Source organism: Tachypleus tridentatus, chromosome 4 (assembly GCF_004210375.1).
Source record: "Tachypleus tridentatus isolate NWPU-2018 chromosome 4, ASM421037v1, whole genome shotgun sequence".
NCBI classification, from domain to species: domain Eukaryota; kingdom Metazoa; phylum Arthropoda; class Merostomata; order Xiphosura; family Limulidae; genus Tachypleus; species Tachypleus tridentatus.
This window is the reverse complement of record NC_134828.1, coordinates 48,204,418-48,326,313: the sequence shown is the minus strand read 5'-3', so window position 1 is coordinate 48,326,313 and position 121,896 is coordinate 48,204,418. Positions and strand designations below refer to the sequence as shown.

Sequence of the window (121,896 nt, the reverse complement as noted above, 5' to 3'; positions counted from 1 at the left end):
TTCTCAAGCTCCTATTGACTTATATTCAGAACATTACTTTTAGAGATTTGAAGGTGCTTGATATTTTGCTTGCTCTTTCCCCTTGAGCAACTGTGGTGACAGCAGATGTTTCATCAGTCTTCTTTCTCTCAAGTTCCTCCAGATTTCTACTGCATGGTATGTAGTATGGAGTATCCACTTTTATTTTTGCTGCAGGAATTTTATCACTTTCCAATCAGTCAGCAAAAACAGACATACCTTGCCCATTATCTGATTATGAGATACTAGATTGGTTCTCACTGCTGTACCCAATATCTCATAGTACATTCATTTTCTTGTCCCTGACAGTCTTCACCTTTTGGTATGTTGTGATTTGTTGACACCTCTTGATGTTGTTCCATCTGCTAAATTGAGTTTACAATTAGTTGTGCACTGGTTAATAATGGTGATATCACTTCTTCCTTGTGGCGAATCTGGTGTATTGTTTCTATTGCATTTCTTGCCAGCACCATCCAACTGATTTATGTTGGAATTTCTGTTGTTGCTTGTTGATGGCAAACTTGTACTTTCTAACAGTACACCCAATTATATAAGAAGCATAACATCTATTTTTCCCTTCTGTCTGTTGACTTTCTTTTCATGGAGTCCATGGTGATATTCACTCTTTTCTTGTTTCTTGCCAGCACCATCTTTGTGAGTAGCTCCAACTGCTTAATGTTGAGAATTTTTCTGTTGATTGTTGGTGACAGACTTGTATTCTCTTGCAATGAGCTTCATTTGATAACTTGTATAGAATCTCTTCTTTCTTTTATGTGTTGACTTCTTTTAAACTTTGGTGGCACCCTGCTACTGGTCAGCTACTCCTGGTTTCAAGTTTGATTATTCTTGGATTTGCCATTTATATTCCATCTACTGACTTTTCTTGATTGTGTTATCAATGTATTTCAGTGTTTTTTATTCAAGGAACAGTGACAGAGTCAGTGGAGTATGTTCGTGTATTGATCATTCTGCCAGTCCTTCAAAACTGTTTTCACACTTGGCCACGTCAGTCGACCTTGTGAATTGTGAAATATTGCTGAAAACATACCTCAAACTGACATGCAGTTTCTCCAGTGTCAGGTTTGATTTCTCAGAACTTCTGGCAAAACTTTCCATATTAAATTCATAGAATTTCAGCAAGGTCACTTTCAACTTGTCATAGTCTATGACATCTTTTGATTTCATACCCACAAATACTTGTAGGTCTTTTTCTGGAGGGTGAGATAGATTGCTTATTTGCTTTTGTCTTTTAAAACTACTGATTCCTGTATTTCAGATCTTTAGCTTCTCAAAAAATAGTAAACAAAAGTGACTAGGGTTCAAAGTTCATTCATATATGGATAAATAAGATTTCAAGTCTAATAATTTTCTGTCATGTTACCTAGTAAAAATGTGAAGCAGCTAACAGTTGAATATCTTATCTTAATAGGTATTTACTGTGAACTGACTCATGTCCAAATAGCAATAGTCACATTTTTCTTTTGAACCATCTTGTTACTAATTGAAGGAAATACTAAATGTACAAAAATAAGATATGTTTTTAATAACATTTAACAAATATCTTTCAAAAGTTTATTTAATAGCCATTTTAACATACAGTTTCTGCTGAACCTGTCAGTATATCTCATACAATTTTCTATTCTCAAAATTTAATTCAAATTAAACAAAACAAGATGACAGTGAAGTTGCACAAATGTTCCCTTATACATCCTTAAAGAAAGGATAACATATGTGTAAGTTTGTATGTTCTTAAATCTTTTAGCCATTGACTTGTACACACTTCATAAACATCACCAGGTTTTCTAATCCTTAATAAAAAGTTCATATACAATCTCTGGTAACATTTTCATCTCTATTCTTTTATAAGTTTCAACAACATCTTCATCTTTTCTATTTCTTAACATGAGCAATATCTACATACTATTTACTCCTTAATGAAAAAAGCTACCAAAAAATAGTAAAATCTTTAACTTTCACAGACAAGATTACACAAACCAGATTTGATTATTCATTTTTTTTCCATCTATCATTGTCAAAACTTGTGATCTCCATTTTCCTTATTCTGCTTCAGTGATAAGATCACATAAGATACAGTATCATTCATGTCTTTTCTAATTAAAAGGTAAACAGCTAGAAACAGGTTGTTATAAATAAAAAGAATAAACCCTGTTTGAAGCCATTTTCCTTTAATTATTTTACTCATTCTATCTATCTGCATCTCTTTAATTCTCCTTAATTACAGAATCACGTGCAAGTTCCAATATCTTCTCCATCTTTTCTCCTTCTACTTCTTTAAACTTCACAAGATCCACATTTTTGATGTCCTGAACAAAAAAATGTTTGAATGTTATTGGTGAACAAATATGAAAAGAAATAATAAATATTGCTTGATATTTCCTATATTCTTCATAAACCATAAGTACACAAAATAAGAAATTATGTACCTAAAGAAAAAGTATGTTTTAAAAGTTTTCCTAATGATGAAACATGTACAGTGGTACCTCGATTCTCAAATGACTCCCTTCTCGAACAATTCAGTTTTCAAACATATTATTTGAGAAAAAAATGTCCTGGCTGTCGAACATAAATTCCGTTCTTGAACCAAGCTGTTGTGGCCTGAACCCCCGAAATAACTCAACTGATGACCCGAACGACACTTCGACCATTTTCGGCCCACACAAAGCTTGCCCAAAACATTTTATCCACACCTGTCTCTCAGTCCACACTTCTGCTAAAATCTGCTACAAATGTTCTAGTTTTTCTTTTTTTGTTGTTGTTGTTTTTCTAAATATTCTGATTAAATAAGCCACCATGGGGTCAAAGAAGAATAATGAAAGCAGCAAACCAAAAAGAAAAGTTGTTAAAGCCACAATAGAGGTGAAAAAAGATCTCATAGCGAAGTATGAGAGTGGTGTTCGTGTGTCTGACCTTGCTACACAGTTTGATATGGTGAACTCTACAGTCTGCATCATACTGAAAAATGAAGAGGTCATCGAAGGAGCTGATGTTGCAAAAGGAGTGACAGTGCTTACGAAACAAAGATCACAAATAATAGAAGAGGTAGAAAAACTGTTGTTCATTTGAGTAAACGAAAAACAGTTAGCTGGTGATAGCATTTCTGAGACCATCATTTGTGAGAAAGCAAAGCAGTTGCATGCTGACCTCCTGAAAAACACCCCTGGAACGAGTGTTGATACAAGTGATGCCTTTAAGGCTAGTAGAGGGTGGTTTGAAAAATTTAGGAAGAGAAGTGGCATACATAGTGTGGTGAGACATGAGGAGGGTGTCAGGCAGAAACAAACCTCATTAGACAAGGTTTTAGTGAGAAATAGGTCCAAAGAGTCTCAAGCAGGTTGTAGCAGTGCAAAGAGACAGAAAAGGGAAACAACCCCAGAAGGTGACTCACCTGACGTTTTTATGGAAGGTGACTCACTCCCCTTCCAAACAATAATAACCCTCCTACTCTCCACATTCCTTACCACCTTTCACTTATGCCATCAGCTCTCCTCAGCACAGGTAAAGGGCAGTTAAATTTTCATTTATTGTTTTTTTATTGTGTTTATAGTTTTTGTGGTTGACTTTATGCATGTAAGCATTATTATACAAGTATAAATAAGCAATATTTTTACTTAAAATGCTTCATAATGCATAATTTTTGGAGGTCTGTAACAGATTAATTTAATTTACAGTATTTCTTATGGGAAAAATTGATTCTGGAAAATTCTGGAATGGATTAAGTTCGAGAACTGAGGTACCACTGTATTTCACTTAATAAAGGCATAAGTGAACACTAGACTGCAGTAAATAGCATTCATAGGACCAGTATTTGTTAAAGGTTTGTTTCTTTTTTAACTTTGCACAAAAATACACAAGTGAAAGACTAGGAGCAAGGCAGCTAGTCATCACCACCCACTGCCAACTCTTGGTTACACTTCTACCAACAAGTTATAATGCCTCCATGGCTGAAAATGTGAGCATGTTTGGTGGGATGGGGATTCAAACCTGTGACACTCATATTGCAAGTTGACCCCCCTAACCAACTAGCCATGCCCATTTGTGAACAGGAAACTAAACTAGTTTTAACACAATAAACTGCATCATTTATTACTTTCTAAAATTTAGGTACCTAAGAATCTAATGAGTAAAGGATAGGATAACTTTTATTGGTTCAAAGCTGATTTAATTGAGAATATACTATTTTCAATACTAGAATAAACTAATGGTCTATTCTGTACATATTTTTTTAATGTGGATTTAGACTTTAATGTACTTTCAAGTAAACCTTTATGATGTATTATTTTTAATTTTTAGGACAGAATTTCAAAACTGAAAAGTTATTTGTGGTTTGTAAATTTAGATGTCCTGGTTGTGTCAAGGAGTACAAAGATTCTACCACATCCACAATAACACTCATTAAATGGAACAATACCAAATTTAAATGGAAACCAGTTTCAACATTTCATGTGTCCTCTTTAGTTCAACGTTGATTTGATATGGATGTGAAATATTGAAACTAGTTTTAATTAAAATTTTGTACTGTTCTGTTAGTGTGGATTTAAACTATTGTAAATTACTTTACATGGTAAAGTGTATTTATTTATTTTTTGTTATATTGAAAATACATGTTAATTCAGCTTCAGGACATTCCATACTTATTATTTTCTATAGTTTTTTCTTCACAAATTTGGATAGATTACATCCAGCAACACTTACGTTAGATTGTTTTTTGGAAACAGTATTGCTTGTTTTAGTCCAAGCAGAAATTTTACTGAGCATACCTAAAAATTGTTTTATCAATTATACCATTTCTGTTTTCTGTTAATTTAGATAATATTTTATTTTCTTAATTTTGTTACACATTTATACGCTCTATAAGTAAGAACTTTCCAAATAATATTTTTAACATTTTAGGAAGAAAGTAATTAGAATATTCATATCAAGCTGAAAACATTGGGTTGTTCTACAAACTCATACAAAATCCATCCTGACTTCCAGGAATTACAATGCTGTAAGGAAGCTAATGATATAAGATTCAGCCACTTTAACCAAAAATACTGCATACACACAACATAATGTATTAAATTAAAAAATGTAAATTTTAATACGTAAGTAACAGCTATGTGCATCATGCAAAAGTGATCAGACATGGTCTGACTAGCCTTATCACTTTCTATGGCTCTGAATTAAAGTATCCTAAATGCCAGTTTAAAGCCATTTTCATGCTTAACAGTGAACTTGATATTATGGCATTAAGTTTAGATATTACAAAATCAGTTCCTTATTCCCTCGGTTTAGATATGGTACAAATGTTATTTACTTATTGGCTATAACACAGTTGTTTGGTTTCATTTTGGTACTTATATAGCCAATGCTTTTCATGGTGACATAAAAGCTTTACTCAATCATAATCTAGGACCCATACCCTTATTTACCTGATCGTACATAAATCCATTAAAAATGAGGTGACACTCTTTATCAGCAAATTATATTAATTTTGAAAATATTTAGGTATTCAGTTATGAAGTTCACTTTTGAATAAACTGTATCACAACATAAAACTACGGCATAATTCTTCCAATAATATGTGTTTGTACAATGATTCAACATCAAAACTGGTAAAGTAAGTTTCACCAAACCTTAAATCTTGAACCACAATATAGAAAACAATTAAAATTATTTGTTACTGTCAAATCAATTAATGAACACTGTTTGTTTTGAAATGTATGTTTGAAAAGCCTGATATATCATGATTATAAATACTGATATTGGATTTAGAGAAGTATTTTCTGTGGATTTTCAGTAGGTCACTGTATGACAACCAACTGCTCTGATGACATGGTAAACCTTGTTGGATATTACGTTATAATTTTTAAACCATCATGGCAGTTATCTTGTGAGTTTCAGGGCTAGAAAGCTGAACAAAAATTGTTCACCCTAAAAGTATCTCAGGCCAGACTACATTTTTTTGATTCTGCAGCATTTAGCCAAAGTTTTCCTTTTAACTGTGTGCTTCTGCCATATACCACTATTAAGTAGCACTAAACACCATGGGTAGAGCCATTATACACACTTAAAAGTTCTGTACTATCTTTCTTGCAACATTGGACTGTGGCAGTGACTTGCTTCAAAGACTACCACACCCCATCCAAATTCTAATCACTGAAGCCATATTATAGTTAAATAGATAAAAATTTTCGTTTTTTCTGCATGAATGTATACTAAATTATTTTCCTGCTTTTAGGGCTTTCATACCACAGAATTGCTGATTATTGCAGTTTAGGTAATCTTATTTTATTTTTTACATATTAATATACAATCCACCTGCAGGATATGAATGCAGGACTCTTAAAAAGGAGGACGGGTTTCAGCTGAAAAGAGGTTGAAGGTGGTTTTCTCATGGTCAATTTTGCCATTGTCTCTCTCTTGTTGAAATAAGATAACTATCCAGTTTCTTAACCTTTGCAGTGCTATGAATTATTATGTGCATTTGTTGACATAATTAGCTTACTTAGTACAACTGCCAAAGGTTTCTTTCTTCAATTTTATGATAACTATGTCCATCTTTTTCCCAATGTGCAATAGCTGCTTTTTTTAGGTTATATGGCTTTTTCTCAAAGTTTTAGCTGTTTTATAATTGATAAAGCTATATTACTTACATATTTTGATAGTCTCAAAAGGTTCATCTATATATTGATAAACAGCACTTACTTTCAAATTTCTCAGAAAAAACAAACTGTAAAATTTTAGGTTGTAAACCAAAAAAAAACATGCAAAAATGAATATTTTTTGCTGCATTCAATTATGATAATAAAGTAGGTATTGCATCTTTAATATTATTAAAAAAATGAAATTCCATGTTGCACTGATCGTTATGTGTAATTCCAAACCTTGCCAGTTTTACTTCTACTTTTAAGATAGTTCATGTAAATTAGATGTTTCATATGCCCCAGAAATATCTCTGGCATTAATGTTGCCATATGTGGATTAATAATACCAATACACAAAAACAAAGTGGTGGAAAACCATATGTACAGCATATCCTTTAAAGAAATTAACATGCATTTTCAAGTTACTCCTTATATTTTTCTTAACTCCTAAGAATATAATTCTAAAACATAAATGTTGTTTGTTGTATGTAAACATAAATGTCCTGCTTGCACCATGGAGCAAAAACGATTCTACCACACTCACAATAACACTTTAAAAGAAAATGTGCAGAACAGACTGGGATATCCATCAACTGTTGAGAAGCATGTGTCCTCTGCATGTAATTATGAAGCTTCTGGTGTTATTTTAGTATTTTAAGTTGAATCAATGATCTTTTAAAACTGGTGATACAAGAAAGTCTCCTTACTGAAACTATGTGTGTGAGGGAAGGGGTCAAAGTGTACAAATCAGACATTTTACAGTGTACCATTCAACATGGTATCATGTATTTGATTTCAGAGTTATCACCTATTCATTTTACCCTACATTACTGATTTAACAATAATTTATAGTAGAGGAAAATAAATACCAGATATAATACAAAGGATATGGAAAATGGTAAATATACATTTCTGAGATTCTTGAAGTTGTGCACATGCAGCATGAAAAACTATACAATAAAAAAAGTATTTTTATGCTCGCATAAATATCACTTTGTACTCTGACTTGCCATAGCCTGAATCAGATTGATACTGTGAGTTCACAGGCACCTTTTGAATACAAATATTTTCTAACTCATCTGATTTTTTGTGTGCAACAAACTTGTACATTAATAAAACATTGTCACATACTGTGTTTATACACATAGTAAATTCAGAATTATAGTAAATATTTCTTCTCTTGTGTGAGATTCAACTAATGGACTAAGTCTGTGCACATTTGGTTAAATCATACAAGGGTTGGTTTATCCTCTACATATCAAACTGTAAGTTGTTTATAAAATAATTTCTATGAAAGTTATTTATCTGTAAATGTTTATTAACTCAGGTAACTTGTCATTAATTTACTTAAAAGTTTTCATGTGGTTGTTTGTTTTTTTAATGTATTGATTTAACAAACTGTAATTCTCATAAAACTGAAAAAAAACATTATTAAAAGGAAAATGTATATAAAAATACATAAAAAAACTAATTTTATCTTTCTTGATAACTAAAATTCATTAAAATAAATGACATAATAAATTACTTTTTATATAAGTGATTTTCAACTTTTTTCTTCCCATGATTCCTTCAAAAAGCAATCTTACAGACCTCAAGTAGGTCTGTATATGGAAGCTAATACATACAGTATGGAAGCACAGCACTAATATTATTAAGCATAAAAATTAATTAAATTCTTAAATAAAATATTTGGACTTCTTTTGAATGTTCACAGAATGCTTATGATCTACTGATCACAACTTGAGAATCACAATTTTAGACAATTTTTATAGTTAGAAACTTACCTTGAGGTTCTTCCGAAGATTTGGAGAGAGTTTTAGGCTTACTATATGTCCTCTGTGATAAAAAAAAAAATGTATTTTTCACTTCATAAAACAATATTTGATGAGTACACTGTGACAAAATATGTTGATGTGATTCAGAAAAGAAAGATATATATATTCCCTGAATAAATTACACACAATAAAAAATAATATAACACTTCAAATATGTTAGCTGGATAGTTAAAATATTCTAAAGCATATAACCATTTCAGAAAACTTGATGAATATTCCAAAATTACATTTTCTCTGTAGGAAAATGTTGTTTGAGATAGAAACCTCTTCTCACATAATAGCTAGAATAATATTTTTTATTAGTGCTGTCCTCTATCTGCACAATTCTTGCTTTCCAGTAGCTTTGATACTCCATGCCCCCCCTCATATAGTATGCAAATGAAAATGTAACAATCCTCCATCAATAAGAGTGTCACACACCCTCCTAATACAGTTGACTTCATCTATACTGTTGAGGGCAAACGTCACTTCAAGATATGAAAAAAAAAGATGCAATGGAATTGGAGAGGATAAGAGAGAAATGTGAGCAAAGGTATCTATCAAAAATACATTTTCAATATAGGAAAATGCTAACTTCTGATATAATACCTTACCTCTGTTCACATAATAGCTAGAATCCCACAGTGAAATGATAGAGGAACCATGGAGTGGAAACCTTAATATATGGAATCCACACCACATCTGTAACAGGTATTACTGTCTGTGGTTAAAAAAGATGTTGCAAGTAAAAAGTGAAAAGAACCACATCGAATATAGTGGATGTGCAAATGGTGTAGAGAGGCAATGGAACCCGACATCTGGGTGGTAGTAGGAGAAAGTATAATGGGCAACTGCAAATCCTACTTTGAAAAGTAGGCCAGTATTCAAACAGAAACAGAGGTATAGACTGCTATCCATTTTCTGTTTTACCTATGATTATACATGAGTTTGTACAGTTTAGGACAGGAATATGTATGTGTAATTTAAAGTTAAGATGAAGTTTTGAGTAGTTTTGTGGAACATCCCACCTTCAATTCAGGTCCAGATCCCTTGGAAAATGACATCCAGGTGCAGTCAGGATAAAGGATCACTAACCAACAAGTATACCCTAATAGACACAACTCACCATATATAAGGACCCAAACTGAAACATATGTCTACTGTAGCTTAAAAATAAATAAAATGAAAAACTACCTGGAAAATAAACAGGGAACATTGCTAACAGTCTGCAATGGGCAAAACAGAGTGAACACTGTCAAACAGCCATGTGAAGAAACTGAGTAAATGAGGGATACTGGGAAGGGAAGGAAGGAAACTTTGTGATAGAGACCAACAGTGAATGATACACAATTTCCTCTGGTGCATGAACAAGGACGAAGGGTACACTAAATAGAAAATACATGACACTACACATATGGAAAGTCTGAACCACCTAATAAGGAACTAGACAAAAGCCATACATGAGGTCAGAGCATAGGAATGGTAGGGTAAAAGACATGCACATGAGGAAGGAGGAGGAATGCAGATAAAACAATGAATAAAAGAGATGACAAATGAAACTTCAGAAATAATGGGAATCATAGTTGAGCAGGCCAGAATGGGACAATCAGATGGATTCAATACAGTATGGTTTGGATAATGGTAAAAACCCTGGAATGGAGATGGATAGGAGAATAGGCATAAAGTTAAAGATGGGTCTAATCCTGACTAAAGGAATTGACTGCCAAAGTCTGGGGACAAGACTATAAGAAACTTTGTATTGAGGTGGATTGAAAATGTTTCCACAGAGGAGTATCCCACTGTGAACACAGCCGTCAAAAAACCTGAGGATTGGGAGATCACTCTGCCAGAAGTTTGTTGTGACAAGACTTGCAACAAAACTGAGATCATCTGAGAGATGAAAAGCCAAATGTTGAACAAGTTGAGTATGGACTCAGAAAATGAGATCTAAGGTTTGAAAACAAACTGATGTAAGAGACAGCAGTCAAATTGTTGAAATGGATTATAAATGATTTGACTCACAATACTAGAAGGAAATGATCCAAAGTCCAATAAAGTGTCAAGAGTTCCAGAAGACAAATGTGAGATCATGACTTAACAAAGACTGGAGGCTTCCTGAGAGTCCAAAATTCCCCTCCAACCAATCATAGAAGCATTGGTGAAAAGGTGGAAATCTAGTTGGAAAGGCAAAGGAGAAACTGATGATATTCTCTTGATAATGTCGCTTCCATTAGAGTTCTCTCATGTGAGTGTGGCCCAGGGAAATAAGGAGTTTTCAAGAAGCAGAACCTCGTGAGCAGATAGAGAAGAAAATAATTGATCCTACTGAATTAAAAGCTCCATGGAATGCAGATAAATTGGAAAAGGCTGGGCCCAACTGAAATGGGAGTTGAAAAACTCTGAGGTGAATGAGATATTGGGTCAAGAAAAGAATAAAATTTTCCACATTGACAAGCCAAGTTAAACAGGCAGCTTCTTCCAGAAAATACTGTGTTTGGCTACATAAAGCTTGTAGCAAAGGAACTGAAACTAATCAGACATTATAATGATAGAACTACAGCCCTTGAGGAAAAGCCTTAACTACCTGAGAAAAGTGTAGAAAGCTGAGGCTGGATCAAATGGAGACTGCAAAATTGATAAAACCATCCTCTATGAGCAAATAAAAGATAACAACAGGATGCCAGGGAAATAGGGATGTGAAAGTACTTATCTGATACATTCAACTTTATCGATCAAAGGCATGGAGTAAAAATCCATCAAAAAGAAAGGGAAGACTCCAATGTAAAATGAGGAAAGCCTATGTATCAGTTCAAAGTGGAAAGGTCTATTATCAGATGCCAGATTCTGGTCTTCTTGGGAACAAGGAACAGAAACCTTATGCAGGATGACCAATAGGTTTGATAGCATCCTTGAAAAGAAGCTCCTGAACTACCTCTGGTAAGGGGAATCTGAGGAAAAGGAAAGAGAGCAAGAAATGGGTCCAACAAAGGAGGAGTGAGAAAGTGAAGTTAGAGTCTTTTTGAGAAGACCTGAAATGCTCAAGAATCTAAGGTGAAGTTATGCCAAAAATGGGCAACCCTGGACAAAGTTACCTGAAGGGATCTGTACTCACTGAATAGCCACTGGAACTGGAACTATTAATGGTGTGAAAAAGAAAAGGAACAAAAAATATGATGTAAGAAAACTATGCTCAAAACCCACAAAAAATAAAGTACAAGATATTGCCAATCTAAATGTCTAAAAACTACAGTGCCAAATCGAGAAGTGATGCTTACACTCAACAAGATAGAGAGAACAGAAAATCAGCTGTTCTAGATATTGTGTGTCACATTTCTACTAGTGGAGGGATGTTACATGCTTATTTGTACGTCAGAGCACAGACATACCACAGGCAATAAAGTGAGGGTAGGTGGAAGTATTTAGGCCAATAGTGAACAAAAATCACACAAACAGAAAGCAGAACTAACTGAGAAAAGCAATTATAGCTGTTATGTGAATGGAGATAAAGAACTGTATTAGAAAGTTTCAATAGATTGCAATATTAAACACAAAAATCAACATACTGCATACTTAACACATTTATGTTTGACAAAATGGTGTACAAAAAACAGTAATTTGTAAAAACAGTTTCTTTCTGTTGTTTTGCTCAATACACATATTCTCTGTTTTTTTTTTTTTTAATATAACATTTAGCTGTGTGGAGTAACAAGATCAGAAATTAACATGGAAATATAAATTGGCTGATACTGGGCTTAAATAGAATGTATAAAACAAACCTCTCATCCCCAATACACAAGATTGGATAGGAAGGATTAAATGCCACTTTAGTCAGCTTGGTTTTCTTTTTCTGTTCCACAGTTTGTTGACAGATTGGCAAATGTTTATTCACACTAAGATCATAGATATGAACCTGAAATCATAGCATATAAGAACAGATGTTTGTTATGTATACTGATATATTTTTAAGATTCTTGACAAGTACACTAACCAACACCTTGGCAATGTATAGATTTTACCTTGTAAATGTTTACTATATAAACTATCCAAATGCTTGGTAAGTACATTACACCTTTACTGAAATATAAATTACAATTTTATGGATGTTCATTACAGAATCTAAAATTTTAAAACTTGGTAAGTATTCAGTTACCTTTCAAATGATTGGTAAATAAAGTCCAACATTCTGGATACGAGATACTCACAAGGAATAACTTACTAGATGTTTTTTAAATATATTAATTTATCTTTTCAAACCACTATTGACTTCATGTTGGACATTTCTCACATTATCTCTCTCTTTATGTATATATATTTGATATACACCTTTCTTGATGTCAATACAATATCAATTTAAATTGCCTACATGTTTAATAAACATATATATAGGTTGAGGATGTTATATTAAGACCATTTTGCAGCCTTACTGATCATACCCTATTTCCTAACCATGCAGCGCTTTTAATCACTGTAAAAGGCTCTGTCATATGGTTGTTATGTTGAAAACATCAATTGCCCATGCAGACTTTATGCATTCCATATAGCCTTTATGATCCTGAGACCAAGGTTTTCTTCTGCTACTGATCTTTAATGCATAGATTTTCACCTGTTACAAAACACCAAACTTTAGTCACTACAGCTGGAGCATGACTCCCTGCTGGCTTCTTGACTGGTCCAGAAATCCCAAATTAATCCAAATTTCAATGCCATAAACTACAAGGGAAATTCAAATCTCATATCTGAATACATCTTTATGACCTGAGAATATGAATCTTTTGCACTTGAAAGGGCTGTCACATACCCTACCCGACAGCAATACACATTTAGTGATATCAAATTACCTAAAATATGCCAAATAATGTAAAAATGTAGTTCTAATACATTACAACTTTGAATTGGCTTTGGTTGTCACATGACTTGCTGATTTCCATATTGAAAACTGTACTAACATAATATACTCAAACCCCTTCTCACAGTTTAACTTTCTGATATTTGTTGGGTTGTTAGTTCAACATTTCAATGTTTGGAAAGCCAACAACAAACTTTCAATAAAGTTGATTAGTGCACAAATTAATTTTCTGAATGGTTGATCTTTATCAAATCAAATTTTCTAGATTTTTAGTGCACACCTAGTTTATCTTTTTAAGACAAAAGGTGTACAAAAATACAATGTGCAGATGTTGTGATATTCTAAACTAATATAAATACATTGTAAATAATGCTAATAAGATTTAACCCAAAGACCACATTAGTTATTTAATCACATTTTCTAAAGTTTTATGAAGACCCTGTATGAGTTATAAAAATACAGAACAAAAATATATCAACAGTGCAATTAATTTCACTAATTACTACTGAGTTTCCTAATAATTCTACATAGAAAATAAGCAAGTTCACCTTATCTACTTAGCATTGTGGCAGAAATAATATAAAATTACTCAATATGATGCAATATGTGAACACAGTATAGACAAATCAGTAATTGAGGGTTGATGTTAGTAAATAAATTATAGATATTTACTTTTTACAACCTTTTGGTTGGGGAACTGTATTACTGTCATTTCTGCTTTAGTTTCAGTTTTAAAATATCCACTGTAATTTATAAAAAGTTACCAGCTGTAGCACCTTCATCAGAAAGGGAGATGGTTTATTCTATGATGTTTTCAGTAGACATATCTTACACTTCATTGTAATTACATCCAAAAGATAATGTGATTTTTGGTTTTTATGTTACAGCTTAAGAATATTGCATAAATAAACCTAACCTTTCCATTAGCTGTAATGGCAGCAAACACCGTAGAGGAGTAAGGAGCCCATGCTATGTCCCCCACTTCTGCATGTAAGTCAAAGGTAAACACTGGAGCACTGGAAAAAGATCCTCAGTCAGTTATTTAACAGAAAACTTCCTACATCTTTATCTATTTAGATAATAAAAACATTAAAGCTGCATATGTAAAGTTTCTTCAAGCTGATAATGAGAAATTCATACATCAGTTCATAATATCCTCTAATTCAAAGAACATTTGTACAGTAACTTAAGGTATCATTTATAACATAATAATTCACTGATACAATTCTGCAGGACTTTTATCCAGATTTTCACTCAAAGAAAAGTGTATAATTATTTTTCTATGTGCACATACTCATTGATAAAGTTGTTTTTCTGTCTCATATAAATAAATAAACTACTTTTCTCAATTCTTTCAGGTCAGAATTCAGTTAATTTTATAATACACATTAACAATGATGTGCTTTTTTTGAGTTCATTAAATTCTACCTATGGGATCCTTAAAAATTAGTTCTGATATGATATCTTATCTTCCCTCACAAAATAGCACTGCTCTCTATCAGTGCAAATATTCAATACATGCTATTAGCCTTCTCCCTTCTGCTTCTGCATATTCACATGTAAATTTACATGCAACAACTCACCATTAGTAGGAGGATGACACCATTCTTATCATACCCAGCATCCTCTTCACATCCACACCTATTAATCACTTCTAGATTGTGTCAGAAGACCTACACCATGTGTCATCATAAGTGAGGAAGGTTGTTTGTTTGGTTTGTTCTGAATTTCTAGCTAAGCTACACAAGGGCTACCTGTGCTAAGTGGGGAAGGTCAGGGGAAAACGTGAGAGAGGTAAGTATTTATTGGAAATACATTTTCACAGTAGGAAAATGCTAACTTCCAATACCTTACCTTACCTCCACTCACGAAATAGCTAGAGTCCCACATTGAACTGGTAGAGGGTTGACAAATAAAAAATCCCTCTTTTGGAATGCCCAAAGAGAGGCCAAGAGGTAGGTGTGGCACCAAAAGAGAAAACACCACACTTCAGTAAGAGAATGCACCCTATCTGTTACAGATACAATCCTCATTCATTTGTGACAGTGTCATGTACATTAAAGGCAGAAAAACATGAAGGAGTCTTGGAATGTAAATGACTGATGAATAAGACTCCAGGGTGCCAAATGGCTAGGATGCAACAGACTATAGTGGTAGTTTGACTTCATCCAACACCAGATGGTACATCAGATCAACTGTAGGTAGCGGATCACCTACATTTTCACCTCAGAACAGGAATTGATGGGGAAGACAAGCTTCCTTATCAAAATCCAACAGCATTCATGTACATTTCCAATACAACCAACCTCAGATCTGCTGGGAGCCAGTCTAAAATCTAGTGGCAGTAAGAGTTTGCCATCCATTCTGTGGCAGGAGGGATAACAGTGAATAAACTTACTTAGCTGGACCATCTCTAATCAATACTTAATCCACTTGGAATGTACATTTAGACAATGGGAAGAGGAGGAACATTTCAGCCTAGAAAATGCTATATGCCAGTTACACACGTGTAGAATGCCACTGCCCTACTCTCGAGTGATTGGTATGGCTCATCATTCAGGAGGACAGGCTCCCATGCCATGGTTCATTTTCTCAGTGGCTAAGAGCTGATAAGTGGTAAGGATTCTCATACTCTACTAAAAGAAAGGGAAAAAAACATATTGGAGAGTCCAGGGAATAGCATCATCAGAGACAGCGCAACATGTGACTGCAAAATTCTATTTTGAAAAGCAGAGCTACCATATCAACAGAGTCAACCAACTAAGATCAGGCAGCATCTGAAATTGTACATCAGGTTTGTTGTAGGAAGAGACTAAATGCCATGTTGCAACAAAAAGGGGTAGCAATCTGAGTAAAACACTCATGCTAGTTCATGAGCGTATGGTCTGGAATGAACATATTTACGAAGCAAAATATCACTAAAGAGAATTTCTGGCAGTCCTATAAAACACCCATTTCTACAGGGTGCACATCCCAAACATACAAACATAGCTGTTTGGTCATGGATAGTAATGAAACATAGACACAACCAATACCTGGCAGAATCTGGTATTGTACATCAGGTCTGTGATCGGAAGAGCTACAATTTAATTCACATCAAGCATGTCACACACCATTTGCTCCATAGTGAGATCCACAATACAATAGTAAAAAGCCCTCTGAAAAAATAAGAAAACAATGAAAAGAAAAAAGGCAACCATTCATTAAAGAAAAACTATGTCAGTAGTATAATGGAAAACGTCATCAACTCCGTGAGTAAAAAGCAATACATCTGTACAGTTCTTCTGCCAATTGAGAAATGATTAACGAGTGCAAGTATTAAGAGGGTGTTGGTTATAATAGATGTGTTGCATTCCTATTGGTGGAGAGCTGTTGCATGCTTACTTACATGTGGATATGCAGAAGTAGAAGATAGAAGGCTTGTGGTATGCATTGAAAATTTGTGCAGAGTGCAGTGCTATTTTATGAAAGAAGGTAAGATACCATATTGGAAGTAACGTTCAAAGGTCTCATAGGTAGAATTTAAGGAACTCAAAAAGTACATCAACTTTAATGAAAAACTTCATTTACTATGTACACTACATATTTACCTTCTGAGAGTCAAAATGTGCATGAAAAATTTGATTTATAATTTACTCTATGAGTGGAAAGTAGTTTTTACCATAAGATTAAAAATACTTTTCTTCATCTGCAAATTTTCAAACATTATCTGGATAACCCCTAAAACCTCCCAAATAAATATCAACATTTATTTTCAAAAAAACTTTATATATCTCCTGTTATTTGTTTACCCTAAATCTTTTTGAGGTTGGTTGATTTGATCAACCACATAATCACCATAAAAATTAGAAAATAATTAAAAATTTCTCCTATTTTCAATATGAAGTTGGTTGATTTGATCAACCATATAAACCACCATAAAAATTAGAAAATAATTAAAAATTTCTCCTATTTTCAATATGAAGTTGGTTGATTTGATCAACCATATAAACCACCAAAAAAATTAGGAAATAATTATAAATTTCCCCTATTTTCTTTCTGGAATGATTGCAAATTATAATAGAAAATACAATTATTTATCCTAAGCATCATAAAGCTTGTAACAGTGTACATCTGTTTATACTTAAGTTTTATTGATATTACCCTTTGAACTGTGCCAAGCTTGCAACTAACTTTACAGTATAAAATTGCTTAATACAGTGACTACGTACTGGAGTACCTCATAAAATTATTATTATTAATATTTAGTTTCTTCTCTTTATCTAATTGAAAAAGTTTTTAATTTTTACATTTTAGTTTTATAACAAGAAATACAAAATGCACATCAAAAATCTTTTTTTTTTCTCTTGAATGAACCATTAAATAATTTCTGTTTAATTAAATAATTCACAATAAAATAGAAAATAATAATGTGCAAAAAGTAAGGAAATAATATTCTATAGCTATCACAATTTTTCTGGTGGTGTGACAAAAGCTATTACAGATATAGCTAAGCTCCTCAATGTACTTCCTGTGGGAATAAACATAAAATTTGAACTGAAAGGAAGAAAATTCTCTATGCAGACAACAGTGTAATATATGATGTCATTTGATAGAGAAAAATTCTGATTTCTAGTGGTTATAAATGATACTTTTAAATGTGAGACAGAACTATTCGCAAGTTCTGAAAAAGAGGACGTGACAGGTAGGCAGGGCAACTCGTATCTGATTTTTTATTTTATTGCTCTGTAACTAAATAAAATAGTAGATAGTGTAAATTATGCTTTGTCTGAGCAATGAAAACATTATAATGAGTAATTTACATTAAATTTTGTACTTCTTGCAGGGGTAGTAAACAAAAATTAGAGAAGAGAGAAAACATATCAAATGTCACAGTTGTCACATAGGGAAGATTGAGATTTTTTAAAAATATTTTCTTATAAACTTAAGAACTTAAAACTTAGATACTACTACACTTTGATTTATTATGAAGGTTTTAATGCTGAGTTTATTCCTGTAGACTGACATTAATGCAGCTGAATTAAATTTTTAATGTAACTCTGTCAAAGATTGTAACATGCACACTTTGACCTACCCAAGATGAAAGGGTTAATTAAACATGTGATATTTTCACATGGTTTTATTTTTATGCAATGTATTATTACTGATGAAACCTGTTAGAAGCTGACTGTGTCCACCTGAGTGCAAACTGTATGCTGTTCAATTTGTTATGGTACAAAGTTTGGAGGAAAAAATTACTTGTTCTTTCCTTGCATGTGAAGCATTTTGTGGTGGGGGTCAAATCTCATTTATGAGTACTTTCAAAGTTAAGGTTGAAGACTGTGCATGTAGTCTGCAAAAACAGATCTTATCAAACTCCTCTAGTTTCTCTATAGAGAGTGTGTATTCACTGGTAAAGACATTATTAATTTTTAGTAGCAGACATAAATATTATATAAAAGATTCAACTGTATATATGTAATGTGTAGTTAAACTACTAACAATTTTTTTACTGGAATTGATACATATTACTGAGAATTACACTTCAATAATACACGTATTATTTACCTCAATAGCTGTAGGCAATGTGAAATTGAAATACAAGCAAAGACAGTTTTGAGCCCTATTTCCAGATATCAAGTAGCTTGTGTGACAACCCTCCATGTGTAGATGTGCGACACTCTCTCCTGATACACATGACTCCCTCTTTTCAAGTCTGCCAGACTATCACTTAGAGCTTTGGCAGAAAATTGAAGCACCAGTTTTCAGTGTGGAGGAATGGAGAGAAGGGTGAAAGGAGGTAAGTACTTAACAGAAATACATTGTTAGTATAATAAAATGAAGGGATTGGTGTAAAGGATAGAAAGAAACATCCTTTGAAATCATCCAAAGTTAATCCTAAATGTAAGAATCTCATAAAGAAGACCATACATGGATGATTGCAGCAATTCTGTACCAGGTATATCATACGTGCTAGTATGTAGAGAGGTGTTACAGACATTGGCAAAAATTATTGGAACATACCCAAAATGGAGAGAAAATGGTTTGACAGGGATACAAACCATCTTATATGTTGGGGTAGGATGAGAACCATATCATCAGTAGATCAATTACAGTATTAAACTCAGCCACTGGAAGTCAACATCCATGTGGGTTTAGGAAAGAGGATCATACCAGTAGCAAATCAATTGTAATCCAAACCTCAATCACCAAGTGGGGTAGAAAGAAGGATTATACTGTCTTCACCTCAAGTTTTGCAGAGCAGATAGAGATATCATGCTCACCAATCTGTGAACAGGGTACATGTGAGAAAAATTACCAATCCAGGAACCCAACATCCAGACAATTAGAATAATCAAGATGTCTCTTATTGTGGTCAAGTACAATTACCATCATACTGAAGTTGGGTGAAACAATGACCACCTGAAAAAATACATATGAACCTTAAACAAACTTGAAGGGTAAGGTGCAAATTGGTACTCAACTACCTGGTGAAAAAACCTAAAATAGGATCATGAAGGAGGTGAAAAGAAATGTGAAAAAAAGAATATAAAATGTCTACCTTAGGTATTCTAAGTCCTGGAAAAATGGCTCACCAGAGTGTGATAAACAACAATAGAGGAAAACTGGAAAGAACCAAGAAGTGAATGAGGCAGGACATATTCATCAAAGAACTTCAATATGCATCAACAGTGCATGACTAATGGAGGAACCCTTATGTATTGGACAGGTAAATGATAGGAAGGTCGTGGATATGGAACATGAATAAAGAATGCAATGGCTCAGAATGAGACAAATGAACAACTGAAAAAAAATTGAATTTGGCATCATGGATACCCTATATTATGCTCAAGTTGTAGGAGTCACTCCCAAAAAATGGACCACTGAAGAAAAAGATCTGTCTGTAAACTCAGAGTAAAAGTGTATAGTAAGAAGATCCCAAAAGAAAAGAAGTCGCATGTGTAGAGAAAAAGCCACAGATGGCAATCATACCACTGTAGAAGCAAGAAAGGGAAGGTATCCCATGAAAATTTCTTATGAAAGGTGGAATGACACAGAAAGGAGATGTAGAGAATTTTTATTGATATGGGAAGATGAAGGTTAGAAACTAATCTAACATTGTAGTAGCTCTAATTTAAAACCTTAACCATACAATAAGTATTTACAAATCTAACAAAATATACGTTATTGAATCCAAAGAATCATAAATACGAAAATTAATATAAAAATATTTAAAAATCTGTAATAGTATAACACCTTATCTGTTCAAAGTTGACAGATTACGTTCAAAATGTTTGGACTCCAAACTCCAGGCCTTACAAGTTCAACTCGAATAAAGATCAATTTCCTGATATATCAAAGCAAACAATTTCTCAGTCAAGTAACATCACCACCTGTAGCCTTGTAATTGTGCTGAAAGAAAATGATATTTTCAAAGTAGAAACATAAATTTTGGTGAAAACCAAAAAATAAAACAAAGATAAATAAATATAAGTAATAACTTAAAACTGTTAAAGTCAAGTATGAAGAGAAAAATATTGAAAAATATTTCAACTTTGCATGAAATTAAAAAAAGTGTGAAGAAAGAACAATCCAAAAACGTCTTGACTTCTAAATTAGAAGTGATAGTTTAGAATTGAATGCAGGGTGTCACATGCATCAGTCGGATGTATCACACTCATATTGGTAAAGAGTTTTTACATGATAATTTGTGTGGAAAATGCAACTGAACTATAAGGATTGTGGTACACATGGGAGTGCTAGGCTTGTGGCATTTAACAAAACATTTTACATATAGATGGCAGTAGTGGACTAGAATAACTATGTCTGTGAGTAGAGGTAATGTGCCAAACTATATTTAAAATAAAATAAATGGAGAAAAGCTGTATTTATATAATCAAGAATAAATTAAAATAAACCTTACTTAAAATGATAATGAGTTATACATAATTAGAAGCCAGCACAATGTAATGAGGAATAACTTCATTGACATGTCTTGACCCTTTCAAGGCAGAAATGATCTATTTAAAAACATCAAAATACATTCACAGTACATCTTCTGTCTGTAGTTGACTGATTAGAATACTGGATCACAAAAATTCAGCAGTGTTATAACACTGTTACACAATAGCAGGTTAAGTAGAACACAGTGCAACTGATTGTGAAACAATCAATCATTTCATGATTGGACCACCTGCAGAAAATGACACCTAATGCTGAGTTTAGCACGACTTCAAATGGATTCCATATGGCATAAAATAGGACTTAGGATTTTTTTTTCTGAAGTAGAAAATATGCACTACAGGGTATTGACTGAAATTTGTGGTATTTGAATACCACACATATATATATGTGCATTACACCAGTAGCAGAATAACTGTTACCCTTCAGGGGTACAGCAGTATGTCTGCAGACTTTATAACACTCGAAATTGAGTTTTAATACCTGTGATGGACAGAGCACAGATAGCCCATTGTGTAGCTTTGTGTTTAGCTTTAACTTATGCCATTTGTTTTAAAAGTAATATATTAAAAACAAATCCAACATACATAGAAATGTTTGTTTCACTGTTGGTTACCACAGTTGAATCCACAGCTTTAAATAATTGTCTCTTTTCCATCACACAGGTTGGCACAGTTACTTTAGGACAAAACTGACAAGACAAATTATTCTTCCATACTCTATTATTATAATGCAGTCTGTGATAATTTGACTTTAAAAATCACCACCTTAATTTATCATTAAACTCAAGATTGCACAAGCTAGAGCTAGCACTCAAAAATGATTTCTCAACACATAGTTATACCCCAACAAAAGTCTAGAACATTCTAAATAACATTAGATATTCTGATGCAATAATACTCAATCCAACAAGAAACTCAGAAAGTTCTAACAACATGACACAATAATCTTGTGACTGAAAACACTTGTTAGTTCATAACAATTGAATTACACATAATAATATATAATATTGCTTCTAAAAATAACTATATATGACACCTGTGCTATATAATCTAATTAAGTCATACCACTCACATTGCATTTAAACTGAAACACATACATTTATTTCAATTACACCATCACATATGCAAATAGCTTTCAAACTGTTTCTGGCTCCCACTCAAATTAGTTTATAACAATTTGGTTAATTTCTGAAACTACAGTCAATACCTATCATTTGTAAGGTGTTGTCACTTACAAGGAATCATTGAATAAACAATCACTTACCAAGTTCAACTGAACTAAGTCTTTAAATGCAAAATTCTTGTAAGTCAGATTCATTATTCATGTCTTTACCTGGTATATTTAAATATAAATTCAAATGAAACACAACTTCCTCACTTCATGCAAAAAAGTTCCACATTTTCTTTGGGTGTACCAGTCACAAAGATCTATCCAAAATTATTTTGTATTATTCATCATGCTCTTGTCACTCAGCTAAATCAGGTGAATGATTATCACAAAGCATCTCCAACATTTCACCATGGAAAAGTCACCAAGTATCTCAGAAAGCAATGGTCAAGCTCTTTCAACTACAACTTTAAACTTTTAAGTACCATCTTCACTTGTGAAAACTGTTGATGTACTAGGCATTAAAACCTTGTGGCACAAGCTCTCTTAAACTGTGTCAATAAAACATCTAACCAACCACCATCTGATATCATATGGATATCTTTCATGATAAAAATTGCTTTATAGCTCATAAAGTAGAGGCCATAAAGTTTGTTCAGCCCCATTAACTATGCAGTCAACAAACTTACCTAACTAAGGATCATCAACTCATAATAACTGAACTTTATAAAACATCCAACAGCTCAGAAAGCAAGGTCATAACACCTTTTCAGCAGAACTTTCTAACTTTTATTTCATCTCCAATCTGTATATTTAATGGCATCAACCATCTTAGTTTTATGGCAATCAAGTGGAAATTACAATTTAGTGTATACACTGTATAGTGAACATCATTTGATAGCTTTGAAGGGAAGGATAATCACTTCCTTTCAGATGACAGATTCTCAAGTTAATGATCATCTCAAGTCTGATAATTTGATTTAGTATATCAATGAGAAGGATATCAGCAGTGATTTGACTGACTGCTGAAGCCATTTGTCACCTTTTACTCTGGTGCTTTCTTACCTTACTTACACTAACAACCAGAGAAATACTCTCAGCTCTTTCCTCCTTATTTAAATGCTTGGCCAAGTAAAGCACTTAACTATAAAGCTTCAGTATCAGGAGTTATACTGCCTTATCCCTGAAACTGTTCATTCCAGGGTGTGATTTATTTAAAGTATGTAATTAAGAGATACATGTTACTTGGTTGTACCTTTAAATATTGGGAGAGATGTACACTTACAGTAAGGCATTATAAACCTTTTTCCTTTTGACTTTTAGCCAAAACCATCCTGAGATGTCATAAACATTGGTAGAAAAGAATGGCAGTGGCTCTCAGGGATACTGATATTTTAACAGATAGTAGGCCTTTGATCTAAGTTCTGTTAAAATCTGAGCTCCTCTGTGAGTCATGTTAACATTGGTAGTATATTTCCTGGTTCTAAGAGGGCTCATCATCACCCCATGAACCACTCACTTTGTCATTAAGCACCAATCATCTAACGAGATTGTAAGATAACTCTTATTGGTGGATGTTCCTCACTACTGGCTCCTCCAGCCTCTCTGTTCTTATGCTGCTTCAATCAGAATTGGGGATGATTTCATCTGGCCTTGGAGTCCTATGCAGACTGCCCCACCAAGTCTTAGACACACCAGTTGCCACACCACCAAGACAATTCTCAGGGGAAAACAATGGATGGCAGATATGAATGCACTAGAAACTAGCAGCTCTTCTTACTTGGTTGTTGTTTACAAATGGAATGAAGTCACAGATGTTTGCAGCACCAGCAATGTCTTACATTCAGGAAAGAACTTCTCCAAAACTTGAAAACTCTCTTTCTTTGATAACACATTATCCTTCTTGTTCATTGAATAAAATTCAATTTTCTTTAACTTAGAAGTCTTTTTTAAATTTAATAACACAAGTATTTACGTGAAGGGCAATATAATTTTAAGCAGTCATAGCAAATAATGATACCTTGTAGCCATGGCATCAAAATTTCCCACACCTATCCATTCCATGATATATCCAGGGTAAAGTGTAACAACTTTATACTTAATAAGTCCACTAGATAATAAGAGATTCTCTAAAGATATCAATTAATAGACAATACCAAATCTTTTAATGGAGATGAAGTATCAAAATCAGAGGTAAAGTGTACTGCAAAACAATATCTATTCAACACAAACACAATGTGTATACTTGCTGTTACTTACATGGGATGATTGCCATTATTTGATCATAGGACTGACTAATGTATAATATGCTTCAAATGATAACCCTACGAGACTGGATAGATGCAAAAAAGTTCCAGAATGACCAAATGCAATGTTTCTTAGTTTGTAATACTTTGCAGTTGCCTAAAGCAAGATGTGATATTCACACAAGAGCTTATTCGCATTACCTCATAGATTTGGTTATATCCTCTATATACCACATGAACAACCACTGAAGGGCATTGCTGTCAACATCTTACACAACACGTCATACTGAATGAACATAATAGCTTTCTCAATCAAGTTTATGTGAAACTTGCATGTACACAGAAGAAAAAAATAAATTCAGAATAAACACTATTATAGTAGCTGCAACTTGCAAACATTTGTGGCAGTTTATATTCCCCTTGCTTGACTTTTCTTTATTCTATTATTTTTATGCACGCTATTTTAAGCTATGCTCTCTTGAAGGTATTATATGTTAGACTGATAAATCCTGGTCTATTTAAAAAAAGTTTACATGGTCAGACGAACAAACTCACATAGACATAATTTTATTTAATAAAATTATACATAAGTAATTTTATTTGATAAATTACATGTAAAGTGAACAATAAAGTAATGATATTTATTGTAGTGTACTGAGTATGAAGTAAAGAAACATACAGAAATGAAGAATAAAACTTGTAATAAAGAAAATTAGTTAAAAGGTGCTTACATTTGTCTGTAAAATGAACCAAAACTAAATTATTGCAACTATTATAATGAAGGCCAACTTAGCTGAATATGCAGAAATATCTGAATGCATGAGCACAAAGTGATAATAAGCATATGATTTTGAATGAACTGTAACATGCATATTCTAGATTTAAATATGTAAATAAAACCCCCATCAATTGTACTTAGTGTACTTATTTTAGGAAATTACACGTGGGTTAAGTGTTGTTTGCGTGAAATACTTTACAAATAAAAACTAAAGTTGAAACTGAAGCCAGTCACCACATAATGACAAGAACATCATGCTTTCATGTACCATACTTATTGCATTAAATGTTTGACCAAGCAAGAAAACGGGTAAAATGATTCTGAATGGAAGAGCCAATCTGCATTCTGGACTCTTCAGATGAAGGCCTTTAACTGAGAAATTTGCAAGAAAAATTCTTGACAGATAAATGTAAGCATATTACTTGTATAGATCACAAAATAACAAAAAAGAAATCCATGGTATATTCAGATACCCCAGCTGTATGACCTCAGATACAAAATGAATATTCTAAGAGCAATTTATCAATATATGTGAACTGAAGTAGTTTCTTGCATGCCAATTAATGGTAGTTTATATATGTAAAACCCAGAGAGCAAGATATAAGTATTGTATTAGTAATTTATGAATATGTATGTTTATTTGTACTTGTGACTAAGTTACTGAAACAATAGTATTAATATACTAGTGTGCTTAACACCTAGTATGTGTGTATACTTAAACATCTTACATGCATGTGTGGTCCCAGATGCAAACCATCCAGTCTGCACTACAAGAAATAAACACTCTTGAATGGTAATAATTCCACTCCATGGAATAAATGCTCTGATAATGGGCTTTGTATGCAGCCAAGAAGGGACTTGAGTATATACTTGAACACTTATAGATCACTCCTTCCTCTACGCCTACTAGAAAAATGGTTGGATTCTCTCTGTGGAAGGCAATAGCAGTTCCACAATCTGTGAATAATATATATATTATATTAATAGATAACAAATATTATTGTTCATTAATATTTAATAATGAATAATATGTATAAGGTGTCTGCACATCATATTACAACCTAAAAGTTTATGATACTAAGGAAAATCTACTATACTATTATTTTCAATAGGAATTTGAATAATTATATTTAAATTTTTAGAAAAAAAAATAAATATCCTTAGTACAGTAAAATGATAAAGTAAATCACAATTTTAATTACTTTTTCTTTTCAAATCTCTTTTTTTTTTTTTTCTAAAATTAGGCAAACATGGAAGCACTAGTGTGGACAAATATTTATTCTGATAGATTCCTTTCCTTAACGGAATGGAATGAGCCAAGTTTACTACTTTGTCTTTATAAGTTAATTTACTCTGGAAAGTTTAGAGAAGTGCTCTGAAAATGTAATATTACAATTTTATCAAACTATGTTTATGTATCATACACATACACTGCTGGCCAAAATCTTAAGGCCAATGAACATAAAAAAAAATATGCATTTTGTGTTGCTAGACTCAACCACTTATTTGAGGAGAGCTTTGAAAGATGAAAATAAGAACAGGGAAAATAAAAATAAACTCTTTTAGCATTTAATAGGAAAAATGTGAACACTATGAAATTAGCCTAAATGCTAGCTGGCCAAAAGTTTAAGACCATACTGAAATGAAGTGTTAATTGGTAAACACTTAACGAAATTTAGTCATTTGTGTTCAAACATTAGCGTTGTCAATATCTCCTGTGTTATATTGTGTGAAAACATGGCAAAGGCTAAAAAGTTGACAGAGTTTGAATGTGGCAGAATTATCGAGCTGCAAAAGCAAGGTCTCTATCAACATGCCATTACTGGTGAGATTGGGCATAGTAAAACTGCTGTTGTAAATTTCTTAAAAGACCCTGAGGGATACGGAATGAGAATTTCAAGTGGTCGGCCCAAGAAAATTTTGCCGGCATTTAGCAGGAGGATTTGATGGGTTGTTTGGCAAGACACCAGCCGATAGTCAAACCAGATTTAGGCCCTTACAGATGCAGAATGCAGCTCAAGAACAATAAGACAGCATCTACGAGAGAAAGGCTTTAAAAACCGTAAACGTCTTCAAAGGCCATGCCTCCTTCCACACCACAAAACAGCTCGATTAAACTTTGCTGAGAAGCACCAAACATGGGATGTAAAAAAGTGGATGAAGGTTTTGTTCTCTGATGAGAAAAAATTTAACCTGGATGGTCCAGATGGCTTCCAACATTACTGGCATGATAAAGATATCCCAAAGGAGACATTTTCTACACTACACAGTGGAGGAGGTTCCATCATGATCTGAGGTGCTTTCTCCTTCTATGGAACAATGGAGCTTCAGGTTATACAGGGGTGTCAAACAGCAGCTGGCTACATTGGCATGTTGGAGAGAGCATCCTTATGACTGAAGGCCCTTGCTTGTGTGGAAATGACTGGATCTTTCAGCAGGACAACTCTGCAATCCACAATGCCCGCAGGACAAAGGAGGTTTTCATGGTGAATAACGTGATTCTTTTGAACCATCCAGCGTGTTCGCCTAAACTTAAACTCATTGAAAATGTTTGGGGATGGATGGCAAGGGAAGTCATAGAAATGGACATCAATTCAAAATAATGCATGATCTTCATGAAGCCATCTTCACCACTTGGAATAACATTCCAGCAAGCCTTCTGCAAACGCTTATATCAACTATGCCAAAGCAAATGTTTGAAGTTATTCACAATGACAGCCATGCAACTCAATACTGAGACCTCTTGTTGGGCTTTTCCTACCCTGTGTAAGACTTCTTTCTGGTATGGTCTTAAACTTTTGACCAGCTAGTATTTAGGCTAATTTCACATTTTCCCTATTACATGCTAAAAAGCTTTTTATTTTTATTTTCCCTTTTCATATTTTCATTTTTTGAAGCTCTACTCTTTATGTTCATTGGCCTTAAGATTTTGGCCAGCAGTGTACCTATAAAGAACCAAGCGTGGTTTGCTATAAAAGTAGAATACATCTTAAATGATTACACTAAAATTTACCTCTATGTATAGAGTAGAACATTATCTTTTTCACTACAGATACAGAACAATGTGTGAGAGGATAAGTATAAAGTATACTATAATAAAAACATTAGTGCACTGAATCTGAAACAATGGGCAGTTTGCATAATGTAAAATTAGGAACAAGTGTTATGATTATACCAGCTCTACACTTCTGATTTTTCTTACCTGAAACAAAAATTGTTCACTTAAATGATATTAAAACAACTAGCAGATCCCCTTTAACTGCACAAATATTTCACATTTAGAATTCTTCTGCTCTGTTACCAGAATATCCTCACGGTTTAAGTGGCAATCTTCATGTATAATAACTCTGAAGAACAGCATATAAGCTATCAAAACAATGAACCCTGACTGATTTAATTTAAATATGTTGGTTGCCAATGTAGGAAATATGTTGATGAAGGAATTTAATAATGATATTCTCAAAAATGGCTTTGCAAGATGAAAGAACCAGTAGTTTACCTTCAGTAAACTGTGGTCTGTGGTCCATGAGTGGAATATAAATTCTGATTAAAATGTTGGTACACAGGATTGCACACAAAAGCTGTAACATTTCAGTTTTGTTTGTTTTTTGAATTTCGCACAAAGCTACTCGAGGGCTATCTGTGCAATACCCTCAGATTATGAGTCGTACGCCTTAACACGCTTGGCCATGCCAGGCCAACATTTCCAGACAAGACTCAAAACTTGAGAGCTTTTGAATACTTTCACTATTCTTCTTCAGGAGAATAAAGGATGAAGAAGAACAGTGAAATAATTGAAAACACTCAAGGCTTGGGTCTCATTTGTAAACCATTACAAATTTGTGTGCAATCTTGTATGTTAACTTCAAAATCGTAAATTAATCAGCACAACATGTAACACAGTTACAAAGTGACAACATAAGTTACACATTTTATGTGTGAGATTTTTATTCTCCATTTAAAATATTTAAACTTTTCTAGTGTTCTAATTTAACCCTAAGTATTACTTTCTGCAAAAAGATTTTTGTCAAGTAGGTTTTCTACCATTTCATGAAAACATTTGTATTGTATTCTAAACCACTTTTGTATATGGGACTGCTTTATGTTGTCTTATGGTGCAGATATGTTTCCAGATACTGGTAGGCCAAATTTATGATTGATCAGTTATACAGACTGAATGTGCATGATTGTTCGGCTAAAGAGACTGGATAAAGAATTATGAAAGAAATCTTGATATTTATAAATCAGTTTCATATGTACTGCTAAAAATAAGACAAAGCATTGAATTTCATCAATGCTAACACTTCTACATTAGGCAGTAATAGTGAGTCTAGTTTATTATGTTGTTCTTCTGAAGAATGATACACAAACTACAACACTAATCAACATTTTAAGCAACATGTAAAGGTAAAGAGACAAACTATTGAATGAGTTCTTCTGTGTATTAACATGTTCATTATGTGTTCTGTATTTTAAAAATGTCAGAAAAGTGATATCCTCTACCTTTTGTCTCTAGATATATATCTAAAGAGACAGAAATTTCTAGTGTGCTAATAGAAGTTTATAATAAACTACTGGGTAATAAATGAGCAGAAGAAACAATAGCCTTAATATTTTACAGTATGTTTAATGCTCAACAAATAAAACTTACTTTCAATCAAGTCTGGACTTGTAACTTCCATCAAAAAGATATACACAAGACCAGACATTAATTCAAATGCATCTAAACTGTCAGGTTTAAAGTTTTAAAGAAAATATCATTGCTCATGTGACAGTAGGAGAGCATAAAGAGCCACAGCATATGAAATGGATACAAATTATAGAGACTCAAGCATTTAGTTGTGTAATTCTATACACACATTAAAATGCCTTTGCACTAAGTTGGGGCAATATTTGAATAAATTATTTATTAATATTAACTTCTGATCAAATCCTGAACTTTCTTTACAGCTCTTGTGATTTTTTTGTTAAGTTGCTTTTTTCACAAGGTGAATAAAATATTTTGGCATCAAAGACATATATGAATTCTAAGGCACATTTAAAGCTTTCCAAAGATGCGATTCGTTACTGTACTACAATTTAAAAACACAGTATTTTTTAAAATTCTACAGAATGTGTACAATTTAACTTGAAGCAAAGCATATTCATATAAATTTGCATGTTTATTAAACCATGTTACTACTTCTAAACTTTTACTTTTACAATTCCATTTACAAGTGTAATATATGAATCATTTCAATTATTTACTTAGGTAATGCACATCAAATAACTGTCAGTTTTGCTTTTTTTCACATTGTTATAGATTAAAGTTGAGGTGTTTTCATGTAATTGAGTTACTGTTACTGTTTAATCTTTACATTAATTTTTTTTCAGTAGAACCAATCATGTTTTTCTCTTTATTACCTTATATCTTTATTGATAGAAGTAGAAGTAGGTTTTTTGACAAATTTAAGCATCACAATTCAATGTTTCAGATACAGAAACTTGAGCTGAATTTTTGTTCCCAGATATTGTATTTTCTCAATAAATATAAAATATTTTTAAAATGCTATCTATATTAAGAAAGTGAAAATTATTTCAATACTATTTATATGTAGTTCTTAATAGATATAGTAGAGAAATACAACAACTAGACTTCTTAGATTTTGTTTGAAAATCAGATACTTCAGCTTATCAAAATTATTATAATACAAAGTCATACAGAAGGAAATAAATTACTGAAACATTCAGAAAAACTATATCACTAAATTAATAAAAAATAAATAAAAAAAAGCACGATGATGATATCATAATATTAACTTTATATGCAAAAACGGCTCGTTTGGGCTGAGAAAACACTTTACATAGAAGAGCGAACAACGTTTCGACCTTCTTCGGTCATCGTCAGGTTCAGTGCAAGCTAAAGACTGGAAGATTGAAATTATTATCTGATTTTCAGGTGTCATGAGCTTTATTGGTTGTATGTTACTTAAGTATGAGAGAATTTACTTAAATTCGCAAAAATAAATATAGACAGTTTGCAACAATCAGATGAGACTACAGATTAGAAGAACCAAAGAATAAAAACTGTCATCAAACCAATCCAGATGGGTGTGAACATAATTTAGCTGATAGCTACTCTCAATTAGCCAGTAGTTAGTCTTAACCCATGTTCTTTCCCAGCTACTGGAACTTGCTTCATCCTGAGCTATCCTAATGGAACAAGTTTCAGTGCTTCATAAAAAATCTTTAAATGCAGTATAAGAAACTAGTAACTGAGTTAAAGTAGCAAGATGTATATTTATGAGCCAAAAGTTTTGCATAACCCTAGAATTATCTAAATTTCCTTCATAACATCAAGTGAAACCTGCTGAATAATATTATGTTTAAGAACTCTGTAATGGAATATAAAGGATAATTCAACCTTTTTATACCCTACTGAATCCATGTCATGTAGTTTCTTTGATCAAATAATATTATTTCATATAACGTTTTTACAACTGTGTCTTATCCTTAAATATCTAAGGAGATGCAGCACTTATAGTGCATGAAAACAAGGTTAATTAAAAAAAAAATTTCTCTATTTGGAAATGACAAACCAATCAGAGTTCTTTACAAATAAAATAGTGACCACTATAAATATTAATTTGCTCTTTTTAACAATTCAATAAATGCATATTTTGCCCATGATTCTCATTTAAATTCCCCTGAGTTGGTGACTTGTATGAAATTGCCACCAACTGCATATTCCTGGTATTTTAAATAAATATTATTTATATTGGGTTGTTGAACCAGTGGCAGCCTGTAAAAACTTAAAAACATAGTCAGCCAACATCAGATTGTGAAAAAGAAAAAGGTAGACAAAAACATTTAGTCTTTTTAGATGCAATAAATGACTGCAAGTGAAGTAGAAATGTTTATCAGGGCATGAGATACAGTTAACTTATGGCTTTATGTTAGTAGGTATAAATTAAAGTGGTACAGTATACACCAGTAAGAAAAACAAAGGAAGTATATTATATCAGCAAAAAATAAATAGATTACAACAATAATAAAATATTATGCTGCTACAAAAACGTCTACCCATATTGCTGTGTTTAAAAAAAAAACTGATAAAATAATGAAACCAATAAGTATGCTAATTGAACAAAGAGGTGAAATTGTTTATGTACTTAGTCATAAGTTATATATACAAAAATTTGGAAATAGATAAGACAAGCTTATGTACATAATAAGCTAATGACATAAAATAGATTAAATTAGAATTATGAAAAAGATTTAATTGGTAACTTTACAAGGCTAATCCCCCCCTAACATGATCTGGAGCAGTGCTTCTCAACTTTTGCATTTTAATTTACTATTTTTTTATCTTTTTTTAGAAGTGCAGTGAATGAGCTGTTATGAAAATCTTATAGGGCTGAATGATATTGGAAAAAATTGAGAAGTGCTGGTCTTGGGTACGTCTTAAATTTAAGAGGCTGGCTTTTTTTTTCTGTCTCATCAGTGTGTTCATTACTCAGTTTATATTGCTGACTATTAAATATACATTACAATCTATTGAATGAAGTTTATAAGCAAAACTATTAGCATTATATTTCTAATAAGTATTTAATATTTAGTTAATGCTGACAACTGATTACAGCCATAGGTAAATTAAGATGATATGAATGATTGGCACACAAATGTAACAGTTATCAGAACTAAAGTAATTGAGAACTTTAATGTGCATTTTCTTTTCTCCTGTATTTTGTGTGATACCAAAATAGTGAACTACAAAAATAAAAATGTGTGAACTGATCTTAAGTTGGTACTTCAAAGTTCTTTTGGCATACTTTTGGCTCCAAAGATCCAGCCCAGCTGATGAGTTTCACTCTTGTGTACAATATCTCTTGGGTTCATAAAACATGGAAATGAAATTTAATTTTTGCACACCTCTGATTCAGTATCCATAAAAGACTAATTACAAGGAATAAGAAGAAAACCATCTGCAGTAAAATGAGACTTTAATGATTTTGTTGGACTTTATTTATAATATTTTATTGTATTTATTAGATATCAACACTGTCAATGAAACTAAAACTAATCAACATATTTCTCAGTTGATTGAATCTGGTATAAGATCTAATTTATATTTTCATGTTTAAAAACATTAGGCATTATTAAGCACTAATTGCACTAGAATTTTTTTTATAGTAAACCAAACCTTTAAAATACATTCTTTTTTACAATGTTTGTACTTACTGACAATTTCTAACTTGGTTCCATCTGGTCCTTCAAGTGTATGATTTTTGTCTTTCAGCAAAACAATCTCGGTAGGAATCAATTCCATCTGTAAAAAAACAACAACATAACAGCTAGAAACCCTTACTGACCTGGTGAAGGGTCCAGTGTAACATTATCTTGATGATCCCCTTCCAGAGAGCATCCAAAGTAAAGCCATGGAGAGGTGGGAGTATGTGTATGTGTGAATAAATAATTTGTAAGACACACTCAGTACTTCTGAACCAAGTATACTCTACACTTGTGAAACTTATGTATTGCAATAAGGGTAAAATCCTTGGAGGAACACCATAAATTAAATTAAGGGATCTCTGCTATAGAATGGCTAGGACAGGGTCCTCTCCTGTTAAAATAGGTCACAGAAACTGGAAAACAAGAAGACCTTCCATTGTAAAGACCTGTATTATTGTGTGTGAATTTCCAAAACAACCATTACTAGTAATTCCTGGGAACAAAGAGCCAGAAGACAGTAGGAGGGTGGACAGCAGTGTGGCAGTTGAACTCCAGTCCAGAACCAGGCAACAATGGGAATAAACCATCTAGACCATGATAGGAGAAGGGTACATAGGCAACTTACATATTAGGACTTACACTTAGAATAAGTACAGTGAATAGGATGAGGCTGGTATGTGTAAAAAAATGGTGTAGAAAAGGGCACCTACCCACTCATAGAGAAAGGATGCAGTTCAAGACAGTGATGGGAGGTACAAAGGAACCTGCAGAGCAGGAAATGATTAGATGATGTGCATGATGCGAGATAAATGTACATGTGGTTAACAAGCCAGTATAAGCTATATCCACTTTAGAATAATGGAATCAGGGACATTAAAATGTGATGTGTTTGATGTGAAAATACTTGGAAAAGGTGACAATTAGCAGAAGAATATGAGAGATGAAACACTGAAAAGGGAAGTTCTCCAATGAATAAACAAATAGGAACAACAACAACAAAAAAGGAGCAGTGTGAGCTACATAACAACAGAGAGCCCAAACAAGACATAAGAGGTGATCTGAATTGGAATGAGGATAAAAATGAGAAATAGATAAGAGGGAAATAGGAATGAAAGCAAATCTGGCCTCATATGTGGCTGAAGTTTTGGGCAGGAAAAACCTACTCAGGTATAGGCCCAGTGATAAAATGTGTGACAGACATCAACAAAGACCAAATGTGAGTGTTGATGTTATTGTGCCAAGAGGAGTAAGAAAAGTTCTTGCAGAATTGGCACAAAGGAAGGAAGTGTGAGAGCATGAAGGATAATATTGAGGTTCCAGTCAGAGAGGGTAGTAGGATGTGGGGGAAGCTAAAGGCAGAAGGAATGAAACAAAAGAGTGAGTACAAGAGAAGTGAAGACATAGTTAAAATCTTTTGACATGGAGAGTGACTGATCTTACTAGCAACAGTGGATATTGATAACTCCCTTGTCAAAAAGCCAGGTTAGGAAGGAAATAAGGTGTGAGAGAGTAAGAAAGGATGAAGGAAAATCATGACATGAAAAATAATGATGGCAGACATACTGCTTACATTGGTAAAGAAGGGAATGATATAGCATTCCTGACTCATATTTTCTAAGAGGGGAAGATAAATAGGAGATGTCAGTAGGAGGGACACAGAAGTGAAAACACGGATTGAAATAACCAAAGTAAAGCTACCAACAGGGCTCGACATGGAATGGTTTGTATGTTGATAATAACATGAGGAAGGAGACAAATGTAAAGTTGTTGGTTCATCAAATCCTGACTAAGGGCATTAATAGCTACAGACAAATAATCAGGAATAGGGGACCTAAATCTAGGAAGCTTGAAATTCAGGGAATGGTGATGTATCCAGTTGTGGAGTACTCCGCTGTGAACACAGCCAATTATTCTTTTCAACTCTGTTGTTACAATAAAGTCTGAGATGATTTCACTTTAAAAATTTGCCACTATACACTCTTTATCTCTCAACTCATGATCACACAGTCCGGAATGTATTCATACCCCAACAAAAGCCTAGAACATTTCACGCAATACTAGATTTGAATGCAATATTGCTCAATTATCCAATTAGAAACTCAGAAGTTCTATCATTATGATACAATAATCTTAATATTGAAACCAATCACTAATTCATAACAATTGGACTGCACAACATATGATTTGTATGAAGTTACTTAACCATAACATATTGTTTCTAAAAAAACTAAATATAACACCTGTACTATATAAAGTATCAAAATCATGATGCTCACATGAAACATAAATTGAAAGATTCACGTATATTTAACAGTATTCCACACCATATTCTTGTCCTTATTTTTTCTAATTCTTGTATTCACTGTTAAACTATTTTATCTTTCATTTAATTCTAGTTGCTGTTTCTTTCTGTATTTCTTTTATCCTGTTTAATATTCTCACAACTATTACTTCTTTTACAAATATTTTTTTTTTATATATTAAATCAGCTTTTAAATTTCTATAAAAATGCACAAACCATATTTTCATACAATCTTTTATGAAAGCTACTTGCAACTTACTCAAGATTTTCTGTTTTACTTTGTTGAATTTATTCTAAAAATTCTCAGTTATTCCTTATATTTCCATTCACACTTAGTTCTAGTACTTTTATATGCTATTTTTCTTGCTTTTTTTTTTTTACTTTTTTAATGCTGGTGAGTGTAACATTTAACCTTGTTTTCCAAACGTTTCCTCTTCATTTTCCTTCCCTTTAACAACATATTTTTCTAACTTTGACAAACTACTACTTATTTCCCTCTCCCCTGTCATCAGCATATAATTTGTAATGATTTAATGTTTCTTTTAATTTGTGGCTGCTTAATTATACTACATGTTCATGCCATTCATTTTTCTCAAAACTGTCCCCAAACAAGTGGATGCAACTGAGTAGGTTCTATTCTAAAATATACTCTATAATCCACTGAATGAAAGTAACTAGTGCTACTTTTTATACTTCATATTAGAGTGAATGTAATACATAAAAGTTTATTCTGTATGAAGGATGAACCTAAAGAAAATAAAAAAGTGTTAAACTTCTATACATCACTTAAGTACATAAGTAAATTGGATGTAGTCCATGCAATTAATTTTAAAATTTTGAAGATTTGTTCTTATTATGACAGGAAATGACAAAGAATGGATTTAGTTTGCTTGGAATTAAGCACAAAGCTACACAATGGTCTATCTGAGCTCTACCCATGATAGGCATTGAAACCCGATTTCTAGCAGTGTGAGTCTATAGACATACTGTTGTGCCACTGGAGGGGGTCATTAAGGATGGATAGAATATAGTAGAGTTAATCCAGCTTGGTGGTGGTGGGACAGGCAATCATCTGCAAATCTTCTATAACCACTTAATACTTTATCAACTAATTTTACTTATGACAGATTCTTTTGACAATATCAAACTCCTACTAGAAGGATATGTACTTATTCTACTTACAAATATTACTTTAAACTTCTTTGACATATAGCAGATCATATCAAGACATATAATTTAATTTAAATAATAAAACAAGTATAGAAGTAATTGGTATTATACCTTAATCACTGTCCATTTGATAGCCCTACCATCTGCAGCAACAGAGCAGAAATTCATGTTACCATCGAGATCATCATTTATCCACTTCACCTGAGAAAAGATGTGTTAAACTAATATCATACATACACAAGAAAGAAAAAGTGAGAAATAACCACAGTTCTTTATATTTAAAAACAAATACCTATTTTCAAACACCTATTGAAAATTTGTGCAAACAATTTGAAATTTCTTCATAATATATAATCAGGTATAAAAAGCTTTCCATATCTTGCAAGATAATGTAAAATATTAAAAAAGATTGTTGTCATTTTCTTCATTAATGCCATTTTGTTTAAAATATTTAATTAATTAGGCAAGAATTTTACACTTTTCTACACTAAAAGTATTTCAGATAAATACTTATCTCTTAACACATATTACCTAGAATAGCTTTTCTTGATTAGTGCTGCCCTCTATCAGTGCAATTTTCACTTGCTACTTGCCTTGATGCTCCCATGTATCCCCGTGCACTATGGCTACACTTTAGCATGCTAAAATCCTCCACCAATAAGAGTATAACACGCCTTTCCAGTGAAGTTGACTCCCTCTAGTACTTAGGGCACTCTTATCACTTCAAGATTACACAAAAATAAAATGGAATTGGAGAGGATGGGTAGGAAATGTGAAAAGTGATAAATATATATTAGAAATGTATTTTTGGTGTATGAAAGTGTTATCTTTTGATATTGTACCTTACCTTTCCTCACATAATAGCTAGAATCCCCTACTGAAATGGTGGAAGGACTAGTAAAAAGGCTACCCAGATGAACACTCTTTAGCTCAACGAGAACCCTTGTAATGTGACACCTGAAGTATATGGTTATGCTCATGGGATACCACACCATATTTGTATACTCAGTCAAAGGGAGAATCAGACTACAACCAGGCAATATATGGTATTTGGCTGCAATCCACAGTAGAAAAGAGTCCTAATCATCTTATCTTAAAACTAGGAAGCAGAAATGATAAACAATTTCCCTTCAAACAACTCGGCCAGGACACGGGTGCAAACCCTGTACACAACCAATATCAAACCACATGGGAACCCAATGTCAAGGTAATGATAGGAAGGGAGAATGCAAATATAGTAGGTCAAATCCAGTTCAAAACCAAGCAACATCAGGAATTTTCACCCATTCTGTAGTAAGAGAAGAGTCCCTACTAATAACATTTATAAGGATTTATGTTGGCTGGTCCTAAGCTAATCCAACATCAGACCACCCAGGAAATAGCATCTAAGCAGCAGCAGGATGGGGAAAGCCCGTTTGATGTGTAAACTTCATATGATGGATTCATCCACTGGGAGACAGAGTTTAATAATGTGGTGGGAAGTCCATAGAAATGGAAATCAGGTGTATTTTTACTTCTTGCTTTTGAAGTTCATATGTTATATTGCTTGATAAGCCTATAGAGTGCACAATTCTTCACAAGATTAATTACATGATCACATTTAGTTGTATCAAAACAATCCAAATTGCCACTTTAAGTCACCTCAGGTGATGTCATTTTACTGTTTACTGACTGATGGCAGAAAAAACACTACTGTATAATGGTGCAAATATTTAAAACCAGTGACCCCTCCAGGCAGTCTTAGGCCCCCTTTCAGGAAAATTATAACGTGGTAACGCAAAAATGATGAGGCACAAAACAGTGGGAGCAAATTGTATAATGAAGTAAATGCAGGGTGCAGCATTAACAGGGAAGAACAAAAGAAACAATGGTTAAGAATCTTACATGATGTGTGAAAATTAAAATATTATTATGTAGAAAGTTATTTTGTCCTCCTCAACTTCAGCTTCAAAATTTGTGAAGTGTGGCAAAATGTGTAGCAGGAATGGAAGAAGACAAATACAACAATGTGGACCACAACACATGATGGATGATATGACATTGCTCTTTTTCTTAATGCATTTTCAACCTGAACAGTGGCTTTTGAATACATAATAGCTGTCATGATCACAGCAGGCAATAACTTCCCAAATGCTGGTAATAGTGAGTGATTTTGTACTCACATTAGGAGAAAAAGGTATTCATGTTAAACACCTTTCAATGTGACGTACGTACATCGTAAATGGATTACATAATCTCAACTTTCCTTCCAAAAATAAAATTAGCGGATGAAATCTTTTGAAATTTGAAAGAACTTTCCTCAAAACATGTAGTTTCAGAAAAAATATTTAATTTTGATTTTATTGAACAATTTCTAGTAAACATTCCTTATTAAATACAGTTATTTGTAGTCAGACTCTGAAAAGTTTATGTGCAAGGTGATTTTTCATCTTAAGTATAAAAATACTTTTTTTTATTTTACAGTTTTCAAATTTAATTTCCATAACCTCTAGAACCTTCTAAGTGAACATGAAAAGGTTTTAAAAGGAAATGTTAATATTTTATTTTCCATTATCTCTCCACATCACTAACTGTAGCTACTATCATCAATGTATAGTGCAACAAAATGTTTGTTTTTGATTTTCACACAAAGCTACACAAAAGCTATCTGTCCTAGCCATCCCTAATTTTGCAGTGTAAGACTAGAGAGAAGACAGCTAGTCATCACCACCCACCTCCAACTCTTAGGCTACTCTTTTACCAATGAATGGTGGAATTGACCATCACATTATAAAGCCCACATGACTGAAGGAGCTAGCATGTTTGGTGTGGTGGGGATTCAAACCCACGACCCTCAGATTACAAGTTGAGTGTCTTAACCACCGGGTCGCAATGAAATGTTTAAAATTAAGAAATGGAAATATGTATCTATCTTTTGATTCTTTGTCAAATAATCTTGAAATATCTTCTCTTCACATATAGCAGTAAAGATAGTACTAAAGATAGTAGTACTGTCTGTTGTATGAATTTACATAATTTACATCCAGGGTAATGATTCTCCAGCTCGTTTTTAATGCTTTATTTTCTCTTTTTGATTTTTACTTTAAACTCTTTATGTCAAAGCATGTCAACAGGTGCCTGTGTATCATCAGTAAATATCTCTTAGCATTGACAAAGTGTTTTTCCCCACCTTAGCCTATATAAGCCTTGTAGAGCAAGACAAAGTTTGGGTTATACTTAGAAAGTTATTAAACTTTTCCAGTATTAATTTTAAAACAGGAATAATACATAATTAAATAAAATATAAAAGTAAAACCTAAACATGATTTAACCATTTTCCAAACTAACATATATATATATATAAAAGTGAGACACAAAATAACTAAGTGTTAATTATGACAAACCTCCAACAATGGTTTAATGAGCTTGTGAACAAGTAATGCATACCAGTTTTAAAATAACCATGTCAAAGAAGATAATGATGTGTTTGCATGTGAATGTAGAAAGAGCATTTCCACAAGAAGGTGTGTCCTACTCCGACTGACAGAAGTATTTGCTTCACGATATGTAATCATGCAGTAGTGCAATTTCAACTGATTCATGTGAATTTTATGCAAAAGTCTTCACAAAGTTGGTGGTATGCAAGTACCTTAGGAAAATTAATGCATATTTAAGAGGAAAATAGATTTCTGTGTATGGGGGAAAGTGATCATGTCAAAATAAAAATTAATAAAAAAAATGTATATTGAACTTTTACGTTACAAGTTAGTTGCAAGTGTTTTCATAATAAAATGATGTACACATATATATTTCACACTAACTATTACTGAGTCACATGTGTTATTCAAGACATTTTATGTACATGTAATTCTTACCTCCCACACTGGATCTGTATGTTTGATCATAAAATCTGTAGTCATGCAAACAGGTTTGTTCTTCTTTTCTTTTAGGTTAAATATGGAAATAGATCCATCACACATTCCAACAACAAGGAAATGTGGCCTCTGAGGATGAAAGTCCACACTGTATACTCCAGTATCTGTTTCATATATCCGCTCTGGATGAGATGGACTTTTCAGAGAATACAAACAAATTTCTCCCTGCGTTTGTTGAAGGTAGTCATCTGCAGGGCAAAACAAAGACTGATGGAAATATCCAAATTTTTAAAACAATCACAACTGATGAAGCCCTTCTTGTGTTTGTACTAAGCTTATATCCTTATGGTTATGGAAAAAAAGTGATCATATCTGTCCTTTGAATGAAATACATTTTGTAAATTTAAAAAAAAATCAATTTTAATCTTGCTTTGTGTTTGTTGTATGTAACTACAGATATAAAAAGTTATAAGTAATTAAATCCATTACTAATATATGTTGAAAACAGTTATCTGTAGAAAATCCTCCAGAACTGAACTTAAGAAAGAAAATAATTCTGAGAAAAAGTATTCCTATGTTTGGTGAGTGAAGTAAACTGTAGGAAAAAACGTATTGGAGATAAATGTTCCCATGTTGGTTGAGATAATCAGCAGTAGGACAAAATACAACTGAAGAAAACTTTCTGTTTTTTTTATGGTAATCATCTGTAAAACAAAACAGAACTGGGGAAAACTGTCCTTTCTGTTATAGATAACCAAACTCTAGGGAAAAACAGTACTAAAGAAAATTCTTAACCTCTGCTCATTCAAGACAATCAACTGCTGTAGAAGTGAATGGAACTAAATAACTGTTTCTGTGTTAGCTAAATGTTGTAAAAAATAATTTACTAAATAAATTTATATCTCTGTTGAAGGTAATTATTAGTTGAAATAATCAGCTCTGCCTCTGAGATTTTTAAAGATATGTGTGTAAGAAAACTAACAAATTAAAATATATTTAATTGTGAAAAAGAAGAGACAAAATATGCTTTTTTCTAACTTAAAAGTATTTCTGGGATACATGTACAATATTGGAGATAATAATAAAAACAGTGAATAAAATGAGCATAAAATGCAAATATTAAGGGATTGTTTCTTTCAAAAGTATGAAAATAAAATGCACCAAAGTATACTCACATGTTTATAACTTACACTGTGAGACAGCACCACACCAGCACATAGATAATAAAAGTATAAACAATCACACCATTCCCAACAGTAGTGGTATGAATATATTTATGAGTTTCAGGACAGAACAAACATGGAATAGAAATCAAATTTTTAGCTGATAAAGACTACTACATTAAACAAACTGAGGCAAAATTTCATATTACAGTGGAAGCTGTGTGAAAACTATATGGCATTTGAAATGCATTAGTACTGTTAGTAATAGAAATTATATAATTTTCCTATGTTGAAAATGTATTTCTGACAGGTACTTACTTCCTTTCACATAAATAGCTATTCTCATTTGGTGCTGTCCTCTATAAGGAAAAAAATTTATTTTGCCTACCACAAGCCTTGAATCTTCCACATCTGGAATTGACTCATTCCAACATGATGCATGTGACTTCCTATATTCAATTCTCCCAAACTATCACTTCCAGTTTTGGATGAAAATGGAAGTACTAGTTTTCAGCAGGGATGAAGGGTGGAAAGTGTGAGAGGAGGTAAGTGCCTATCAGAAGTATATTTTCAGTATAAAAAAATTATAATTTCTGATGCTGTACATTACCTTTTCTCACATAAATAGCTAGATTCCACACGAATCAGATGGGAGGACTGGTGTGAGAGAAATAGGCATTCTTGGAAAGCATTCAAAGTACACTCCCAAAGAAATCTTCTGATCATATGTGGGAGACTGAATCACTTCTGAAACAGGCATACTCTTCATCCATTTGGGAAAGATATCAAACACATGGGCAAAAAATTGAAGGAATGTGCATAAAAGGGAAGGAACTATGGAAGAATCATGATCCAAACCATATATTATATATTAAAGTTATGAAACTCAATCCCAAAAAAACATAAAAGTGGATAAGATTAAAGGATGTGCCCCTAAGTGCACAGTGGGAAAGACATGATGGACTGTACATTGCAATTCATTAGTAGGATAGGTAAAGAACAAAACATTGCTTGACATGGAAAAAGAATAAAGATGACAAGATCTTGAAATAAAAAAAAACTATATATTGAATATATCATGACAAATACCCAACATGACACTGAAAGCACAAGAGATGCCCCAGAAATGGAACAGTAGAGAAATAGATCTCACTGTAAGTCCCTACTGGTAGTAGAAGGGAAACAAAGAGCAGTGTTCCACTCAAAAATTTCCCAAAAGGAAAGAAACTATGTGTGGAGGGTTGGTTGGTTTGGTGTTTTATGGCACAAAGCAGCTAGGCTATCTTTGACAAATATCTGGTAAAAAGTTAAAATTAAAGTAAATTTAGTAAAATTCATAAAAGGAAATTAAAGTAAAACAAACCAAAGTTAAAAAAATATATAAATAATTTAAAAACCAATGTTTACATCTTGTCTATAGCAGTAAGAGAAAAACTATAGTAATGCAAGTTGTAAAGGACTTTCTGAAGCATAATCACAATTATCATAACTCGTCAGGGTATTTCAAACAGCAGTGTTAGTCACCTGAAATTGGCCCCTCCAATCCAGGTTGAGTTATTTGATGTTACGGTCACTTTCTAATTTCAAATCAAACTAGATCAACTTTGATTCATAAAAGGGAATCACATTAAAAAAGGTCTAATGTATAAATTAAAATACTTAAATAACATTAAAAAGATTAATAGCCTTTAAAAAACTAAAAACATTTCCAAGGTGGACAGTGTCATCATCATCAATAACATTGTCTAACGTTATGCATAAATCTTGGGACAGAATATGTAAAAAATGGCGCCATCATTCAGAGTCAAGACAGTAAAATGTGGTTCATTGTGACCTGAGTGTTAAACAGACAAACACATTGGTGCATCAGTCCCAGATAAAAGAAAACAGTGAGTTAAAAAGCTATGATCAATGCGTAGTCTAGTTAGAACAACCCCTCTTTCCAATCCTTATGGAAGCAGACAGCCAAAGTCCAATACACGGTTTTGTGTGTGTTTGTGTGTTTTTCTTATAGCAAAGCCACATTGGGCTATCTGCTGAGCCCACCGAGGGGAATCGAACCCCTGATTTTAGCATTGCAAATCCGCAGACTTACCGTTGTACTAGCGGGTGGCACAAGGTTTTATTTGGAAAAGCTTGTTTTCACATTGCTCACTCTAAGTCAACTGCCAACTGGCATGGAGCTGAACCTTGAATACAGTACCACAGTCCATACATGGAACAGATACAGATGTGATATTGGCAGAGCAGATAGATTTAGCTGTGGGTGTTGGCAAGCTCATTCCCACAAATACCAATGTGGCATGGTATCCATAAAAACTGGATAGAAGTAGATGTTAAAAAAAATGGGCCAGTCAGTTTTGAATATTGGTGAGAACAAGGTGTGAACTAATGTGAAGCAATTCCAAGGCCAGTAGAGAAATAAGTGAGAAAGTATAAATAGTGCAGTTTGAGTACTGCTTAGCTTCTATGTGATCCAGGGGAAGGAAAATGGCATACAGTTCAGCAGTGAACACAGACATTGTAGAGGGGATTCTGTGTGCAACAAGTGAGCCACAACAAACCATGGCAGAGTCCACACAGTCACCAGATTTCGAACCATCTGTATAAATAGAAATGGTAGGATAGTTCGAAAGATGTTCAGCAAATAACAGACAGTATTTCCAATCAAAAGTGTCTGCTTTTCTCAGATGACTTAAAGATAAGTCACATTTGGGGACTGTAAGAAGCCATGGTGGGATGGTCTGACCAGTGGATACAGCAGTGTTATCCAAGGACAAATCCAATTCATCCAATTGTGCCTGGATATGAAGGCCAAAAGGAGAAATGGGAGATCGTCTGTTCTGAAAAAGTATGGACCACTGAGAAAGGAAAACACAACCCGAGGTAGGATGCTTTGGTAAGGAACAAAGTCTCGAAGCAGAGGTGCAAAGAAGGTTCATGAGACTCTATGTATAAGCTCTGAATTAGGGAAGGGTGGAAAGCCCCAGTGCAGAGCCAAAGTCCTTGATGATGAATGGGGTCCAGCATCTTTAAGGCCGAGGTCCTCACAGAGCCACAGACCAGTGACCCATAGTTGAGTTTCGATCAAATAAGAGCACAATATATCATTAGCATAGAGGATCGATCTGCTCCCCATGTGGTGGAAGAGAAGACATGGAGGATATTCAGTGCTCATGTACAATTGACCCGTAATTGCTTGATTTGTGGTATAAAGGTCAGCTTACCTTCAAAGATAAGCCCCAAAAACTTTGTCTCAGGGACCACAGGCAGTACAACTTCACCAATACTGAATTCAGGATCAGGGTGAATACCCCATTGGAGGCAGAAGTGCATGCAAACAGTTTTAGAGAGAGAGAAGTCAAAACCTCTTGCTGTGGTCCACTTCAGTAAATGATTGAGGGCAGTCTCTAGCTGCTGCTCAATATACCTCATTTACAACGTCTGACCTGAGATGTGAAAGTTGTTGATATAGAGCTTGTTTGCAACAGTAAGAAGAAGTTGTTCAGTGATGGCATTAATCTTCATACTGAAAAGAAGAACTGCAAGAGAAGCAGTCTGAGTTCCACCAGTGTAAAAGGAGGATTACAGTCATGGAGACAATCAGCTAGAAAGGAAAGAAGTGATCTCTCTGCCCGAGTCTTTATGGCTAAGAAGGTGGTGGAAGAAACAGAAGTGCTAGATACCTGGCAAAAGCTTTCACCTAGAATATAGGCAATGCTCCGGGCATCAGCTACTTCCTGGCCATCAAAGGGCAAGATCAACAGGGGGACAGAATTATATTGCCCACTGACCTTTCGATTCTTGTCCAATATAACTTTGGAACTGGTGGTAGAAGATATGCTGGTTGTGAACTTAATCCAAGATTCCTTCTGGCTTTGACGTCTTACCCACCGAGCCTACTAGAAAGAGATGCGGTTTGAGAGTGTGGGATACCTATGAAAAGTATCTCAGGCCTGTTTTTGAGCCTTCCATGCTATGTGGCAGGGAGAATTCCACCACAGACTAAGATATCTTGGAAAGCATGTTGAGGTTTTAGGAATACACTAAGCAGCTGCTTGTATAATACAGTTAGTTACTGCTGCCACACAGTCGTCTTTTGATGGCTTACAGACAATGACAGGATCAAGTTCTGCAAGAGCAGTGAAAGAGTGGCAACAACAGGGTGGGCACATGCTAATCAACCAATGGTGCCACCCCTCCATGCACTCATCCATCACACAGCCTGTCATTTCTGTACAAAGAAAACTGCTGAAAGGTGACTGTATTGGCAGGTTTCAGAAATGTTTCCTGTATGGAAAGACATACAGGATGGTAGAAAGCAATCAATGCTTTGATGTCATCCAGATTAGAATGTAAACCTCGACAGTTCCATTGTATCAAGGTGGCCATTTTTATATATGTGTAGGCAAATTCAGTGGAGAACCCTTCTGTTTACAACCACATCTTTTTTCTTTACTCTCTTTCTTTGAAGGTCTGTCGACTTCCATGGATCCTGTCCTGGGTCAAATGGGAAAAATCTTTGCTTTTGGAAGAAAATTCCAACAACTGAGGACATGAACGAATGATCATTTTGCATCTTGGGGTGGGAGAAGAAAATGTACTCAAGGAAATGCCTGTACCCAGAACTAAAGGAAGTGGATCTTGGGATTTGCTGGAATGTATGTGAGAGATAGGTGTTGAAGTTGATTAATCAACGTTTTTACCATGAAGGTCAAAAGACGTTTCATTTGTTTTGAGAACGAATTTTTTTAAGGCACAGAGAGATCCGTTTGCACTCCCACAGTAGTAGTGGAATGATGTACAGCAGTATACGTCTGAAATGAAGTGGTGGACAGTAACTTTTGAGCCTTAGAGTAAATTATGTTATGAATCATTTTCAAATGCTGCACTTCTTTTTCTTCCAACCATTTAGTGCAAGAACAAAAGTAGGAGAGGTGACAGCAATTGCAACTGATGCAATGAGGGTCTGTTTCACATCCATAAGCATTTTGGTCGTTGCCACCGCAATGAGTACATGTCAAGGAACCATGACATGACATCTTCGAGTGACCAATCCACTGATACTGGAAACATCTGAGAGGGTTTGGAATGTATGGCCATACTCTGCAATTAAGATAACCTGCCTTGATGTCAGAATTAGAGCACTGGTTGGCATCATAATTCTAACTTTGCGAGGAGAAACCAGCTAAAATCTTTGACTCAAGAATGTTCTTCAAATCCCTCTTAACAATAACTCCTCATGATGAATTCAAAGTAGCATGAGGCATAACCTCAAAAGGTATATACCCATTGACTTTGAATGCAAGAGGAGTTCACTGTGTTGAGATGTGGATGTATCCACCAATATGTCACCAGATTGATGAGCCAACAAGTCCCTCTAGCCCCTTCTGAATGAAAAAGGGAAACATTTGCTCTAAAAATTTGTCTGAAAGAGAATGTAGGATAAGAAAATGAGGTACAACAGGTGTTACAGATGTTGAAGATTGCTGCTCATAATCTTCAAGACATGGTCGATTACCTGAGGACTGTTTTTTTCACTATTTAAGTTTTTATTTGGAGGATCCATAATAAAAAAGGGAAATTTCAGTGCCCACTGGCCCCACCCAAGATGGAGCCCTACAAGGGCGCATTATAATGTCAAACAAAAACACTGCAGCAATGCCAAGTTTTTGTGAACACTTGGTTGACAAGTGGACCAGCTGATTCACCCAAGGGAAGCCATCCAAAGGCTGCCCATCTACAGGAATTCAAAGCCAAAGTTGTGTGTTAGGGTTGGACCTTCAATCACCATAATCCTCTCCTCCCATTCTTGGGTCACCATGCACAGAAACTGGGTGGGTGGATGTTTAAATCCCAGAGGAGGTAAAATAAAAAACAGAACCTTCCCTAAGAGGTCCCCTCACCACCTACAGGAATTCACACTGAGGGGATGTGTGGAGGGAAAGAATAGAAAATGGCAACTCCTCCAACAAGGAGAGAAGAAGGAAGAGGTATCCTAAATATAGGTGAAACATCCAAGAAAGGAAGTGGAAGGTAAACTTTATCTGTAGGAGAATAAGTTGAGTAAAACAAAACTGAAAACCTAGGTAGGGGAGAAAATGGAAAGTACTAACAGTGATCCCATTAACATAAAACCAAAAAGAAAATCTGCTTGATGTTGAGCTAAGGCAAAAAGAATTAAAGCATGCATATGGTGAGGCTTGTTAGTACCCAATCTCAAAAGATATGAAAAGATCATAAAGAAATAATGTCAGAAGGGAATATACTGTGAAACATGTCTAGATAAAAAAACATGAGAGGCCTGAAATGCAATCCAATGCAAAAACTGAAAATTTGGGCCATTTGAAATGGGTTCAGATTCTACAGGTAGAATACTGGGAGCAGGTAGGGTAGACACCAGCTCACAGCATTCCATACAAATGTATAAAGTATAAATTAAACATAATGAATGTGATGAAATTAATAGACACATATTAAGCCTAAACTGACAAGATACTGAACTTAAGTAGCAATTATCGTCAAGTAGAACTACAAGTAAGTAAAAAATAACAGATACCTGTTAAGCCTAATCAAACAATGGAAGACAGAACTCTCACATAAAAATCTTAACCTAACCTTAAGTAACATAACAAAAATGAAATAAACAGGAATTTATAAAATAAAATAAGTGTGTATGAAAAATAACCTATGTATAAACATGATATATTGAAGAAAATATATTTAAATGAATTATTAATATCCTAGTCAGATTTATTACAGGTAATCCTAAAATAACAGTGGTATAGGATAGCACATACAACTAAGCCTAATTTCTAAGTTGAAATGAACTATGAATATCAACTAAGCTAGCAAAACATATAAGCCTCAAATTGCTATCTGTAATATTATAAAAAGTATTCACAAACCATAACAATATACCATCATTTATTTCCAAAGGTAGCAGACCACGTGTCAAAATGTGTGGGCCCCGACAACCATCAGCTCCTTGTATGATTAATGTCCCAATGAAGTAAAGCTGAAAATTATCCTGCAGAGTACCACAACCTGAAGCCAGTGTAAAGGTGCAAATAGAACAAATAACTTCTGAGGTGGTAATACAGAATTTATAATGCAAACTGAATAATAAAATACAATTGTACTGGCAGAAACAAAGAAAAAGTGTTTATAAGGAAGCAAGAAATTCCATAAGAATCAGTTCATTCCAGATGTGGGAGATTCAAAACTAGTGGCATGTGTAAAACATTTTTTTTGCATATAGAGGGCATCACTGAATGAGATCAGCTATTTATATGAGTGGAGATAACATACGATATCAGAATGTCAAGTTTGAAAGCCAAACCTTTTCTGTTACAACATTAAGTAACTCAGAGTATGCTCTTTAAACGATACACAATAATTCAGTTGCAATATTGCCAGCTGTTGTGAAAATTATCTCTGGAACAGTAAGACAAACATTGGCATGAAGGGGCATCTGCGAATATCTATCTGCTAAAAACAGCTAATTAGGAAAGACAGTTAAACAAAAAGGCTATAAAGGGCATTAGAGTTGAAACAATGGTGTGAGCCAAGTTGATAGGAGTGTTTTTTTTCAAATTCAAGATATTTGTTTAATGGTAAAGAAAAAACTTAACAAAGTTGACATAAAGTATATATAATAGAGTAGAATATGTATACATATGAGTAGCATCTCAGAAAATTATATTGGAGATCTAAAGAAAATTTATGACACCCTGACTGCTGACGAATTGTTCCACAACAGGCAGTTGCTGTCCATTCTACAAAATTTCATCATGAATACTCTGCCTAAACAATCTATCAAAGAATGGTCAGAACATATTTGATAAAAGAATATGTGAAAGGAAACATACCCTAGTATAATATTTGCAACTATGGCTTGATCTATGTAAGATCCTGATATGAATATTAATAAGGTATATGAGCTAATATGGAAACTGAGAAACCCAGTTGAAAACTAAATACCTTGCTTGAGCCAAGGTGAGAAATACAGGACACCTGGAATAACTATAATTCCTGCACTGTTAACAAAAAAGCAAATAGTGTTCTACTTTAAGCAAAAACAATATACAAGTGAATTGTACAGCTTATTCATTTTTTTATTTTTCCCTAATAAAGTACTGTACCAGTGACAAACTGATGATTCAGTTTTTAGTTTTTGATTCCCATGTTTTAACAATTACTTCCAATACTATAATACTATACTGTATATCAACCTAGAAGGAGCACTTGAATATTCATACAGGTCTAAATATTTTAAATCTCAGTGTAATTATATATCACTAGTATGACCAGAAGGTATTTAAATGAAACTCATAAAGGCTCAACTCTGTGAACAATTTCAAGTCTTTTACACTCATGTAAGTATTGGAAGTTATGTTCCTCAGCTTTAAAATTAAAAAATCAAAAATAACCTTTGACCCATTCAATGCTATGAAATTTTACTTTTTCTACTTAGATTTACATAGTTTGCCCCAGAATAAAAGATTGATATCATGAAACTATTTTCAACAAGTACACAACAAAAACATTATAGTTATTATGTAAGCATATATGTGTGTGTGTGAATATGCATATATTCTTTACATCTTATTTCTCTTTGTTTTTATTCTAATTTTCCCTCAGAATACAAGAAAACAAACATACATGATCCATGACCGACAACAAATAAGTCTGGGTAACGAGGGTTCCAGGAAAGAGAGGTGACAGACAATTTTTTTGTCTGAACAACTGAGAAATACCATAAAGGCAGTAGCATTCCTTCAAAATCTTTAAACTCATCAGATGGATCCTCCCAATACTTGAAGTCTAAAATACACATGGTGAAAAAAAAAATAGAAAATTTTTGTAAACAAATGTATAAATGTAAGTTAATTTTATTCAATGTCAGTACATATATGAACATTTTAAACTTTTATTGAAATATGTCATGTATCTTGTGACTTTTTTTGTTACAATCACTTAATTTAATATCTTGGCTACTTACACAGCTTTAACCTTATAACTGAAATACATATTGTATAGAATGTATTTTACAATACCTTTATTTTCAAATTACAAACCCAACATATCTTTATGTGGTAACTTTGGGTGCAGTTTACAGAACAGCCTTAACAAAAGGTTTTAGACATGTAAGAATGTGTATTGGTTTGTGTGGACTTGAGCAAAGCTACACAAGCACTATCCGTGTTAGCCATCCCTAAATTAGCAGTATAAGACTAGAGGGAAGGCAACTAGTCATCACCACTCAAAACATGCTCGCCCTTTAAACCACAGAGTCATTTAGTGTTGTGGTCATTATCACTATTTGTTGGTAAAAGAGTAGCCCAGTATGTTCGGGTGGCTAGTGCACTCAACTCATGTGTATTGAAGTTGACTGAATAAGCCATGATTGTTATTAGTGTGAGGAGTGACATCATTGTTTCTTATTTACTGAAAAATTCAAATGAAGTGCAATTTCTGTGAGTTTAGATGAGGTCTGCAAAATAAATTGTGCAAGTTTCTACACTATGTTGTAAATAAAGTATGTTTGTGTTCTTTTCTCAAATGGATCTTGTAGTTAAATACCAACCATTAAGGTCAAACCCTCTATTTCTATTATTTTGTTTTTTGTTTCTGTATGTTCATTGGCATTACAAGAATGATTACTTTCACAGACTACCACAATTATAAAAATAACATTAGTACAGACTTACCCTGTGTAATCTCATCATACGTATTCTGACTGACCATTCTTTTAACAATTTTAGAGACTCTTTCAACTTTATTTAATTCATTTACCTAAAAGTTAAAGAGCAAAAGAACATATGAACCTAAATCATAATACATGTTTTACACTATAAATGCAACTAATCTTTACTGTTAACAATTATTTTATTTAATATGTATTCCTAAATCACTAACACTATATCATGTCCCAATACACCTGATGTACTATAACAACAAACTGAAAGTTATATCTACAAGATAGACAAGCATATACTCATAGAAATTAGCATTTTTGTATAATGTCAAAAACCACTGAAGGGTATTACAGAGCTACTTATAAATTAAGATTAAAACCATGACAGTTTAACTATAAATTATAAGGTAAATAAAACTGGGTCTCAAATGTTAAACATTTCTATAAAAAGTCTAGAATAATGTTAAGAGTATTTTATTTATATTTAGCTAAATAAGTTCAGTAGAAACAGCTACAGAACAACAAGAGTTGGCATTATTTTTGGTATTTTCAACCTCGTTTATGCTTTTTAAGATATGCTGTGGCTTATAATTATTTCTCTTCAAATTTGAAGTTACCATAAATATCACTTCTTCATCTCTTTTTACTAGATGTCACTAAAATCAAACAAAGTGAAGTTCACAAGTTTGGACTTTTACAAAAAAACTATTATTTTTCCTACTCTAAAAATAGATTTTAAATAGATACTTATCTCTATTCACTAAATAGCTTTCCTTGATTGTGCAGCCCTCTATAGGTAATAGACAAATGTCTATAGAAAATATATTTTCAGCATAAGAAAATACTAACTTCAATATGATGACTAACTTCTACTCACAAAATAGCTAAAATACCACACTGGACAGGTGGAGGAACCAGTGTGAAAGTTACCTAGATAAGACCCCTTTCAAAAGCATCTGAAAAGTACCCAAGGAGTGTGCCATCTTAATGTAAAAGAAACACATCACATCTGAACCAGGTGTATTTTTCGACCTTGATGAATGAATGTGTCACAAAATGGGCAGTGAAGAGCCACATCCAAAAAGAAAAAGTGTATGTTGTGTAATGTGACTAGAGTGCATAAGAATACAAGTGGAAAGTCAAATCCAGTCCAAAACCAGTAGTCACAAGATGGGATTAATAGGCCCACAATAGGAGAAGGGTCTTCTACAAGTCATCTCAGACCCAGGAACCATAAAGGCAGAAGAAATTCCACTCCAATACAATTAACACCTCTAACCTCTAAGGACTGTCATCTGGATAAAGGAAGAAATGCAATGTAGGGATCAACTCCAGTCCAAAACCATGCATCATTATGAATGTACCATCCAGCCACATTACGAGGAGGGTCCCAGTCCACTTACATGTGAGGACTTACGTCAACTGGTCTGGCTCCAGTCAACATGAATTGCCCAATAAGTGACATTCACCTGACAGTAAAAAGAAGGGTTTTTAGTAAGAGGGATGAAATGTATAATATATGAATGTAATTTAAAAATCTGGTCTACACCAAACAGCAACTAGAATAGTACATCAGACCCATGGTAGGAGAATAGTTATAGCATCTACAGCAGCAGAATGCCACCTCCCTGCTATCACTGAGTGGAATTAAATACACCCAGGAGAATGCCTTAATGGTACACCACCCTAGCAAATAGAAGCTGGTAAGCAGTAAGGACTCCCTTACTTCACTTGAAGAAAGGAGGGAATGCACTGGAGTGTCAAGAGGAAAGCAACACCAGAAATAGTGCAATGGATGACCATGAAACCATATTTTGAAAAATAGACCACACCCAAGTAATACAAACAAGGAGATAGTAGGGTTGTGCAGCAATCCCTTTATGCTTTACTTTTGGCTTGTCCTCAAGTGTAAAATCTGGAACTAATATGTTTATGAAGAAAGAAATTGCAAGGAAGAACGTATTAGAAGTTTTGTGAAACATCTCGACTCTGGGTGTTATTGGTCAAGGTGTGGGTCAAGGCAGATGAAAGGATCAAATCAGAAGGGAAGAGAAAAATGTGGCAAAAATAGGAAAAACAAAGGTAGAGACCAATGCAGCTCTATAACTGGCAATGGTCAAAACAGAAAGACTATTGTTGAAAAGTCAGATACAAACTTTAGAAAGATGAGGGATGGAAAGTGAGGAAGATGTTAAATCCCAACAGAGAGACCAACAGTAAAGCATCACTAATGTTGGTACACTGGGATGGAAGAGAAATAAACAGAGTGGGAAAGAAAATATATTACCTGTGTGGAAAGTCTGGAACCTCTCTCTATCAGGGACCGGACAATAGCTACAGGTGAAGCTGGCATGTGGGGATAGAGAGATGAAGCACCACTTAATGACACTGATAAAAGAGGGAAGGAGAGAGAGGATGAGGTAATGGCAGAAATAAATAAAAAGGGAGAAGTACTGAGAATAAAAGTTGAGTTGGCCAGATTGAAGCTGTCAAAAGGAAACAATGCAGAATGGTTTGAACAATGAATAGTGCCATGGAAAGAAGATGGATGAGCAGTTTAGACTAGAAAGATCTATAACAGGACACCAAGCCCTGGTCTTCTTATGGATCTCCAAAAATGAGAGGAGAAACCTGGAAGAGTAGAAACTACTGGTTTTGTAGCAACCGTAAGGAGAACATCCTAAACCTCTGCAGAAAAGACACTGAAAGGAAAGAAGATCTTTAGTGGTTAGAAAGAGAAAAAGATGACAGGAAAGAAAAAGAAAGAAAACAAAGGGAGGTTGTTTCTGATAAAACTAAAAAATTCATGGTTCTGTGGTAAATAATTCCAAAATATCCACAAAAAAGAATCAGTCTGATCCATACTAGACCCAATCCCATGAGACAATCACCAGTATTGATGGCAACATGTGAGTTGGCAGTGAACAATAGTATGCTGTGCAGAAGTGACTCACTTGGAAGAAACAGGTAATGGAGGGGAAGAAGGTGGGCAGGATAGAGAGACAGAAGCAGGGTGCAAAACAATTAGTCAATGAGAAGAGGAAATTACATAAGTGGACAAATTGCACTTTCAACTCAATGGAGTTTCACAGACAAAAGATGTATGAAAGAAAGTTAACAAAGAATAGTTGTTGTTGTTTTCAATTAAGCACAAAGCTACACAATGGGTTATCTGTGCTCTGCCCACCTCGGATATCGAAACCCGGATTTTAGCATTGTAAGTCCACAGACATACTGCTGAGCCACTGGGGGGCAACAAAGAAAAGATGTTAAACACAAATAAAGGTAGGAAACTTGTAAAAAGTGCAAAAATGAATTAGAAGCCACACTCGATATGGGGAAAAATTAATCCAAATGTTATATACCATAGTATGACCCCCCAAATGCTATTGCCAAATGAAATTTTCAGTGTGGTCCCTGATATCAGGTAAAGGAAGAAGAACAAAATATTCTGCTGTAGGTGCATCAGTCAATAGTAAAGTGGATGATCTATCATTTTTTATTTCAATTTGTTCACTAGGAAACAAAACCTTACGTGTGTCCTATGATACAATCAAATTTACAAACCTGAATATCAATATTTAGTGATTCTTTCTTTACTTTCTCTTCATCCTTTTTACTAACTGGTGTTCCAGATTTTTTTTCTTTGGCTTTTTCCTATAATAGCATTATTATATTATTCAGTGCCATACAGTGTTGAGAAATAGTCTGAGAAAATGTTAAAAACACCAATTATTTTTTAAAGAAATATATGGTATACAATCAGTAATAGCGTTTCAGATTTTAGGAATAATAAAGATTGCTCAAACTGCTTTAATGAATATAAAATTCTTACATGTTCTTTTTTTTTTGGAACAGATAATGATAAGAAAGTTTTTTAAAAACAATAAGTTAATCTTTAAAAAGTTATCAGAATTTTACAATTTAAACATTTACATTTTTTTAAATACTACAACATCAGGATGTGAATTTCTCACATTTTGGCTTTTAATAAGAATATTATTAGCTGCTCAGGTAAAAAGTTTTGTACCTGTTTTACAAAGTCAGTTTGGTATGAATCATAAATGTCCCACTGAGTAACACTGGCAGAGAATGTTATTTGTGGAGGTGGTTGAGTCTGGAAGCCTCTCTCCTGTTACAGCAAAGGCAATTATTTGTTAAAATCAACTATCTCAAAACTGATTAACAAAACTACCTGCTAAATAAACTACATTGTGTTTTTAAACCCCAGGGCAGACTAAAGAAAAACTTCTTTCCATTCAAAGATTGAATGAACCACGAAAATTACTTGTGGTCAGGCATAAGTGTTAATACTTGGATTGTAAACAATAATAAGTAGGATCAACAGTCAGAAGACATAATGATGAATCAATGAGCACTTAAGACTTCAGAAATTCAAATGCCAAACAAGTATCAAAATATAAACTGTGCTGTAACAACAGCCCACCAATTACTCAATACTTCAAGATCTTTCCCAGACAACAGAATAAGAGAAATAAATTAATTTATGATTATTATTATTTTTGATAGTTCCAACTTTCCAGCAGTCAAAATAACATCATTATGATTTCTCACTATAATCTTTCACTGATTCAAAGTTGTTTATTTTAATCGATTGGTGTTCACAACTCACAAAAATAAACAAGAATAAAGTTTCTGATTATTATTATTATTTTCAATTATTAAAACTACCTCACAATTTAAAATATGGTAATTATGTTTCTGTGTTTTTAAGCACAAAGCCAGACAAGATGCTGTGCTTTCAACCGCAACTATCAAAACCCAGTATGTAGCAATTTTTTCTTTTACTTGAATGTAACCAAATGGCATGCTTGACAGTTAATTGATTAACAAGTTCCACTACTTGTTCAACTCTAGTCATATATCATATGACAAGTTGATGCAAACGGTGCATGTTGTGAGTTTTTCTTGTAGCAAAGATACTTTGGGCCATCTGCTGTAGCCACTGAAGGGAATCAAACTCCTGATTTTAGTATTGTAAATCTCTAGACTTACCACTTTCCCAGTGGGAAACAGTGTAAATGGCAATAAAAATTTTGTTTTAACTTTATCAACATAAAAACTTACACTTTTTTCAAGCTAGTAAACATAAACTCTTTAAGAAACCTGTGAATACAAAGAAGGGTTTTAGAAGATCTACCTTGAAAATAAATAAACCATATAATTCTATCAGTACATAGATATTATGGTATTAAAAGCGTCACGTAGAAGACCTGATAACACTATATAACAAAATGTTTACTTTTTCTTGTTCCTGGGCAGAAAGTGTTATATCCCAATTGCTTATGCCTAAAGTAAATGGAAAAGACCTATTTTTCTCTTCAAACTTTCCTTTTGTGACCTGAATTATGAAATTTTCAAATTTACCCATTTTCCAGAACATTCCAGGTAGATTCAGTGCTGAGTAGCTAATAGAGAATTTTCTTGAATTTACAAGAATTTTCAAGAACTTTCTAGAATGTTGTCAAAGCCTCAAAGCTGTACTGCTCCATAATGGGAATAAATATCCATCTCCTTCCCTGGCTCATTAGGTGAACCTCAAAGAGGAATACAACAGCATCAAGATCTTGCTAGAAGCCTTGAAGTATGATGAGTATGGTTGGGAGGTTACTGGAGACTTCAAAATGGTGGCACTCCTGATTGGTCTCCAAGGAGGCTTTACCAAGTTTCCCTGTTATCTTTGCCTTTGGGACAGCAGGGACACTGCAGTGCACTACAACAGAAAGCACTGGCCACAATGCACCGAGTTCTCTGTGGGGAGGCACAATGTAAAGTGTGAGCCACTAGTGGACCTCCAGAAGGTGTTCCCACCACTGCACATAAAATTGGGTCTTATGAAACAAATTGTCACAGCTCTTGATAAGGAGTCTGCAGCCTTCAAGTATCTTTGAGACTAATTCCCAAGATGTCTAAGGCAAAAGTCAAAAAGCTGGTGTTTTCATTGGATCACAAATAAAGAAGATCCTGGAGTGCACAGAATTCCCCAAGAAGCTCAGTAGGAAAGAAAAAAAGATTGGGGCTGCTTTGTCACAGTGGTTCAGGACTTCTTGGGCAATCACAAGGCCAAATATTATGTGGAACTGGTTAAGGCTCAAGTGAAGAACTACAGCAAAATGGGCTGCAGGATGTCCCTGAAAAGACATATCCTTGACGCTCATCTTGATAAATTCAAGGAAAATGTGGAAGCATACTCGGAGGAGCAAGGTGAGTGCTTCCACCATGATATACTGGACTTTGAATACTACTAGCAAAGAGCTAAGAAAGAAAACATGATGGAAGACTATATTTGGGGACTTGTACATGATAGTGATATATATTACAGTCACAAATCTCGAAAAACTACTCACTTATAAACATTTTTGTTCATTTTTGTATAAATTTAGTGTAAATACATGTAAATCTTGACTTATATGTTGTTTTATTCAGACCTTATGTAAATGAAAACGTGCAAATATGCCTGCTTTTAACATAAAAAATAGGTAAATTTCTAACTTTCATTATCCAGGTCACAAAAGCAAAGTCGGAAGAGAATAATGGCCATTTTCAATACTTTTACAACATAAGCAATTAAAAAATAACACATATTATCCAGGAACAAAATATGTGTTACATGGTGTAATAGACATGATCTAAGTTGTGTAATTACTTCTAAAATTTAATTAAAAATCAGTTGGACTTTAAGACATGGTTTAATCTATGTGAATTGAAGTGAAAGCATAATAATTGATTGCCCATAATATTAAGTATTAATTTTATGTAAAAGACATACCAAATTTTAAAGGTAAAACATTACAACATGTATATCTGAAAAAATGTAAATAAAAAAGAATAAAATGAATATGTGTTTGAAACCGCATCTTGTTTTATGATACCACCTTTCATGTTATGCATTTAGACTAATACCATGAATACAGGTATTTGCAAAGGATTCTGATGTTTATTTTGTTAGGACCATTACCAAATGTTCAGTTGGACCATTTTCACTGAAATAGCAAATGATTATCAAAAGTGATTGTGACATATTTACAAAGAGATCTACTTATTATGCTTGTCAAAAATAACTACAGTCAAAGTTGTGCTTTTAATGTGAACTATTCGATTACTATCATGTACAGCCATTGTTCATTATGATGTAAATGATGCACTATAACATGTACATTATCATATCTTCAGATATTAAAAGTCAGATATCTGACTTTTAAAAAGGTCAAAGGACCCACTACCTCTAGAACACAAAAATATTCCTTATATCCATATGCCACTTCATCTAATTTTCATCATTGTTTTATTTTACTGTCAGTGCTAACAAAGGTTAAAAACCAACATATCAGATCTTATAACATATTTCCAGTGGTTTAAAGTCCATAAGCTTCTGCGCTAACTACCAGTCAAGCAATGCTTTCCTGAATGCATCTGAGAAGAGTGATTTTTTACTCTGATTTTCATCTTCCATATGGTAATACTCCAAGACTCCTTGTACAGAACACACAGGTATGTAATCACCATAATAAAGGTTCAAAGGAACTGAATAGTAAAAAGTAAACATGGCTGACTGTTTACCAGCAAAATGAAAGATTAGAGTAACCAGTGATAAAAAAAAATCCATTGTATTCTCACCAATGTACAAGAATAAAATAAAAAACAAAAATGCTTTTTAGGACCCAAAGATAAATGGCAAAACAAGGGACAGCATGTTTTAACATAAGGTATTCAGCTGTCTCTAAACCAGTAAAGAGCAAGCAGCTGTAAATGTCATCATACTCTTGAGGTCTGTTCTTTCTGTCTCTCAGGTGACATTCTAAAAACATCCCAAAGATGTTCAGTTGAATCAAGTTGATGATAATTGCCTGGCAAGAAGGATTTTGGTCTTTATAAATCTTAGTTTTTATCAATGCTATACTCAAAGCTGAAAGTACCAAAATTGATATTGTTATTTTTTTTAGTGACCAATCCAAAAATTGAATCATACACAATTAGAATTGTCTTCCTTTTTATGTGACTGTGTAAGCTAGCTTCACATTCAAGGTACAATAGAAATATCCCCATGCATTACAAAATAACATCTGTGACTACTTAGCACATAACCTATTCTAAATTTATCTGGGTAAGAATTAAAAGAATATAAGAGATTTGTTTTAAATATATTCAACAACAGAATTATTTTTCTTTTCCACATTCTTTTGTAAAGTTAATTGAAACATGATCTGATTTTTATTAACCCTACATACATGTCTAAATATGTCTGACCTCAAATTAACTGTCACAAATAGTTGGCCATTGGAGTATTTTATAGTGGCAGACACATTCCCATTAAACTACTGCATTTGATAGACTCTGATGACAAATGTCTTTGAGTAGCCAGTTAAAATAACAGCTTTTCATAATAATGTGGGATATGAATATACCATGTGTTATTACTATTTGTAGTATTTGCAATATTTGTTCTGATTTCATTGCTAATTCTCAGTGTGTGCAGGTTTCAAAAAACACATTGTAAAAAAAAAACACAAAAACATTAAGGCAATCTTGTTTTAAGTTACCTCTGTTTGTTTATTGTTTTTTAAAGTATATAAAACCTATTAGCATTCCTAGGAGAACATTAAGTAATATAACATGCTGTGTAAAATGGCTGACAACAGTGTCCTTCAACAATTGTTCAGGTGATATGCCTACAGGTTATAACCCGATATATTATGTAGTAAAAATGAAGAGTGACATGTAACTCTGGGTAAATGCAAGGTTTCCTGTGTCTAAGAAAGGTTGAATTTGGACAGTGTTGTACATGGTTTCAAATGGAAAGCAGATTCAATAAAAGCAATAATCCAAGGTAATTATATTCACAAGTACACACACTGCATTTGTATACCAATATCATGATAAAGACTGTTCATTTTTCTTTCCACTATGTGTTAACTTTATTTATCTAATACAGAATTTATTCATTTAGAGAAAGATTCACTAATACTCCATACCTGATATATTGATAGAGTTTCCTGTTATCAAGCAGACCTACTTAATATAGCTCTACATTTAATTCAGTTTTACTGGATATACTAAAAATTACTCTTGGCTGGAAAATCATCTACTATTATGCCCCTTTAGAAATTGAACTATTTTTACTCATTTTCTTACAAACCATGATGAGACTACATGTCTATTTGTACAACTCAAACATTCAACTGTCACATCACAGGGTCAATCTATTTTTCAAAAACATGAAAATGAAATATAACACAAGTGAGTGTGAGGAATCATCCTTCACCCAGTGGCGACTCAGATTTTGATAATAAGTCAACCTCGTCATAGCATATTATAAATATGTTTAGCATTGAAGACCAGAAAAAATTGCTCATAACTGCTTCATGTATCATATGTACTTTTCTGTGTAACATATTAGAGATTACTTTCATAGACCAACACTACAATATTCCTATAATTACTAATTAAACCATACAGAATATGTTGTAACTGATAACATAAATCTCAAAGTGAAAAATTACTAGATGCATGGTATATGCAAATAAGTAAAACTCCTCTAAAGCTAAAATGTTTTTGTAAATACTGTATAAATTTGAACTCTTATTTCTTTATCATGTCTCATCACAAAAGGATTTTTTTAAATTTTAATTATCAATTTATCTGTGGACTTTTAATACATGAAATAAAGGTGTTCTATTGTGTACATATGCATATTATGTGTTTTAAACCTTATTGTATTAATAAACAAAAGTTCCACAACTTGTTATTTCTGCTAACATGTGAAATTTCAACTTGAGATACAAGTCCAGAATGTTCTTTTGATTTAGCTATCTACTGTTCTTTGTCACTCTCCTATAGAACACCTTTTGTCTTTTCATAGCTACCAGGTTACCCATAGTGTGTGAAAGTTAATTGTCAAGTTTTTATATATGTATGGGCCAGATTCTCTACATTAGGTGTCTGTTGTTTGTTGACTATAAATTTCAACAATAAACAAACACCACATAGTCCATTCATTTTAAAATAATATATTAAAACAAGTCTAACATAAAGACAAACTTACACTGTTGGTTATCATAGTTATAACCAGCATTTTAAATAATTTTCTTTTTAGTCAAAGTCCAAACATGCTTTTTCAGTTGCTTCAGCACATAATTTGGAATGAAGAATTTTCTTCCTTCTCTGTTATTACAATACAGTCTGTGATTAATCACTTTAAAATCACCACTATAACTGTTGATTTTCACAGTTTTATCCAGAAATATAAAGAACTTTCTCTTTTTCCCATCAACATTCACACAGACTGATTCAATTACTTCAAAACACAATTCACAAGCCAAATTATTCTTCTCTACTCTGTAATTATAATACAGAGTGTTATGATTTCACTTAAAAGAAAGATTACCACTATGTGTTCTTTATGGCTAAACTCACAATAACTCAGACTAGATCTATCTATCTACCTAACTAACTCAAACTACATTTTTAATGCATATTTACAGTCTGACAGGCACGCAAAAAGATATTATGATGCACTGACACTCAATTAAAACAACGAGAAAGACTTGAAAATTTCTAATAACAGAACCAAATAATAAAACAGATGGCAACTGATTATGTATGATCCATAAACAGTTTAACCCTTTCCATGACATCACGCTTTTTAACTTGCATTCAAAATTTTATTGAAAAACAATTTCATGAATTTATGTCAATAAGTTTGGTATTACATTGTACATTATAATTCAAAGTTTATTATTACACACAATTCAATTTATTAATTTAAAAGCAAATATTAAAAGAACACAATTAAACATCAATTTTAAGTGTCACGTGGTATGTTGAATGCAGCACTGGTTCAAATGAGATTATTGTCCAAATATCAAGTCTGTAGTTTTGAAATAATTAGAAATGCCAATTACCAATATTGACAAGCCAGAATATAATATGAGAACCTTATATCTTTACATTTTGTTGAGATATGGTTTATCTTATATACACTTACCTCGTTATATGACATGCAAATAACCAATCAACAGCTTAAAATGTCTTTCTAGTAGTTTTCTCAGACATTTTAGTGTGTTAGAAGGCCAGGTCATTCTTTCAAACCAAGATTTTAATGAGTTAAGTCATGTTTTTAGTCTGCTAAAATTTCATATATTTTTAGACCTAAGTACAGCTTTGTTACTAAGTTTGATAAATTATAATTCTATAATTATCTGGACATTATAAATATTTTGCATGTAAAGTATAAAGCTTTTCTGAAGCATAAAAGTGTTTTTAATCTTAGAATCAAAATTACTTTACATGTTGAATAGGCAACATGCAAAAAGAAAAACACTACTTAACAAACCTGCCAAATTTCATTAAAATATGCTTACTAATTTAAAAGTTATAACATGAAAACCATAACAAGTACAAACAGATTACAAGATTGGTCTCAGGTGCCAAGTCCATGCTGAAAGAGTTAAAGTTCACACTATAATAAAATGGAAAGAGACATGTATATCTAACCTCAAAATTGTCCTTACCTGAAAATGTATTTCCAATAGATACTCATCTAATTCACACAGAATAGCTCGATTCTTTTATGTATCTGCTGATGATATTTGCATGCCACTAGCTTTGAGCTAATTTCAACCTAAAAATGCATTTAACATGTACTGTAATAGTGTATGATGTCAATTATCATCATGAAACAACAGCCCTCCATCCAACAGAAAAGGTAGCATAACCTCTTAGAGCAATAGCTCCCCTAAGCAGTTATACTGAAATTAACTTAATTTTTGGTTAAGGCAAGAAGAAAGTGTACCAGAAGTGGGGAGGACAGATGGAATTGTGTGAGAGGTAAGCATCTTTCAGAAATACATTCAGAATATGTTACTTGCTGAGACAATGCCTTGACTCACACACAGAATGGTTAGAAATCCATACTGTCTCCCATGGCTGTGTCCCCACAGAGACCTTTCAGTTGGATGTCACACTTCATGGGAGAGAGAACATCTCATTTTGATCAAGATATATTTTTTTACCAAAAAGAAATGTAAAAGGACCTGAAGTGTTGCAGGAATGGGTGAAATGTTATGACAACCAACCTAACACTAACACAAAAGTGATCAGCAAGCTAAGTAGTGTAGCATAGTTAGGGCATACTCAAACCATAATGGTGTGTCTCACCCTAACTCAACTGCTGCAGAAAGAGAGCAAGCTAGCTGTTTGAAAGGTGCCTTCACTACACAGAGCCACTACTGCCCTACTTCTAACCATATTGTGCTGTACATGATCAGCGAGTAATCATACAAGGTCTGCTACCCCAGGAACTAATAAACGATAAGTTGCAAGGGTCTCCCATGATTCAATTGAAGAAGGAGAGGGAGAATTCACATTGGAGGCATCCAGAGAAGTGCTTGGATCCAATAAAATGTATGTCTGCCAGAAAGGACCTTTACTGGAAGCAGTGCAATGGGTGACTGGAAAATTTAAAAGTTAGCAAGTGAAAGCCAAGAAGGGTAGTGTGGTTAGGGCATGATCAAATCATGGAAAGTATGGTCTGGATAGCATGTGGATACCTTTTTAAATCTTATGGTACATCCTATTTTGACAGTGAGCACTGATAGAGAAAAGTTTGATGTGTTGAGTGTTTACTGCTACCACTAGCCAAATGCAGTTTTGGAGAAATAAGCATACCTTGAAAGACAGCACCAGCCCCTTAGCAGGATCTTATAAAAGAGAAAGCAATGTACTTACAGTTCTCAAAGATAAGAACAGTGGACAGAGGATGTCAAAATTCCACAAAACAAGAGAACAGGATTTGAAAAATGTAAAGGACAAGAATATAAAAACTTAGTAGTAATGAGAAAGGCAATATATAGTTGATAAAGCTGCCTAATAACCAGCAATGGTAGAAACCAACAAAGAGTGAAAATGACTGAAAGGTGGGCTACAGTAGGACAGCCTAGGAGAAGGGACTGTCAGATGGACAAATATTGAAATACCTGTCACTTCCATTGACAGATGGGGAGAGTTGAAGGATGAGAAGAGTGGGATAAGATAAAAGACTACAAAGACAAAAGCCAACTTTATAGGCTATGGACTATACAAGTCCCACAAGAAAAGATGAAAGGATGACACTCGTAGATGAAAGGGAAAGTGTTTGGTTCAAGCAAGAAAGAATGGGAATGGGGCAGAGGAAGAGGGATTCTATGCCTATTGACAAAGTAGAAAAAACCAAGGTTGTGCTTGCCAGATGTGCTACCAACAGTACCTAATAAGGAGTGTCACATATCAAAGAAAAAGAAGACAAAGAGAATAGGCATACATAAATGGGTTGAACCACCCCTGGCTGAAAGCATTGACTGACAGGGATAAAGGCTGTGGAATTGAGAATCAGAAAAGAGGAAGTTTGGTGTGAAGAGGAGAGGAGTGTTGAAGTAAGAGCAAATTCAATAAAAAATCTGAGGATAGATGGAGTTCTATCTGGCCAAAAGAAGTGATCCACCATCAAATTCAGTGACCTTGATATGTGACAAGCCATGAAACAGACTAAATGTATGTTCAATGTTCAATGTGGGGAAGAAAGGGGTCCTGCAATGAACATCCCCTTGATGACTAATTAAAAAAATGACAGTTACTTTGTAAGAGTAGATTACAATCAACCAATCCATGAGAGAAAGGAGGAAATCAAATGGTGAGAACTTCAAGTTCATGTGGAACAAATGCCATCCACTCAAAGTCATGCCATTGTTCAGAGATGAGCTACAGCCTGACAGAGAATTAATTGTGAAGAGATGGAGATCCAATTATAGAAAAAAGGTGACAAAAGCATGCCCACCTTGGTTTGGCACAATCATATGTGCCGAATACTGGGATAGGTGTAAGTAGAGACTGAGAAGATTTGACAAGACAACTCAGTTGAGGATCCTTCAATAAAAGAATGAAGAGGTGAGGAGAAGTCAATAGTACATTCAATAATAGACCCTCAACCCCAATCCATGAACAGAGTGGGCAAATGTCCCCATGATTCAACTGAAGATATAAGGAGCAGGCATAATGCCAAAAAGACGAGCATGGAACTGGAAGACTCAATGCTAATGGATAAAACAAAGAAAATATCTGGAGGATGGGATGACTCATACATGTAAAAAGTTATTTGAAATGTCAATCCTGGTCATTCACAGATGTGGTGGAAAAAAACTACTGGAGAGAAAGAAAACCTTCATACCGAACTGGTTGAGAGGTGAAAAGTTGATACCAGATCCCAGTCCCTAATCTTTTCTTGGAAGCACAAAGAGATGAAAGTAATAATCTGGAAAAAGGGTAAAAGGTTGTTGGTTTGGTGTTTTACAGTGCAAAGCAACTAGGCTATCTGTGCCAAATGTCCAGTAAAAAGTTAAAATTAAAGTAAAATTATTAAAATTCATAAAAGGAAATTAAGGTTAAACAAGAAAAAGTTTAATTTTTGAGTTAAAAACACAAATAGCATTAAGTCCAATTTTTACAGTCTACAGCAGTAAGAGAAAAAATAAAGTAATACAAGTTATAAAGGGCTTTCAGTAGCACAACTGTAATTATCATAACTCGCCAGGAAGACTGACAGGTAAGTTCAAAAACCACTGTTAGTCACCTAAAGTTGGTCTTTCCAATCCTGGTTTCAAGTAATTTGACATTATGGCCATTTTCAGAAAGTAAAGTAATGCAAGTTTTAAAAGACTTGTAGCAAAATTTTTATTATTATAACTCACTAGAATGACTAACAGGTAGTTCAAACAGCAGTGTTAGTCACCTGAAATTGGCCTTTGCAATCCTGATTTCGAGTTATTTAACATTACGGCCATTTTTTAATTACAAATTGAACTAGATGTACCTTGATTCATAAAAGGGAATCACATTGAAAAAGGTCTAATGTGTAAACTAAAAACTTAAATAGCATCAATAAGATTAATGGCCTTTAAAAAACTAAAAACATTTCCAAGGTGGACAGTGTCACCATCACTAATAACATTGTCTAAAGTTACGAATAAACCTTGAAACAGAACATGTTTAAAATGGTGCCATCATTGAGAGTCACAATGACAACAAGTGCGGCTTATTATTACATGAGTGTTACACAGACAACACATTGGTGTATCACTCCCAGATAAAAGAAAATGATGAATTGTAAAACTGTGATCAATGCGTAGTCTAGTTTGAACAACTTCCTCTTTTCAATCCTTATGGAACAAAGACAGCCAAAGTCCAACAGGGGGTTTCATTTGGAAAAGCTTGTTTTCACGTTGCTCACTCAATGTTGACTGCGAACTAGAATGGAGTCAAGCTTTAAATACAGGACCATAGCCCATGTATGGAACAGGCACAGCAGTGGTAGTGACAGAGTAGATAGATTTAGTTGTGGTGTTGGCGAGCTAGTTCCTGTGAATACCAACATGAACTGGTATCCAGAAAAACTGGATAGAAGTAGATGTTAAAGAAAAATGTGCCAGTCGGTTTTGAATATTGGAGAGAACAGGGTGAGAACTAACATGAAGCAATTCCAGTAGAGAACTAAGCAAGTCAGTATAAATAGTGCAATTTAAGTATTACTTAGCTTCTATGTAATCCAGGGCAAGAAAAATGGCATGCAGTTCAGCAGTGAACATAGAAGCTGTAGAGGGGATTTTGTCTGCAACCACTGAACCACAACTGCATAAATAGGAATGGAAGGAAGATTTGAAATATGTTCAGCAAATAACAGTATTTCCAATCAGGAGTGTCTGCTTTTCTCTGTTGATTTAAAGATAGGTCACATATGGAGACTGTAATAAGCCACAGGAAGATGGGCAGACAATTGTATACAGCAATGTTATCCAAGAACAGACCCAAGTCATCCCACTGCTCCTGGATATGAAGGCCAAAATGAACAATGACAGATCATCTGTTCTGAAAAAGCATGGCCCACCAAGGAAGGAAAACACAAACCCAAGTGGGATGCTTTAATAAGGAACAAAGTTTCAAAGCATACAGTAAAGACAGTTGCAAATGGCAGAGGTGTAGAGGAGTTTCATGAGACTTTGCTTATAAGCTCTGAACTGGAGAAGTGTGGAAAGCCTAGGTACAGAGCCGAAGACCAGTAATCCATAATCTTTTGTTTTTAGTTTTGATCGAATAAGGGCATGATATATCTTTAGCACAGAACATGGATCCACTCCCCAAGTGGTGGAAGAGAGGATATGGAGGATGTTCAGTGCTCTTGTACATTTGACCCATAGTTGCCTGACATGTGGTACAAAAGTATACTTACAGTTAAAGAGAAGTTCCAAGAACTTTGTCTCATGGACCACAGGTAGCCCAACTTCACCAATAGAAAGTTCAGGATCAGGGTGAATAGCTCATTGGTGGCAAAAGTCCATGCAAACAGTTTTAGAGAGAGAGAAGTCAAAACCTCTTACTGTGGTCTACTTCAGTAAATGATTGAGGGCAGTCTCTAGCTTCAGTTCAATATACCTCATGTTCAATGACTGACCTGAGATGTGAAAGTCGTCGACATAGAGCTCATTTGCAAAAGTAAGAAGAAGTTGTTCTGTGATGGAATTAATCTTCATACTGAAAAGTATGACACTCAAAACACAGCTCTGTAGGGCACCAACTTCCTGTAGAAAAGACCTGGAAAGTGTCGAACCCACACAAAATTGGAATCTCCTGTCCATTAAAAAAGTTTTTTTAAAAAATGGGCTAATGACCCCATAACCCATACATATAGAGGTTTCAAAATATGATATACCTCCATGTTTTATCATAAGCCTTCTCAATGTCAAAGAATACTGATACAAGATGTTGTCATTTGAGAAAGGCTTCTCTGGTTGATGTTTCAAGTTGAATAAGGTGGTCCATGGTGGAGTGTTGTTGTCGGAACCCACACTGGGTGGGCGAGAGGAGTGTTTTTGATTCAAGAAACCATACAAGACAAGCATTAACCATCCTGTCTGAGGTCTTACAGAGACAGTTCATCAAAGCAACTGGACAGTAATTTGAAGGAATCTTGGGATCCTTCCTAGGCTTAGATAACAGTAGGACAATAGCCTGGTGACAAGCATCAGGAAAAACACTCTCCTGCCATATCTGGTTAAAAATAATCAGAAGAACGGCAAGAGAAGTAAGAGAGAAATGGTGTAGCACCATCAGGTCCAACTGATGTACTGCCAGACCAGTTTGAGTTCCACCACTGTAAAGGGAAAATTATAGTAATAGAGACAATCAGCTTGAAAGGAAAGAGGTGATTGCTCTACACGAATCATGATGGCTAAGAAAATGGTGGAAGAAGCAGAAGTGCTAGATACCTAGCAAAAGCTTTCACCTAGAATATTGGTGATGCTCCAGGTATCACCTACTTCCTGACCATCAAGGAGTAAGAATCTTGTCCCATATGACTTTGGAACTGGTGGTAAAAGATATGCTGGTTGTAAACGTAATCCAAGATTCCTGAACATGTGCATGAAAAGTATCCTAGGCCTGTTTTTGAGCCTTGCATAACATGTAGCAGACAAGATTCCACCATGGACGATGATATCATGGAAAACATATTGAAGTTTTAGGAATACTTTGAGCAGCTGCCTTTGTAATACAGTCAGTTACTGCTGCTACATGGTCGTCTATTGGTGGTTTACAGATGATGGCAGAATCAAATTATGTGAGGGCAGTGAAAGAGGGCCAGTTTGCTTGATCCAGCTTCCACCAAGGCACACGGGTCAGACAGCATAAACCATGGCCAGTCTCTCTTAAAATTATAGGAAAGTCATCACTGCTTCCTGGGTTATTGTCAATCCTCCATGAAGAGTGGAAGAACAGTGAAAGGGAGCAAACTGATAGATCAATAGCATTAAAGGACTGACTAGTTGCATGAAAATAAGTATAAGAACTAATATTGAAAAGAGAAAGGTTGTGATCAGAGAGCATATGCTTAACACAGTGACCCCTCCCATCAATATCAGCACTTCCACAGAGAGGATAATGCCCATTAAACTCCCCTAGGATTAAAAAGGGAGCTGGCAACTGTTCAATGAGAGCATCAAGGTCAGATTGATCTCTAGGTAACAGGTAGAGAGAACAAACAGTGATGGTACAAACCTCCAAGGGTGTGTCAAGGGGCAAAGAAAAAGTGGGCACATGCTGATCAACCAACAATGCCACCCCTCCAAGCACTCATCCATCACATGGCCTGTCATTTCTGTACAAAGAAAACTGCCAAAAGATGACTGTATCAGCAGGTTTCAGAAATGTTTCCTGTAAGGAAAGACATACAGGATGGTAGGAAGCAATCAATGCTTTGATGTCATCCAGATTAGAACGTAAACCTCAACAGTTCCATTGTATAAAGGTGGCCATTTTTATTTACGTGTTTATGACCACAACTTTTTTCTTTATTGTATTTATTCGAGGGAGGTCTGTCAACCTCCATGGATCCTGGCCTGGGTTGATTGCACAGGTCTTTGTTGTTGGAAGGGGATTACAGTGACTAAGTATGTGAATGAATGATTATTTTGCATTTTGGTGTGGGAGAAGAAGATGTACCCAAAGGAAATGCCTATACCCAGCACCAAAGGAAGTGGATCTTGAAGTTTGCTGGAATGTATGTTAGGGACAGTGATGAGTGTTGACGTTGATTCATCAACTTTTTTATCCATGGAGGTCAAAAGACTTTTCACATGGATTGAGAACAATTCTTTTGGAGGCACGAAGAGATCCACTTTCACTCCCACTGTAGTAGTGGAATGAAGTGCAGCAGCATACGTCTGAGATGAAGTGGCGGACAGCAACTTTCAAGCCTCAGAGTAAGTAATGTTTAGAATGGCTTTCAAATGCTGTACATCTTTTTCCTCCAACAATTAAGGGCAAGAACAAAAGTAGGATGGGTGAGAGCCACTGCAATTAAAATAACAAGAATCTGTTTCACACCCATAGGTATTGTGATCCTTGCCACCACAACATGACATGATGTCTTCAAGTGACCAAATTGCTGACACTGGAAACATCTGAGAGGGCTTGGAATGTATGGCCTTACCTTGCAGTTAAGATAACCTGCCTTGATGGTGGCAGGTGGAGGCAGTGATGTAAATGTCAAAATAAGGACATTGGTTGGCATCATAATTCCATTTTTGCGAGTGGAGATACACCTCACAGCAGAAACTCCTTGGGTGGAGAAACCAGCAAGAATCTCCGACTCGGGGATGTTCTTCAAATCCCTCTCAACAATAACTCCTTGTAATGAATTCAAAGTAGCATTAGGTATAACTTCAATAGGTATATCCCCAATCGCCTTTGAATGAAAGAGGAGTTCACTGTGTTGAGATGTGGATGTTTCCACCAATATGTCAGCAGAGCAAAGCTTCTTTACTGACTTTGGAGAGCTAGCAAGTCCCTCTAGTCACTTGTTTGTGTGAAAGAGAATCTAGTATAAGAAAATGAGGTTCAGGTGTTACAGATGTTGAAAATTTCTGTTCAGAATCTTCAAGACATGGTTGTTTACCTGTGGACAATTTTTTTCAATGTTTTGTTTAAGTATTTATTTGGAAGACATGGATTAAACAAGTTTAGAAGCAGAAAAAGAGGCAATGTTTAAGAGAATAAGAAATCAAGATAGACAATGAGAATTAATTCCAAGCTACTTTGGCCTGAATCTCTAGTGGATCATGAACACATCCAAAGACCATGGGTGAAGAACAGGAACCCAATGAAGATTACAGAGATAAGCATGAGGGAGATATAAATTAGCTCGGAGAAAAACCTGTCCCAACAGCGTAGGGATGGATAGAACAGAAAAATTATGAGCCAACATAATGAAAAGAAAAGAACAAATCTTTCCATAAAACCCTTCAGAAATAATATGAAGTGACATGAAGTAATGCAGAAGAGTGATAAGAAAGAGATATTGGCATGAAAACTGGATAGTAAAAAGAAATCAACACGATCATTACTAAGGATGTGCTTATGTACTTTTAGCACTTGTTCACTTGTGCTCTTGATGTACACATACTTCCCTAACTTGTTGATATTCTTGTCCACCAGATGGAATGTGCATTAACAGTAGTATGCTATGTGATTCTGAGCATTATGTACGGGTGTTGTACTTCATACTTATATGAGTAAATGAGTAAAATCAACAAGCAAGATCAGATGTTATACTATTATAATTGCTAAAAAAACAATGAGATAAGAAAAATTTTATTCATATATTACAAGTGACTACTAAATAACTTTTAACTATATAATCAGTATTCTGGGAAGAGAATGACACTATTATTTTCATCAGGCAGTAATAAAGCAGTTTTTCACCACTTCCAGTCCTAAGTAAATCACCAAAGGCTACAGATGTTAAACACTATCAACAAAATGTAAAATTGGTCCAAATGGTAGAGTGGAGAAAAAAAGTGAAGATTATGCAAGTGAAAAAAAGAAAATTTAAATCTCAATATATAACTGTGAAGTGTATCCAGCACCACTGAAACAGTTTCAATATTTTCACTCAATAAAATAAGTTTTCTACAAACTTTATCTATATAAATTTTTGAATATGAATGTGTATCTTGAATAAAAAACTTAAAAGTTATACATTTTTGATTTATTGTTATTATTACTATTGTTTAAACTGAAAGCCCAACAATATTACACTGAAACACTTACCCATCACTACCATAGATGATGCTAAGCATCACAGCAGAAGGTAAGAGAGATTACAAAGACTGGAAATCAAGAAACAGTAATAAAGAATGATCATAAGCCAGGACAAAAGAGGATGAGGCATGTTAGTGTGGTGCAAAAATGTTTGAGATATGAGATTCTAATGTGAGGCAAAGGCAAAGTAAAGGGAGAATAGAAGAATAGAGGGGAAAAAAAACAACAAAACTTTCCTACAAAATCATGTCAAAGAAGAAATTTCCTCTACATATAAAATTGTTCTTATATAAACTGTTGTGGGAGATACAGCCAGTAAAAAAATCATCATCAACTTATTCAAATTGGGTAGATGTGTCAGTTGAATGGATGGAATGAGGAGACCCAGTGCATATGAAGAAATCTGCAACACATTGAACAAAGACTCTCACATCCCCCACAGACAATAAGCCTCCATTAGCCACTAGCCCTGTGTTCAGAATAACTTATCAATCATGAGAAGAAGTGGTAGTTACAATCACTTAAGAAATCATATAGGCAGGCAACAAACAAATTTTGTTTTCCGAAGTGAAATGAAAGAAACCATGCTGTTTATGTGAACCACCATTACTAAACCAGGTAAATGTGAAAAAAATTAACTCAGTCATAAGCTATCATAAAGCTAAAGTAATTCATTAACAATTTTTAAATTAATCTATTCTAGATAATGCCAAGAAAAAGAATGAAGTTAATTCAAATGCAAGTGCTCAGGGCTGCACAAGGAGGTTGTGCCACCATCCTGCTGGGAGAGCGCTATTTTCCCATGATGATAACATCATTTAATTAGCCCAATTCATGTTAAGCATGTATTTATTTAGGTAGCTCAAGGCTATTGGTATACAAATCTCATAGGCAGACATGTGAAGGAATCAAGCTAATCTTTGTGTATTGGAGAGGTATCACCTCAGAAATAGACAGTTATCATTTCTTATGGCATTCAAGTGATATTTTTGAGGTATTAATCTCTCTAATGCTTCTTTGTGATTTGGGAATGTCAGTCACATGGATAAGCATAGTTGCTCTGGATAAGTTTCAGATTAAAGACTTAGTGTGAGAGTAATGAAAAATTTATTCAGTCTGGAGTAATAGTTCACCAGTGTTAGATTCATCTACGATATGAACTGATATGAAAAATTTTCAAAGCTGTCTCTCCAATAGAGGCAAGTAAAATACATATTTATAGTGTATATATTTATATATATTTGTCTGTTTTTGATAAAGACTGTTTGCTTTAATTGGATATTTGTCTTTAGTTTATTTTTATTTCTAATGAATGCAGTTAGCCAGAGGACAAAATTATTTCACAGTATATATCATGATGAATCTACCATTATTTAGCAGACTTATCTTGCCACTTTTAGGGGAAATCAATTATTCATGAAAATACTGCACTATTACACCATTACACTCACAAAATTAGATTCTAAGAAAGTTTAAATTAACAGTTATTATATAAAAACAATGTCTATTTGTTGTAAAGCATAAAGCTATGCAATGGGCTGTCTGTACTTTTCCCAATATGGGTACTAAAACCTGTTTTTTTTTTAGTTATAAGCTCACATACTAACAGCTGAGCCACCAAGGGGCAAAAAACTATTTTTATCAATTCATTAAAAATCATCATAATAATATTTTAAAACTTATTAGATTTTTCAAGTAGAAAGTTGTGTATAAATGTCCATTACCTATACAGCTATTTGTACAAACAAATAATATTATAATAAAATGTTAAAATGTTTGTCTTATTTATTTATACTGCATTAAGCCAAAAGAATATAAGCCAGTTATAAAGTTAAACAGAACTACTGAAAGTTTACCCTGTAAGGATTGTTGTAAGTTTGTGCAGCTCGTTCATAGAAATTAAACTTGTTTTTTAACCTAGTTTCTCCAAATACATCTTCCTCAACAACACTTGTCTGAAATACAGCTTCCTGAAGTGCAGTTTCTTCTTCTATGTTCTCATCATGACATTCATGTTCTTCAGCTTCTACTATAGGTTCCACAAATGATTCCAAAGTTTCTAATGAGAAATAATACAAAAACAAATTTTATGCATCAGCTACATAAGAAACATATTTGACCAAGTTGATAGTAAACTTACACGATTAAAGTTTAACAATCAGCAGTGGACTAAAAATTTGTAAAGAAAGTTAACATTTTCCAAAATTGAAAATGCATTTGCAGTGATTATTACTTCCTCTCCCAATTATAGCTGTAACTCAACAGACAGAGTTTTACCTGCTTTGCCCATCTAAGCATTGGTTGGTGTGTTTTTTTATCCCTTGCTCTAGTCTTTCACACCCCAGTCAGTTTACCTTTGTGATATACGTCTTGCAATATTCTCCACCTACTTCAAGGCACTGTCTATTCTGTTACCTACATAAACACCTCATTCAAATAATTTTGTCACGTTTTTTGACAACTGGTTCTTAGAGGGGAGGAATGACAGAATAATGTAAGTAGAGATAAGTGTAGTTGGAAATATATTTTCAATTTATGAAAATGTTAACTACCAAAACAAACATACCTCTGCTCCCACTTATAGCAAAAATCCCCCATTAATAAGGTACAGAGGCCAGTGAGGGCATTATCAATACAGAAAGCATCTGCATAAATCATGAGTGAAGCAAAATAACAGTAGAACCTGCATGGGGAACCATATCCAGAACAGGTATGTTCTTCACCCTGAACTCAGCCCTGTGTAAAGTGGGAAATTGTGCATTAGTAATCATCACTATACACCAGCCCCAACCAGACAGCTGGGGTTCCACTACTGGATTTGAAATTAAGGGGTATTGGTCCCTACATTCCACATTGGTGGCTAAAGCAATTGGAATGTAATGTTATATATAGAAACACTTATGACTAGATTCCACCCACAGCCAGAATCATGATAAGAAATTAAGCAACACTGAAGCAGACAAATCTTCTCTTCCACCTCAAGAAACCTGAAAGGCAAAGAAACAGAATTAATCTGGTCTGGAACTATGAACCTTCATCATCATTCCCTGATCAAGTGAACAAGGAGCCTTCCACTTGCTCTGGAATTATGGGAACAACACGAAACAATTATGCTCAATCAAGGACCCAGGATGGGATTAGTTTGTACTTTGAATTACAAGGAGATAGTAAACCTCTTCCAATGAACAATATACTGAACTGATATTGATAAAAATGAAGGGCTGTGCACACCTTAACTAGAATGCTGAGAATCGAATCTGAACTGGTATCATGAGTAGCCTCACACATAGACTGGTGCTACTTCTAACTACATCTGGGAAGAACCATCCATGGACCTGGATAGGTAGATCTCTCAGTTTTGCACTCTTCTCCAAGAGTGCAAGAAGTCACTCTAACACTCTAAAGAAAAGCATCTGTCCTCCAACCCAGTGACTAGAAACTGGATATGGTAAAGACTTCCTAGCTCCACTAGAAGAGTCTGGGGGATGATGCACATTAAAGGGTCCTGAGGAACAGTGCTCTGAAAACAGTGAAATAGATGAATAAAGTTCCTTAAATTTATAAAGGGAAATTGACCCCAATTTATTTAATCTGATGATCAGCAGGGAAGAGCAGAATTTAGCTTTTACTCATGATAATCCATGAGTGGTGATCCAGCATAATATGGTAACACTACCTGGTGAGCTCATTTCTGCATAGCCGATTGCAACTGGTAGTAATTACAGTTAAATAGCGGTTGCTAGAAAAATACACCTGTCTGGGCAACACTTACCATTGAGTGGAATCATGTAAAAATAAGGTAAGGGATTTTGAAATGCAGAAATAAAAATACTTACCCCTCTGGATAATCTAGCAGAAATAATTAAGATAGCTATAGAGGGCAGGCAAAAAACTCTCAGATGAAGAGACTGTTAGATCAGGCAAATAATGCAAGATAAAGGTATTGATGAAATGTTTGTTTTTGAAATTTTGTGAAAAATTACATTAGGGCTATCTGTGCTAGACATCCCTAATTTAGCACTAGAGGGAAGACAGGTAGTCATTATCATCTACTATCAATTCCTGAGCTACTCTTTTACCAACAAACAATAGGATTGACCATCACATTATAATACCCTCATAGCCATGATGCATTCTGAACCACCAGAATTATGATAAGAAAGTAAGGTACAAGTACAGACGACAAAAACTTCAAGACCCTCATTGAACATGTCTCAAATCAAAATCTAATGTGACATAGAGAGAGATTGAGAAGATGAATCAGAGAAAAGGAATGAACCATTTTTCTATATGAGAGATTGTTGGGCAAGAAGAACTGGATCAAAAATATAGAGAGACTGAGAAAGTGGTCAATTAACAAATAGCACAAATCACTCCAACCTATGATGTCCATTGGTCAGCAGCCATAAAAAAATAAACTTGCAAATAAAAGGGGCATATATTATATGGTTAGACCAGAAACAAGTGTAGAAAAGGAACACATAACCTGAATCTACCTATTAAGTAACCAGAGTGGTCCTTTGGGACCAATTACCCAAGATCATATGAGGAATCTGGAGAGTAGTGGGGTCTCAAAAGTATGTAGTTGTAATAATAAAAGTGTAGTTGATTAGGCCACCATAAATAATGGCAATTCTGGAAGGTGCAAAAATCTTGCCAAAGAGTTAAATAAAAAAGACGAGTTATGATTGACATCACTGAATGAAAAGGGTTCAATATCCTCTCAATAAAACATTGCCAATATGCATCATTACCTTTTGAAAAGTGAATTTTGGACAAAGCAGAAACTGAGCCAGATACATATAAATCTTAGAAATTAATCATCAATGTAATGGTAAAGACAGCATAACCTCTACATCAGAAGTGTGAACTTCTAAAAATCAAGGTATATCTCTGATCATGGTTGCCTCCACAGGAAAAATTTAAAAATAAGTGAAAGAGTTACACACATCAGACAGGGCTGTAGAACCAGAAACCATGGCATAGCCACCAATATGATGCACTCAACAAGATCTGATAATGGGTTGGAACAAATCATATTTAGCATTCTGGATAAAATATAAAGTGCAGAAAAGGTTGAGAGTGGTAATTCTATCCTGTTTTGATGGAAAGCATTAATTTTCAAGGCCCAAAGATGAGGTACTAGAGGCAAAATTCCCATTAGCTGGTTGATCCAATGAAAAATAATCCAACTGAACTATGCAACATTTATCCTATTAGCAGAATCTGTTTAGACTGAGACAAAGAACCTGCTACCATAGACATCACTTATAAAACATGGCAATCTAGAAGAATGATAAGACCAGGAGGTTCAAAACTTGAAAATAAAGAGCTCTAGACCATATTCCTTATGAGAAACAGAAGACACCACTGCAGAATTATCAGAATGAAACCTGATGATTTGGTCCTTAAGAAGCACAGACCAAGACCAAAAGACTGGATCTGCAGAGCAAGAAGAATTAATACATTCTGTAGAGGGTCCTCATTTTTCATGCATACTCTGGAATTCCTTAGTGTTAATAAATGTACTCCATCTCTAAAGAAAGCCATTCATGAAGAAAATGGAATCTCTTGTCTTCATAGGCTCCAACAACTAACAAGAATAAAAACTCTGAAGAAGTAGTCCAACTCTCTCACTACCCCCAGATCAACTAGACTCAGATAACCCTAGAACTATGGTCAAAATCTCAACGAACTGTGTGAGACAGAAACTCCATGGGCTGGGTAAATAATGGTGGGGAATATTTGAACTGAATGACCAATTGTGACTCAAGGACCTGCAGAGCTTCTGGATTGATTGATAAGATTACCACATGTACAAAAAATCTTAGAATCAAGCTCCCACAGCACCTGAAGGTGTACAATAATCACTGATGTTGCTGGCAATCTGACTAATCAGTGAAAACCTTGGATATAGACAGAATCTATTCTGAGTACCAATGTACCAAGGAGCTGATGTTGGGGTTTGTTACTCACAAATATGGACACAACTATGACTCCCCATTGGAACTGATGAAATTTGAGACTCCAAGAATAACCAGGAGGGATGCAGAAGCCAAAAATTAAACCAATGAGTACACTAAGAATGGATCCACTCTGCTTCAAAGACACTAATGATCCTGAGAGTCTTCTAACAAAAAATGTGAAAGGAAACAAAATACCGAAGATGAATTGTAAGTCCATTGACTTACTTTGTCCAATCAGGGAACATAGACATATATAGGTTAACTACGACATTTGCCATAGAACCCTAAAATTCTAGGAACAAAAATTATTTGAGATTTGCAAGATGCCTTACCTAGTAATCATAGTTTAAAACATGAAGTTCCAACATGTCAGATAAGATATAACTGTTACTTTACATAACTAAAAAATAAACCTACCAGGATGAGCCACAGTTTCTGTGTGTGGAGAAAAACTGATCCCATACTTTTCAGCCATAAATTAAGATGCAGGCTCAAAAGCAACCAGGTGAAAACACAAAACATAACACACTTAAAGAACCAACACAAGAAAAACAAATGAAAACCAATGTATCCAAAAGTGGCTTCCTTTCTTGTAAAATAAAGTAATTTATTTTCTTAGAGAAAAGCAACTGTGGGCCATCTGCTGTATCCACCCTAGGGAATCAAACAGCAGTATTGCAAGTCTTTAAACTTACCACTGATCTACAGGGAAACTGAAAATGCAATGGGTTAAAGAATGCAAGGAAAAAGCAAATCTAAAGTTTCTTCAAAATGTCTCTCACTCCCCTCAAATGCAGCCTCTGAGCCCTCTGGAAGACCATCAATCTCCAAATATATGTCTCCATCTCACTATGAATAAGATCACTGATAGTCTTAACTGAGAGTGAACCTTCCCTAGTTGTTGTGTAGCACTAAGTATTAGAGGTGGGAGAGGAGAGACCCAATTAGCATCCATGAAAATTTACATCATAATTGGCTTGCCAATTGGATGAAAAAAAAATTATTATACTTAATTACTGTTATTATTGTTATGAAAGTAACTCGATAACAAAATAACATTCAAAGTATCTCCAAACAACTGTAACACTGGGAAACCCTTTAGTGACACTTTGTTGAGAAAAATAATAAAATTATAGGAATAATGTACTTATATATAGCACCAGGATATAGAGCACATTGATGTAGATGGAGAATGTCACAAGACCTATATCACAAAGTGAAATTGTGTGGAATATAAAAGACTTGAGCAAGCAAGAAAAAAAATCAGAACAGTGCTTAGGTGAGAAAAGAAAAACCTATTTGAGTAATAGGTATAAGTGAGAGAGGAGGTATGTACGATTTGGAAAAAAACCCATCAAACCTTAGTTAATAAGGAAGTTTGAGCTATAACTAGTCAAGCCATGTGAAAATATTAAAATACATTTATTTTCTTTTAGTAATTCAAAGATAAACCAAGTACACAGTTACTTGATCTCTGCAATTACTAATAGGTTAAGAGGACTTAGTATGTGGAAGGAAAGATGTAGTGATTTGTAATAGTTGAATAAAATAGACAAGATCTGTAAAGTTGAAGCTAGAATAAAGAGTTAATCTGTCAAAGAATACAAAAGAATGGGCAACATTTTCACCACCATCACTGTTACTTGGGGGAATCAGCATGCCAAATTACAGATAGGCCACTGTTTTCAGCTTGATAAAGTTGGTGGTAAGATTTGTGTTCATTGTTTGCCTATAAAATAAATAAGAGAAGACTCTCTTTCCCACAGGAAATATGAAGAAAGTGGTGCAGTACATGTTTGGGCAGTTATTCACCATGTCTGAAAAGCTGCTCTTCACTGATGATATTTCTGACATATGCTAGAGTAATGTTTGGCAATAACTTTAGTGTTCAAGGAGGAAAATTCCACTGCCTACAGTGTGTGCATATTGTACAGGATTATCTTAACCACAAGAACATTGTAAGATTGTCATGGCCGGCAAACTCTCCAGATTATAATCCCATTAAGAACTGTTGGGAAAAACTCAACCACAAAATTGTTAACAATTACCCTAAATCAGCTACTGTAGCTAAGTTGCAGTGCCTTCTAGTGACATGTTTGGAGGGAAATCATGGTGTATCACATTAATAATCTCATTGACAGCATGACATGTCATCTTGCAGAAGTTTTCAGAGAACAAAGAAAACCACCCAAGTATTGAATGTTTAGTATGGACTGATACAAGGGTACTAATGCTACTTATAATAACTTGATGTTATATTTTGTTATTATATATGTTTTGGTAATGTTTTGTTGTAACAGGAGAAATTTTTAATTATACATCTTTTTACAGGTGCCTAATAAAATTGTTTGCTGTTCTAATAAATTGTTCAGTGTCTATAAAACCCATCTCATTCAAATTACATATTAAGATGTTTAATATAACCTGTACTTCTAAGTTTGATAGCAATATGTGTATTTGTATTTCATCTTAATAATAATGATCTTAAGTGTTACAAAATATGTAAATATTTAGGCCACGACTATATATGTAAACATTTAAGCTACAACTATATATGTAATCTGGAGTTGTAAAATACTGCACTAGAATACTGATCTGACTTGATAGCATAGTATCTTCATTAAATTTTATTTCATCTATGTCTTCTGAAGATATTTTTCGACCCTGATTTCTCTGACCCAACAGCCAGTAGTAGTCTTTAGAATAAATAAAGAAGCCAGCCAGCAATTTTAAACTTACATGTTGTTTCTGAATAAAGATTCTATTTATTCATTTACCATTGTTTACTTGTATTTTCTGTGCTGTCCACATTCAAAATTATTCTCAGCAAAACATTTACAGAACATGCTGTCTTGTTGATATTTATAACTATCTGTTAGCCTACACTGTAATTGAAATGAATATCAACAGGCTTGAACAGTCAAATTCAACCATCAGTATGGTGCCCTAATGCAGGATGATCTAACCTTTTAGCTGTGGAATAATAAAGGCCACAGTTTATTTCTTATATTACTTACTGGAACAGGACCTTTTTATTCAAATTTATTTTAAAAAAAATTTTTTAAATGTATAGACTTGAAATTTAAAGAGTGTGTTGACCAGATAAACCCAGTTATGGGGTCTAAAAACATCCATGGCCTTTTAGTTGAATTACATAATTAATAGGGAAAAAAATGGAGCATTTTTTTTCAAACATGATTTTACAGTTTCACAGGTTACCACTTCAAGAAGTTAATGTAACAAAAAACAAATGGTGTTTCAGTATAACAAAGTAATTAGATGCAGTCTGTTACTGAATTATGTATCATTCTAGAAAATGGTCAGAATATATCTTCTTTTACCTACAAATAACAGTTGAAATATAAGAAGAAAAATATCAATACACACACACACACACATACAAACATACAAGTGTCTTTATTTAATGTATTAACCTTGCTGTTTTCCTTCAAAGCATTGTGTTGATTCTTGTATCCCTTTCTTGGGGATTAGGTTTCCTCTTTTTTCATAATGGATAATCAGCTGTGGAATACTGAGCACTGGCATATAGTTTTGTTCCTAAATAATTAGTATAGCATCAGTATAGGTTGAAAGGTAAACTACACACTTAAAAAAAAAAAAAAAGACAGTACTTGTTACAAAATAAGGGACGACAATTGCTGGCAAGTAATTATGTTTCAAAATAACTGTCACTTATTTTGAATAAGTTAGAAATGCGACCAAATCTTAAATTCTATCATTAGGTTATGAGAACATGTTAAAACTCACAAAAAAATTTGTTTCATATGTTTAGCTTAGCATGTAAATTGTACTTGACATAACATACAACGGGAAAACATAGTTATTTTGACTCAACTAATAATATGACTGCTAGAAATATTGGAGAAACTACTGAAATTATGAAACACAATACAGACAACTTGATCTTACATGAGGTTGAAGGATTAGAAAATCAGAAAGTATGTGTGTGACATGATCTTCTTTTCTGAATTCTAAACACCTGATGCTGTGCACCTGGTTGTTATTACTTATCCATGAGTATGCATCCATGTACATCTTTCTAAAGAGGAGCTTGTGAAAAACCACATAAGAAAGAAGTGGTTCCTACTAATATAAGATATACATATCAATCATAGACAGTCAGCCAAAAAACATCAAATATTTTTTTCAATTTATTCATTTATATATTTCATTTTACACTTTCAACATATCAACTCTTAACAACAATATTATGTTATACTTTTATTGCTAAGCAACTTTATATAAAAGCTATTATTGAAATGCATTGTTACTAAAATGCACTGGCTATATAAGGAATCACTTTTTTTTGTGGTTTTCTTGCTAGATTGACTCTAAAAAGATGTGCATGTGTCTGTCTGTTTGTGATATATACCTGTAATGTATAATATAAGGAACCAATTCTTTAATTATAATAATATTATTATACAGACATATGTATGTCTGTTTTAGGAAAACAACCAATATTATCTAGCCTGAAGCACTGCAATGGTAAAACAATTGTAAAATACTCTGATAAAATTTCTGACAGAAATCTGTGGTATCAAATGTTATTGTGAAATATTTAATGCAATAATAGTGTACATTGATAATAAATACTTGTTAATTTACTGTATGTTCTTTACAGCTTTACTGTGTTTCTGGAAAATAAAAATGGTTAAAATATTTTTGATTATCTTTCTATGCCACAATAAGTTCAGAATACAATGGATGAGAGAAGCCATTTATTTTCACTAGTTAAGTAAATTTTCAAAATGTTTACTACATAGAAATGTACTTTATTTTTCAGAACATGCTGAGATTGCTTTTTTAGTATGTTTGTATTATATTTAACATATAAAATCATGCTCAAAAGTTAATATTACCAAAATATAATTTTTATTAGAACTGTATGACTGGTTCACTAAATTAACTCTGTTCTTTAGTACTTGCTAGCTTACATTAAAATTCAGAATAATTTAATTCAAGAACTTGAATAGAAAAAAAAAAAAAGGGCAAACATTTTTTCTTCCAGTTGTACTAACCTGGTATTGTATTTGTTTGAATTTCAATATAAACTTCACAGCTCTCAGTATCAAATAGCTCCCCTTTAACTTTTATACAACAGGTTTTTAACTTGATTATACTGACTTACCCTGAAACTGAACCTAACAACATATTGTGGAGCTTGTGGGTTGTCAGTTTTTAAGATGCGTGTAACTTCTTGCTTTAGTTCCTTCCAAAAGAAAAAAAAAAGATATTCATTATAAATTCAGTCTCAAAAACAAAAAAAAGAGATCCTCTTGATTTTACAGTATTTACAATATGTACATATCATCTTATAATTTAAATATAAACATTGAATTTTAATAATTAATAATCATTGTTACAGTGTGAATTCTCTTTGCTAGAGAAGCATGATTTTTTTAATCTAAATTTTAAATGCTAGATTCTTTTTTGGTCCCTTAGAGTTTTCTTCAAGAAGAAGAGTGTATAATAGCATTTCAGCCACACTATGCCTGCCATACCTATTGCCAAAGAGGAGTTTCACTTAATAACGAAGGCCATCAGGACAACTGAGAAACAACAAACACAGTAATGGTTGGAGTTGGACGTTAATATTTACCTATACTGAAAATACATTTCTGATGAATACCACCTCCTCCCACAAATAGCTTTTCCTGACTTATACCACCATCTATATGTTCAATTTTCACTTGCCACTAGCCTTGATGCTCCCATTTACCCTCATGAGAGACTTTCATGCAAATAATCATGTTGAAATCCTCTACCAATAAGAATGCAACACAACTTCTATTGTCACTAGTGCCCCCTCTTCAGTGCAGCCTGTAATCACTTTAAGATTGGATTGCATATACAAAATCTACACTGAAAGTAAGGCAGTTGGGTTGGAAATGTGAGAGGAAGTAAGTATCTATCAGAAATACATTTCCAGTGTAGGAAAATGTTAGCTTTCAATACATCTGACCTCCACTTACACATAGCTAGAATCTTTCATTGAATTGGTGAAGAGTCTGGACAGAAGATTATCCCACTTCAGAAAGCACCCATAGGAAAACCATGGAGGGATTGAATAGATGGAATGCAGCACTCAATGGAAGCCTACATCACTTCTAAACCAGGTATGTTCTATGCTCATATAAAAGTGTATCACCAAAAGGGCAGAACAACTGAAGGAACTCCCCAGCTCAAACATGGGTACATTTCCAACTCATTCATCACCATATCTGCCAGAAACCAACACGTAGTGGATGATAGAAAGATGGACAGCAAAGTGTGGGTGCATCTGCAAACCATCACCAAGCTGCATTGGGAATGTATTGTCCAATCCATGATAGGAAGAGTGTTCCTGGCCACACGTGTACAACTAAAGAAATCCAAGTGCAGGATGTCTAAAGTACACTTGACTGTAAACTGGAGATCAACCTCAACCAACATCAAGTGAACTATGATGGGGATATACAGGCCATGAAAGGAAGAGGGTTCTCTACACTTCACCTCTGATACAGAAACTGGTAGGAAAGATGTGCCTCTGTACCAATGATCTGCATTATTATATTTGCACATTCAACACAACCATCACCATATCTGCTTGAAATACTCATCTGGATGATGATGATAGGAATGCAGACAGCAATGTGGCAGTCCAACTCCAGTCCAGAACTAGATGGCATTGGGAATGAATCATCTAGACCTTGGTAGGAGAAGGATATCTGAACCATTCACATGTGAGCTCTAATCATCACCATATCTACCTGGGACTGACATTCAAGGAATGGTAAGAAGGAGAGTATTTCAGCCAGAGGGATAAATTGTGCATTGGTCAAATGCATCATTGAACACTTGTTGACATCTGGAATTGTATGTCAGGTGAGTGGGAGGATAACTGTCAATGCCATCTACACCAGCAGAATACCACTGATCTACTCTCAACTGAGTAGGACTGAGGCACAATAAAGAGTGAGTCTCTATGGTTAATCAACTCAGCAGTTAGGAACTAGTAAGTGACATGGACTCCCATATTCCACTACAAAAAGGGAGAACAACACATTGGAGAGTTTGGAGGAATGCTGCACTAAAGACAGTGGAGTGGGTGACCATGATACCTAATTTGGAAAAGCAGACTAATCCTGTGATCTATATATACATGGATAATCTGGCACTGACAGTAAACCCTGTCTGCTATACTCATGTTAGTCCATGTGTGTCTGTATGTGGTCCAGTACAAACATCTTTATGAAACAAAATACCATAAGGCATCCTACAGACAGCTTTGTGAACCACACCATCTCAATGATGTGTGTATATGACATACAGGCTTTACAGTAAATTTGGGTAAGAATTTACCCATGTAAAGGGACACTGTGGAGTGCAAAATGGGAACAGAAATGACTAGGAGAGGAAGACAAAGAGCAGTAAAGGTATGGGATAAGTTTTAACAATAGTGGAAATAGGCAGTCAGGGACATGATAAGGTGACAAATGTGATAAAGGATACCCAAAAATGATGAAAATCATCAGAAGAAAGGGAAGAATAAATCAGGCAAATCCAAAGTGGAAGGGTAATGGGAAAAAAGTCATAAGACTGGGAAGGATACCAAAGAATAAATGCATAGGAGTGGGAACTATGGATGGAATCGGTAAATGCCATATAACAGCACAGACTCCTTACCAGAATGAACAGATACTCAGTATCATAACAGACATAACAGTGGGATATGGGATATGGAAGAAAAAGAAGTAGGTGTGAAGATGTAAGTACCCTCCTCAGCAGTCAAAGTTTCGGGTAGAAAAGAACAATTGGAAAAAAAAAAAAACACATAGATTTGATTTGTTTTGAATCTTGTGCAAAGCTATATGAGAGCTATCTGTGTTAGTCACCTTTAATTTAACAGTGAAAGACTAAAGGGAAGGCAGCTAGTGATCATCACCCATCACCAATTCTTGGGCAAGAAAATAACCAACACATAATAGGATTGACTGTCACATCATAATGTTTCAATGACTAAAAGGGTAAGTATATTTAGTGGGGTGGGTATTTAAACCCACGACTCAGAAATTGCAAATCAAGTGCCTTGGCTATACCAGGCTGACCACACAGAAACCATGAAACAAAGCACAATAAACATCAATAATGAACACCTCTAAACAACAACATCAGCATTCAACCCAACATCATCAATGGAAGGAAAGAAGATAGAAAGAACAGATCAACTAGGGTTCAAAAGGAAGAAAAATAAGGAGGTACTAGCTCAGGAGAGATGCAGGGCAAAGAGGCTGGGAGATGAGGAAGGTATGGAGCAAACGGAACAAGACTGATAATTAAAAAGCGTGGGTATAACCTATAAAATGGAATATAGCTGACAAATATGGAAGATAGGCTGCAACTGAAGGGATTGAAAGGTCTCTTTCAAACAGCCAGGTTAGAAAGGAAGGGATGTGGGAAAGGATTAGATGGGATGGAGAATAACCACAACATATATACCAATGATAGTACATGTACCACTTTCTTTAGTTCACTGCCATGGAGAAAGGACAAAAAGAATAAAAATCAAGGATGCCACAAGCTGCAAAAGTTTGGTTTGCATGTCCAGGGATAGGACAAAAGCCACATGTAAAGCCTGTGTGGGATAATATATGGATGATGCATGTTGGACAGAGGTTGAGAAAAGAGAATGAAGGAAAGGGGAAGAGGAGATAACACCAGTAGTCAGCACAGAAGTGGAATACCATAACTGACCCAGACAGTATGGGCACACCAACAGAATCCAACATGGAATGGTCTGTATTATGGAAAAGACCTGGAGAATCAGAAGAATAGGAGGGTAGGCAAAAAAAGTACAGATCCGACCAACTGTGACTGAGATCATCCACTGTTCTCACTAAGGAAACTGAGAATTGAGAGGAGTGGCAAAGGCATCTGGTTGTGGAGCATCCCACTGGATGCAGATCTCCCCAAAACACCCATGGATCCAGTGATCATTCTTTGGGATAATCCTGCCAATATGTGATAAATGATTCACAGCAAAATTCTAGGCACATAGAATATAACAAGCCAACAAAAGAACTTGATAACTATGGACCCAACACAGGAGGTTCAATGTCCAAAATCAAAGGTCTTTCAACTGAGATGTATGAGACTATTGTTGAGTTGTCAAAATGCCCCATCATTAACTAGTCTTAAAGGTCTGAAATGAAATGGACCAAAGTCTCATGAATGGCAAAGAGTTCCAAAAGACTGACATGGAGAGAAGTCTCCAAGAGAGTCCATTGCATCAAAACCTACCGAGTATCTAGATTAGCCCTCCATTTGGAAAAAGAAGCATCCATAAAAATGTGAAATTCCAGTTAAGGAAGAGAAGGAACACCAACAGTGATGTTGTCTCAATCCAATCACTTGACAAAGATCATCTGTGAAACAGGAGAGAGCATCCAAAAGATCCTGAATGAGTCTCCAATGGTTTATCAAAGTCCACAGAAGGCAATTTATGAAGCCACAATCAATAGGAATGAAGGATTCCACAGAATTTCCTCAAATGAGGTAGAGCCTCTAGAGCAGTGGGAAAGAAGAGTAGGATATGTTGAGAACCAGTAGCTCCACAACCCACAAATGAAGAGGAAAAGACCCAAGTGATGAAAGAATTGATCTGAGAATGATAGGCAGAGGTGGCCTGTGAGATAGCTAGAAGTAGCTAACAGTCCATGTTATGGTGGAAACAAAGGATCTGGGAAAGACAAATATGGTAAAATGTACAGAACATCTACAACAAAACACAGCAAGCAAAGGCAAGCCCAGAACAGAAAACCCAATCCTGATGGATGAAATGGATACAAGAGAGATCAAAAAGTAAAGGGAGATCACTGAACCACCTATAATCATCTTCCATAGACCAGGAATAAAATCACATTATTTCTAAGATAACCCACAAAACACAAGAGTCTATGGCAAAGGACTACCAGATGTGAGAAAAGTAGAGAGGCTCAGCCCCCACAGAAATTGAACCTACTATGTATTGTCTGTGACGGTTCAGTTGTTTCCAAAAGGGTTTCACAAATAATGGCAGTGAACCACAGAAATACAAGAGGTAAACACCCAAAAGGAGAGGAAGGAAAGATACAGGAAAAGGTTCATGAGGGGCAAGAGCAAATAGGAGACTGTGAAGAAAGGAAGGTATAGAACCATGCTGACTCAGCTCTGGTTACCAAAGAGTCAGGAATGCCCCCAGAAACTTTCTGGTGCAGAAAAGGAACCATATGAAAAACATACAATGAGGTTTGAGATAAATATACCTGCAAAAAAAAAAAGGCAGCCCAACTCCAAAAATATTCCAAGAACAGAGAAGCCACGTTAAGCAAGAAAAGAGTGCACAACAAGAGATGTGTCATAGTGGCAAAAAGAAAAAGAATGTTGGTAAAAAGTAATCAAAGGATTGTGGTCCAAACCCCCAAAGAGACAAGCAATCAGAAATACCAAGAGTCTAATGAGGGCAATGCAGAACAGTGCTATACCAAAGCATGGTTTGCCAAAGTACAATGTGGGTCATGGCATACCAACTCTTGAACGTAACTCATCCCCAAAAACAATAAAAGTAGAAGAAGGCCTGAGCACCTCTCCCAAAGCAAACAACAGTGAGGCATGGGTAGGATGAAGGAATAAGCTGTCAAAATTCACATCAACATATTCTAGTATATCCTCATATGGTAACAGAAGACAATCATCCAGTGACCCAGAAGACTGCATCAAGGTAATTAACTCCCTCATGTCAAACTTCAAATACATATCAAAAATAATAATATAAAATATTTATTTGGGATACCACTCAAAACATGAACAAAAATTAATGAACTAATAAATGCAAAAAACAAAGATATGCAATTAATCAACTCAAAGGTGAGAACAGGAGCAATCACTTGAAAATCAGGAATGAGAAGTGATTACAGGCTGCACAAAAGAGAGGGCATATAAATGAAAACAGCTTTGATGAGAGTTGTGTCTTACTCCTTTTGGTGTTAGGTTGCAGCATAATTACTGTGTCATGTGCACACATATGAAGGTGTGTGGGAGTATTAAGGCTAGTGGTGAGCAAAATTTATTTGTGCACATAGGAGGCAATATAAATCAAGGAAAGCTATTTGTGATAAGATGTAAAATATCATATAAGAATCATGAACGTAATATCTGTACCAGCCATCTTGAGAATATAAATAAAAGGATAGAAAAATATCCTTAATATCTATATATTATGCTGAGAATGAAAGGCAGAGGTGGCCTGTGAGAATGCTAGAAGTAGCTAATAGTCCATGTAATGGTGGAAACAAAGGATCTGAAAAAGACAAATATGGTAAAATGTACAAAACATCCACAACAAAGCAAAGGCAAGCCCAGAACAGAGAAGCATGAGATAAAATATGCTTGCACTTGTGTTTTTATCAAAACAAATAAAGGCCTTTATTATCTACAGTTTTACTGATAAAAGCTAAAATAATCTAAACAATTCGTATAAATCATTTAATAATTTTAAAGTAGAAGTATACCTAAAAAATAAATGACTAAATGGTGGTCATAATTACTTTGTATTTTTTTAACAGATATTACTTATTTGTTATGGTGTTAATACTTGTTGCTGGTAAATACGTTTAATATGATTACCTTATAACAAATGAGCACAAATATCTACACCAAATGGAAAGCAGGCTGAAATCTGAGAAAAATAGCATCAGTTAAGATTACTTTCCATTCAATACTCTGCTAAAAGGTAAAGCTCTATATCAACATGCAAGTCTCATTACTCATTAGCAGAGAAGATGAAACTAGAGTTTAGAACTTTCTCTTGTTTTGCATATCCTGAAACTTGTTAGACAGTCAGATCCTCATTTAAAAGGTTTATAAGCAAGAAATCCAGGCATCAGGATAGAAATGATGTAACTATGCACCTGTGAACATAGGAAGACAAACTCTGAGGTCAAGATTAGGGAATTTAAAGTTGGGTACATATTTTTATTTGTTTAGAACTTAAAACTAAAAACGAGGAAAGTATTAGAATTATAAATAACGTTTTATATGTAAAATATTCATACATTTAGTTAGGAAGAGGTTTAGTAATGATATCTACATATCACAGAACTATGGTTATAGCTGTAGGAGCAAAACTTTCAACTCTAAAGACAGATTAAGCCTCACAAGTTTAAAAACAGGCATATACAAACTTTAACTTGTAATAATAATATCTTCCATACAGTAATTATTCTTACCCAGGTGAAAGTAGTCTTTTGGAATTTGAAACTTTATTTCATATGAAAATTTGCATAACTTTACAAAAACGTATACGAGATAAAATATGCTTGCACTTGTGTTTTTCTTAAAACAAATAAAGGCCTTTATTATCTACAGTTTTACTGATGAAAGCTAAAATAATCTAAACAATCCATATAAATCATTTAATAATTTTAAAATAGAAGTATACCTAAAAAATAAATGACTAAATCGTGGTCATAATTGCATACAATTATGCAGTAGCAGAGTTCTCTTTTTTAATTAAAATATATTTAAAGAGCCACTAGTACTTTCTTATTGGCTTTATTTTACATGGTTACTTGGATTCCTGGCAATATAGGCAGGTAGTTTATTTTTAAGAATACATACATATTTAATCTAGCATTCTTTGCTTTCTTACACAAAAAGTAATAGTTCACATTTTATAAACAATTCAACAATTAAAATAGATAATTTTAAATAATATCTTGCAATTTCCATTCACTTTGCTTTACAAATTTCTTTAAAGATACTGATGCTACAGCATAATATATAGATATTAAGGATATTTTTCTGTCCTTTTATTTATATTCTCAAGATGGCTGGTACAGATATTAAAACTTTAAGTAAAATAAAGTACAGAACAACGTTTTAACCTTCTTAGGTCATCTTCAAGTCGACTTCTCATCATCATGAATTTTATTTACAGATGTAAAATTAGCATGACATTTATGTTAGGTAGTATTTCAGCAACTTCTAGAAACTAAATTTACATAAACTTCTTGCATAAGAAAACAAACTTACTTCTTCAGATAATGGAACCTGACCAACTGGTTTCAAAATGGTCTTGTTCTGTTAACAATGAATATGATAATTTTATTCACATCAAAAGAATGTCACATATCACATTTTTTATCTTACTATCAAATTATCAATGGGATAAAGTTAAAATAATGCTTTCTAACTTACCTAACATTTTAAAAAGTATTCTTACTGACATTACTTTTTACCATGAACATTAGGCCTCAAAAAGCTACTCATGAAGCAAAAGATTCTAAAATATATCTATTTTAAAACATGATTAAAGATAAGATATGCTAACTAGCTATGATTAGTTTTAAACTTATTTATCAAAATTGTTCATACTTACTACAAGTCAGATTTACCTATTACATCTTCATGAATTTCTTGGATAGAATATCGAGTATTAAATTTATTATTAATTATTAGCTTTTCATGGAACAAGACAAGCAGATCTTTGTAAACAATTCATTTCATTTACCTCTTATACCAATTTAATATAAGAACTTATGTGGAGATATTAAAATTACCAAAACACAAATTTCACACACAAAAACTTAATATACTGCTATCATGAAGATGGTACTTATATAAACCAAAACGAATAACACCTATAGCAATAGTCACAAACATGTTACCAAATGAATATGACAAATAAAACTTGATATACTTAAATTACTTGTCATGATTTAGCACTGTCCCATTATTGAAATAATCAGTATTGGGTTATAATCTAACAGTTCTAAATGAAGACACATTTTCAAAGCAATGGTGTTAGATTATATACCTATTAAATCCTATAAACAAAAAATGGTTACAAAAGTTTAAAGATAAATTTTTGGATCAGTTTACTAGATTACAAAATTCTGATTTATAAATCCAATATTTCAATCTATCAAGCTCTTTCTATATAAAATGATACAGAGTACCAAAGTATATATCTAAATCTATGTTTATTATTCCCTTTCAAATTAAAAACTTACATCTGTCCATTCTTCATTCCACTCTGGAAAGTAAGATTCATCATCTTCACCCTTTTTAATTACACAATGTAAAAAAAGGATTCATAACTTAGTCAGTGCAAAATAAAATTTAGGTGTGTTATAATACTGAGGCATTATTTCTACAAAAAAAGTTAAACACTTACATAAAGCAAATACCAAAATAATCAGCCATAAGAAAATAAAATATTTTTTAAAATGGAGTTTTAGTTTCTTAAGGTGGTGAAACAGATTTCAAAAGAACATAACAGCAGTCATGTACTTAATAGAAGAGGGTTAAGAACATTATATTAAAATAATTTTGAATATCAAAATCAGACATCACATGACAACCACAGCCAAAATAAAGTTGTGGAGGAAAGACATGTTCAGGTTCACTGGATGTTTCTGTTTAAGGAACAACTGAAACAGAAAACAGACAGCATGTATACAGAAACATTCATGCATATAATTCTATGTTTCTTTTATACACAAGTGAAATTATTATCTCATTCAAAAAATTTTCAAACAACAGCAATTCCAGGCATCTACAAATGCCCACTGATTAAAACACCATAAATGTACAAACTTTCATTGAAATATTCTGCATGAATACATTCATGTGTAAAAGATATAAGGTTATTCTATTTATTCAAAAATATGGTTTTGTTAAGTAATCCTTTAATGATCAAATCCATAATATATCTAATACTGAAAAACTTCAAATATAATGTCAATCAAAATGCATACCTTAACTGTTGATGTCTTAGGAGGACCACTATGTTTTGTTGATTCTCTGGTTTGGCTTGGCCTTAATACTCTCTTTAAAAACAGTGGGAATTAAAATAGTTTAAATATTAGCTGAAATTATAATCTTCAAATAACTATGTCTATCTCATAAAGTAAGAGTATTACAATAAAACATAATGGTCAGGAGTATTTCAATATTAACACAAAGATTATCAATAATTTATTATTAAATTATTTTGAAAAACTGAAAATCATTAGAAAATGAATTTTAACATTTTCCTACACTGAAAATGTATTTGTAATAGAGTCCTACCTCTCCTCATAGAATAGCTTTTTCCTGACTTGTATTGCCCTTTATATGTGCAAGTTTTCATTCACCAGTAGCCTTGATACTTTCAACTATCTTTACATGTAAGGCAGCTGTGTGACAGCATGTAAATAAGCATGCAACACAACTTCCAGCACACTGACTCTCTCTATGCAGTTTAGCCCAAAATCACTTCTCAATTGAAAATGTGGTGTTAAGATGTGGAGAGGAAGGGAGGTAGGAATCTACTAGAAATACTTTTTTAGTGGATGAAAATTTTAATATCCAATATAATGTGTTACTTCCTTTTACAGAATAACTAGAATCCCACACTGACCCAATGGGATGACCTGTGTACCATTACCTAGATGGACCCGGCATGGCCAGGTGGGTTAAGGCATTCGACTTGTTATCTGAGGGTCGCAAGTTCGAATCCAGGTCGCACCAAAACATGCTCGCCCTTTCAGCCATGGGGGCATTATTATGTGATGGTCAATCCCACTATTCATTGGTAAAAGATTAGCCCAAGAATTGGCAGTGTATGGTGATGAGTAGCTGCCTTCCCTCTAGTCATACACTGCTAAATTAGGAACGGCTAGCACAGATAGCCCTCGAGTAGCTTTCTGCAAAATTAAAAAAACAAAACATACATTACCTAGATGAACCCCCTTAAAAAAGTGCCCAAGGAAGCTCATAATGTGTGTGAATAAAAAGAAGGTAAAACATACCCATAGAAGACCATACCACTTTTCAGTCAGGTATACTCTCTCTGTAAAAATGATGTGTAACAATAGCACAAAAACATAGGATGAGTCCTGAGTGTAGATTGGCTGAGGTACAGTGGACTACATGGCAAAGTTTAACCTCAACCAATATCAACAGCATTGTGATAGGAATATCTGGTCTGTGGTAGAGGGTCCTGTACCTTTCATCTCAAACACAAGAACTAGAAGGGATAATGATTGCTGTTCCAAAGAGCAGCAATAAATAGTCAGATGATGAGAATAATGTGAAATAAATGTATGAGAATAGGGCCATAAGCCAGCACAAACTATATGCTCTAATGGAATAAGGCAGACAAGGGTATGATAAGGTGACAGATTTGATGTGAGGGGATTTAGAATAAACAACAATCATAAAGAGACAAGGAAAATAAAGCAAATAAATCACCCTGTAAATCCAACCCATAAGAGTAATATGAAAAATATTAAGGGAAAGGAAAAGTTTCCAGTAAATGAACAAACAGAAATGTGGACCACAGAATTTAGCAGTGTAAGCTATACAACACAAGAGATCCCAGACAGAACATAAGAGGTGATATAGACTGGAATGATGACAGAGGTAAAAAAGGAAGTGAAAGCAAAATCACCCCATACAGCCAATATTTTGGACAGGGAGAACTGATCCTGGTAGAAGATGGCACAAATTCTATGATATAAAATATGAGAGAGATACTGAGAGCAAAAAATAAAATCTAAATTATGATGTCAACATACCAATATAGAAGGAAAAATCTTTAAGGAGAAATGATATAAGGAACAGGATGACATGAGTTTGAAGAGAGGAAGGATGAGGATATAGAAAATGATACAAGTTTCAATCAAAGAGGTAGGTAGGATGCAGGAACAGCAAAGGCAGAAGAAACAAAATAATAGGGTGAGAACCAGAGATGGACATGGTAAATTCTTGTGGAATGGAAACTGGCTGACAAGGCCACATGATAATCAGCAATCATAATTACTGAAAACCCCTTGTCAAAAAGTCAGGTGAGGACAAAATTCAGGTGTGGAAGAGTTTGGTTGGGATGGAGACATGCCACTTACAATGGTAAAGTGATTTGAAGGAAGGGCAAATGGAATGGCAAATCAGAAGGGCAACCCATGGGGAAAGTCCAACCTGTCTTGTGATGGACCAGACTAAAGCCACACATGAAGATGGAGCACTGAAAGAAAAGGATTAGTGCACCCAATTAAGGTTGTTTGGGTAGGGTGGATGAGAAGGGAAGAGGAAGATGAGGTGTCAGTAGCAGTGGATGAAGAAATGGGATCCATGGCTATGCCATACAAATTGGTGCCACTAAGAAGATAGGACTCCAAGTGGTTTATATGACAGAGAGAACATAAGAAAGATAAAGGGGTAGAAAGGCATAGAGGTAATGACGTCCAATCTTGACTGGGGATGTTGACAGCTACAGCCAAGTGATGTTAAATTAAAGCCCAAATTCTGAGAAGTTAGAAATTCAGGTGGGTGGTATATGCATCCTGTTCCAGGGTACCCCACTGGGAACATAGCCAGCTGATCAATTACACTTTGTAACAAAATTTATACTTTTTCTTATTCCTGGGCAGAAAGTGCTATTTCCCAATTGCTTATGCCTAAAGCAAATGGAAAAGATCTATTTTTCTCTTCAAACTTTGCTTTTGTGACCTGGGTAATGAAATTTTCAAATTTACCCATTTTCCAAAACATTCCAGGTAGATTCAGTGCTGAGTAGCTGACAGAGAATTTTCCTGAACTTACAAGAATTTTCAAGAACTTCCTAGAACGTAAAAATTACAAGAATTTTCTAGAACTTTCCATGGTAATATATATACAGAGGCTCACCACTCACCACTTCAGTTTAGTTCTAGCTGCCAAAGTGAACACAGAGATCTATCTGATTTAATCAGAGATGGCATCAAAAAAGCTGCAAGCATTCTCCAGACACATTCTGCTATGTATGTGGCCAATTTATCAAAACAAGAGTGAAAAAGTACTCCATGACAACATCTGCTAAAATGTATGAAGCCTACAAGGCATATTTCAGCATGCCTGTTGGGAATCAAGGAGTGGGATTTGTTAGATGAAAGTGTGCATGTCACAAGTAAGAGGAAACATCACCAAATTTTTCAAGATTCTACACTCATCAAGATGGTCTCTACCACAATGTATCCAGTCTGTGTGAGGCAAATGGAATTACATATAACCCAAACAAGTGGCGCTTCTTCACTGATACCTCATCCAGAAGCCTGAAAGATGTGCTGCTCCATAACGGGAATAAGTATCTGTCCCTTCTCCTGGCTCATTCAATGCACTTAAAAGAAGAATACAACAACATCAAGACCTTGCTAGAAGCCTTGAAATATGATGAGTATGGCTGGAAAGTTATCTCAGACTTCAAAATGGTGGCATTCCTGATGGGTCTCCAAGGAGGCTTTACCAAGTTTCCCTGTTATCTTTGTCTTTGGGACAGCAGTGACACTGCAGCACACTATTACAGGAAGCACTGGCCACAATGGACCGAGTTCTCTGGGGGGAGGCACAATGTAGAGTGTGAGCCACTAATGAACCTCCAGAAGGTGTTGTTTTCACCACTGCACATAAAACTGGGTCTAATGAAACAATTTGTCACAGCTCTTGATAAGGAGTCTGCAGCCTTCACGTACCTTTGAGACTTCTTCCCTAAGCTGTCTGAGGCAAAGGTCAAAAAGCTGGTGTCTTCATTGGACCACAAATAAAGAAGATCCTGGACTGCACAGAATTCCCTAAGAAACTCAGTAGGAAGGGAAAAAAAAGATTGGGGCTGCTTTGTCGCAGTGGTTCGGAACTTCTTGGGCAATCACAAGGCCAAATATTATGTGGAACTGGTTAAGGCTCGAGTGAAGAACTACAGCAAAATGGGCTGCAGGATGTCCCTGAAAAGACACATCCTTGACACTCATCTTGATAAATTCAAGGAGAATGTGGAAGCATACTCAGAGGAGCAAAGTGAGTGCTTCCACCAAGATATACTGGACTTTGAATGCCCCTACCAAGGAGCATATAATGAAAACATGGTGGGAGGCTATATTTGGGGACTGATATATGAAACTGATTTATATTACAGTTGCAAATCTCAAAAAATTACTCACTTATAAACATTTGTGCATAACTTTAGTATAAATACATGTAAATCTTGATTTATATGTTGTTTTATTCAGGATTATGTAAATGAAAGTGTGCAAATTTGCCTGTTTTTACATAGAAAATAGGTTAATTTCTATATTTCATTATCCAGGTCACAAGAGCAAAGCTTGAAGGGAATAATGACCATTTTCTGTACTTTTACAACATAAGCAATTAAGAAATAACACATACTATCCAGTAATAAATTTTGTGCTACATAGTGTTAGATGTGGATTTAGGGACCACACTGTGGGGAAAATCTTTAATAAATGACACACAATCAGATTTAGGACACCTAGTATATAACTACACCAACAACTGAATGTGATGGCTATTGTCCCAAAACAGGATGTCAAATGTGTGAAAAAAATAATTAACTGTATGCCCCCTTGCCAAGTGATGTATGAGACAACCTTTGAATTAGCAGAATGGACTGATCAAAACTGACTCTTTCAGATGACATGGAAGGAAGTGAATCAAAGCTTGAAAGATAGCAAACAGTTCCAAGAGATACTGAAACTGTTTTGTTGAATGAGTCATCAACATAGCTTCTGATATAAGGAGAGAAAAGAAACTGTGAAAGGCAACATGCTGAGTACTTTTAATAAAATATTCAACAATACCATAAATATCCCAGTATTGCATCATACCATTAGATAAGAATTAAGAAGGTCAGGAAGTTGTAATAAGGTTAATAAAATAAGGTTTTTACATAAAAAGATGGTAATGATACCAGTGATAGTAATTTGTCTTCCCTAGCAAAAGACTATTACCATACAATACTCACAAAAGTGAAAAAAATACTTATCACAAAGTCTTCATGCTTACAGTATACTTTCCATTCAATCCACTGAAAAAGTCATTTTATCTAATAATCTCAACTACAACAATTAATATTATGGATAGGTATATACATTGAACAACTCAGACTAGTATGTCATTTAATGTTATTCAATATAGAAAACTCAAGATTCAGGTTAATATCAGCAACATAAATATATGAACAATTGCAAACGTTTTTAATCACAACAAATTAAAGACATACTGACTTGCCACAAAAATAATCACAATACACCCAAACTATCAGTAAAAAGCAAATGTGCCTCAAAATCTCCTTGAAGCAATGAGAAAAATCTATATAATTTGCCATTATTAAAACCATTGTAAAATATATGATTTTATAAATGTTTATCTTATTAAAAACCAGAGCTACACATCTTTTTATATTGTTATTTTCATGTAAAATACTACCTAAATATCTTATGTTTTATAAAATAGCATTTTATACACTAATAGTTTTCTTAAGAAGGGGCTGAATCAATGTGCTAAAAACTGAAAGTCTTCCATGATTATGACATTTGTATCCTTCTTATAACAAGTCTGATCTTGTGGTTTAATTTATCATTGACGTTATCTGCCTGAACAGTTAATAACAAAAACAAGACTGATCAACCATTACACCAAAATCCCCTACCTTCATGACACTTTTATGATTATTATCGTCCAAATTATACTTATAATTCAAGTTATGATAACCAACACATATTATCTTGCATTAATTACACTTACAATCCATCAGCCATTTATATGTCCAATTCACTAAATGATATGAAACTTTTTTAAAGCAGCAGCATCCTCACATTCAATAACAACCAAAACCTTAAAATCATCAGCAAACTTAAGTTATTTATTGACAATTCCTTCATCTATATCATTGACCACTGATGTAAATCAGAAAGAGCAAAAGTCCTAAGACTGAGCCCTGAGAAATCTCACTTGTCACTTCAATAAAGAAAGCCAAACCATCATTTCTTTTAAAAACATCTGCTGCTGTTAAATTATTTATGAACTGGAATTTCAAAATAATTCATTTCATCAGTGTTTTATAAAACTAATCAAGTTTCAGTAACTCCCATTATATCAGTTTTTAATTTTTACTTGGGCATTATACTCATCTAATTTGTTCCTAATACTCCAACTATTAGAATATTAACAATTAAATTGATTCTTGAATCCACTACTTCTTTTTTATTTAACTTATTGTGTTTTATATCTCCAATATCAACTTTATTTTAGCTGTACTATCACTATTTATTTAAAATTTTCTAAACTTTCTCAACATTTTAATTTTTTTCCACTTGTAAATGATTATACATTACCATAATTTCTTGAGTATGGTGTTTGTGTTTCTATGATGTAGATTCTGTCACATACTGTATGTGTTATTTGTTAAACCTTTTATTTTTCTAGACTAATGGTCAGTATTATTCTCCCTAGTAAAGTGTACATTCTTGTTACAAAACTGAATACACAACTTACAAGGAAGAATCTGTTCTTTTAATTTTAGTTTATATTTCCTAATTTTGCAAGTTTGACTCAACGTCTTGCTGTGTTTAGTAGTTTTTTGTTATGTTGCTAAACCACAATCATACTAAGAGACAATTGGTTTAATTTGTATCCATATTTTTGGCATTTCTTTTTCTATATTTTTTATTTGATAAACAACAAAAGCAAACAAAAAGTAACAGACCATTTATTTAATCTCTAAGTCAAAAAAAGCTAATCTCTATGTTTCACGTTTCCCATTAGTCACAGTGTTCTTTATTATTATTAATTATGCAACATTTGCATATTAAAATGTACTGAACCTAATGTTTAAATTAATGTTTACTAATCATGATGTATGAAAAACGATGTTAGTAGTAGTAATACTGGTAATTATGGTATTAATCAAGTATAATAATACTAACTGAAAGTTATTTATATGCAAAAACGGCTCATTTGGATTGAGAAAATATTTTACATAGAAGAGCGAACAACGTTTCGACCTTCTTCGGTCATCGTCAGATTCCCAAAGAAAGAGGTAACTGACCGGAAGCTGACCACGTTTGAAAGGGGTTGTGTAACTGTGTGTCGAAATGTAGAGGGCGGTATTAGATGTTTGAATATATAATTTTATTTATTTTATTATATTAATATAGGTATAAAGGCGTTCCTTTATATTGGTTTATTTTGGGTTTAAGTTGTTGTATAAGTAAGGCTTCTTTAATTTTGCGTTTGTTTATGTTTGTTTCTTTATTTAGTATTTGAGTGTTTTCTATGGTTATGTTGTGTTTATTTGACTTGCAGTGTTCAAAAACGTGTGAAGGTGACTTTTTATATTCTTTGAATCTGGTTTCCATTTTTCTACTTGTTTCTCCAATGTAGAAGTCGTGGCAATTATCACATTGTATTTTATAAATAATGTTGGTGTGGTGTTTGTCAGTGTAGTTTTTACATAGTATAGACCTCAGTTTTGTGCCTGGTTTTTGAATAAATTTGGTATTAACTGGAATGTCATATTTTGTTACTAATTTTTGCCAAATGTTGGTTATTTGTTTGCTGATGTCAGGAATATATGGTATACAGCAGTATATGGTTTCGTGGTTTTTTGATCCGTGAGCTGTATTTACTTTAGTTGGTGGTTGATTTTGCTTTTTGTCTAGGTGTGTGCGTATAATGTTTTCTACGGTTTGTGGAGGAAACTTATTGACGTTGATGAAGTATTGTTTTATTTTGTCTAATTCATCGTTAATTTTATCTGGTGAGCATAGTTTTATGGCTGTGTTTATTTGGTTTCTTAGTATGTTGAGTTTTTGTTTTGTTTCATGTGCTGAGTCCCAAGAAATGTATAGTCCAGTATGGGTGATTTTTCGGTGGATTTCTGTTTTGAATTGTGTGTTTTTTGCATATAAATTTCTCAACAAGTGGGTTTCTCGACATCACTGATAACTGAAAGTTACATCATTCTCACTAAAATTTTAATTGAAATAATATTTATTATTTACAATATAAATTGTAATGTAATAAATAATAATTATTTACAATATAAATTGTAATGTACTCTTACATAAATTACAAGCTTCACTGCATATTGTATTATTAACACCATAATACTAACAGGCCTAGCAGGATCATTATTATTCGTTACCTTACTTGTTTTTTAGATTTAACTTTGACTGGCATAATTTCAAAATTTTTTCTAGGTTCGAAGTTGGAATTAGCTTCTACTAAGCTAGATCAATATGCGGAGAGGTTTAAGTCGTTTTGTCTACATTGATATTAAAAAGTTAAAAGTAATATAATGACTTTGCTTCCTCTGCTACTATGACAACTGAGCACCTTTATCGCCCTCTTAAAGAAATCGTACTGTATAAAAATAACATTTTAATGTTTTAAACTCACAATCAGGAACAAGAGATTTAACTACATCATTTTAAATTAAATAATTACAAATATTTTTGATAAAAAATAAAAAGTAATTTAAAATATAAAATAATTTCAGAATAATCCAAATTACGAATTGTTTCATTAATGAAAATTGCTAGTGCCAATAATAAGCATTTAGAACAAAATATAACCTTAAATTCAAAGGATAGCAAGGGATCTTTTGGTCTATTTATGCGAGCCTATCTACTAAATTAAACTAAATACTACAAAAGTATAAAACCAGCCATTATCATTCAAATATTTATTAAGCTCTCATTTAAACTTCCTAAAATTCACTCCGTATAGCACATTTTAAGGCAGCCTGTTTCAAAGGTCAACCACCTTGTTAAGAAATTAAAGCTGTCTTAACAGAAAATGACTCCTACTTTGCCAAAATGTCCCATAGTTTTACCATTCTCACAATTAAATAATAAAAAAGTGATCCATCAACACTTTCAACTGCCATAATCTGAAATACCTCGATCATATTTCTTCTAACTCTTCATTTTTCGAATGAAAATAAATTCTGAAATCTAAACCTGTCTGACAACATTTGCCTCCTACTAGAATATGTATGTTTTCTCATAGCATGGGGCGATCTGCTGATCATCCGACTAGCCTTTTTGCGCAAATTTTTTAAAAATTTAATTTTATTTCTAAGGTAAGAAGCTCTAGATAGAACACGGTCCTCCAAATGTTTACATTATTTTTTTTTTTAAATTCCCAACAAATTGAAGTTTAACTTTGTTTGTTTTGAATTTCACGTAAACTACACGAGGGTTATCTACGCTGATTTAGCTCGCCCTTTCAGCCTAGGGGCGTTATAATGTTACTCTCAATCCCACTATTCGTTGGTAAAAAAGTAACTCAAGAGTTGGCGGTGGTGGTGATGACAACTTCCCTTCCCTCTAGTCTTACACTGCTAAATTAGGGACGGCTAGCGCAGATAGCCCTTGAGTAGCTTTGCACAGAATTCAAAAAACAAACAATCTTCTTTCTTCTTTTTTGGGTTTATTTTTTTCTTTTTGAGAGTTTAACTTTTCTTACATAATTGCTTTATTTTTTCAAATTTAAATCTCGTTTTGTTACATGTAACACAGTGCAATATCTTATTTCTAACTGGGTTAATTGGCTGCATATTAGTACAGAATAAAAAATAATTATACAACATTTTTAATTTGATAAGGATAGAATTAATTTATTTTTAATAAGACAAAATTAGTTAAATAAAATAACGTATACTGAGCTTTGTTTCTAGTCATGAAGGAGGCCATTGATGTTTTTACATTTGAAAGAGCTGGGAACTCAATTTACCCTTCTATAACTAGAAAATAATAATGGTAAGTTCTCGAAACTCTTATGTGAGCGAACTTTCTGCATAATTAATTTGGCAGTTTTGTAAACAGAATATATAAATAGAGTTAGATTGCGTTAGTTCTATTCAGATGTGGCCCGGAATGGCCAAGCGTGTTAAAGCGTGCGACTCGTAATCTGAGGGTCGCGGGTTCGCATCCCGGTCGCACCAAAACTTGCTCGCCATTTCAGCCGTGGAGGCATTATTATGTGATGGTCAATCCCACTATTCATTGGTAAAAGAGTAGCCCAAGAATTGGCAGTAGATGGTGATAAGTAGCTGCCTTCCCTCTAGTCATACACTGCTAAATTAGGAACGACTAGCACAGATAGCCCTCGCGTAGCTTTGTGCGAAATTTAAAAACAAACAAATCTATTCAGATGCAAGTTGAATGATACAGTGATTATCTAGTACCAGAATTCAGTCAATTTGTATCTCTTGTCTTTCTCTAGTGAGGTCAAACTAATTTTAGGAGGTGATATATAGATTTGTATGAGATAGTACTGATTGACAGTTTGGGCTTATCTCCCTTGAACTTATATTATTGGAATAGCTGCTTACGTATGTAATTTGAGATCGTCTGACTCGTAAATTTATTGTTATCATCATTCTTGTTCCCGTCTTTATCTTGTACAATATGCTCCAACAGCAAATTTCTTTCGATAACAAATATTTAAATTGACCAGTTTAAAGAAGGCTGTCAACATGTGTGTGAAAATGAAGATTTTGTGATTTCATTCACTTGCCTTTGATTGTTGTTCCTTTGCTATTGGTACTAATCATATTCTCTGCTGAAACTTTTATGAACCTGCAGCGTACTCAATAGTTATAGTTTTCTACTGCATAACACTACAAGATTTGACACTGACTCGGGATTAAAGATAATGTAGTTCTGACTTGAAATTCTCAAATTTAACAGCATCTTATGTGACGAGTAGGATAAAAGACGAAGTATGTAATCCTCTACAGTTCAAACATAACAGTTACTAATTTAGAGTTACCAATCTCTACACACTCCTACATGCAGAATTGACAGTTATGGTTATTACACCGACACAGTCCAAAGTTCATTGGCATGTTTGAGCTAATCCCATAGATCTTCTAATCTTCAGTCCAAAACGTTAACCACCGGCCACGACTAGCCCTCATGACGAGATAATAAAGCGTTAGAAGAAGGACTGCTTTCAAAATCGTTACAAGGCAATTCTTTCTCAGAACATCATATTTCTTCATCATTGCATCTCACAACATTTCGACCTTCCTAGGTCATCTTAATCTGTTCTCTGCTTTATTAGTAAAATTGTTAATACCCATACCAGCCGTTCTGAGATATATTTTTGCTTCAAGTGTGTTTCTAGTCATCATCAATTTCTTCATCATTGAAATATTTTGGTATCTTCTTCAATATCCTGTATTATAAAGAGCTCACCACATTTTACATGAAAAATTTGTAAATGTTAATGCAAATATAAACCGTGGCATTGTTGACGAACATATTTAACATTTTATATATTTGGTTTGCAGTATAATTCCAAAAATTCAATAGTGCAATGCTGACACAAATAGGATCATGGTTGGTGTAACGCGTCACAATCACTTGTAGAAAAATATTTTTGTCGTAAGATTATTAAACAATGTAAAACAAAAGATACAATATTTCGAATAAGATATCTTTCAATGATATCACAGAAAGTGGAAAATTCACACAGTAGAGTATTTAAGGCAGCAAAGAGTTCTTAAACCATACCACAAACTAATTTAGAGAAACGCTTTCACCCATAAAGTAAAAGTTGTGAGATTACGAGTAAAAGTATTCTAGCTAGAAAAACAAATTGCTCTTGTGGTGTAGTTGAGGAGACAACACAGTCATTATCTTCTGAACATGTCCAACATCAATGGGATTAGCTGTTGATACCATCAACAAGCTAATAACAAGTATTGAATGTTGACGAAGGCTCCCAAGTTTCCAAGTTTTGAATTAGTGGTTGTTTTCGTGAAAACAATAGTGGATCATGGTAATTCCGTTAAACCACTCAAAATTTGAATCATATTTCTGTCAAATTTCCAAAGTAGTTTGAACTGACCGTTATGAGTTCCAACACAGTCTAGAAAGACAAACCTCAGTAAGAGAGAAACTGCTTTTGCATGATCACAAGTTACATCCTTAGATTATTTGTTAAAATTATGCAATAGTAACAAGTTAAACACGTTTAAGTGAATTATATCCTTTAGCGAATGACGTATAAGAGAGGGAAAATTACACAAATGTAAGATGTTATTTTCTTGTAAAATGCTCATTCACTATCACTTTTACGCATAAATTTTGTCAAATATTCATACCTTAAACGTAAAACAGCTGCAGAGAGAGTTTGGATAGTAGTTATCCCTCATTTACTCAGTTTCTTCACATAGCTGTTTGACAGTGTTCACTCTGTTTTGCCCATTGTAGACTGTTAGCAATGTTCCCTATTTATTTTCCTCTTTTGATATGTGTTTCTCTCCCATATCCTCCTTGCTTCACACTCTTATGAAATTGGAATCTTAATTTTGTTTTGCATGTTCTTACTCTTCCCCTGTTTGAACATCTGTCTTCCTGTTCTCTATACTACCTTTCCTTCAAGATCTATTTCTTGCTCCTTTTAGCCTATGGCCATTGACAGTCAGCTGCATCCACTTTTGACATTTCTTATATTCTATACCATAGTATTTATGTTCTCCTTTATCTTCATCACTCCTTATTCCCCAGAAATTTAATAGCTCAGGAAGATAATCTTAATTCTTTCCTCATTTCCCATTTATATTCATGTTCTGATCTGAATTGTTTCCTGTGTCTTGTTCTACCTCTCAGGTGTTATTTGGTTTGCATAACTTTCTTTCATAGTTCCTATACCCAACCCTTTATCTACTGGAATCATTCTTCCTCCTTGCAACTTTTCTCTAATAACAATTACAGGTTGAGTTTGCCAGTTTATCTGTTTGGCTCATTCTTCATTGACCTCTGCCTCACGTTTCCTTTTCCATATTTCTTCTCATCAATTATGACCCCACTCCATATCTTTAGCTGCTCATTTCCATCATCTGTTAGAAGAGGTCATTCAGGCCCACACAGCACACCTTTATTACCCATTAGCTACAAGCTACATCATTTGGCCATCTTTTTCTCAAATATTGTCTTGCTGTTCTTGGTTTGCCCATGAGTAGGTAGTTTTTCATCTTATTTATTTTTAAGCTACAGTAGACATATGCTATTGTAGACATATGTTTGGGTCCTTATATATGGTGAGTTGTGTCTATCTGGGTATACTTGTTGGTTAGTGATCCTCCATCCTGACTGCACCTGAATGTCATTTTCCAAGGGATCTGGACCTGAATTGAAGGTGGGGTGTTCCACAAAACTGCTCATAACTTCATCTTAACTTTAAATTACACATACATATTCCTGTCCTAATCTGTACAAACTCATGGATAATCATAAGTAAAACAGAAAATGGATAGCAGTCTATACCTCTGTTTCTGTCTGAATACTGGCCTGCTTTTCAAAGTAGGGTTTGCAGTTGCCCATTACACTTTCTCCAACTACCACCCAGATGTCGGGTTCCATTGCCTCTCTACACCATTTGCACATCGACTACATTTGATGTGGTTCCTTACACTTTTTATTTGCAACGTCTTTTTTAACTACAGACAATAATACCTGTTACAGGTGTGGTGTGGTTTCCCATGGATGTCATTCCATCTATTAAAATTTTCACTTCATGGTTCCTCTACCATTTCACTGTGGGATTCTAGCTATTATGTGAACAGAGGTAAGGTATTATATCACAAGTTAGCATTTTCCTATATTGAAAATGTGTTTTTGATAGATACCTTTGCTCACATTTCTCTCATATCCTCTCCAATTCCATTGCATCTTTTTTTTTCATATCTTGAAGTGACGTTTGCCCTCAACAGTATAGATGAAGTCAACTGTATTAGGAGGGTGTGTCACACTCTTATTGATGAAGGATTGTTACATTCTCATTTGCATACTACATGAGGGGGGCATGGAGTATCAAAGCTACTGGAAAGCAAGAATTGTGCAGATAGAGGACAGCACTAATAAAAAATATTATTCTAGCTATTATGTGAGAAGAGGTTTCTATCTCAAACATTTTCCTACAGAGAAAATGTAATTTTGGAATATTCATCAAGTTTTCTGAAATGGTTATATGCTTTAGAATATTTTAACTATCCAGCTAACATATTTGAAGTGTTATATAATTTTTTATTGTGTGTAATTTATTCGGGGAATATATATATCTTTCTTTTCTCAATCACATCAACATATTTTGTCACAGTGTACTCTTCAAATATTGTTTTATGAAGTGACAAATACTTTTTTTTATCACAGAGGACATATAGTAAGCCTAAAACTCTCTCCAAATCTTTGGAAGAACCTCAAGGTAAGTTTCTAACCTTAAAAATTGTCTAAAATTGTGATTCTCAAATTGTGATCAGTAGATCATAAGCATTCTGTGAACATTCAAAAGGAAGTCCATGATGGAAGAGATCAACTTTCCACATTATACTTAAAAAAATGTAAATTTATACTATGTTCTGTAAAATTAATGTTTTATTTAAGAATTTAATTAATTTCTATGCTTAATAATATTAATGCTTTGCTTCCATACTGTAGGTATTAGCTTCCATAGACAGACCTACTTGAGGTCCGTGAGATTGTTTTTTGAAGGAATCATGGGAAAAAAAAAACAATTGAGAACCACTTATATAAAAAGTAATTTATTATGTCATTCATTTTAGTTATCAAGAAAGATAAAATTTGTTTTTTATGTATTTTTATATACATTTCCATTTTAATAATGTTTTTTCAGTTTTATGAGAATTACAGTTTGTTTCTCTTTTTAATGTATTGATTTAACAACCACAAAAACTTTTAAGTAAACTAATGACAAGTTACCCGAGTTAATAAATATTTACAGATAAATAACTTTAATACAAATTATTGTATAAACAACTTAGATTGATATGTAGAGAATAAATCAACCCTTGTGTGGTTTAACCAAATGTGCACAGACTCAAAATATTTACTATAATTCTGAATTTACTATGTGTACAAACACAGTATGTGACAATGTTTTAGTAAAATGTACAAGTCTCTTGCACACAAAAAATCAGATGAGTTACAAAGTATTTGTATTCAAAAAGTGCCTGTGAACTGACAGTATCAATCTGATTCAAGCTATGGCAAGTCAGAGTACAAAGTGATATTTATGCGAGCATAAAAATACTTTTTTTATTGTATAGTTTTCCATATTGCATGTGCACAACTTCAAGAGCCTCAGAGATGTATATTTACCATTTTCCATATTCTTTGTATTATATCTGGTATTTATTTTCCTCTACCATAAATTATTGTTAAATCAGTAATGTAGGGTAAAATGAATAGGTGATAACTCTGAAATCAAATACATGATACCATGTTGAATGGTACACTGTAAAATGTCTGATTTGTACACTTTGACCCCTTCCCTCACACACATAGTTTCAATAAGGAGACTTTCTTGTATCACCAGTTTTAAAAGATCATTGATTGAACTTAAAATACTAAAATAACACCAGAAGCTTCATAATTACATACAGAGGACACATGCTTCTCAACACTTGATGGATATCCCAGTCTGTTCTGCACATTTTCTTTTAAAGTGTTATTTTGAGTGTGGTAGAATCGTTTTTGCTTCATGATGCAAGCAGGACATTTATGTTCATATACAACAAACAACATTTATGTTTTAGAATTATATTCTTAAGAGTTAAGAAAAAAATAAGGAGTAACTTGAAAATGCATGTTAATTTCTTTAGAGGATATGCTGTACATATGGTTTTCCACCACTTTGTTTTTGTGTATTGGAATTATTAATCCACATATGGCAACATTAATGCCAGAGATATTTCTGGGACAGATGAAACATTTAATTTATATGAACTATCTTACAAGTAGAAGTATAGCTGGCAAGATTTAGAATTACACATAACGATCAGTGCAACATGGAATTTCAATTTTTAATAACATCAAAGATACAATACCTAATTTATTATCATAATTGAATGCAGCAAAAAAATATTTATTTTTGCATGTTCTGTTTTTTTGGTTTACAACCTAAAATTTTACAGTTTGAGATTTTTTCTGAGATATTTGAAAGTAAGTGCTGTTTATCAATATACAGATGAACCTTTTGAGACTATCAAAACAGCTAAAACTTTGAGAAAAAGTCATATAACCTAAAAAAAAAGCAGCTATTGAACATTAGAAAAAAAATGGGCATAGTTATCATAAAATTGGAGAAAGAAACCTTAGGCAGTTGTACTAAGTAAGCTAATTACGTCAACCAATGCACACAATAATTCATAGCACTGCTAAAGTTAAGAAACTGGATAGTTATCTTATTTAAACTAGAGGGAGACAATGGCAAAGTTGACCAAGAAAAAAACCACCTACAATATCTTTTCAGCTGGAACCCCTACTCCTTTCATGTCCTGCAGGTGCATTGTATATTTATATATAAAAAATAAAATTATATTGCCTAAACTGCAATAATCAGTAATTCTGTGGCATGAAAGCCCTAGAAGCAGGAAAATAATTTAGTATACATTTATGCAAAAAAAAACATGAACATTTTTATCTATTTAACTATAATATGGCTTCAGTGATTAGAATTTGGATGAGGTGTGGTAGTCCTTGAAGCAAGTCACTGCCACAGTCCAATGTTGCAAGAAAGATAGTACAGAACTTTTAAGTGTGTATAATGGCTCTACCCATGGTGTTTGGTGCTATTTAATAGTGGTATATGGCAGAAGCACACGGTTAAAAGGAAACCTCTGGCTAAATGCTGCAGAATAAAAAAATGTAGTCTGTCCTGAGACACTTTTAGGGTGAACACAACTGCCATGATGGTTGAAAAATGGCCATCAGAGCAGTTGGTTGTCAGTGAGTGACCTACTGAAAATTCATACAGAAAATACTTCTCTAAATCCAACATTGGTATTTATAATCATGATATATTAGGCTTTTCAAACACATATTTCAAAACAAACAGTATTCATTAATTGATTTGACAGTAACAAATAATTTTAATTGTTTTCTATATTGTGGTTCAAGATTTAAGGTTTGGTGAAACTTACTTAACCAGTTTTGATGTTGAATCATTGTACAAACACATTATTGGAAGAATTATGCTGTAGTTTTATGTTGTAATACAGTTTATTCAAAAGTGAACTTCATAACTGAATACCTAAATATTTTCAAAATTAATATAATTTGCTGATAAAGAGTGTCACCTCATTTTTAATGGATTTATGTACGATCAGGTAAATAAGGGTATGGGTCCAAGATTATGATTTAGTAAAGCTTTTATGTCACCAGTAAAAGCATTGGCTATATAAGTACCAAAATGAAACCAAACAACTGTGTTATAGCCAATAAGTAAATAACATTTGTACCATATCTAAACCGAGGGAATAAGGAACTGATTTTGTAATATCTAAACTTAATGCCATAATATTGAGTTCACTGTTAAGCATTAAAATGGCTTTAAACTGGCATTTAGGATACTTTAATTCAGAGCCATAGAAAGTGGTAAGGCTAGTCAGACCATGCCTGATCACTTTTGCATGACGCACATAGCTGTTACTTATGTATTAAAATTTACTTCTTTTAATTTAATACATTATGTTGTGTGTATGCAGTATTTTTGGTTAAAGTGGCTGAATCTTATATCATTAGCTTCCTTACAGCATTGTAATTCCTGGAAGTCAGGATGGATTTTGTATGAGTTTGTAGAACAACCCAATGTTTTCAGCTTGATATGAATATTCTAATTACTTTCTTCCTAAAATGTTAAAAATATTATTTGGAAAGTTCTTACTTATAGAGCGTATAAATGTGTAACAAAATTAAGAAAATAAAATATTATCTAAATTAACAGAAAACAGAAATGGTATAATTGATAAAACAATTTTTAGGTATGCTCAGTAAAATTTCTGCTTGGACTAAAACAAGCAATACTGTTTCCAAAAAACAATCTAACGTAAGTGTTGCTGGATGTAATCTATCCAAATTTGTGAAGAAAAAACTATAGAAAATAATAAGTATGGAATGTCCTGAAGCTGAATTAACATGTATTTTCAATATAACAAAAAATAAATAAATACACATTACCATGTAAAGTAATTTACAATAGTTTAAATCCACACTAACAGAACAGTACAAAATTTTAATTAAAACTAGTTTCAATATTTCACATCCATATCAAATCAACGTTGAACTAAAGAGGACACATGAAATGTTGAAACTGGTTTCCATTTAAATTTGGTATTGTTCCATTTAATGAGTGTTATTGTGGATGTGGTAGAATCTTTGTACTCCTTGACACAACCAGGACATCTAAATTTATAAACCACAAATAACTTTTCAGTTTTGAAATTCTGTCCTAAAAATTAAAAATAATACATCATAAAGGTTGACTTCAAAGTACATTAAAGTCTAAATCCACATTAAAAAAAATATGTACAGAATAGACCATTAGTTTATTCTAGTATTGAAAAGAGTATATTCTGTGTAAGTAATTTGAGGTTGCTAGTGATGGTTTTAAACACATTGCTAAATTCAGCATTGAACCAATTAAAGTTATCCTATCCTCTACTCATTAGATTCTTAGGTACCTAAATTTTAGACAGTAATAAATGATGCAGTTTATTGTGTTAAAACTAGTTTAATTTCCTGTTCACAAATGGGCATTAGGCATGGCTAGTTGGTTAGGGGGGTCAACTTGCAATATGAGTGTCACAGGTTTGAATCCCCATCCCACCAAACATGCTCACATTTTCAGCCATGGAGGCATTATAACTTGTTGGTAGAAGTGTAACCAAGAGTTGGCAGCGGATGGTGATGACTAGGTGCTTTCCCCCTAGTCTTTCACTCGTGTACCTTTCTGCAAATTTAAAAAAGAAACAAACCATTCACAAATACTGGTCCTATGAATGCTATTTACTTCAGTCTAGTGTTCACTTATGCCTTTGTTAAGTGGAATACAGTGGTACCTCGGTTTTCAAACTTTATCTGTTCCAGAAGGCTCTTTGAAAACTGACATGTTTGAAAACTGAATCAATTTTTCCCATTAGAAATACTGTAAATTAAATTAATCAATTACAAACCTCCATAAATTATGCATTATGAAGCATTTTAAGTAAAAATATTGCTTATTTATACTTGTATAATAATACTTACATGCATAAAGTCAACCACAAAAACTATAAACAATAAAAAAACAATAAATGAAAATTTAACTAAAAGTAAACTGCACTTTACCCGTGCTGAGGAGAGCTGATGGCGTAAGTAAAAGGTGGTGAGGAACATGGAGAGTAGGAGGGTTATTATTGTTTGGAAGGGGAGTCATTTTCCATAAAAATGTCAGAATGTCAGGTGAGTCACCTTCTGGGGTTCTTTCTCTTTTCTGTCTATTTGCACTGCTACAACCTGCTTGAGACTCACTGGACCTATTTCTCACTAAAACCTTGTCTAATGAGGTTTGTTTCTGCCTGACACCCTCCCCATGTCTCACCACACTTGTATGCCACTTCTTTTCCAAAATATTTCAAACCACCCCTACTCACCTTAAAGGCATCATTTGTATCAGCACTCGTTCCAGGGGTGTTTTTCAGGAGGTCAGCATGCAACAGCTTTGCTTTCTCACAAATGATGGTCTCAGAAATGCTATCACCAGCTAACTGTTTTTTGTTTACCCAAATGAACAACAATTTTTCTACCTCTTCCATTATTTTGTGATCTTTGTTTCGTAAGCACTGTCACTCCTTTTGCAACATCAGCTCCTTTGATGACCTTTTCATTTTTCAATATGGTGCAGACTGTGGACTTTGCCATACCAAACTGTGTAGCAAGGTCAGACACACGAACACCACTCTCATACTTTGGTATGAGATCGTTTTTCACCTCTATTGTGGCTTTAACAACTTTTCTTTTTGGTTTACTGCTTTCACTATCCTTCTTTAACCCCATGATGGCTTATTTAATCAGAATGTTTGGAAAAAGAAAAAAGAAAAGAAAAACAAGAACGTTCACAGCATATTTTAGCAGTGGTGTGGACTGAGCAACAGGTGCAAGTAAAATGTTTTGGGCAAGCTTGGCATGGGCTGAAAATGGTCGAAGGGTCATTCAGGTCATCAGATGGGTTATTTCGGGAGTTCAGGCCACGACAGCTTGGTTCGGGAACCGAGTTTATGTTCAACAACCGAGACATGTTTTTCTCAAACAATATGTTCAAAAACCTAATTGATTGAGAAGGGAGTCGTTTGAGAAGCAAGGTACCACTGTACATGTTTCATCATTAGGAAAACTTTTAAAACATACTTTTTCTTTAGATACATAATTTCTTATTTTGTGTACTTACAGTTTATTAAGAATATAGGAAATATCAAGCAAATTTATTTTTTCTTTTCATATTTGTTCACCAATAACATTCCAACATCTTTTTGTTCAGGACATCAAAAATGTGGATCTTGTGAAGTTTAAAGATGGAGAAGATATTGGAACTTGCATGTGATTCTGTAATTAAGGAGAAATAGAGATGCAGATAGATAGAATGAGTAAAATAATTAAAAGGAAAATGGCTTCAAACAGGGTTTATTCTTTTTATTTGTAACAACCTGTTTCTTGCTGTTTACCCTTTAATTTGAATAGACATGAATGATACTGTAGCTTATGTGATCTTATCACTGAAGCAGAATAAGAAAAATGGAGATCACATAAGTTTTAACAATGAAAGATGGAAAAAATGAATAACCAAATCTAGTTTATGTAATCTTGTCTCTGGAAATGAAAGATGTTACTATTTTTTGGTAGCTTTTATCATTAAGGAGTAAATAGTATGTAGATATTGCTCTTGTTAAGAAATGGAAAAGATGAATATGTTGTTGAAACTTATAAAATAATACAGAGATGAAAATGTTACCAGAGATTGTATATGAACTTTTTATTAAGGATTAGAAAACTTGGTGATGTTTATGAAGTGTGTACAAGTCAATGACTAAAAGACTTAAGAACATACAAACTTACACATATGTTATCCTTTCTTTAAGGATGTATAAGGGAACATTTGTGCAACTTCACTGTCATCTTGTTTTGTTTAATTTGAATTAAATTTTGAGAATAGAAAATTGTATGAGATATACTGACAGGTTCAGCAGAAACTGTATGTTAAAATGGCTATTAAATAAACTTTTGAAAGATATTTGTTAAATGTTATTAAAAACATATCTTATTTTTGTACATTTAGTATTTCCTTCAATTAGTAACAAGATGGTTCAAAAGAAAAATGTGACTATTGCTATTTGGACATGAGTCAGTTCACAGTAAATACCTATTAAGATAAGATATTCAACTGTTAGCTGCTTCACATTTTTACTAGGTAACATGACAGAAAATTATTAGACTTGAAATCTTATTTATCCATATATGAATGAACTTTGAACCCTAGTCACTTTTGTTTACTATTTTTTGAGAAGCTAAAGATCTGAAATACAGGAATCAGTAGTTTTAAAAGACAAGAGCAAATAAGCAATCTATCTCACCCTCCAGAAAAAAGGCCTACAAGTACTTGGGGGTATGAAATAAAAAGATGTCATAGACGATGACAAGTTAAAAGTGACCTTGCTGAAATTCTATGAATGTAATATGGAAGGTTTTGCCAGAAGTTCTGAAAAATCAAACCTGACACTGGAGGTACTGCTGAAAGCAGTTGCACCAGAGTTACTGTTGACTTCTGTTGATTTCACTGTAGCAACTTTAACAGCATGATTGCTAACATCAACAAATCTGAATTATGACAGGAAAAGATAGTGAATATAACATCATCCTGACACAAATGTAATAAGTTACAATGAAGGTGGGAGACTAAAAAAACTGAGTTGAATCATACTTTGTACTGTGTTGAAGGCAATCAAAATGTTGTTATATGTTTACTGAGGGAAAACTGAATAAGGAAAGAATTTTCAACTTTTAAAACCATCTGCCTGTCTTTAAAATAATCTTTTTCAAATAACTATAATTTTCAATACAATATATGGATAATTCCTGGACTTGTAATACATTAAAATTCTCCTCCAAACTCTTATAAACTTGATTACATACCTTCTCTTCAGCATTTTTCTTCTGGGCTTCAGTCAGCTGTGAACACAGTCATCATTTCTTGTATTTTCTTGTCAATTCTTTGTTGTCGCTTCTGTTGGTGGTCAAAGAAGGATGTTCCTTTGGAAGCACTGAATATAACTTGATTTATGTAGTCCTTGTTTAATCCATCCATACCAGCTTTTCCATCATTAATTTCTATTGTCTTAAGTCCTGCTGATAAGTGTGGACACATTTTTTACAACATATCTCTTATTACAGAACTCTTGCACTTTACATGCAAGCCTGTGCCAAAAAGAATTAAATGAAACTTTCTGCTTTGATCATTTCAGCCTGATTAATTTCCCCATGTGCAACTACCATATATAAATATAATTAGGGACAAATTCCAAAACACATGAAGTTCACTAAATCTTTAAGGCTTAAATATCCAAATTCAAGCTTTTACCTTAACAATATTCATATTTAATCACTGTTCAATTAAGTTTTAAAATCTGGATAATTTATTTATATTTTTCATAATTTTTAAGGAGAATGTCTCTAACATACTTACATATTCATATACATTTATTTAATACAACATATAAAACACTGTCAGTAAATTTATAACTTACTAATCTTCAAATTGTTGCTTGAAGGTGAACCTGTTTTGAGCTTTATAGAAATTTCTTCTTGACTCTTTACTGCAAATGAATTTTTTGTTTCTATTGAAGTAATATTCATGTTGATCCTAACTTAAAACAAAACTGCATTTAGGTTCTCAAACCTTCTCACACCATAACCATTAAGATAATACAGTTTCAATATAAGATGCTTTAAGTAATTATAATAGTTTTTACACTACCAAATTTGTTTTTTACATATCCATAGCTACAGAAGATTTATTAGAAAACTGACAAAACTAAGATAATGTAAAAGTAATTCTTCTACAAACATCTTTATAAAAAAGCCTCATGTGAGAATGTAAAATATTTAACTTAACTTCACTTTATATGTGAAATGCTTTAAAGCCTTTTGAACATAAAATACTATTGCATATTCTACAAAAATACAAGAATCACATCATCAATTTAACTCTGTTCTATTAACAATCCCTTGTTTTCTTTGCATCAGTCACCCTACAGTCCAATTAGCTGTTTCACCTGTTACAATAAAAAAAAGACCATTAATTTCACCTTTCCATAACTACTTTTGAGAATCTATTTTATTAATCATATTCAGGTAATGTTCCTACGTATTTTGTATAAATGATCTTCGACCTAGAGGAATGAAGCCATTTCCAGATAAACTACAACCAAAACTTATTCTGCTAATAATGCTATGCCTAAGGCTACAATATTCAGTTGGTAAAACCACTTCTGTCAAAGGCCACTGATTTCTGATAAAGATATCATCACAACGATGCCTACAGGGTATGTAGGCTGAGAAATAGTTGGGTTTTCTTGTTTGAATTCTCTTGCATTAAGATCCTTCAACATCAGACTAGACATGTAATGACTAAACTTCATCTCTTACAAAGAACATTTAAAACAAAAAAATTCTCTCACAAGGTATTGAACACTGGTATGGTTTTATTTGTTGTGAATTCATAAATATTTACTGACTACCAGTAGTTGAGTGAGAAACAGAATCCACAACCAACTAAAGAAATCCAATTTGATAGTGGATGAAAAACTACTTTGAAATGTATAAAATCAATACCTGGATTCTTAAAATGTACTAAAAAAGATTTAAAAAAAATGAAATCAAGCACTAGATCTTAACACTGTATGCCAAATGAAGAATACTGGGTTCAACTAAACAGAAAAAGTCAGTTGTAATAGGTGTGTTTTTTGCACTCCCACTAGTTAAGGACTGTAGCATATTAATTTGCACACTTAAATGCAGTTAAACCATGTGGTATACACATAGAATTAAGCAGAAGTTTCAAGAGTACTGGCAAGCAAAAATTTACACACCAAAAGGCAGTCAAATCAACACAAGCTGTTACTGTAATAATATCAAAAGTGCAGCTATCAGTTATTGTATTAGGTTGAAGAATAATTCATGAGCATTTTTAAATAATTTCATTCAAGCATTACATGCAAGACTATACAATACTTCAATGCATGAACACATTACGCCCAAAACATTTATTATGATACTTTATTTCATGTAATACCTAGGTATATAGTATGCATTGTTGTAAACGAAATTGCAAGAAATAAAATGCGAAAAGCAGATGGTGTCGAAAATGCTCGATTTTGTCCACTTGACGTTCCATTTAATGAGCTGAAAATGAAAGCAAAAATTAAAGACATATGAAAATCAAACACACCATCTATTAGAGTAAAAACTTATCTACCAAATGACATGAAATAATTTGCAAAAGCGTTTCATTTATGAATATATTTTTTTAACTTGAAAAAACGCTCACGAATTATTCCTCAACCCAATGTAATATTACGGATTTACACAATCCAAGCATGAGATTTAGCACATATCTTATACAAATCATAACAGGTTCACACATATTCTTGCTTTGACATCTACAACCATTTGAAACAGATCTATTTACATCTAGGTTGGACTACTACATTACAGCTTTTGCAAAGATTATGCCAGCTATTCTTTACGATGTTCATATGATGATGAAAATTTAGCATTAAATGGACACCCAATTTTTTTGGCATTCAAAAATCTCTTCAATTTTATTACTGCACCTTGGTGCCAAAGAAAAATTAATTTTACACCTTGGTCATATTATGGACTCTTCTGGCTATCAATTGGATACCAACATATCTGAATACCATACCCTAAACTTGTAGATCATTTTCTTAGTTAATCTTCTATACTTTATCAAAACTTTTTTTTGAAATGCCTATGTGAATAAAATTTTACACCTTTTACATAATACCCAGAAAAAAAAAATCTATAGCTTACTAAGACAAGATTTCCATTCATTGAATCCATGTTGGTGTTCTTTTATCATTCATTAGAATTTGTTAAAATTTATTTTACCACTCTAGATTTTTTTTGTAATACAAAGGTGACACTAATTGATTTATACATGAAATATTCATGATACATTTTATCAACACTTTAAAACAAAAGCAATGTCACCAACTCTTTAGTGCTGAAATACCTCCCCCCCCACACACACAAACACACTAATTGTTCACTATCAGTTAATGAAGCTCACCTATCTGATATTTGAGCTATTTTAAAAAAACACTTTCTGGTCCTAATACTTTATTGCTTGTACTTCATTTACAATATTGCTAACAACCTTTCTTGTAAAAAGAGCCAATAAAAAGGAAATACAGACTCTGCCATCTCACTTGATACTCCCATTAATTAAAATGAATTAAAAATTGGCTTTACAATTTGAAGAATATGAATTTGGTGATTAATAAAAGAGACAAGCTTTCAGTGGTGAAAAAGCTAATAGTATTCTGGGATACATTTACAAAAAATTTTTGAACTTGTTTCGTGATATAAATTGAAGTTGCATCTAATTCTATGCTCACGTAGTATAATTTAAGGAATAATTACTGAGTTACATTTAGTGGTAGTATACTAATAGTACTCGGGATGTTTGTTCTTGTATATTTTTTTATTATTAAATTTTAAAACTTAATTTAATTACAATTTTTCAGAAGCCAACATTAATTGGTTAAGAAATAATGCTTAGTTATTTCTAAATATGCCCCAATTATTTTTATACAAACACTCACTGTAACATCTAGCATGTCATTTAATAAAAATGTAGTAGTAAGCATACTCATAATACATGTAATGATGTTTAACTTTTACTTTTAGCCCATTACTACTCTAATGTTTACAAATAAATGTCGTACTTTTCTTTCTCAAGGGTAGGTGTGAAGAGACAGCTTTGAAAAAGCAAACAATAAAGGTGTAGATTTCATATATCTGGACTTTCAGATGCCACATAAAAAGCTCGTAAAGACATTATTTCCACAGGTGTGAGAGATAAATTAGTTAATTTGGATAACGAGTATGGATGGAAAAAAGCATAGGGTTGTCGCAAATGGAGATCAGCTATACTGGAATAATGTTACAAATGGGATACCTTGGATAGCCTAACACATTGATCAACCATTACACAAAGATTCCTTTCTTTTGTGACATTGTTAAGTTTATTACCATCTGAATTATACTTGTAATTTAAATTATGATAATCTACATGCATTATCTTGCATTTACTATAATTAAAATCAACCTGTCATTTATTTGCCTAACTCACTAGATGATCTAAATTCTTTTGTAAATCAGCAATATCCATCCTCTTCACAACTGGCAACACTCAAGACCTTAATATCAACAAATTGAAGTAATTTACTGACCATTCCTTGATCTATTTCATTAATGTAAATTAAAATTTACAAAGGACATGACTGAGACTGAGCTGTGAGATACACCAATTATATCATTAATCCAGTATGAAAGAACTCTATTCATAATAACCATCTGGTTTTGTTTCATCCAGTACACTTTTATCCAGTTAGTTAACTTATTCCCCACATATAGAGATAATTTTTGCAAGCTTTTTATATGGCATTTTGTCAAATACTTTCTGGAAATACAGATATACAAATTTAACCCTTACTGGGTAAGTTACCCTCATCCACATAACCAGTCGCCTTTTTAAACAATATCAAAAGATTTGCAAGGCAAGAGTTTCCTTTAATGAAAACATGTTGACTATCCAATAAAATTATAAACTTTGTTAAACGACTTTGGAAAGCATCTTTTATCAGAATTTCCAAATCTTTTCCACAACTGATATAAAACTACTAGGCTTATAATTACTTGGTGATGATGTAGTGTAAGTGGCAATTACTGGCTTTAGTGCTCTGTTATCATAATGATTCAATAAAATTAACTTAAAATTAGAAAGTTTTTTGAATAACAATGTGACATGAAAACATATAAATTAGTATTTAACATTTTAAACACCGTCACGTGCTGATTTGTTTACTCGTCAAAATAAACTGCATTAACGTACCTCCAAACCGTGTCTCTGTGTACTGGTGTTAAAAAACAACACTTTATTAATAATTTAGAGGAATCTAAAAGCAGGAAGAAAAATTAGTTGATATCGTTATGGAAGGAAAAAAGTAAAGTAGTGACAAACGAAAACAGTTGATTTTTAGAATTCTTTATACCATATTGTTTTTTTTTAATTTATTATTTTATAACGTTGCCTTATCGAGATAAAAATCTTAAGATCCTAATAAAAGATGGCGATTATCCACAAAGACAAGGTGCTTATACAAAAATATTGTGTATGGAGATGCATTTCGTTTATAGTTATTCCACGTTTTAACACTTATTTTAAAACCTAAATGCGATAACTCCATATTCTCTTCAGTAGGTTTAGTTTTATTCAAGCTCAACTACATATTGCAACAACAATATCATTTAAAGTATCTGTCTTTTAAAAAATATATATACCCTTCTCATATATATATGTATATGTATAGTATTTTACTTAGTAATGCTGCATATGTGAGAAAAAATTGTACTTTGGCTCATATGACACAGCACACGCTTCTAATGAGGATTCAATCCCCTCTGTATTTTTTTTTCTGTCCTAAGCAGTGTTTAACTAGTCAAATAATTTTATTGCATATATTATAATAAGCACGAGTTTATTCCATAGCAGTTACAGAACAATATCTACATCTAACGGCGTACTGCTAATGACATTAATCCTGGATATTATCAAACATTATTATTTCTGATTAATGAAGAATGTGTGTATGTGTGTGTATTTCTTATAGCAAACCTAATTTGGGCTATCTGCTCAGCCCACCGAGGGAAATCGAACCCCTGATTTTAGCGTTGTAAATACGGAGACATACCGCTGTACTAGCGGGGGGGTTTTATTTGGTGTCAGAAGTGGGATCCGAACATTAATGAAGCAAAACTTCTGTACTACAGTAAAACCTGTCTGAGCCGGAAACATACCGGAAGTATCAAAATTTTGCTGCATTATCTTAAGATATAAAAGGTCCTTTCTATGGCGGAACCTGCATCATCTATCAACAAGTAGATTAAATTGTTTGTTTGTTTTTTGAATTTCGCTCAAAGCTACTCGAGGGCCATCTGCGTTACCCGTCCCTAATTTAACAGTATAAGACTAGAGGGAAGGCAGCTAGTCATCTCTTAGGCTACTTTTTTACCTTAAATCCAGTCATCACCACCCACCGCCAACTGTTGGGCTACTTTTTTAACTTAAATAGTGGGATTGACCGTTACTTTATAACGCCCCCACGGCTGAAGCTTTGCCTACAAGTCCCCCCCCAAAAAAAAAACAGTTTTATAAACTCCTCTAATCCTTGAAAAATCCTAAAGGACTAGATTAAAATTGCAGTATTTAAAAATATAATAGGTCTAACATTAATATATTTTGACAAGTATGTACTTCTGTTACGTGTTGTTGTTGTTTTTCTGCGTGGTTTGGATGATTGTCCTCAGGGGAAAAATCGAAATTGGAAGCTTTATTGTTAATACTTTTACCTTTTTAAAATGACCACAGTAACGCTAATAATTGGACTTCAATTACACTATGTCACAATATTTTTACTTTTTCTCGTTCTTGGGCAGAAAGTGTTATTTCCCAGTTGCTTATGCCTAAAGTAAATGGAA

The 121,896-nt window shown here is 33.7% G+C and overlaps 2 protein-coding genes across 7 annotated transcripts; both read right to left on the bottom strand.

The window, feature by feature from the left end:
* Positions 1-1,538: 1,538 nt before the first annotated feature.
* Positions 1,539-101,607, bottom strand: LOC143249079 (dynein intermediate chain 2, ciliary-like). 6 transcript variants are annotated; one of them, XM_076498287.1, is made up of 20 exons: positions 101,331-101,607; positions 93,211-93,282; positions 92,464-92,514; positions 91,484-91,531; positions 83,562-83,642; positions 82,340-82,513; positions 81,844-81,967; positions 74,300-74,502; positions 55,831-55,932; positions 55,368-55,457; positions 51,814-51,898; positions 50,765-50,926; positions 40,938-41,185; positions 37,195-37,284; positions 33,621-33,708; positions 26,129-26,357; positions 14,242-14,341; positions 12,256-12,389; positions 8,450-8,501; positions 1,539-2,342 (listed from the first exon to the last, which is right to left on the bottom strand). In XM_076498287.1, the coding sequence occupies exons 1-20, from the start codon at positions 101,370-101,372 to the stop codon at positions 2,241-2,243; spliced, it is 2,277 nt and encodes a 758-aa protein (XP_076354402.1). In that variant the 5' UTR covers positions 101,373-101,607; the 3' UTR covers positions 1,539-2,240. The 6 variants fall into 6 exon arrangements, 5 of the variants coding, with proteins under 5 accessions (XP_076354402.1, XP_076354403.1, XP_076354404.1 ...); XM_076498288.1 differs by having other exon boundaries at positions 101,417-101,607; XM_076498289.1 differs by lacking the exon at positions 82,340-82,513.
* An 11,914-nt stretch (positions 101,608-113,521) lies between these two features.
* On the bottom strand, positions 113,522-120,265 carry LOC143249078 (DNA polymerase kappa-like). Its single transcript, XM_076498285.1, has 5 exons — positions 120,251-120,265; positions 117,404-117,513; positions 115,857-115,925; positions 115,246-115,458; positions 113,522-113,661 (listed from the first exon to the last, which is right to left on the bottom strand). The coding sequence occupies exons 2-4, from the start codon at positions 117,420-117,422 to the stop codon at positions 115,274-115,276; spliced, it is 273 nt and encodes a 90-aa protein (XP_076354400.1). The 5' UTR covers positions 117,423-117,513; positions 120,251-120,265; the 3' UTR covers positions 113,522-113,661; positions 115,246-115,273.
* Between the last annotated feature and the right edge of the window lie 1,631 nt (positions 120,266-121,896).

Coding starts and splice junctions, on each gene's coding strand:
- LOC143249078 (XM_076498285.1), bottom strand. Junction 115,459..115,856: donor AAGCAACAATTTGAAGATTA/GTAAGTTATAAA, acceptor CACACTTATCAG/CAGGACTTAAGACAATAGAA.
- LOC143249079 (XM_076498287.1), bottom strand. CDS start 101,372: ATGGTGTTAATAATACAATATGCAGTGAAGCTTGTAATTTAT. Junction 74,503..81,843: donor CTTTGAAGGAAAACAGCAAG/GTTAATACATTA, acceptor ATTTCTCATTAG/AAACTTTGGAATCATTTGTG. Junction 26,358..33,620: donor AACCAAGTTAGAAATTGTCA/GTAAGTACAAAC, acceptor TATTATTCACAG/ATTGTGGAACTGCTATTGCC.